The sequence below is a fragment of the Ranitomeya variabilis genome, chromosome 4 (assembly GCF_051348905.1).
Source record: "Ranitomeya variabilis isolate aRanVar5 chromosome 4, aRanVar5.hap1, whole genome shotgun sequence".
Taxonomy (NCBI): domain Eukaryota; kingdom Metazoa; phylum Chordata; class Amphibia; order Anura; family Dendrobatidae; genus Ranitomeya; species Ranitomeya variabilis.
This window is the reverse complement of record NC_135235.1, coordinates 713,015,542-713,159,720: the sequence shown is the minus strand read 5'-3', so window position 1 is coordinate 713,159,720 and position 144,179 is coordinate 713,015,542. Positions and strand designations below refer to the sequence as shown.

At 45.1% G+C, this 144,179-nt stretch overlaps 1 protein-coding gene and 2 long non-coding RNA genes across 5 annotated transcripts; 2 read left to right on the top strand and 1 right to left on the bottom strand.

Moving 5' to 3' along the window:
• Positions 1 to 34,339: 34,339 nt before the first annotated feature.
• Positions 34,340 to 139,153, bottom strand: LOC143766553 (uncharacterized). 3 transcript variants are annotated; one of them, XM_077254331.1, is made up of 7 exons: positions 99,848 to 99,965; positions 65,068 to 65,215; positions 64,759 to 64,938; positions 64,553 to 64,676; positions 64,372 to 64,469; positions 58,975 to 59,068; positions 34,340 to 36,771 (listed from the first exon to the last, which is right to left on the bottom strand). In XM_077254331.1, the coding sequence occupies exons 2-7, from the start codon at positions 65,122 to 65,124 to the stop codon at positions 35,246 to 35,248; spliced, it is 2,079 nt and encodes a 692-aa protein (XP_077110446.1). In that variant the 5' UTR covers positions 65,125 to 65,215; positions 99,848 to 99,965; the 3' UTR covers positions 34,340 to 35,245. The 3 variants fall into 3 exon arrangements, with proteins under 3 accessions (XP_077110446.1, XP_077110445.1, XP_077110444.1); XM_077254330.1 differs by lacking the exon at positions 99,848 to 99,965 and adding an exon at positions 139,095 to 139,153 and having other exon boundaries at positions 34,396 to 36,774; XM_077254329.1 differs by having other exon boundaries at positions 34,396 to 36,774.
• LOC143766557 (uncharacterized) lies at positions 73,628 to 76,022 on the top strand. The gene is made up of 2 exons (XR_013213594.1): positions 73,628 to 73,734; positions 75,013 to 76,022. It is a non-coding gene; the product is annotated as an uncharacterized LOC143766557 (long non-coding RNA).
• Positions 116,610 to 129,971, top strand: LOC143769322 (uncharacterized). The gene is made up of 3 exons (XR_013214347.1): positions 116,610 to 116,644; positions 118,128 to 118,241; positions 129,679 to 129,971. It is a non-coding gene; the product is annotated as an uncharacterized LOC143769322 (long non-coding RNA).
• Positions 139,154 to 144,179: the final 5,026 nt, after the last annotated feature.

The window sequence follows — 144,179 nt, the reverse complement described above, 5'->3', positions numbered from 1 at the left end:
ATACCTGATTTAGTTGTGTATACACAAGATTTCAATCACTTATAGATCCAGCTGCTGCAGGTCCAAGGGGTCTTCAGACCAGGAAAACATAGAAAAGGAGGCTTTGTGGATATTCCATATAATGAATCCAAATCCAGACAGAAAGTTCATGTGGTTATTTTTCATTTAGTACTACAGACTTCATCGGGACAAGAAATGCCAGCTGTATCATGTTCTGAATTTTTCCCTGTGGGAGATGACATTTTTGTTTGTTGGAGTCTAGAATTATTCCCAAGTACTCTTGCACCTGACTTGGTATGATTCGGGATTTGGATAAGTTTAATAGCCATCCCAGACTAATCAGTAATCTCATAACTTTGTCTAGCTGTTCTTTGCAGTGATGAGGGAATTGCCTATTACCAGGAGGTTTTCCAGATATGCAACTATCAGAATATTTTGATCTCTTATGTGGGCCATAACTTTCGCCATTATTTTGGTAAATACCCTTGGGGCAATGGCCAGGCCGAATGGGAGTGCTCTGAACTGGTAATGTTTTAATTCCCCCTGAATTGTGACTGCCACCTTGAGAAACTTGCGATGGTCCTTGTGGATGGGTACATGGTAGTACGCATCCTTCAAGTGATTTTATTGTTTCCAATTTGAAGTGTTGAGTTTCCGGAAATTTGTTCAACATTTTTAAATTTACAATTGTCCTGAACGTCCTCATCTGGTTTCTTCCTCAAGAAAAGAGAGCAATAAAACCATTTGCCTCTTTCTTGGGTGGGGACTTCTTGAAGCAAATCCTTCTCTATTAGCCCTAGAATTTCTTTCTGAAGGGCTAATTGTTCGTCTTTTGATGACCTATGTGGAGTTACTATGAAGGAAGGGGGGTAAGGGGAGAATGAAATTTTAGTTTTAGACCTAGTCAATAATATAACGCTGGGAGCGTCACTCTGTCTGAAGCCTTTATAGACTGCGCAAGCGCCAGCGCAGTCTGACCCCACAGCGTGACGCAGCCCAGGCATACCGCGATCTCCAACGGAGAAGTAAGGACGTGCCAGGAGGGGGAGTATGCAATATTCACCTGTCTCCGTTCCACCGGTGCACGCCCCTCTGTCTTCCGGGTCCTCTGGCTGTGACTTTCAGGTCAGAGTGTGCAATGACGTGGTTAGTGCGCGCCCTCGGACTGAACAGTCACAGCCAGAGGACCCAGAAGACAGAGCAGCACGCAGCGGTGGAATGGGGACAGGTGAATATCGCAAGTGGCAGGGGCCTGAGCCAGCGGCGACTCCGGAACCTGACCTTCATAGCGTGCCGGTGTCCCCGCCTGCTCAGGCCCCAGGCACTCAGCGCCCAGCGACGAGGAGAGTATGTAATTTTTTTTTATTTTTTAATCGCAGCATCATAAGGGGCATATTATGCTATGGAGCATCTTATGGGGGCCATCAACCATTATGGAGCAGCATACGGGGTATATTCTGCTATGGAGGATCTCATGGGGGCTATGAACCTTTATTGAGCGGCATATGGATGGGAGCACCACATGACAGGATGGGGGCGCAGGATGGGAGCACCACATGACAGGATGGGGGCGCAGGATGGGAGCAGCACATGACAGGATGGGGGCAGCACATGACAGAATGGGCTAGCAAGAAAAAGTGAGCGGGCACCACTAAAGGTATCATATAAGAGTGCTACCATAGCGTCTTACAAATGCATGCTGGAGAAGAAAAAGGAAAAAAGGAGACGCTAATAGAAGTGCACACACCATATATATATGTGAAAAAAACAGCTTTATTAAAGCAACAACAGGTGCACATACAGATATAAAACACATTTAAAAACATTTAAAACACATACAAATCATGGCTCAGTAAGGTCATAATGGCTAGGTATAAACAAAGGTCGATGAATAATGCTGTAGGTGTTAATGGCTTGCTAATATCATAGCTGTTAAAACTAGGAGTAGTATGCAAGCTATATCTAGAAAAGTTGCTGTTTCATAGGCATAATAATAAATAATGTAAGACTAAAATGTAGCCCATATATTTGATATAATTAAATATGTGCAAATTCACTGGTACAGACAGCAAAGTTCCGCTTGATAAGCATACATGTTGTTAGGGTTGGCGGAACGCACCGAATATATTTATTAGGTGAGATAGGTGCATTCGCAACCCGGGATCCACCGTGCAGGAAGGAACCTGCTGCTAAGCAAAGTGGTGAAGTAAATTAGAATAAACGAACTCTGTTACTTCACAGAGCCCGTAGAAAAGAGAACACTGTGCCCTGTTTAGCTCACAGGAGACACAGCTACAGAGTTGAGCAGACAGTGGTCATGCAGTCCAAACCAAACACGCAGCTCCTCTCCGATGGAGCCGGAATTCTAATGGCTATTAGCCAACCCTGAATTCACACATAAGAAACTCCTCGCCGGAGGTTCCAGCATTCTAGGGGCTTATTTCAGCCGGGTCCCTGACCACACACATGACCACACTGGCGCTGAGCTCGTATATATTTGATACTAGCGCATGGCCGTGCAGTCATGAGAAGCTTTTAGAGCTGCAGCAACTTCAGGACCTTCCGAGAAGGACCAATGGAAGACTGCCACAGAACTTGGTCAGGTACAGGAACTTCCTGGAGGACCAATGGAAGTTGCTGCAGTACCTGAGCATGTGACCCTTGATCACCATTGAGAGATCTTACCCTGGGCATGCTCAGTGTGCGCAAAGCAGGACTTAAGGTACCTTCACATTAAGCGACGCTGCAGCGATAGCGACAACGATGCCGATCGCTGCAGCGTCGCTGTTTGGTCGCTGGAGAGCTGTCACACAGACCGCTCTCCAGCGACCAAGGATGCCGAGGTCCCCGGGTAACCAGGGTAAACATCGGGTTGCTAAGCGCAGGGCCGCGCTTAGTAACCCGATGTTTACCCTGGTTACCAGCGTAAAAGTAAAAAAAACAAACAGTACATACTCACCTGCGCGTCCCCCGGCGTCCGCTTTCTGCACTGACTGAGCGCCGGCCCTAACAGCAGAGCGGTGACGTCACCGCTGTGCTGTACTTTCACTTTACGGCTGGCGTTCAGTCAGTGTGGGAAGCGGACGCCGGGGGACGCGCAGGTGAGTATGTACTGTTTTTTTTTACTTTTACGCTGGTAACCAGGGTAAACATCGGGTTACTAAGCACGGCCCTGCGCTTAGTAACCCGATATTTACCCTGGTTACCAGCGTAAAACATTGCTGGTATCGTTGCTTTTGGTGTCAAACCTGACGATAAACGCCGGTCTGACGACCAAATAAAGTTCTGAACTTTCTTCAACGACCAGTGATATCACAGCAGGATCCTGATCGCTGCTGCCTGTCACACTAAACGATATCGCTAGCCAGGATGCTGCAACGTCACGGATCGCTAGCGATATCGTTTAGTGTGACGGTACCTTTAGTCCCAGAAAAGCCTGCTCGCCGCAGACCAGTGCAGGGTACAATAGCAGAGCCTGGAGAGGCAGCAGTAACCCTTTGCACAATACCAGACTCAGTGAGACGCTGGGACCGACGTCTCCACTGAGCAGGCTCCACTGCAGCTGATGCAGAATGGGAGACCACAGCAGACATGGTTCGAGATTCCCCCTGTGCATTTTGTGAAAGCCTTGAGCCCCCCCAGCATATCTATTGCTGCGATGTGGTGGCCTCCAGGAAAATGGCCGCCGGGGGCAGCGCATGCTCGGACTGAGATCCTGGCAGCGAGATCTCGTCCTGAGATCTAGGGAGAGGAGATCTCAGCACCCGAGATCTTGGTGTAGAGATCTCCATCTGTGCATGCGCCGCCCCCGGTGGCCATTTTCCCGGAGGCCACCACATCGCAGTAATGGATGTGCGGGGGAGCTCTAGGCTTTCACAAAATGCCAACGGAGCCCCCCCCACACCACAGAGCACTGCAGCCATTTTCACCAGCAGCGGCTTGCAGCAACACTTCAACTCCTTGCCTCTTCCAGCAGCAACCCTGGGACCCTACTCCACCACGGCCGGTAAGGTATGTCCGCATTTTAAGACGCATCCCCAGTTTTCCCCCAAATTTGGGTGGGAAAAAAGTGAGTCTTATAATCCGAAAAATACGGTATATAGATTCACCTATTAAATCTCTGATCAGTGTGTGGTGATTACTAAGGGTCATAATACTAAGAACTGTTGATGTTTTTTATTTTTAAATGCTGAACAAATAACGACTATTGGGCAAGTTAAACCAAAAGCTAAGTATCTAAACTGTCTCAAACAGCTGAGACAAGTGAACAATGTGAGTCCTGGCTTGAAAGTAAAGGGATGAGACAGGCTGAATCAAAGGCACCTGAAAGATCTGAACACCGGAAACGTCGTCTTCAGGAGAATCGGATGAGACAGGCGGAATCAAGGAATGCGGAAACGTCTGAACAAAAGGATGAACGTCATCAAAATGACGTATCTAGACTAACCTGAGTTTGGAAGTGTTTCACTACGACCCAATTAAGGTCTATAGGTCACACCTGAAAATCATAATAGGCAAAATGGACGTAATATGAGAACATTGTCGAGCAAAGAAGTATAACTATAAATCTCCTGGTATGTGGTGGTCAATGGTAAAGTCAGTTTGTCACCTTTAACTCTACCTCCAGAACCACCTTTTTCATACATGTTGGGAACAACTCATGAGTCCAAGCATTTACTGCAAATTATTAGGAGATACAATTCATCTTTCCAGATTACATCTTTTGGTACGACAGCTGGACTTGAAGAAGGATTTATGCCGACTTTTTAATTCCAGGGACAATTATATCACAAAATAGGTTTGATGCTTCCTGTAGCAAATCAAGACCCAACATTTTTACGAATTTACAGTGTGGGAGATGAACAGATACAAGCTGATCCACACTGTGAAGTTATACCTGAGACAAAAGAAAGACATTGTTTTGAATTTGCGAAGAGTTTTCCCATCAACACAATCAGTTAGTAAACCTTTATAAAACAGCCTTAGAAAGAATGCCAAGTGCGTAATATCAGGTTGTAATAAGAGCAGACAAGACACCGGTTGGTGGCACAAAAGGAGATTTACTTCTCCCGATGTTAATGAAGGAGCTATTGTAATGGTTGGACGGGACTTTCTAAGCCGAGATATAATTATTCAACGAGTAAGCGAACATCTTCAGCTTATTACAGAATCACATAGATCATATGATGCTCTGCAATATTCGATAATATTATGGCATGGCCAAGATGGCGATCACTATAATCTAACACAGACTGATCCCAGCACTGCTAGGCCGACCAATAAACCAACCAATAAACATATCAGCTATGGACTTCTGTGCCTACCACATAATGATCAGACAACAATGTAGGCAACTTTTTCATCAATTTATATGATATGTATGCCAAGGTGGGACGCGAGCGTCTGTTGTACATACAGCCGAACCAGGGTCTCTCTAATGGACAGGATTTAAAGGGAACCTGTCAGCAGGATTGTGCACAGTAACCTACAGACAGTGTTGAATCAGTATGAATATCTAAGCAGAGCACCACATAAAGACAGAATAAGTTCTGGATCAGGACTGTATGGCTGGTAAAAGGGCAGGTACTGGATAGAAAACAGACACGATACGGTCAGGAACACAGGACGGTACAGGATCACACAGGTGCAGGTTCAGACTGCACTGGTGAGGGTAGCGGTATAGGTGCGTACAAGATGAATCAGGTTTTGGTAGATGCAGGATGGGCTCAGGAGCAGGTTACAGAAGGATGCACATGATCAGGTTCAAACAGGACAAGCATGATAGACAGGATCAGGTTAAGGGAGCACAGGTACAGGGACCTTACAACCAAGTAGCAGAAAACACACTGATTATTAAAGTCGCTAACGTACCTCTCAATAATGAAAGGTGCCTTAAATATCAAACCTCTTCGTCATGCAACGTGAAGGAAAGGCTAAGTGCAACACGAAGGGATAAGGGAAAGAGAACCAAACACTAGGGAAGGGGAGAGTGGAGACCCCTAGACAGATCTAATGTCATCCCTGCCCGACCCTTGCGATAATCGCTGCAGCGGGAAGGACAGAATGAGCGCTAGTCACTCCCCACTACTGCTAAAGACAGCTAGGATACACAAAACAAGGGGAAACTTAGCTTGAGTTGATTCAGAGAGAAACACCGTCGTCCTTCAAACTCCACAGAGGACGCTAGGTGACTGCTGCAGCTCCAGGCCTCAACAGGGACGTGCAAATAGAAAATATCACCACGCTTGCCAGCAGCAAGTATATCAACACTCAGGTCCAGGTGTGGCCACTAGCAGCAGGGAGGTGGCCACTCGTCTGCAAAGCAAACTACTGAGACCTTCTGCAGTGGATGCAGTGTAACGGTCTGCGGCCTCTGACACATCCGGCTATTGGCTGGGGATGTTTGCAGAAGTGCAGGTGCTGCCCCTGTGATAGGCCGGAGCGCGCCCGGAGCACACTGCCAGGAGACCTGCGTCACACAACCGACTAAAAATCATCTCCGTGTCCATCTTGAAAATGGAGAAGATTGTTTCACTGCGAACAATGCAGAGGAAAGAGCGGCTCCACCACCTAACAACAGAACTATAGATGGAGGCGCACGGCTCAGTCAGCACTAGGACTGCCCTGAATCCAGCGCTCTGGAAACTCCCGTCTGTAATATCACTAAAATCTGGGGGATCCAATCACTTAATGGGGGGAATTGTTCTACTTTTTGCAATGTTCACTGTTCTTAAAGGAGCAAAAACAGCAGACGAGCTGAATGGCTGCACTGTGCACACAGGACCTGTGATGAGGTCACAGGAGGGGAGGAGTCAGGGGTCACATGATCAGGGGCCTCAGTGTATGCAGGACTCTGCTGTGCTGGTTGTCTCATGGTGTAGGATGAGGGGAAGTTTATGTGTGAGGTCAGGAGGGGTTTAGGCTATGTGCACATGTAGGAAAAGAGGTGCAGAATTTTCTGCACAAAATCCGCATCTCCTGACAGAATCCGCAGCCGTGGTTTTTATGTGGATTTTGTGCGGAATTGCTGCAGATTTTGTGCGGATTTTCTGCCGTTTTACTTCTTTGAAATCCACAGCAATTCCCGCACAGCTTTTTTTTTGACCCATTAATTTACATTGTACTGTGCATCACAGTGCGGATCTGCAGCGATTCTGCGTGGAAAAATCTGCTGCGGATTTGCAGCAAATCCGCATCGTGTTCACATAGCATTTTACAGTGTGGATGTAGCAGAGCCGCGTGTGTGAGGTGCGCGGAGCCGTGTGTGTGCGAGGTGTTCGGAGCAGTGTGTGTGTGAGGTGTAAGGAGCGGACCGTATATAACACGTGACCATCGTGACGTTTCGGTGTAATGACCTTTCTCAGACACTCGCTGGATGGGGGCGCTGTGGGCAGGAATATCTTATAGGACGCTGCACAATTTATAAGGTAATTTCTGGAGAATGAGGCGACCCTCAGAATGTGGCAGGAGATCTCGCGGCTCCGGAGGGAAGAATCACTGTTTGGTTTTTGGATTGTACATTTGTCTGGAATAATGTGCAGCGGCCAGAACAGCGACCCCCGGCTTTTGGAGCAGTAATTTGGCAGTCCTCGCTTGTGGGGGCCAATTACAAAGCCCCCGAGGTGTGTGAAGACATACAACCCCCTAAAGTGACCCCATTTCGGACACTGTACCCACCAGGGAAGTCATCTCAGGGTGTAATGGGCATTTTTATCCCACCGGTGTCACTGATTTATCACTTGGTTGTGAAGATAATATTACATTTGTTTTGAGGCGCAGCGAGGGGTGAAACATCTGAGTGGGCTCCTACCCAGGTGTCACGGTGGTACCTCACCTGCCCTCTCAGCGTCTCCCTACTCACTATGGTCACCGCACGGCTTCTCAGCATGTTGCTTCGATTTGGCCTTAGGGGGGATTGGCCGGTCTCTACAGGAATATTATATAACCCTGCTGTGTCCTTCAGAGATTGGGTTCCCCAGCCTATCCTGTGCTATATTAGGCAGCTCCACCCACCACTCTGCTGAATGTTGGTTCCTAGGCAGTTCATGCTGCTGGTGGTTGGGCTGTGTTGCCTGTTGTACCTCACACTTGTGTCTCTGACCCCCAATCAGCTGCTCCAGTTCTGGGAACTATCGGCTGTCCAGCTTGTCCTCTCCACCAGTAGCTCTAGCGAAGACCTGGTGGACACCTAGTAATATAGACGCAAACAGGGACCAAATAACAGCAAAAAAGGGAACTATAAAGGGATGAAAGACGTAGGCAAATACAGGGTGGAAAGGGTTAAGGATGAGAAGGGGGAGGGAAATATGGTTTATTAAGGAAAATGGGGAAAATGAAAGGGATAGAAGGAAAATGAAAAAGATTGGTCTGTACAGGATAGGCAGGGGAAGGGGTTACGGTACATATATAAGACCTTATATATAAAACATTTAAGAGGCCGGAGAGAAAGGCAAGGAAAGAAAAGGGAAGGAAGAACATCTGTAACAGGTGGGGGCAGGGCTGCCACTAGAAATTTCGGGGCCCCATACTGGCAACATTTTCGGGGCCCCCTTGAGACTCCGCCCAGGCTCCACCCCAGCTCCGCCTCCACGCTCCACCCCTCGAACTGTCCACGGTCCCACCGCTCTCTCTTGGAAAAACTCCACTTCTCACCAATCACACATTGAGGGTACGTGTCCACCTTCAGGATGGCCAGCGGTTTCGTCAGAGCAGCAAACCCGCTCGGCGCTAAGCCCCGCCCCCTACTGTGATGCGATGATGCCGGATGTGTTCATTGCACACATCCGGGATCATCGCACCCCACACATAGGGCCCTGTGTTATAGCTTGCGGCGTCGCAGCTGCCGCAAGGAACACGGACATGCTGCGATCTTAAAAGAAGCGCCGCATGTCCGGAGTCGCAGGGCCGCCAGGTGCGTGTTACCACGCATAGTGGAGACAGGATTTCATAAAATCCCCTTCACTATGCTGGAACATCTGGACGCTGCGTGTTTGACGCTGTGGCTCCACGCAGCGTCAAACACGCAGCGTTCACTTAACGTGGACATATACCCTAACAGTTCCCATCACCAGTTCACACATATAGCCGGCAGCTTTTGTTTTGGCCAAAAGATTTTGTAAGCCGCCACCATAACACGGTTGTTGTGTATCCGCTTTTTGGGCTCCCCTGGTGGTTGCTGGCGGCACTGGTGACTTGTGTGTACTTTGTTGTCTCAGTTCACCTGCTCCCATCAGTGTTTGGGAGTTTCCTATTTAGCCTTGCTCTCCAGTCATTTCCTTGCCGGTCATCATTGTAACCAGAGCCTTTCGGTTGCATGTTCCTGCTACTAGTCTGCTGATCAGCTAAGTGGACGCTTAGTCCTGATTGTTTTGTATTTTTGTCCAGTTTGCAGTTTTGTCATTTTCTGTTGCTGGAAGCTCTTGTGGCTGAAATTGCCACTCCTGTGTGATGAGTTGACACAGGAGTCTTAAAGTAATTTCAGGATGGTTTTTTGAAAGGGTTTTCAGTTGACCGTGAAGTCCTCTTTTGTATCCTTCTGCTATTTAGTAAGTGGACCTCTCTTTGCTAAATCTACTTTCATACTGTGTATGTCTTTTCCTCTGAACTCACCGTTAATATATGTGGGGGGCTGCTATCATCTTTGGGGGATTTCACTAGAGGTAAGCCAGGTCTGTTCCTTCCTCTCCCAGGCGTAGTTAGTTCTCCGGCTGGCGCGTGGCATCTAGGAATTAGTAGGTATGCTCCCTGGCTACTATTAGTTGTGTGGTAGATTTAGCTCACGGTCAGCTCGAGTTTCCATCACCCGAGAGCCCGTTTGTTATTTTTATGTTTCTGACGTTCCCTTGCCATTGGGAACCATAACAGTATGACCGGCCATGGTTAAAGTTATTGGCAGAAGAAAGGAGAGAAAAAGAAGTCTGTAGATTTTTTTTTTTTTTTTCCCTCCCTATGCTTGCTCCTTAGTTGGCTCAGTTGTATTTCGGCTCTAATTACAGCCTTTGCCTTTCTCTCCTTCTAATCCTTGAATGGCTCTGATCTCACCTGTTTAAAGATGGACCCTCAGAGTTTGGCTGCAGGTTTAAATAATCTTGCTACGAAGGTTCAAAATTTACAAGATTTTGTTATACATACTCCTATTTCTGAACCTAAAATTCCTATACCAGAGGTGTTTTCCGGAGATAGATCTCGGTTTCTGAATTTCAAATATAATTGTAAATTATTCCTTTCTCTCAGACCTCACTCCTCTGGAGATCCTGTCCAGCAGGTTAAGATTGTAATCTCTTTGCTGCGAGGTGACCCTCAAAATTGGGCATTTTCATTGACACCAGGGGATCCTGCGTTGCTCAATGTGGATGCGTTTTTTCTGGCTTTAGGGTTGCTTTATGAGGAACCTAATTTGGAGATTCAAGCTGAAAAAGCTTTGATAGCCCTATCTCAAGGGCAAGATGAAGCTGAGATATACTGCCAAAAATTTCGTAAATGGTCTGTGCTTACTCAGTGGAATGAGTGTGCCCTAGCGGCAAACTTCAGAGAGGGCCTTTCTGATGCCGTTAAAGATGTCATGGTGGGGTTTCCTACGCCCACAGGTCTGAATGAGTCCATGACAATGGCTATTCAGATTGATCGGCGTTTGCGGGAGCGCAAACCCGTGCACCATTTGGCGGTATCTTCTGAAGAGACGCCAGAGAAAATGCAATGTGACAGAATTCTGTCCAGAAGCGAGCGGCAGAATTATAGGCGTAAGAATGGGTTATGCTTCTATTGTGGTGATTCTGCTCATGTTATATCAGCATGCTCTAAACGTACTAGGAAGGTTGACAAGTCTGTTTCTATTGGCACTTTACAGTCTAAATTTATTCTGTCTGTAACCTTGATTTGTTCATTATCAGTTATTACCGTGGATGCCTATGTGGACTCTGGCGCCGCTCTGAGTCTTATGGATTGGTCCTTTGCCAGGCGCTGTGGTTTTGATTTGGAGCCTCTGGAAGTCCCTATACCTCTGAAGGGTATTGATTCTACACCTTTGGCTTGTAATAAACCACAGTTCTGGACGCAAGTGACTATGCGTATGACTCCAGACCATCAGGAGGTGATTCGCTTCCTTGTGTTGCACAATCTACATGATGTTTTGGTGCTTGGATTACCATGGCTACAATCTCATAACCCAGTCCTTGACTGGAAAACTATGTCTGTGTTAAGCTGGGGATGTCGGGGGGCTCATGGGGACATACCTTTGGTTTCTATCTCGTCATCTATTCCCTCTGAGATTCCGGCATTTTTGTCGGATTATCGTGATATTTTTGAAGAGCCTAAAATTGGTTCACTCCCTCCCCACAGAGATTGTGATTGCGCCATAGATCTGATTCCTGGCAGTAAATTTCCAAAGGGTCGTTTGTTTAACCTATCTGTACCTGAACATGCTGCTATGCGAGAGTATGTTAAGGAGTCCCTGGAAAAGGGACATATTCGTCCTTCTTCATCACCTTTAGGAGCCGGTTTTTTCTTTGTCTCTAAAAAGGATGGCTCTCTGAGGCCTTGTATTGATTATCGACTCCTGAATAAAATTACAGTAAAATATCAGTATCCGTTGCCTTTGCTGACTGATTTGTTTGCTCGCATAAGGGGGGCTAAGTGGTTCTCTAAGATTGATCTTCGTGGGGCGTATAATTTGGTGCGAATTAAGCAGGGGGATGAGTGGAAAACCGCATTTAATACGCCTGAGGGACATTTTGAGTATTTAGTAATGCCTTTCGGCCTTTCTAATGCACCTTCAGTCTTTCAGTCCTTTATGCATGATATTTTCCGTGAATATTTGGATAAATTTATGATTGTGTATTTGGATGATATTTTGATTTTTTCTGATGACTGGGAGTCTCATGTTCAACAGGTCAGGAGGGTTTTTCAGGTTTTGCGGGAGAATTCTCTGTGTGTAAAGGGTTCAAAGTGTGTTTTTGGGGTTCAAAAAATTTCCTTTTTGGGGTACATTTTTTCCCCTTCTTCTATTGAGATGGACCCTGTCAAGGTTCGGGCTACCTATGACTGGACGCAGCCTACTTCTCTAAAGGGTCTTCAGAAATTCCTGGGCTTTGCTAATTTTTACCGTCGATTTATAACTGGTTTTTCTGGTGTTGCTAAACCTCTGACGGATTTGACTAAGAAGGGTGCTGATGTTGCCAATTGGTCCTCTGCTGCTGTGGAGGCCTTTCGGGAGCTTAAGCGCCGCTTTTCGTCTGCCCCTGTGTTGCGCCAGCCTGATGTTTCTCTTCCCTTTCAGGTTGAGGTCGATGCTTCCGAGATCGGAGCGGGGGCGGTTTTGTCGCAGAAAAGTTCCGACTGCTCAGTGGTGAGACCTTGTGCGTTCTTTTCTTGAAAATTTTCTGCCGCCGAGAGAAATTATGATGTTGGTAATCGGGAGCTTTTGGCCATGAAGTGGGCATTTGAGGAGTGGCGTCATTGGTTTGAGGGTGCCAGATATCAGGTGGTAGTTTTGACTGACCACAAGAATTTGGTTTATTTGGAGTCTGCCAGGCGCCTGAATCCTAGACAGGCACGATGGTCGTTGTTTTTTTCTCGGTTTAATTTTGTGGTCTCGTACTTACCGGGTTCTAGGAATGTGAAGGCAGATGCTCTTTCTAGGAGTTTTGAGCCTGACTCTCCTGGGGATTCTGAACCTGCTGGTATCCTTAATGATGGGGTGGTTTTGTCTGCTGTCTCCCCAGATCTGCGACGTGCTTTGCAAGAATTTCAGGCGGATAGACCTGATCGTTGTCCGCCTGGTAGACTGTTTGTTCCTGATGATTGGACCAGTAGAGTCATCTCGGAAGTTCATTCTTCTACGCTGGCAGGTCATCCTGGAATTTTTGGTACCAGGGATTTGGTGGCTAGATCCTTCTGGTGGCCTTCTCTGTCTCGAGATGTGCGTGTTTTTGTGCAGTCTTGTGATGTGTGTGCTCGGGCCAAGCCTTGTTGTTCTAGGGCTAGTGGGTTGTTGTTGCCCTTGCCTATTCCGAAGAGGCCTTGGACGCACATCTCTATGGACTTTATTTCTGATCTCCCTGTCTCTCAGAAGATGTCTGTCATCTGGGTGGTGTGTGACCGTTTTTCTAAAATGGTTCATTTGGTACCATTACCTAAGTTGCCTTCCTCATCTGAGTTGGTCCCTCTATTTTTTCAAAATGTGGTTCGCTTGCATGGTATTCCGGAAAACATCGTTTCTGACAGGGGAACCCAGTTCGTGTCTAGATTTTGGCGGGCATTCTGTGCCAGGTTGGGCATTGATTTGTCTTTTTCGTCTGCATTCCATCCTCAGACTAATGGCCAGACGGAGCGAACTAATCAAACTTTGGAGACTTATTTGAGGTGTTTTGTGTCTGCGGATCAGGATGACTGGGTTGCCTTTTTGCCGTTGGCGGAGTTTGCTCTTAATAATCGGGCTAGTTCTGCCACTTTGGTTTCTCCTTTCTTTTGCAATTCGGGGTTTCATCCTCGTTTCTCATCTGGTCAGGTGGAATCTTCGGATTGTCCTGGAGTGGATGCGGTGGTGGATCGGTTGTATCGGATTTGGGGACGAGTGGTGGACAATTTGAAGTTGTCCCAGGAGAGGACTCAGCAGTTTGCTAACCGCCGTCGTCGTGTTGGTCCTCGCCTTCGTGTTGGGGACTTGGTGTGGTTATCTTCCCGTTTTGTCCCTATGAGGGTTTCTTCTCCTAAATTTAAGCCTCGGTTCATCGGTCCTTATAGGATTTTGGACATTATTAACCCTGTGTCCTTTCGTTTGGACCTCCCGACATCTTTCGCTATCCATAATGTATTCCATCGGTCGTTGTTGCGGAGATATGAGGTACCGGTGGTTCCTTCTACTGAACCTCCTGCTCCTGTGCTGGTAGAGGGTGAATTGGAGTACGTTGTAGAGAAGATCTTGGACTCCCGTATTTCCAGGCGGAGACTTCAATATCTGGTTAAATGGAAGGCCTATGGTCAGGAAGATCCTTATTGTTTTGTATTTTTGTCCAGTTTGCAGTTTTGTCATTTTCTGTTGCTGGAAGCTCTTGTGGCTGAAATTGCCACTCCTGTGTGATGAGTTGACACAGGAGTCTTAAAGTAATTTCAGGATGGTTTTTTGAAAGGGTTTTCAGTTGACCGTGAAGTCCTCTTTTGTATCCTTCTGCTATTTAGTAAGTGGACCTCTCTTTGCTAAATCTACTTTCATACTGTGTATGTCTTTTCCTCTGAACTCACCGTTAATATATGTGGGGGGCTGCTATCATCTTTGGGGGATTTCACTAGAGGTAAGCCAGGTCTGTTCCTTCCTCTCCCAGGCGTAGTTAGTTCTCCGGCTGGCGCGTGGCATCTAGGAATTAGTAGGTATGCTCCCTGGCTACTATTAGTTGTGTGGTAGATTTAGCTCACGGTCAGCTCGAGTTTCCATCACCCGAGAGCCCGTTTGTTATTTTTATGTTTCTGACGTTCCCTTGCCATTGGGAACCATAACACACGGTAGACTCTTTTGGTGAGGCCCTACTCGGCTGTAACCTATTAAATATTTGTTAAAATATGCAAAACAATTTAGGTATATTTTTATTTATTTTTCAATTTTTAAAATGACCAATAATATCACATAAAAAGAACAAATACCGCTACACCATGACCAGATGACATATTACCACCACAGTGATCGAATAATATCACATACAAAGAACAAATACCGCTACACCATGACCAGATGACATATTACCACCACAGTGATCGAATAATATCACATACAAAGAACAAATACCGCTACACCATGACCAGATGACATATTACCACCACAGTGATCGAATAATATCACATACAAGGGACAAATACCGCAACACCATGTCCAGACCACATATTACCACCACATAGTGACTGAATACTACAATTCTGATCAGTAATAAAAAAAAGCACCACACTATCACCATAAGTGCCATTATACACAGGAGATCTCTACTTAGTATGCAGTGTCTGTGTACAGATAATACAGTGATCACTAGTGAAATTATACACAGGAGCTCTGTATATAGTATACAGTGTATAGTGTCAGTGTATAGGTAACACTGACTCACCAGTGACGTCTCTAGGTGAAGTCCTTCATCTTTCATCCAGCACAGACCGCCATCATGTCTTCCAGCCAGGACTCGTCTCTGCAGGAAATAACAGAGTTATCTCGAGCTCCGCTTGTAGAACACATTACTTAATTTTTCCCAACTTCTACATTACACCGCATAAAGAAAAAGAGGCGACAGTGTCACTCTACACAGTAACAGGACCGCCCCCTCATTTAAAACAGTGTCCTCAAAAAATAAATACATCACTGCAGTAATAATATCCCTTAATTAGTCCCTATGGTAATAATATTCCCCATCCTGGCCCCCGTGTGTCTCATTCCTGGCTCCAGCCATATGTTCTCCCATCCTGCCCTCATGAGTATCCTTTCTGCACCATATGATCTCCCCATCCTGCCCCATCTGTCTCCATCATATCCATCCTGCCCCATGATCCTGCACAACCTGTCTCCAATTCTGCCCCCAGTGTCTCCAGTCATGCCCCCATGTCTTTCATCATACCCCATATCTCCATTCTGCCCCTGTGTCCAGCATCATAGCCCCTGTGTCCTGCATCATTCATAGCCCCTGTGTCCAGCATCTCTGCCCCTGTGTCCAGCATCTCTGCCCCTGTGTCCAGCATCTCTGCCCCTGTGTCCAGCATCTCTGCCCCTGTGTCCAGCATCTCTGCCCCTGTGTCCAGCATCTCTGCCCCCTGTGTCCAGCATCTCTGCCCCCTGTGTCCAGCATCTCTGCCCCCTGTGTCCAGCATCTCTGCCCCCTGTGTCCAGCATCTCTGCCCCTGTGTCCAGCATACTGCCCCTTTGTCCAGCATACTGCCCCTTTGTCCAGCATACTGCCCCTTTGTCCAGCATTCTGCCCCCTGTGTCCAGCATTCTGCCCCCGTGTCCAGCATTCTGCCCCCGTGTCCAGCATCTCTGCCCCCGTGTCCAGCATCTCTGCCCCTTTGTCCAGCATACTGCCCCTTTGTCCAGCATACTGCCCCTGTGTCCAGCATTCTGCCCCCTGTGTCCAGCATACTGCCCCTTTGTCCAGCATCTCTGCCCCTTTGTCCAGCATACTGCCCGTGTCCAGCTTTCTGCCCCAGCGTGTCCAGCGTTCTGCCCCGGGCCCCACCCCCCCGGGATCGCCGCTCTCAAAAAAACCCCCCAAAAAACGAGTTCTTACCTGGCCGTGTGCTCCTGCGGCGGGGAACCTCACTTCCTCCACGCAGGTGAAGGACGCACTCGCCGGCGGCTGACAATGACGTCAGACGCCGGCGAAGTGCGACTGCGCACTGCGGCCGCTCAAGTCAGCTGCCAGCCTCCGACTGGCTGGCGGCGGCTGTTAACTATTGACGTGCGGGCACGGGCCCGCACGTCAATAGTGTCCCGCAGGCCCGCAGCGCCTGCAGGGGGGGGGGCCCGCAGCGCCGGCAGGGGAGGGCCCGCAGCGCCTGCAGGGGGGGGGCCCGGTGAGCAGATTAGACGGGGCCCGATGCGGGCCCGCTCTGCTCACCGGGCCCCATACGCCAGTCATGGCTGTCATGCCCTGATGGCGGCCCTGGGTGGGGGGATGACATATAGAGAAATACTGACTGTTACATAATGTGAGATACTGAGTGCTGGATCCTAATAGCGGCGCAGTTCTCATGGAATCTCATCCACTTTGCTTGGACAGTTAAACAGCAGAATTTTTATTAAAAAAATCAGCAGAAAATCTGCAGCATTTACTCTACATGTGAACATGATCTATATTTCACAGCAGAGTGGACGTGATTCCATGAAATCTCCGCTCTCTGTGGCCTGAAGACGCTGCTGAACTCTGGGGTTTGATGCATTTTTTCTCTATAAGCTTCTTCTGAAAAAAACGTATGAAGGGAAAAAAACCCTGTTACATTTTTAAGCGCAGAATCAAAGCTTTTCTGTACTATTAATAAAGTGTTAAATGCGGCTAAATATCTGCCCCAAAAACGCATCTTTTATGGGGGAAAAAAAATCTGTTGCGGACACATGCAGAAAAAAGCAGAAGAAAGAACTCGGCATTTACGCTATGTGTGAACACGGCCTCAGCGTTACAATTTTATTACAGTATTTTATGGGTTTAATAGAGAAAATATCAATTATGCCTTTTTTCCCGATAATTTACCGATTCCTGTAAATAATCTGATCGCTGTGTTGTGCGGGTCGTTACGATTATATTGACACAAATATGTCCGGGTTATTTACTGATTTGTGATGCTTATTATCATAAAAAAGCATTATAAATGACATTATTCTTTCACTATCAAGTGTTTTTCATTATTAGTTTTTAGTAATTTTATAGGATGAAAAAATCTCTTGTTCTCCTCTAGGACACAGAAACATCCATTGTACACAGCAGTGCATTTCTATCAGTATAATCTGCCTGTAGTCAGAGCCTGGAATATGGATCAAGTACACAGAATTCTGCCAGAGCCTTCACCAGAGCTTGTGGCTCCGCAGCTGAAAGTACCTGTCAGTAATGTTGAGGCCGCGGGTTCAGGATCTGGGACCCTAAAGGAAAAAAAAGCATTTTTGTAATTGCTTATTATTTTTAATACTTTTATAGGAACAAAAAATGTATTTTTCTTCACCTCAGTATACAGACACCATAAAAATACATTGTTATACAGTTGTGCTCAAAAGTTTACACACCCTGGCAGAATTTTCTTGGCCTTTTTTCAGAGAATATGAATGATAACAACAAACTTTTTCTCCACTCATGGTTAGTGGTTGGGTGAAGCCATTTATTGTCATACTGTGTTTTCTCTTTATAAATCATAATGACAACCCAATACATCCAAATGACCCTGATCAAAAGTTCACATACCCTGGTGATTTTGGCCTGATAACATGTGCAGAGGTTGACACAAATGGGTTTGAATGGCTACTAAAAGTAACCTCCTCACCTGTAACCTGAGACAAATGACAGGAAAATTGTTCGGATGCAAAGAAAACCCACAAATAACATCAGCTGAAATACAGGACTCTCTGAAAACAAGCGGTGTGGCTGTTTCAAGATGCACAATAAGGAGGCGCTTGAAGAAAAATGGGCTGTATGTCAAGTCACCAGAAGAAAGCCAAATGACCCTGATCAAAAGTTCACATACCCCATTTCTTTATACCGTGTATTGCCCCCTCTAACATCAATGACAGCTTGGCTTGCGGTAGTTGTGGATGAGGTTCTTTATTTCCTCAGATGGTAAAGCTGCCCACTCTTCTTGGCAAAAAGCCTCCAGTTCCTGTAAATTCCTGAGCTGTCTATCATGAACTGTGCGCTTGAGATCTCCCCAGAGTGGATCTATGATATTGAGGTCAGGAGACTGTGATGGCCACTCCAGAACCTTTACTTTGTTCTGCTGTAGCCAATGACAGGTCAGCTTGGCCTGGTGTTTTGGGTTGTTGTCATGTTAGAACGTCCAAGTACGTCCTATGCGCAGCTTCCGGTCTGATGATTGCAAATTTGCCTCCAGTATTTGCCGACGTGTTGCATTCATCTTTCCTTCAACTTTAGCCAAATTTCCTGTGTCTTTGTAGCTCACACATCCCCAAAATATCAGCGATCCACCTCTGTGCTTTACAGTAGGAATGGTGTTCCTTTCATCATAGGTCTTGTTGACCTCTCTCCAAATGTAACGTTTATGGTTGTGGCCAAAAAGTTCAATTTTGGTCTCATCCGAGTTACCTTGTTCCAGAAGTTTTCAGGCTTGTCTCTGGGCTGTTTTGCGTATTGTAGGCGAGATACTTTGAGGCATTTGCGCAGTAATGGCTTTCATCTTGCGACTCAGCCAGACCATACAGCTCATTTTTCTTCAAGTGCCTCCTTATTGTTCATTTTGAAACAGCCACACCGTTAGTTTTCAGAGAGTCCAGTATTTCAGCTGATGATATTTGTGGGTTTTTCTTTGCATCCTGAACAATTTTCCTGGCATTTGTCACAGGTGAGGATGTTACCTTTAGTAGCCATTCAAACCCATTTGTGTCAACTTCTGTGCATGTTACCAGGCCAAAATCACTAGGGTATGTGAACTTTTTATCAGGGACATTTGGATGTTTTGGGTTGTCATGATTTAAAAAGAGAAAACACAGTAGTTTGACAATAAATGGCTTCACCCAACCACTAACCATGAGTGGAGAAAAGGTTTTGGTGTTAGCATTCATATTCTCTGATAAAAGGCCAAGAAAGCAAAAATTCTCCTGGGACATGTAAACTTTTGAGCACAACTGTATACACAATGTATTGCTATGGATGTGTATACTCTGCTTCTGAGTGCATTGCCGGCAATATAGAGGTCAATATGACCAAATTTTCCCATCTCCAACAATGTTAGCTTTGGCTCACTGGTAAAGCAACAGCCTGCAGATACTGAGATGGAAGTTCATAGTTCTGGAGAGACCAATCACTAGAGGGAGAGTGAATATTACATATAATGTATGCGCTCAGCAGAGAGAAGCAGCCCCACCCTCCAAGGAGGAGGACCTGTGGAAGCAATGAAAATGTCAGAGAGGTGAGTATAGAAGTTGGGAGAACAGCTGAGATGTGACAGGATAGTCCAGCTGAATCTGGGACGATTGGGAGCTATGCGATTGAGATGTGTCATGAGCTTAAAAAGGCGGTTCATGCTCGGAAATTCTACAAAGATGGGTGGCCAAAATAACTCCGGAAACTCATTGCCAGTTATCGCAAACGCTTGTGAGTCGCCCGCCAGGGCCATGGGGTACCCAGTACGGTGTTCACAGGGGGATGTCACGGTGGTGACTCGGTCCGTGGCCCTGGGCGCCCATGTAAAAGGGAAATTGATTAAAGTTTGTATTCGTGAAGCCACCTGTGGTATTCGGTCAGTGGGGACCGACGCTGCTTTAAGGGGTCCTCTGGGGTGATGTAATGGCAGCTAGATGGTATAACTTCCCACAGGTGAAGTATTCCCCAGGGCTCCCGGTGTGTAGATGGAAGATGGTGAGTGGTGCAGTAAAGAACGAGGACACAGGTTTGCAGTTTCTTTACCTGGAATATTGAAGACTTAAGGCAGCCACAGACCAGGGCACCAGATCACAGGGCAGGCAGGGTCCGGCTGGCTTGCAAGCGAAGCCAGAGTCCCCTTTACCAGGTGGAGTTAAAAGCCTTCCTCATAGCGTGGTGGTGTTATAGTCCCTTACTACCTATGGCTTCTGATAAGGTCCTCACAGTTGTCTCTGTCCTCCATGAAGGTGGGACATAAACCCGTATGGCAGGTGACTCGAGCCTTTTTACAGGATCTCTATCATGACCCGGGCTCTATGTGTCACTGTGCCTCCTGGGTATTAGGGCGAACAGGTGATATATAATCCAGCTATCCAGATGGTTTCTGCTGTCAGTCTTAGAGTCCCTCACAACCTCGGTGTTCCGGCTACCGGTAATCTGCGACAGGCAGGGAGGTAGCTAATTCACTGCTCTGCTCCACTGGTATCACTCTCCTGTGCTTTGCTCTCCTGCACGATCACTGCAATCTGTTCTGCTTTCGGTATAATCTCTGTCCAGGAGCTGCAGCACTTTCTTGTGGCTGCACGGCCCCTCATATGTTCTTCCTGCCTCAGACTGCTCCAGTCTGCTGTCCGGCACTATCTGACTCACTTTCCCTGCAAACCACAATATATATTCAGGGGAGTCACCTAGAAACCTAGAAATAGGATCAAAAGCTCCCCCTCGTGGCCTGGAGTGTGAACATGTTGTGTGTATTGTGATTACCTGATATAAGATATCCTTCATCGCTTCCAAGCGTGACATGACTCTCCCCGTGAGGAAAGAAATGCCACTGTAACAACCAGGACCCAGTGGTGTTACACCCCCCCGTTAAATCCAGTGTTCCCGGACTGGGAAAAGAAGAACAACAATATAAATTAGCAAAAAGACATACACATTTTTAAATGCTGTAAACAGATGAAACAAGTTAGTTAATGTAAACTTTGGCTTCCCTTTATGGGAGAATTTGATGCTTGAACGTTGCTAAACATATATACATTGTATGCATACTTTCAAATAGAACTTATCCTATAAATGGCAACTACCCTTATGGGTATACTATCTAGATTTCTCTTTACTCAAAGTGCAAAACTGAACATTAGCTTTATTTTCAATTTTTAAACTTTTTTCTATAATATTCAACCCCTTCACCCCGAAGCCTGTTTTCAACTTCCTGACCAGGCCATTTTTTTAAATTCTGACAACTGTCACTTTATGAGCTCATAACTCTGAAATGCTTCAACAGATCCTGGTGATTCTGATTGTACTTCATGATAGTGGTAAAATTTCTTTGATTTCACTTGCGTTTATTTCTGAAAAAAATGGAAATTTGGCGAAAATTTTGCAATTTTTAAACTTTTAGTTTTTATGCCCTTAAATTAGAGAGTCATATTATACAAAATAGTTAATAAATAACATTACCCACATGTCTGCTTTACATTACCACAATTTTGGAAACATATTTTTTTGTTAGGAAGTTATAAGGGTTAAAAATTGACCAGCAATTTCTCATTTTTACAACAAAATTTGCAATACCATTTTTTTTAGGGACCACCTCACACTTGAAGTGACTGTGAGGGGTCTATATGGCAGAAAATGCCCCAAAGTGACACCATTCTAAAAACTGCACCCCTCAAGGTACTCAAAACCACATTCAAAAAGTTTATTAACCCTTCAGGTGCTTCACAGGAATTTTTGGAATGTTTAAAAAAAATTGAACATGTAACTTTTTTTCACAAAATGTTTGCTTCAGATCCCATTTGTTTTATTTTACCAAGGGTAACAGGAGAAATTGGACCACAAACGACGTTGCACAATTTGTCCTGAGTACGCGGATACCCCATATGTTGGGGTAAACCATTGTTTGGGCACATGGCAGAGTTCGAAAAGGAAGGAGCGTCATTTGACTTTTCAATGCAAAATTGGCTGGAATTGAGATCAGACACCATGTTGCGTTTGGAGAGCCCATGATGTGCCCAAACCATAGAAACCCGCATAAGTGACACCATTTTGGAAAGTAGACCCCCTAAGGAACTAATCTAGATGTGTGGTGAGCACTTTGAGCCTCCAAGTGCTCACAGAAGTTTATAATGTAGAGCCGTAAAAAAAAAATCATATTTTTTTCACAAAAATTATCTTTTCGTCCCAAATTTTTTATTTTCCCAAGGGTAACAGGACAAATTGGACCCCAAAAGTTGTTCAATTTGTCCTGAGTATGCTGATACCCCATATATGGGGGTAAACCACTGTTTGAGCACATGGCAGATCTCGGAACGAAAGGAGCACCGTTTGACTTTTCAATGCAAAATTGGCTGGAATTGAGATCAGAACCCATGTTGCGTTTGGAGAGCCCCTGATGTGCCTAAACAGTGGAAACCCCCCACAAGTGACCCCATTTTGGAAAGAAGACCCCCTAAGGAACTTATCTAGATGTGTGGTGAGCACTTTTAACCCCCAATTGTTTCACTAAAGTTTAGAATGTAGAGCCGTGAAAATTAAAAAATCATTTTTTCTTTCCACAAAATGATCTTTTAGCCAGCAATTTTTTCCCCAAGGGTAACAGGAGAAATTGGACCACAAAAGTTGTTGTCCAATTTGTCCTGAGTACGCTGATACCTCATATGTGGGGGGGAACCACTGTTTGGGCGCACGGCAGAGCTCTGAAGGGAAGGAGCGCCGTTTGGTATGCAGACTTAGATGGATTGGTCTGCAGGCATCACATTGCATTTGCAGAGCCCCTGATGTACCTAAACAGTAGAAACCCCCCACAAGTGACCCCATATTGGAAACTTATCTAGATGTGTTGTGAGAACTTTGAACCTCCAAGTGTGTCACTACAGTTTACAACTCAGAGCCGTGAAAATAAAAAATCCTTTTTTTCCACAAAAATTATTTTTTAGCCCCCGGTTTTGTATTTTCCCAAGGGTAACAGGAGAAATTGGACCCCAAAATTTGTTGTCCAAATTGTCCTGAGTATTCTCATACTCCAAATGTGGGGGTAAACCCCTGTTTGGGCGCACGGCAGAGCTCGGAAGGGAAGGAGCACTGTTTTAGTTTTTCAACGCAGAATTGGCTGGAATTGAGATCGGATGCCATGTCGCGTTTGGAGAGCCCCCGATGTGCCTAAACAGTGGAAAACCCCAATTCTAAATGAATCCCTAACCCAAACACACCCCTAATCCTAATCCCAACCATAACCACACCCCTAACCCTAATCCCAACCCTAATCCCAACCGCAAATGTAATCCAAACCCTAACTTTAGCCCCAACCCTAACCCCAACCCTAACTTTAGCCCCAACCCTAATGGGAAAATGAAAATAAATACATTTTTTAAAATTGTATTATTTTTCCCTAACTAAGGGGGTGATGAAGGGGGGTTTGATTTACTTTTATAGCGTTTTTTGGTGGATGTTAATGATTGGCAGCTGTCACACACTAAAAGACGCTTTTTAATGCAAAAAAGTTTTTGCATCACCACATTTTGAGAGCTATAATTTATCCATATTTTGGCCCACAGAGTCATTTGAGGTCTTGTTTTTTGTGGGACGAGTTGACGTTTTTATTGGTACCATTTTCGGGCATATGACATTTTTTGATCGCTTTTTATTCCGATTTTTGGGAGGCAGAATGAACAAAAACCAGCAATTCCTGAATTTCTTTTAGGGGGGTGTTTATACCATTCCACGTGTGGTAAACTGATAAGGCAGCTTTATTCTTCAGGTCAGTACGATTACAGCGATACCTCATTTATATATTTTTTTATGTTTTGGCGCTTTTACACAATAAAAACGAACGAGGACACATGTTTGCAGTTTCTTTACCTAGAATATTGAAGACTTAAGGCAGCCACAGACCAGGGCACCAGATCACAGGGCAGGCAGGGTCCGGCTGGCTTGCAAGCGAAGCCAGAGTCCCCTTTACCATGTGGAGTTAAAAGCCTTCCTCATAGCGCGGTGGTGTTGTGGTCCCTTACTGCCTATGACTTCTGATAAGGTCCTCACTGTACTCTCTGTCCTCCATGAAGGTGGGACATAAACCCATATGGCAGGTGACTCAAGTCTTTTTACAGGATCTCTATCATGACCCGGGCTCTATGTGTCACTGTGCCTCCTGGGTATTGGAGCGAACAGGTGATATATAATCCAGCTGTCCTGACGGTTTCTGCTGTCAGTCTTAAGAGTCCCTCACAACCTCGGTGTTCCGGCTACCGGTAATCTGCACCAGCCAGGGAGGTAGCTAATTCACTGCTCTGCTCCACTGGTATCACTCTCCTGTGCTTCACTCTCCTGCACGCTCACTGCAATCTGTTCTGCTTTCAGTATAATCTCGTTTAATCCCGTAGAATGTAAAGGTACCTTCACACGAAACGACTTTGAAACGATATCGCTAGCGATCCGTGACGTTGCAGCGTCCTCGCTAGCGATATCGTTTCGTTTGACACGCAGCAGCGATCAGGATCCTGCTGTGATGTCGCTGGTCGCTAAATAAAGTTCAGAACTTTATTTGGTCGTCTGTTATGGTTCTCAATGGCAAGAGAACATAGCCCCAGCAAACATAAGAACTAGCTCTTGGAAGGATGGAAACTAAACTGACCATGAACTAAACCTGCCGCACAACTAACAGCAGCCGGGTAGCGTAGCCTGCGTTTTATCCCTAGACGCCCAGTGCCGGCCGGAGGACTAACTAATCCTGGCAGAGGGAAATATAGTCCTGGCTCACCTCTAGAGAAATTTCCCCGAAAGGCAGACAGAGGCCCCCACAAATATTGGCGGTGATTTTAGATGAAATGACAAACGCAGTATGAAAATAGGTTTAGCAAAATTGAGGTCCGCTTACTAGATAGCAGGAAGACAGAAAGGGCACTTTCATGGTCAGCTTAAAACCCTATCAAAACACCATCCTGAAATTACTTTAAGACTCTAGTATTAACTCATAACATCAGAGTGGCAATTTCAGATCACAAGAGCTTTCCAGACACAGAAACAAAACTACAGCTGTGAACTGGAACAAAATGCAAAAACAAACAAGGACTAAAGTCCAACTTAGCTGGGAGTTGTCTAGCAGCAGGAACATGCACAGAAAGGCTTCTGATTACAATGTTGACCGGCATGGAAGTGACAGAGGAGCAAGGCTAAATAGCGACTCCCACATCCTGATGGAAACAGGTGAACAGAGAGGATGATGCACACCAGTTCAATTCCACCAGTGGCCACAGGGGGAGCCCAAAATCCAATTTCACAACAGTCGTCCGATCGCTGTGTATCGTTGTGTTTGAAAGCAAAAGCAACGATACCAGCGATGTTTTACACTGGTAACCAGGGTAAACATCGGGTAACTAAGCGCAGGGCCGCGCTTAGTAACCCGATGTTTACCCTGGTTACCAGCGTAAAAGTAAAAAAAACAAACAGTACATGCTCACCTGCGCGTCCCCCAGCGTCTGCTTCCTGACACTGACTGCTTCCTGAAGCGGCCCTGCGCTTAGTTACCCGATGTTTACCCTGGTTACCCGGGGACATCGGCATCGTTGGTCGCTGGAGAGCGGTCTGTGTGACAGCTCTCCAGCGATCAAACAGCGACGCTGCAGCGATCGGCATCGTTGTCGCTATCGCTGCAGCGTCGCTTCGTGTGAAGGTACCTTAAGTTCGCAAGGACAGGGTCCTCTCCCCTCTGCACCAGTCTGTCATTGTAAATTTGTTTACTGTAAAAATTATCTGGAACCCCTTTTCTCATGTACATAACCATGGAATTAATGGCACTATATAAATAAACAATAATAATAATAATCTCTGTCCAGGAGCTGCAGCACTTTCTCATGGCTGCACGGTCCCTCATATGTTCTTCCTGCCTCAGACTGCTCCAGCCTGCTGTCCGGCACTATCTGACTCACTTTCCTTCCAAACCACAATATACTGTCATATGAAAAAGTTTGGGCACCCCTATTAATCTTAAGCTTAATGTTTTATAAAAATTGTTTTTTTTGCAACAGCTATTTCAGTTTCATATATCTAATAACTGTTGGACACAGTAATGTTTGTGCCTTGAAATCAGGTTTATTGTACTAACAGAAAATGTGCAATCTGCATTCAAACAAAATTTGACAGGTGCATAAGTATGGGCACCCTTATCATTTTCTTGTTTTAAATACTCCTACCAACTTTTTACTGACTTACTAAAGCACTTTTTTTGGTTTTGTAACCTCATTGAGCTTTGAACTTCACAGTGACACCATCTGCAGCAAGTTGATGCTGCAGATCTCTGGAGGTGGCCTGAGGATTGTCCTTGACTGATCTCACCATTCTTCTTCTCTGCCTTTCTGATGTTTTTCTTGGCCTGCCACTTCTGACCTTAACAAGAACTGTACCTGTGTTCTTCTATTTCCTTATTATGTTCCTCACAGTGGAAATTCACAGGTTAAACCTCTGAGACAGCTTTTTGTATCCTTCCCCTGAACAACTATGTTGAATAATCTTTGTTTTCAGATCATTTGACAGTTGTTTTGAGGAGCCCATGATGCCACTCTTCAGAGGAGATTCAAACAGGAGAACAACTTTCAAGTGGCCACTTTAAGTAGCTTTTCTAATGATTGCATACACCTAGCTATGAAGTTCAAAGCTCAATGAGGTTACAAAACCAAAAAAAGTGCTTTAGTAAGTCAGTAAAAAGATATGCATATGCATATGCATATGACTGTATATACACTCACCGGCCACTTTATTAGGTACACCATGCTAGTAACGGGTTGGACCCCCTTTTGCCTTCAGAACTGCCTCAATTCTTCGTGGCATAGATTCAACAAGGTGCTGGAAGCATTCCTCAGAGATTTTGGTCCATATTGACATGATGGCATCACACAGTTGCCGCAGATTTGTCGGCTGCACATCCCAAAGATGCTCCATACAAGGCAGGATGGATCCATGCTTTCATGTTGTTTACGCCAAATTCTGACCCTACCATCCGAATGTCGCAGCAGAAATCGAGACTCATCAGACCAAGCAACGTTTTTCCAATCTTCTACTGTCCAATTTCGATGAGCTTGTACAAATTGTAGCCTCAGTTTCCTGTTCTTAGCTGAAAGGAGTGGTACCCGGTGTGGTCTTCTGCTGCTGTAGCCCATCTGCCTCAAAGTTCGACGCACTGTGCGTTCAGAGATGCTCTTAGGCCTACCTTGGTTGTAACGGGTGGCGATTTGAGTCACTGTTGCCTTTCTATCAGCTCGAACCAGTCTGCCCATTCTCCTCTGACCTCTGGCATCAACAAGGCATTTCCGCCCACAGAACTGCCGCTCACTGGATTTTTTTTCTTTTTCGGACCATTCTCTGTAAACCCTAGAGATGGTTGTGCGTGAAAATCCCAGTAGATCAGCAGTTTCTGAAATACTCAGACCAGCCCTTCTGGCACCAACAACCATGCCACGTTCAAAGGCACTCAAATCACCTTTCTTCCCCATACTGATGCTCGGTTTGAACTGCAGGAGATCGTCTTGACCATGTCTACATGCCTAAATGCACTGAGTTGCCGCCATGTGATTGGCTGATTAGAAATTAAGTGTTAACAAGAAGTTGGACAGGTGTACCTAATAAAGTGGCCAGTGAGTGTGTATATATATATATTATATATATTGTAGCGTGGCTAAAGGTTATATAGTCGACGGGAGGTATGTATCACAGAGAAGGCTTGTCGCTGTGATGTAACCCGGAGTGTTTTCTGTAATGCACATAAAGCAATAAGGAAGTGTTTATCCCCTTCATGACCGTGGGATTTTTCGTTTCTCCGTGTTTGTTTTTCGCTCCCCTCCTTCCCAGAGCCATAACTTTTTTATTTTTCAGTCAATTTGGCCATATGAGGGCTTATTTTTTGCGGGATGAGTTGTTCTTTTGAACAACATCATTGGTTTTACCATGTCGTGTACTAGAAAACGGGAAAAAAATTCCAAGTGCGGTGAAATTGCAAAAAAAGTGCAATCCCACACTTGTTTTTTGCTTGGCTTTTTTGCTAGGTTCACTAAATGCTAAAACTGACCTGCCATTATGATTTGCCAGGTCATTACGAGTTCATAGACACCTAACATGACTAGGTTATTTTTTACCTAAGTGGTGAAGAAAAATTCCAAACTTTGCTAAAAAAAAAAAAAAAAAAAAAAATTGTGCCATTTTCCGATACTCGTAGCGTCTCCATTTTTCATGATCTGGGGTCAGGTGAGGGCTTATTATTTGCTTGCCGAGCTGGCGTTTTTAATGATTCCAATTCGGTGCAGATATGTTCTTTTGATCGCCCGTTATTGAATTTTAATGCAATGTCGCGGCGACCAAAAAAACGTTCTGGCGTTTTGATTTTTTTTCTCGTTACGCCGTTTAGCGATCAGGTTAATGCTTTTTTTTTATTGATAGATCGGGCGATTCTGAACGTGGCGATACCAAATATGTGTAGGTTTGATTTTTTTTTTTAATTTATTTTGATTGGGGCGAAAGGGGGGGGTGATTTAAACTTATATTTTTTTTATTTTTTTCACATTTTTTTTAACTTTTGCCATGCTTCAATAGCCTTCATGGGAGGCTAGAAGCTGGCACAACCCGATCGCCTCTGCTACATAGCAGTGATCTGATGTACGCAGCTATGCAGCAGAATTGCAGGTGTGCTGTGAGCGCCAACCACAGGGTGGCGCTCACAGCTGCCGGGAATCAGTAACCATAGAGGTCTCAAGGACCTCTATGGTTACCATCCTGACACATCGCCGACCCCCGATCATGTGACGGGGTCGGCGATTACGTCATTTCCGGCCCCCCAGCCGGATGCGGTAGTTAAATGCCGCTGTCTGCGTTTGACAGCGGCATTTAACTAGTTAATAGCGGCGGGTGAATCGTGATTTCACCCGCCGCTATTGCGGGCACATGTCAGCTGTTCAAAACAGCTGACATGTCCCGGCTTTGATGCGGGCTCACCGCGGAGCCCTGCATCAAAGTAGAGAAGCCGACATCGGATCCCATCCGATGTCGGTAAGGGGTTAAGTATATTTCGGTCCGGGTTACGGGTAGCTATGAGAGATGGGAGGGTCTGGCTACCCATATACCTCACCCCTGGGTAAGGGGCATAACCATGCCTATGTTTGTTTCAGGACCTGTGGTGATGTCAGAACCACATGTCTAATCATGTGACAGGTACCTGGGTGTGGTTTCAGGCTACATAATGGAGGTGTGTTTGGCACATGGCTGTGAGGCTGGGGTCACACATGGCGTAAGACAATACGCCACGTATTATACGTCCGTACTACGGCCGTAATACGGAGAAATGTTCCCAAAATATTGATCCGTAGTCAGGGTGTGTCAGCGTATTTTGCGCATGGCATCCTCCGTATGTAATCCGTATGGCATCCGTACTGCGAGATTTTCGCGCAGGCTTGCAAAACCGACATCTAATGGATTTATGTGCTCAAATGTTAGGGAAAACATATATACAGTATATATATATATATATATATATATATATATATATATATATATATATATATATATATATATATATATATATATGTCATTGAGACACATATATATATATATATTCTGTATTTAGATTTCATTCAGCGCGATATCTGTGAACAGCCGGTAATTCAATTGCCGGCTTTTCATTTCTCCTGCACAAACCCGACAGGATATGAGACATGGTTTTCATACAGTAAACCATCTCATATCCCCTTTTGTTTTGCATATTCCACACTACTAATGTTAGTAGTGTGTATGTGCAAAATTTCAGCGCTGTAGCTGCTAAAATAAAGGGTTAAATGGCGGAAAAAATTGGCGTGGGCTCCCGCGCAATTTTCTCCGCCAGAATGGTAAAGCCAGTGACTGAGGGCAGATATTAATAGCCAGGAGAGGGTCCATGGTTATTGGCCCCCCCCGTGGCTACAAACATCTGCCCCCAGCCACCCCAGAAAAGGCACATCTGGAAGATGCGCCTATTCTGGCACTTGGCCACTCTCTTCCCACTCCCTGTAGCGGTGGGATATGGGGTAATGAAGGGTTAATGCCACCTTGCTATTGAAAGGTGACATTAAGCCAGATTAATAATGGAGAGGCGTCAATTATGTCACCTATCCATTATTAATCCAATTGTAGGAAAGGGTTAAAAAAAAAACCACACACACACGATTTAAAAGTATTTTAATGAAATAAACACAGCGGTTGTTTTAATAATTTATTGCTCTCTCAATCCATTTTCAGGCCCTCGCTTGGCAAAATAATAAACGCACAAGATACATACCCTCAGCTGAACCGTCACGTCCCACGAAGTAATCCATCTGAAGGGGTTAAATTAATTTACAAGCAGGAGCCCTGCTAATGCAGCGGTGTGCTCGTGCTTGTAATTCCCCGGCGAATGAATGAAATGTAGGTCATTGACCTACATTTCCTTCAGTCGCGGTGATGCGCCCCCTGGTGGATGTCCTCATATGACCTGGAGCGTGGGAAAAAGTTCCCAGGCTGCAGTTCATGAGAACATCCACCAGAGGGCGCTTCACCGCGACTGAAGGAAATGTAGGTCAATGACCTACATTTCATTCATTCGCCGGGGATTACAGGCACGGAGCACCGCTGCATTTAGCAGGGCTCCTGCCTGTAATATTAGTTAACCCCTTCAGATGGATTACCTTGTGGGACGAGACGGTTCACCAGAAGGTATGTATCTTGTGCGTTTATTATTTTTCCAAGCGAGGGTGGTCCTGATGGATTGCGAGAACAATAAATTATTACAACAACCGCTGTGTTTATTTCATTAAAATACTTTTAAATCATGTGTGTGTGTTTTTTAACCCTTTCCAACAATTGGATTAATAATGGATAGGTGTCATAAATGACGCCTCTCCATTATTAATCTGGCTTAATGTCACCTTTCAATAGCAAGGTGGCATTAACCCTTCATTACCCCATATCCCACCGCTACAGGGAGTGGGAAGAGAGTGGCCAAGTGCCAGAATAGGCGCATCTTCCAGATGTGCCTTTTCTGGGGTGGCTGGGGGCAGATGTTTTTAGCCACGGGGGGCCAATAACCATGGACCCTCTCCTGGCTATTAATATCTGCCCTCAGTCACTGGCTTTACCATTCTGGCGGAGAAAATTGCGCGGGAGCCCACGCCAATTTTTTCCGCCATTTAACCCTTTATTTCAGCAGCTACAGCGCTGAAATTTTGCACATACACACTACTAACATTAGTAGTGTGGAATATGCAAAAAAAATGGGGATATGAGATGGTTTACTGTATGTAAACCATGTCTCATATCCTGTCGGGTTTGTGCAGGAGAAATGAAAAGCCGGCAATTGAATTACCGACTTTTCAATAACAGCGCTGCGTATTTCTCGCAAGTCACACTGCAGGTCCGTGTGGAATCCGTATTTTTCTCGCCCCCATAGACTTTCATTGGCGTATTATTTGCGCAGTATGCTGACAAACGCAGCATGCTGCGATTTTGTACGGCCGTAGAAAGCCGTATAATACTGAACCGTAATATACGGCTAATAGGAGCAGCCCCATTGAGAAGCATTGTGCCGTATGTAATGCGAGTTTTACGGACGTAGTTTATGCGCTCTTACGTACGTAAAACACGCATGTGTGACCCCAGCCTGAGTGTTTGGGAATCTGTCAGTGTGGACAGAGATCCCTGTGTCCAGGCGGGACACTACAGACAATACGTTTTCCCAGTTTTTTGTGGCAAAATTAGGGGGGTCGGCTTATACTCGGGTCGGCTTATACGCGAGTATATACGGTATGTACATATATATATATTTTCTTTTTACACACTTTCACTTGTGGCTTTTAATATATTATTTTTTTACTATATTATATGTCACATATGGTCTCTACCTTGATATTGATATCCATTATGCCCACCGGGGTATCCAGTGTATAATATATTTTGACCTGCCTTGTGCAACCATATATTGCACTATATAAACATATATACTCTTTGATATGTGCACGTAAGCAATTTTAATATTTTATTTTACTGTCTTTCTGCTATTGGTATGAAATAAAAGATATATTTGAAAAATTCCCTGTCATCATTCCTTTCACTGGTTTGGTTCATGCTCAGTGCATGCTGCTTCTGTCTTTTTAGCAGTTTCACTATATTGTTCGACACAGGTGGTGACCAATATTACTATAATTGATATTGGATCTATTTATATATTAGTTATTCTTCTATATATAATAACTGGCTTTTTCCTCTGTCTATTTTGATTAGAGTTGCATCTGGCAGACACCAAGTGATGCTCTCTGCATGATAAAGGTATATATCTATAATAGGAGTATGGATGCATTTACTGGCCCATAATAGATTAATCAATAAAAAATGAAACGAATTAGGGTAGTAGATAACGTTTTAAATATTTGGTACAGAAACCGGTGTTTGAAATTACAGAGGTCAGACATTTCCTGTAGTTCTTGACCAAGTTTACACACACTGCATCAGGGATTTTGGCCCATTCCTCCATACAGATCTGCTCCAAATCTTTCAGATTTCAGGGCTGTTGCTGTGTAACATTGATATTCAGCTCTCTCCAAAGATTTTCTATTGGTTTCAGGTCTGGAGACCGGCTAAGCACACCAGGACCTTGAAATGCTTCTTACAGAGCCATTCCTTAGTTGCTCTTGCTGTGTGTTTTGAGTCATTGCCATGCTGAAAGACCCAGCCACGACCCATCTTCAATGCACCTACTGAAAGAAGGAGGTTGTTGGCCAAAATCTTGCGATCCATGACCCATTCATCCTCTCTTCAATATAGTGCAGTTGTCCTGTCTGCTTTGCAGAAAAGCACCCCAAAGTATGATGTTTTCCCCACCATGCTCCATGGTTGGAACAGTGTTCTTGGAGTTGCACTAATTCTTCTTCTTCCTCCAAATATGGCAAAAGGAGTTGATAGCAAAAAGTACTATTTTGTCTCATCTGACAACATGATCTTCTCCCTTGCCTCCTCTGGATCAACCAGATGGCCATTGGCGAACTTCTAACGGGCCTTGACATATGCTGGCGTGAGCATCAGGACCTTGCGTGCTCTGAAAGATTTTAATCCATGACGGCATAGTGTGTTTGTAGTACTACTACTGGCATCCCTGCATGGTGTCCCCTTCCCCCTCCATGCAGGGACGCCGGCTTACTCACTGCCCCAGACCCTCAGCACAATCATCTGCATTTTCCTGCTTCCTGGTTGTGTGAGTGCTGCAGCGGCGCACCTAGTACACACATGTGCACACTCCTTCATTCTTAAAGGGGCAGCACAAGCATATACTAAATACCCTCCAGCTTGTTTTTCAGAGCTATTTAGTATAATTACTACACCTGTAAGATGGCTTCCAGCCAATTGCTGGGAGTTATCCTGTGGAGACCTTAGCAATGATGTACAACGTGTGGGACAGAGGAGAGACTGTTGGGGATAAGGGAATACTCTAATTTTACCCCATTATGGCAAAATCAGCGACTGGTGGACTTTGACAAATTTACTGGCTTCAGAGGTTGGGAATCAAGGGGAATTCAGACTTTAGATCAGTTAGTAGGAAATGGAACACTTAAAAGCTTTAACAAACTACAAAAAGAATACATTGCCTCACGGCCGCCTCTTTCGATACCTACAACTTAGATCTGCATGCCTAACTCAGTTTAGTGCTTTGTCACCGGATATACGAAATAAATATTTACTAGACTCAATAGCAGCGGCAAAATACACGACCGGCTTAATTTCAAACATCTATCAGAAACTCTCTCACAGTCTCGCATGGGAGACCATCCCGACAGCTACATTAAAATAGGAAGCAGATGTGATGCGGATTATGGAAGTTTTGAATCCCCAATGGCTGTAGATCTTGCGCGAACATTGTATCAAGCTTACAAACTTATTGCACAACATTGGCCAGATGCTCAACCACCGACAGCTAATGAGTTAATAAATAAGCAAAACAATATTATTTGGTTGGAAATTTGACAACATCTGGGGAACCGGGTTGAATGTTCCATGTCTACCATCTGGAGTACTCCAGAGAAATAACATATGGCAATTTCTGGCTTCATGAACACTTGTAGTATCATCAATCCAGGTTAAATGAGATAAGTAGGGCGAGTACACATGCAAACTAATTATGATAACTGAATGGCAGATATTCTAATGTACACACACCACCAAAAAATAATATGAATACAGATTTCTCTGGAGTATTATCGGGGAGGGATGGTTGTATTAGTTTGAATGAAAAAATATAAATAAATCGAATCCTTGGAAGATGACAACTTTATTATATTTTATGTAGAATAACAACATATAATGATACCATGTAACATTAAAAATATTTGTCCTACTGATGTCTCTTTGTAAAAACTACTGTGTAATTTTCTTAATAAAAATTATCTAATAAAAAAGTGTGTATTATAGACCATGAAATATAGTAATTTCTAAAGTAATTTCCCTTTCTCATTCAATAATAAGTCTGTCTTTTATATGTTTTTGTACAATTTGTCAATAATGTATATAGTTTGAGTTATTTTTGATGGTCAACAAAATACTATTTTCCAGTAATTCATTTTTCACACTCTAGGTATGATAATGTCATTTCCTCTGTGTGGGATTTTGACTTCGCATTCCTCATGTTTGGTCCTGTTAAAATATAAACACTTCTATAAACCTCCCATGCTGGCGTGGTTCCAGCAGTGTCAGCACTTGCATTTCGGGGGCTCAGGTTTTTATGTCATATGAGCCCTGCTTCCAATTAGCGCTGGCTTCACTGTTCTCACCTTCAAACAAATCGAACAATAAGAGGAAGTCAAAGAGAAGTCACAGCATTGGCTTCTAGCGTTGAGCGACATTTACTTTTTTAGGATCGGGTCGGGTTTCATGAAACCCGACTTTGCTGAAAGTCGGCGATTTTTGAAAATGTCCGATCCGTTTCGCTCAACCCTACTGGCTTCATGTTCAATACATCGAGGGCGGGGACAGTGAAGCTGGGGCTGATTGGGAACAGGGCTTGTGTGATGCAACAACCTCATGAGCCCCAGGAATGTGAGTGACGATACCACTGGAACAGCACCGGTACGGAAGGTGAATATGATTTTTTAAATTTTAACAAGGCAAAACATGATGACAACTCCTTTAAGAAAATACAATTTCCGTTTAAAACATTTCCCACATTAAGAACATGAAAAAGGCTTTTCCCCTGTGTGAATTCTCTGGTGCTTAAGCAAATCTGATTTCCGGATAACACATTTCCCACATTCTGAACAGGAAAAAGGCTTCTCCCCTGTGTGAATTCTCTGGTGATTAAGCAAATTTGATATATGGTTAAAACATTTCCCACATTCTGAACATGAAAAAGGCTTCTCCCCTGTGTGAATTCTCTGGTGCTGAAGCAGAGCTGATTTCTGGTTAAAACATTTCCCACATTCTGAACAGGAAAAAGGCTTCTCCCCTGTGTGAATTCTCTGGTGCCTAAGCAAATCTGATTTCTGGCAAAAACATTTCCCACATTCTGAACAGGAAAAATCCTTCTCCCCTGTGTGAATTCTCTGGTGCTGAAGCAGAGCTGATTCCTGGCAAAAACATTTCCCACATTGTGAACAGGAAAAAGGCTTCTCCCCTGTGTGATTTCTCTGGTGCTTAAGCATATCTGATTTCTGGCTAAAACATTTCCCACATTCTGAACAGGAAAAAGGCTTCTCCCCTGTGTGAATTCTCTGGTGCTTAAGCATACCTGATTTCTGGCTAAAACATTTCCCACATTCTGAACATGAAAAAGGCTTCTCCCCTGTGTGGGTTCTCTGGTGCTTAGGCAAATGTGATTTATGGTTAAAACATTTCCCACATTGTGAACAGGAAAAAGGCTTCTCCCCTGTGTGATTTCTCTGGTGCTGAAGCAGAGCTGATTTCTGGTTAAAACATTTCCCACATTCTGAACAGGAAAAAGGCTTCTCCCCTGTGTGAATTCTCTGGTGCTTAAGCATACCTGATTTCTGGCTAAAACATTTCCCACATTCTGAACAGGAAAAAGGCTTCTCCCCTGTGTGAATTCTCTGGTGCTTAAGCATATCTGATTTCTGGCTAAAACATTTCCCACATTCTGAACATGAAAAAGGCTTCTCCCCTGTGTGATTTCTCTGGTGCTTAAGCAAATGTGATTTCTGGCAAAAACATTTCCCACATTCTGAACAGGAAAAAGGCTTCTCCCCTGTGTGAATTCTCTGGTGCTTAAGCATATCTGATTTCTGGCTAAAACATTTCCCACATTCTGAACAGGAAAAAGGCTTCTCCCCTGTGTGAATTCTCTGGTGCTTAAGCAAATTTGATTTATGGTTAAAACATTTCCCACATTTTGAACAAGAACATCTGTTCTCTGCTGTGTGAATTGTTTGATGTTTAAGAAAATGCTTTTCAAGCGGAAAGCTATTTCCATATTCGGAAGGTGAAAACGGCTTCTTTGATTTAGGAGCAGTTCGTTTTTTAATGCTTATTTTGTGACTTTGATTTTCCTTAGTAGTTGGTAAGGAATCAGAAGACAGGACCCATTTCAAAGGATCAGATGACAGATCTTTGCTGTGAAGGCATGATGGTATATCTGGCGTAATGACATTCACTTCAATTGTATCTCGTGTGATCTCAAGATCCTCTGATTTAAAAATTGAAGATGAAAGCTGCCCCTCTGATCTCCTGGTACAGTAATCTGCTAAGAATAAAACCAATTATTTTTCCACGAAATATCAACAATTTAATATTTTTTGAACATTTCTACTTAAACGGTCATTAAAAATGGCAACTTATGTAATATATTTGAATTATTCACCAACAAAGTGACAGTTCACAGTCTAATAGAAAACATCATATGATGAACCAGTGGAGCGTGGGGTTCAACAGTCAACAGTTTGTTCATGCTGCCTCCCATATATGGAATAAAAAGCCACCAAACAATGTTATGTAGACAAAATAATACCAATGAAAAGTTCTACTCATCTTACAAAAAACAAGTCCCCTCTCAGGTCCATCATCTGTCAATGGAAAAACAGAGGTTTCTACATTATTAGTGGCTTGAAAAGCAACATCACTTCCATAAACCAATCTAGCAAAATCCACTCTTCCAAAGTTATATCTCCCCCTCGCTTACTAGCCTTGCAGTGTGCTCAAACCACATTTAGCATCCATGTATTTGGCATTACTATAGCGAGAAGAACCCACTTAATTTATGGTGCGTGTGTCTTCTGGAGCACAATCTGGGCACTATGTGTTGGAGAGTAAAAATGGAAAATTTACCGTTTTATTACCCAACATCCACTGTGCGCTAATTAACGGAAAGTGGCTGTGGAGTCAAAATTGTCACTACTCCTAAAGATTAATTCACAGAGGGTTATACTGTCCAAAATGGAGTCACTTTATAGGGATTTCTACTGCTCTGGTTTTCTGACATTTTGTCATATTAGGGCTTTTACAAATGCTGTGTCCCAGCTTCTCTGGGATCTGCTCTTATGCCGTCTGCTTATTCATTCTATAGGCGGCGCTGGTAATGGAGGAGACATAAGAACCAGAAGCTCTGGGGGGCGCAGACTGTCGAGCCACCAAGTTTAAGTTGCCTGCAACCTGTGATACCATCCATTCTGGCAGGGGTACCATCCATGGGTTTGGGTGTGCACGCTGTCCAGCTAGAGTAATCTGCTCCTTACTTCAGCCAACTGGAAAGCACCGCACCCCACTAAAGCTTGAAGCATATTGCTGGAAGCTGCGAGATACAGGCTGGTTCTCCTCTGGTTCAGTCCTCTATACTCAGCTCCCAGCTTGGGTATTTGTTTCCTGTTGTGACTCCGGCCTGTTTACTGACTACTCTTGTGTCTTTTGATTTTGTATTTTCTCTTCCCTCACGGTTGTAGCCAGACTACCTGACTATTCTTCTTGTCATCTCATACTACTGAAATGCAAATATCAAGGTGGTCCAAGCCTAGGGGTCTGTGTGTAAATCCAGATGTAAAGGGGTTAAAGAAGTTAAAGGATGATGGGCAAAACTGCAACTATATAACACACCTACTGAAATAATCAAGCTGAACAGTCTTTTTAAGTATAAAAAGAAAAAATGAGTAACTAACGGCAAAACCTCGTCGGGGTAATTAGAGTATGGAACTCAGTGGCTCTTAGAAAATATTGGCCTTTACGATAGCAATATAAACTATCACATTAATTTCAACAAGAAATATACTTTTAAATAAAACTATATATAAGGCTGTGTGCGCACATTGCGTATTTGCTACACGGTTTCTGCATCTCTTGGCAGAAAAACACAGCTGACAATACACGTGGTTTTTTATGTGTTTTTGCATATCCAAAGAGCTAAATAAAGATATATTTAAAAAAAAAAAAATTATAATTGTGATGTAATTTCCTTGTTCAACCTCTTCAGCCAGATATCCTCATTAATATTAAATAAAGACACACACCAGCCTATGTAGGAGCATTAACATAATTAACCTACATATGCTGTAACAAAAAAGCAATTATCAGAAATCTGCATGAAATGAGGGAAAGCCGACAGCTGATGTAAATATTCTGGGAAGGAGCCAAAAGCCAAAGATTTGCAGGCTACGAGTATAAATATCAGCTCACAGCTATTTGCTTAGCCTTTACTGGCTAGTTTACAGGGAAACCCCAGAAAAAAAATTGACATGGGTTCCTCCTATAAGCTCGAACCAGCGAAGGCTTGACAGACAGCTGCGGGGTGTTATTAATAGCCTGGGAAGGGACCATGGATATTGGCATCCCCCAGGTTAGAAACTTCAGCTCTCAGCCACCCCAGAAATGGCGCATCTTATAGATGCGCCAGTTCTGGCACTTAGCCTCGCTCTTCCCACTTGCCCTGTAGCGTTGGCAAGTGAGGTTCATATTTGTGGGGTTGATGTTGCCTTTGTATTATCAGGTGACATCAAGCCCACAGGTTAGTAATGGAGAGACTTCTATAAGCCACCTATCCATTACTAGCCCCAATGATATTGTATAAAACACAGACACCCAGAATAAAGTCCTTTATTTGAAATAATCACAGACTCCTTTATTGAATCAAAATGTACCATATCTACTGAATGCCTAATCTCCAACTCCCTTGTCTCCCGCAAACAATCAAAACAATAATAAACCAACATATACTATCCTGTCCGCCGTAGTCCATTTAATATCAAGTGTCCCACGGCGATCTCACGTGTAGAGCAGTCACATCAGGAGATGTGACTGCTATACCTGGCCTCCAGTGATACATTGACAGGAGGTAATTATTCCCGCAGTGTATCAGTGCGCTGCTGTGAGAGTTCACCGGAGTTCATCAGCTGATCAGCTGCGATTCTCTCACTTAGGGCACTACCGCTGTGTGAGAACTTTCCCATACAGCGATGCCGTAAGTGAGAGCACCGGAGCTGATCAGCTAATCAACTCCAGTGAACTTTCACGGTGGCTCAGTGGTACACTGCGGTAGCGACTACCTCCTGTCAAAAGATGTAGCCAGATGGGAGTAGTAGTCCCATCAGACGACGCCTGGGTATACATGTCCGTCGCTTGAGTACAGACACACATTTTCCGCCCACACACAGAGACACACGCATATTCTCAGCCCACACACTCTTCCTCCTTTTGACAGTATTTCCCTTTGACAATTTGCAGCGTTTTTGACAGCAAATCTGAAGCTAGTCCGCAAACCTTTTTACACCTGTGATTTAGCTGCAGATTTGACTGACTCAGTTGAAGTCAATGAGTCAAAAACGCAGCAGAAATGCAAAAAGAATTGGCATGCTGCAGAAAATAAAACAATACAAATACGGACAGAAATTTACTGATAATGTGCAGTACACTTCAGGATGGTCTTTGATTTCCCTTGCTTTAGTATTCCATTGCATTTTTGGAGCATTTACAGACGTAAAAACAAATGCCACGAAAATGGATTGTGTGCATATAGCCCAATAGTGTAGAGCAGACGTTTGATAAATTTAGATCTCAAGCATTTGGAAAAGGGAATGGAGACCTTTTTAACCCCTTAACGACCAGAGGTCTTTTTGGTTTTGCATTTTCATTTTTTGCTCCCCTTCTTCCCAGAGCCATAACTTTTTTTATATTTTGTTAAATATTGTAACGTGAGGGCTTGTTTTTTGTGGGTTGAGTTGTATTTTTGACCGAGAGCTTAGTTTTACCATATTGTGTACTGGAAAACGGGAAAAAAAATTCCGAGTGCAGTGAAATTGAAAAAAAAAAAAAAAGGGCAATCCCACAGTTGTTTTTTGTCTTGTTTTTTTTTTTTTTACTATATTCACTAAATACTAAAACTGACCTGCCAGTATGATTCTTCAGGTTACCACGAATTCATAGACACCAAACATGTCTACGTTCTTTTTTAATAAATAAAATAAATAAATAGCACCATTTTCCGATACCCGTAGCTTCTCCATTTTTCATGATCTTGGGTTGGGTGAAGGCTGATTTTTTGCGCACTGAGCTGACATTTTTAAAGGAACTCTGCCACCTGAATTTGGAGGGAACAATTTTCAGCCATCGGGGCGGGGTTTTCAGGTGTTTGATTCACCCTTTCCTTACCCGCTGGCTGCAATATTGGATTGAAGTTCATTCTCTGTCCTCCGTAGTACATGCCTGCACAAGGCAATCTTACCTTACGCAGATGTGTACTATGGAGGACAGAGAATGAACTTCAATCAATATTGCAGCCAGCGGGTAAGGAAAGGGTGAATCAAACACCCGAAAACCCTGCCCCTATGGCTGAAAATTGTTCCCTCCAAATTCAGGTGACAGAGTCCCTTTAATTATACCATTTTGGTGCATATACGATGTTTTGATCGTCAGTTATTGCATTTTAATGCAATGTCATGGAGACCAAAAAAAAAGAAAGTAATTCTGGCACTGACTTTTTTTGTCGCTACGCCATTTAGCAATCAGGTTAATTCTTTTTTAATATTGATATATTGGGTGATTCTGAACTCGGCGATATCAAATAGGTTTATGTTTGATTTTTTTATTGTTTTAAATAGGGCAAAAGGGGGTGATTTGAACTTTTATATTTTTTTATATTTTTAAAAACATTTTTTTTTCTACTTTTGGCATGCTTCAATAGTCTCCATGGACACTTCTATTTTGGACTAGAAGCTGCCATAACCCGATCGGCTCAGCTACATACAAGCGATGATCAGATCACCTGGATGTAGCAGGATTACTCACTTGTATGTGCTCCCACCAGGTGCAAGCCAGCAGTGACAACCATAGAGGTCTCCAGGAGACCTCTGGTTGTCATGCCAACCCATCGGGGACCCGATGTCGGAAAGGGGTTAAGGACTACCACAGAGTTACAGACTCAGATAACTGAGGCAGGGTGATCCCACCACAATCAAAATATCATACAGATGAACAGGTAAAAAAATAGACAGTTTTTTTATTCTATGATACATCCCCAACAACAACGTATGTATGAGGGGAGAGCTCAAACACTAAACCAGAGCACCCATTTATGGTGAACCACTGGAGAAATGATGAGAGTACTGTCTAGAAGAGTAGAGAAAGTATTAGTGCCCCCCATTTCAGGAGAGATTGTACATTAATCAGAATTATTGAGGATTGAAAGCCTAATGTACCGCATATACTCGAGTATAAGCCGACCCGATTATAAGCCGACCCCCCTAATTTTGCCACAAAAAAACTGGGAAAACTTAATGACTCGAGTATAAGCCTAGGGTGGGAAATGCAGCAGCTACCGGTAAATGTCAAAAGTAAAAATAGATACCAATAAAAGTAAAATTAATTGAGACATCAGTAGGTTAAGTGTTTTTGAATATCCTTATTGAATCAGGAGCCCCATAAAGTTTATGATGGCCCCATAAGATGCTCCATATTAAAATATGCCCCATACAATCCTGCATAAAGGTTAATAATGGCCCCATAAGATGCTCCATACAGACACTTGCCCCATATAATGCTGCACAAACCTTGATTATGGCCCCATAAGATGCTCCATACAGACACTTGCCACATATAATGCTGCACAAACCTTGATTATGGCCCCATAAGATGCTCCATAAAGATATTTGCCCCATATAATGCTGCACAAGCCTTGATTATGGCCCCATAAGATGCTCCATAAAGATATTTGCCCCATACAATGCTGCACAAACGTTAATTATGGCCTCATAAGATACTCCATATAGAAACCACTTGCCCCATACAGTACTGCACAAACGTTGATTATGGCCCCATACAGACACTTGCCCCATATAGTGCTGAACAAACGTTATGGCCCCATAAGATGCTCCATACAGACACTTGCCCCATTTGCTGTTGCTGCGATTTAAAAAACAAACAAACAAAAAAAAAAAAAACACAACATACCTCTCCATCGCTCAGGCTCCCGGCACTTTCAATATTCACCTGACTTCGATCCAGCGCACTCCATCTTAAGCATCTTCTGCATTGACATTCAGGCAGAGGGCGCGCACTAACCATGTCATCGCGCCCTCTGACCTGAGCGTCACTGCAGAAGACGCTGAAGACGGAGCGGCGCCCGGAACGGGGAGGTGAATATCGCGCAACGCTGCGCTCCCAGTTATACTCACCTGCTCCTGGCGCTGTGAAGTCCCTGTTTCCCCGGCGCCGCAGCTTCTTCCTGTACTGAACGGTCACCGTTACCGCTCATTACAGTAATGAATATGCGGCTCCACCCCTATGGGAGGTAGAGCAGCATATTCATTACTGTAATGAGCGGTACCATGTGACCGCTCAGTACAGGAAGAAGCTGGGGTGCCAGGGAGACAGGGACCTGCAGGGACCGCACCAGGAGCAGGTGAGTATAATTAGACGCCACCGCTCCCCCTCCCCTGCCGACCCCTGGGTATGACTCGAGTATAAGCCGAGAGGGGGACTTTCAGCCCCCAAAAATGGGCTGAAAATCTCGGCTTATATTCAAGTATATACGGTAATTTATGATGTGGAGTGAATCCATGAAACCAGGGCTCGAGCCATGCCAACACATCTCCTGCAGGGGTGAATAAATGTACAGTACAGACCCAAAGTTTTGACACACCTTCTCATTTAAAGATTTTTCTGTATTTTCATGACTATGAAAATTGTACATTCACACTGAAGGCATCAAAACTATAAATAAACACATGTGGAATTATATACTTAACAAAAAAGTGTGAAACTACTGAAAATGTGTCTTATATTCTAGGTTTTTTAAAGTAGCCACCTTTTGCTGTGATGACTGCTTTGCACACTCTTGGCATTCTCTTGATGAGCTTCAAGAGGTAGTCACCGGGAATGGTCTTCCAACAATCTTGAAGGAGTTCCCAGAGATGCTTAGCACTTGTTGGCCCTTTTGCCTTCACTCTGCGATCCAGCTCACCCCGAACCATCAATTGGGTTCAGGTCTGGTGACTGTGGAGGCCAGGTCGTCTGGTGTAGCACCCCATCACTCTCCTGCTTGGTCAATTAGCCCTTACACAGCCTGGAGGTGTGTTTGGGGTCATTGTCCTGTTGAAAAATAAACGATGGTCCAACTAAACGTAAACTGGATGGAATAGCATGCCGCTGCAAGATGCTGTGGTAGCCATGCTGGTTCAGTATGCCTTCAATTTTGAATAAATCCCCAATAGTGTCACCAGCAAAGCACTCCCACACCATCACACCCCCTCCTCCATGCTTCACGGTGGGAACCAGGCATGTAGAGTCCATCCGTTCACCTTTTCTGCGTCGCACAAAGACACGGTGGATGAAACCAAAGATCTCAAATTTGGACTCACCAGACCAAAGCACAGATTTCCACTGGTCTAATGTCCATTCCTTGTGTTCTTTAGCCCAAACAAGTCTCTTCTGCTTGTTGCCTGTCCTTAGCAGTGGTTTCCCAGCAGCTATTTTACCATGAAGCCCTGCTGCACAAAGTCTCCTCTTAACAGTTGTTGTAGAGATGCGTCTGCTGCTGGAACTCTGTGTGGCATTGACCTGGTCTCTAATCTGAGCTGCTGTTAACCTGCGATTTCTGAGGCTGGTGACTTGGATAAACTTATCCTCAGAAGCAGAGGTGACTCTTGGTCTTCCTTTCCTGGGGCAGTCCTTATGTGAGCCAGTTTCTTTGTAGCGCTTGATGGTTTTTCCCACTGCACTTGGGGACACTTTCAAAGTTTTCCCAATTTTTCTGACTAACTGACCTTCATTTCTTAAAGTAATGATGGCCACTCGTTTTTCTTTACTTAGCTGCTTTTTTCTTGCCATAATACAAATTCGAACAGTCTATTCAGTAGGACTATCAGCTGTGTATCCACCAGACTTCTGCACAACACAACTGATGGTCCCAACCAAGGCAAGAAATCCCACTTATTAAACCTGACAGGGCACACCTGTAAAGTGAAAAACATTTCCGGTGACTACCTCTTGAAGCTCATCAAGAGAATGCCAAGAGTGTGCAAAGCAGTCATCAAAGCAAAAGGTGGCTACTTTGAATAACCTAGAATATAAGACATAACAAAAAAGTGTGAAACAACTGAAATTAAGTATATAATGCCACGTGTTAATTCATAGTTTTGATGCCTTTAGTGTGAATGTACAATTTTCATAGTCATGAAAATACAGAAAAATCTTTAAATGAGAAGGTGTGTCCAAACTTTTAGTCTGTACTGTATATTACAGCCATCAGCGCCACACAGCTTAGAGATATATCATAGCACAGGTGTAATGTTTTTTATGTAGTTTATCACAATTCTCCTTGAAGTTATTTGGTTTTAAAAGAAAAGCCGGATTACTTACCGGTAATGCCCTTTTAATGAACCATGAAAGCACCCACTTGAGAGAGGGACCCGCCCATTGGAACAGGAAACCTACAGAGATAAAAAGGGTCCCCCTCTCCTCCTCAATTGTTTTTCAGAGTACGAGAGGAACCGCCGTTGTTAAATTAATATATATGTCCGTAAACTTTTGTACGTTTTATCTTATTTATATTCACCCATGAACAAAATATACCGTATATGTAACCATACATAGCAACTAGGGTGGGAAGTGACAGGGTGCTGTCGTGGCTCATTAAAAGGGCATTACCTGTAAGTAATCCGGCTTTTTACCCTTCGCCACGACAGCACCCACTGGAGAGATTTACAGAGAACCTTCACCTGGGTGGGATCACCGTGCTGAGGACAGCTCTCCCGAATGCCAAGTCAGATGTAGAAGATAGATCAAGTCTATAATGCTTATAAAAGGTCAAGGGTGACGACCAGGTTGCGGCCTTACATATGAGCTCGATGGAGATGTCTTTATTCTCTGCCCACGAGGATGATACAGCCTGGGCCGAATGTGCTTTCACTCCTTTTGGAGGATTTTTGCTTTTTGATAAGTAGGCCAGACAGATGGCATCTCTGATCCAGGGGGACAAGGTAGCCTTCGTAACCCTGTGGCCTTTTCTGTGACCCTGAAAACATACAAACAGAGCCTTACTCTGTCTGCAGGACTGGGTTCTCTCTTTGTAATTTAAGACTGCTCTTTTCACATCCAACATATGTAGCTTCTCTTCCTCTGGATTTGATGGATTGTCATAAAAGGAAGGCAACACGATCTCTTGAGATCTATGGTAATAGGATGCTATTTTGGGAAGATATGATGGATCAGGCTTGAGAACCACCCTGTCCTGGTATATCATTAAGAAAGAAGGGTCTATGGAGAGAGCTTGGATGTCCCCTACTCTTCTGGCCGAGATCAAGGCTATCAATAAGGCTACCTTAGATGTGAGATTTTTTAAAGGAATAGAATGTAAGGGCTCAAAAGGGGGTTCACTTAAAGCATCAAGAACTAGATTCAAGTCCCAGGGAGGTAAACGTGGGATATGTACTAGGGTACATCTTTTGCATGCTCTAATGAATCTTGCTATCCACCTGTCCCCCGCTATGTTAGCACTATAGAGGGCTCCTAAAGCGGACACCTGAACCCTTAACGTATTGACTGACAAACCCAATGCATGGCCTTTTTGTAGGAACTCTAGGATGGCTTTAATAGGAACCTTGCTAGAGAAGGGTTTTGTATAGAAAGTCAGGAACTTTTTCCATACTCTACTGTTAAGCAGGAAGAAATCTACAACTTTAATATACAGTAAGGTGTTAATTAGTTCTTGAGAAAACCCTCTTAATGTCAGTATTTGCCTCTCAAGTTCCACGCCGTTAGGTGAAGACCTTTCACTTGTGGATGGTAAAATGGACCCTGAGACAGTAGGTCTGGGATCACTGGCAGAATCCAGGGATCGCAAACTGACATCGCTCGAAGACAAGAGAACCAAAGCCAGAATGGTGCTATCAGAATGATCCTGGCCTTTTCTTCCCTTATCTTCTTGATGACCAACGGAATCAGCATCATTGGAGGAAAGGCATAGGCTAGGTCGTAGTTCCACGGGTACTGGAGCGAGTCTATTATGTCTGGATGATCTACTACATTTAAGGAGGCGAACATCTGCACTTGTCTGTTTTTTCTGGTGGCGAACAGGTCTATTTGTGGAAGACCCCATATTTTCACTATGCTCCTGAATATTTGAGGATTGAGAGTCCATTCTCCTTGGCGGAGTGCATGGCGACTTAGGAAGTCGGCATTTGAATTTTCTACTCCTCTAATATGGAGAGCCGTGAGTGACAGAAAATTGGGTTCTGCTAGGTTGAAAATGTTTGCCGCTGAAGACATTAGACTTCCTGATCGCGTTCCGCCTTGACGATTTAAATATGCGACGGATGTTGTGTTGTCTGATAGGATTCTCATATAGGATCCTTGGAGCGGAGGAAGGAAAGCATTTAAGGCATAATTAACCGCTTTTAGTTCCTTCCAGTTGGAGGACTGCTGAATCTCTACCGTATTCCAGCAACCTTGAGCTATATTTTTACTGAAATGGGCTCCCCACACCTCTGAGCCTGCGTCAGTGGTGACTATTTTAGAGGGGATTATTGTCCATGAGACACCTCTGGAGAAATGATTTTTATCTAACCACCAATGCAGTGAATTAATCACGTCTTTTGATAGGGTAATTTTTGTATTTAAATGACCCTGACAATGTGATTGTGCATACAGAATCTCATGTTGCAAGGCCCTAGTATGATATTGGGCCCATTGAACCGCAGGGATGCAGGAGGAGAGTAAGCCTAAAAGAGACATGGCATCTCTTAGGGACATTTGAGGATTAGACCTTGCCATAGTAACTTTTGAAATTATGGTTAATTTTTTGGTTTCTGGTAAGAAACATTTTTGACTTACAGAGTCCAAGATTAGTCCTAGGAAGGACTGAAGTGTTTCTGGTTGAAGCCTGGATTTTTTGAAGTTCACAATTCAACCTAAAGCCTGCAAAGATGAAATGGTATTAGCCAAACGTTCTTTACATTGCGAGGCTGAATTTCCAAATATTAAAAAGTCATCTAGGTAAGGTACGATTAACGTATCCTGATGACACAGATAAGCCATCACCACGAGCATGACTTTTGTGAAAACCCGAGGAGCCATGGAAAGGCCGAATGGCATAGCCGTAAATTGGAAGTGACGGATCCGGCCCTGTAGGTTGACCGCCACTTTGAGGTATTGTTGATGTTCTTCATAGATGGGAAGATGGTAGTACGCATCCTTCAAATCTAGACCCGTCATGAAACATCTAGGAAACAAAAATTTAACAGTGGACCTTATTGACTCCATCTTGAAGGTGTGGTCATGCAAAAAGGAATTTAATCTTTTTAGGTTAATTATAGTACGAAAAGAACCATCCGGTTTAGGAACCAGAAACAAAGAGGAATAAAATCCTCTCCCTTCCTGATCCTTTGGTACTTCTATAAGAACATTCTTAGCCAAAAGACTCAGAATTTCTGACTGAAGCGCTTCTTGCTGTTCCGGCGCTCTCAGTGATGTTACAATAAAATTATCCCTTGGTAGTTGGGAAAATTCTAATTTTAGTCCGGATTTTACTAGACGAAGGATCCACTGGTTTTAAGTTATGCATTCCCATTTGTGGTGAAAATATTTCAGTCTTCCAAACACTGGGATTTCATTACTGACGGTATCTACCACGTCTGGATGTTTCGGGATAACTAAATAAGGCACCTTTCTGTTTTGTTTCCTTTGTTTCCCAGCGATCCCTTTGTGGCTCATACGGCCTTCTCCTGTTAAATGGCCGTCTTCTAAGTGCTCTCCTATAAATAAACATCACAAAAACGCAGTTAAATGCTCCCATAAAATGTATAAGTTTATTTAGAAACCAATAAAACATATATCAAAACAGAGGACAGATTAATGGACAACAATGAGGGGAAATGAAGCACTATGTGGCGGTACAAGTTGCCCAAGGACTACAAGGCCCCATCCCTGCACAACCATACCAATGATTATAATTACCTTACATACTCGAGTATAAGCCGACCCGAGTATAAGCCTACCCCCCTAATTTTGCCACAAAAAACTGGGAAAACTTAATGACTCGAGTATAAGCCTAGGGTGGGAAATGCAGCAGCTACCGGTAAATGTCAAAAGTAAAAATAGATACCAATAAAAGTAAAATTAATTGAGACATCAGTAGGTTAAGTGTTTTTGAATATCCATATTGAATCAGGAGCCCCATATAATGCTCCATGCAGTTTATGATGGCCCCATAAGATGTTCCATATTAAAATAGGGATTTTTGTGTGTACTCACCGTAAAATCCTTTTCTCCGAGCCACTCATTGGGGGACACAGGACCATGGGTTATGCTGCTGTCACTAGGAGGCTGACACTAAGCTGAGACAAAAAAAGGTTAGCTCCTCCCCTGCAGTATACACCCTCGTACTGGCTTCCAGACACCCAGTTCAGTGCAAAAGCAGTAGGATAGAAACAATATAACAAGTAACATTAGAATATAACATGTCAAACAAACAGTCAAGATCAAAAAACAAGATCACGAGCCGAAAGGCTACCAGGGTGGGTGCTGTGTCCCCCAATGAGTGGCTCGGAGAAAAGGATTTTACGGTGAGTACACACAAAAATCCCTATTTTTCCTTCGCCTCATTGGGGGACACAGGACCATGGGACGTCCCAAAGCAGTCCCTGGGAGGGAAACAATACAACCAAATAACTCCGTGTACCATCTGACTACAAATGCGCAACTGCCGCCTGCAGGATACGCCTGCCAAGGGCCGCGTCCGCAGAGGAGTGAATGTGAACATTGTAATGCTTTGTGAAAGTATGCAGGCTGGACCACGTTGCGGCCTTGCAAACCTGCTCCGCTGTAGCCTGGTGCCGGATGGCCCAGGAAGCGCCCATCGACCGAGTGGAGTGAGCCCTAATCCCCGCCGGGATAGGACTGCCCCTGACCCGATAGGATTCCTGGATAGCAGATCGGATCCATCTGGCTATCGTGGATTTAGACGCAGCCAAACCCCTTCTGTGACCCTCCGGGAGCACGAAAAGGGCGTCCGATTTTCTGAAGTGAGCCGTTCTGGAAATGTACCTCCTGAGGGCCCTTACCACGTCCAGAGTATGTAGAGCCTTCTCGACTCTATGTTTGGGCTGCGGGCAAAAGGAGGGAAGAATGATGTCCTCATTGAGGTGGAAAGAAGAGACCACCTTCGGAAGAAAAGCCGGAGAAGGACGTAGGACTACCTTGTCCTGATGAAAGGCAAGAAAAGGAGCCCGGCAGGATAAAGCAGCGAGCTCTGAAACCCTTCTGATGGACGTCACCGCTACCAGGAAGGCAACCTTCCAAGAGAGGACAGAGAGCGGAACGTCTTGAAGGGGTTCGAACGGAGGTTCCTGAAGAACCCCCAGGACCAAGTTGAGATCCCAAGTCTCCAGCGGCATCCTGTAGGGAGGAACCACGTGGGAGACTCCCTGGATGAAAGTCTTGACCTGAAGGTTGGTGGCGATCCTACGCTGGAAAAGCACGGATAACGCTGAGATCTGGCCTTTGAGGGAACTCAGGGCCAAACCGGAGTCCAGACCAGCCTGAAGGAAATTCAAGATGCAAGGGATAGAGAAAACGAGCGGAGGGTGACCCCGGAGCCTACACCATGAGAAGAAGGATTTCCAGACGCGGTGGTAGATGGAGGCGGAAGACGCCCTGCGAGCACTTAACATGGTGGGGGATGACCTGCTGAGAGAAACCGGCACGAGTTAGAACCCAGGTTTCAACAGCCACGCCGTTAAACGTAGGGCCCCTGAGCTCTGATGGTAGATCGGTCCTTGGCGAAGCAGGTCTGGGCGGTCTGGCAACCGCAAGGGAACGTCGGCTACGAGCTGAACGAACTCCGCGTACCAAGCGCGACGAGGCCAGTCTGGGGCGACCAGGATGACTGGAACTCCCTCCGTCTTGATCTTTCGGATCACCTTCGGCAGTAAGGGAAGGGGAGGGAACACGTATGGGAGCTGAAATTGATGCCACGGAGAAATCAGCGCGTCCACTCCTACGGCCTGGGGATCCCGAGATCGAGCAATGAAGTTGTGGACTTTGGCGTTCAATCTGGACGCCATCAGATCCACGTCCGGGGTCCCCCAACGAAGACAGATCTGGTGAAAAACCTCTGGGTGGAGTTCCCACTCCCCCGAGGCAAGGCCCTGGCGGCTCAGGAAGTCGCAGAGATGATGGAATGGTTGGTTTCGGCCCAACGAAGGATGAGGGAGACTTCCTGCATCGCCGCCCTGCTGCGGGTACCCCCCTGGTGGTTGATGTAAGCCACCGCCGTGACGTTGTCCGATTGGACTCGTACTGGGTGACCCGCGAGCAGGGCGTGAAAGCGACTCAGAGCAAGTCTGATAGCGCGAATCTCCAGGATGTTGATGGGGAGCTTGGATTCCCGAACTGTCCAGAGGCCCTGGGCAGAATGGTGGAGGAACACCGCCCCCCAGCCAAGAAGACTGGCGTCGGTAGTTACCACTAACCAGCGGATCGGGAGGAAGGACTTCCCCCGGAGAAGAGATGGGCCCAGGGTCCACCATACGAGAGATTGTCTGACCCGCGGGGACAGGGGACAAGGGCGGTCGAGAGATGAGATACTCCTGTCCCAGTTGTCCAGCAAAGCCTGTTGCAGGGGACAGAGATGGAGTTGAGCAAAAGGAACTGCTTCGATTGCTGCAACCATCTTTCCCAGGATCTTCATGGCGAACCGAATGGTTCGCGGGCGAGGATGACAGAGCGTTTGGGCTCCTTGCTGAAGTGCTTGGGCCTTGGACCGAGGAAGCAAGACCAGCCCCCTCGAAGTGTCCAGGATCATTCCCAGAAAGGAGATCCGATGGGCAGGAACGGGAGAGGACTTGTCCCAGTTGATCAACCAACCTAGGTGCGAAAGAGAATCCAGGGTAATGTGGACGCTTGACTCGCAGGCTTGAAAAGACGGGCCCTTTATGAGGAGATCGTCTAAGTAAGGTAACACGACGACTCCTCGAGAATGAAGGATGGCCATGACAGCCGCCATGACCTTGGTAAATACCCTGGGCGCCGTGGCGAGACCGAAGGGGTAAGGCCGTGAACTGGAAGTGATCCTCCAGAATGGCAAAGCGGAAGAACCTCTGATGAGACGGGAAAATCGGGATGTGAAGATAGGCATCCTTGATGCCTATCGAGGCCAGAAATTCCCCTCTTTCCATCGAAGAGATGACCGATCTGAGCGATTCCATCCTGAAGTGCCGGACTCTTACGCACTTGTTCAGGAGCTTCAGATCCAAAATGGGCCGCACTTTTCCGTCCTTCTTTGGCACGACGAAGAGGTTTGAGTAGAAACCTTTGAACCTCTCGTGTTCCGGGACCGGGACAATGACCCCGCTCTGGCGGAGGATGTGAATGGCGCAAAGAAGGGCGCGAGACTGAGCTGCCGAACTGGGAAGACGAGAGGGGAAAAACCGAGTTGGAGGAGGAGAGGAGAACTCTATCTTGTAGCCAGACGATACCAGATCCCTGACCCATTCGTCGTGCACGACGGAGAGCCAGGCTTGCTGAAAAAGGAGTAGGCGTCCGCCTACTCTGATGGTATCGACTGGCACCATTCCCGAGTCATTGAGACGGGAATCTGGGAGGTCTGGAACCTCGGGTTCTGGGCTGCCTCGGTTTCCCGCGCCAGGAAGGATTCGGCCTGAAGGAGGGACGAGCGTCTCTGTCTGTGCGAGCGGAACGGTCTGATCTGGGAAGACCGGAGGGGTTGGACCAGGCTGGGCTGGTACGAAAAGGCCGAAAGCGAAAGTAAGGCTGGCGCTGGAAAGCCGCCTTGGGCCTCTGTTGGGGAAGGAACTTGCTCTTTCCCCCTGTGGCGTCGGAAATAAGCTGGTCAAGTTTTTCCCCGAAAAGACGCCCGCCTTGAAAAGGGAGGGAGATCAGAGATTTCTTAGAGGAGGAATCTGCGCGCCACTCCCTGAGCCAAAGAGCCCTTCTGATAGCGATGGCGTTGGAAGCCGCCGATGCTGCGCAATTCGCTGCGTCGAGGGAAGCGAACATCACATAATCGCTAGCCATGGCTAACTGCTTGGCTAGGTCTGCCATCTCAGATGGGAGGTCCTGTTCATTAATGGATTTCGCTAGAGCATCCGCCCAGGAAACCATAGCCTTGGTCACCCAAGCCGCGGCGAAGGAGGGGGACAGGGAAGAGCCAGAGGCTTCATACACTGAACGAGCTAGAGAGTCTAGCTGACCTGCGGATCTACTAAAGGGGGATCCGTCCAGTCCTTCACGAGATCCGCTGAGAAGGGATACTTTGATACCAGGTCCTTCTTACCCGTGAAACGCTTATCTGGACGCTCCCTGTGACGCCTGACTATATCCAGAAAGGCTGGATGAGAGGCAAAAGATTTGTGGGAACGTTTAGATCTGGTAAAACACCGCGTGTTCCGGAGCGGAATTAGCGTCATCATCCACCTTAAGTGTGTGATTGACTGCTACAATGAGGGAGTCAACCGTAGCTCTGAACTCCGGAGCCTCGGGATCCAATGATACCTCAGACTCATGTTCAGAGTCGTGAACGCTGTGAGCCCCCAAAGAGGGTGAGCGAGAGGTGGAGCTGCCAGAGTCTGAGCGGCGAGGAGAGCGCTCAGGAGAGGTAGTGCGGATCCGTTTTCTGGATGACCGTGCCTCTTTAAGTGGAGAGCGGCCCCTGCTGGCCGACGATTCCCCTGCTATGAAGGGATCTCTTTGTAACGGATTACCCTGTACCCCTGGAGGATTTTGAATGGATTTGATGGCGTTGGCTAAAAAATCCACGGACTGCGAGAGTGAAGCGACCCACGGGGGGGGGGGGGGGGGGGGACTAGGTACGCCAGAGTCGGTGGCGGTGGAGGGCTCCTGGGCACATGGAGCATCGCAGGCAGAGCAGAGGGGAGAACTTTGAGGCCTAGGAAGTGGGGCCTGGCAGGTGGTACACGCAGAAAAAAAGGTCGTATGCACCTTAGAGGATTTTTTAGACTTTGACTGCGACATGATTCTAATGCAAAAAAAGGCCACAGGGACTATAATCTGGCCTGGGAAGCAGAGGGAGACGCTGCAGAGGAGAAGCTGACGATGTCTCCTTACCCCGGTCCTGTGTCCCGCTGTCCTGGGAAGCCGAACTGTGAAGCTTGAGATAGGAAACTGGCTGCACGTGGGCGCTGTGACACCGAGATGCGGCAGAGCTGGAGCTGCGGCATGTAGTGAGAACCAAGATGGCCGCCGAGATCAGGAAAGAGATCTCGTCGGCTGCGAGAAGCGCCAGGGACCGGGGGGCGGCGCCGCCGATGACGCACAGGAGTGGGCGGAGCCTATCGGCAGTGACCAGCGGCTAGGCCGAAACCGGGGGCTAAATTTGCGGCCTCGGCCCGGCGCGCGGCCGCAAAGTGCCGACGCTTCAGCCCACCAATAGGGCGCTACAGCCCACTAATGTGCCCTGCTTAGGAGGAGCCCTCCGGACCGCCGGCGACCCCCCCCATCCCCCACGAGACACTTACCCCGAGGAGGTGAGAGGAGCCATAGGATGGCTGGGACGGTGCAGGGGTTGGGAAGCCTCCATCCACCAGCCCCAGACAGGGGGATGGAGAGGAACCGTCCACCACCTGAGTCACGCAGAGCATTGGTGATGCAGTGTGGTCTGCACGGACGACACGGGAATAGGGCCACTGTACAGCCGAGGGTAGAACCTGGTGGACAGGGCAAATGTCCGGCAATAAAAAGGCCTGGCTGCAGAGGAGGATACTGGAGGTAAAACACCAGTGCTCCTCTGTACAACATGGGGAGATCGGCGCCCTTTTAGGGAAAAAACCGTCGCCCAAAAAAGGTCAGCTCAGGCAGTGGCTCCCACGTCGCAGGAGAGGATACGGTGAGGTGAAACTCCCGTGCTCGCCTGTTGTTGGTTCGGGGGAGATCAGACCTTGAAAGAATCCGTCGCCCCCTTCGTCCGGAATGGATTAAAAAGAAAAAATCCGTGAGATTAAAAATCAGTGTGCCTCCTACGGACACTAAGCTTGAACTGGGTGTCTGGAAGCCAGTACGAGGGTGTATACTGCAGGGGAGGAGCTAACCTTTTTTTGTCTCAGCTTAGTGTCAGCCTCCTAGTGACAGCAGCATAACCCATGGTCCTCTGTCCCCCAATGAGGCGAAGGAGAAATATGCCCCACATAATCCTGCATAAAGGTTAATAAAGGCCCCATAAGATCCTCCATAGACACATTTGCCCAATATAATGCTGCACAAATGCTGATTATGGCCCCATAATATGCTCTATAAAGATATTTGCCCCATATAGTGCTGCAAAAACCTTGATTATGGCCCTATAAGATGCTCCATACAGACACTTGCCCCATATACTGTAGTGCCCTACAAACGTTAATTATGGCCCCATACAGACACTTGCCCCATATAGTGCTGCACAAACGTTATGGCCCCCATATAGTGCTGCACAAACGTTATGGCCCCATATAGTGCTGCACAAACGTTATGGCCCCATATAGTGCTGCACAAACTTTATTGCCCCATATAGTGCTGCACAAACATTATGGCCCCATAGATGCCCCATACAGATATTTGCCCCATTTGCTGCGATAAAAAAAAAAAAATCACATGCTCACCTCTCCGTCGCTCAGGACCCCGGCACTTTCAATAGTCACCCGCACCTCGTTCCGGCGCCACTCCATGTTCAGCACCGACGTTCAGCAGAGGGCGCACACTAACTACATCACCGCGCCCTCTGACCTGAGCGTCACTGCTGAAGACAGAGCGGCGCCCGGAACGAGGAAAGGTGACTATCGCACAGCGCTGTGCTCCCCTCCCCGTATACTCACCTGGTCCTGGCGCTGTGCAGTCCCTGCTTCCCCGGCGCCGCAGCTTCTAACTGTACTGAGCGGTCACCGTTACCGCCCATTACAGTCATGAATATGCGGCTCCACCCCCATGGGAGGTGGAGCCGCATATTCATTTACTGTAATGAGCGGTACCATGTGACCGCTCAGTACAGGAAGAAGCTGAAGCTGCTGCTGCCAGCGCCGGGGAAGCCAGGGACCGCGCCTGGACTAGATGAGTATTTTTAGACAGCCCCCGCTCCCCCTCCCCTGCCGACCTCTGGGTATGACTCGAGTATAAGCCGAGAGGGGGACTTTCAGCCCAAAAAAGTGGGCTGAAAATCTCGGCTTATACTCCAGTATATACGGTAATAAATAAACGACCCATGGCCATATCAAGTAGAAAGGATCAATATCCCTATGTATGGAAGCATAATAGCAATACACAAATCATGGCCACATGCATCTAAATATGCAACAATAATAATACCTGGTATGTGTTACAGCGGGAAGCCTAGAGTCCACCCCGGACCCCGGTGTATTACTATTATGCTTCCATACATAGGGATATTGATCCTTTCTACTTGATATGGCCATGGGTCGTTTATTTATTAATTATAATCATTGGTATGGTTGTGCAGTGATGGAGCCTTGTAGTCCTTGGGCAACTTGTACCGCCACATAGTGCTTCACTTCCCCTCATTGTTATCCATTAATCTGTCCTCTGTTTTGATATATGTTTTATTGGTTTCTAAATAAACGTATACATTTTATGGGAGCATTTAACTGTGTTTTTTGTGATGTTTATATATGGAGTTTTGGCACTTTTCCTGATTATAGTCCTGACATGCATGCAGGTGACATTCACAGTAAATTTTCTTCTGATAGAATATTGATTATATATTCGTACATGTAAAATGTTTGTGACTACTCTATTAACGCTCTCCTTTAAGAAGGAAGAAACTGTTTAGGAAATCCCTTCCTTCTTTCTCCTGCTTTATTGAGTAGGTCGTCAAGAACCTTTCCAAACAGGAACTCACTCTGGCACGGGATTGTACATAGTCTGGATTTTGACTGTGCATCCCCCTTCCATCCTTTCAGCCAGAGGGCTCGACGAACCGCATTGACCAGGCCTGCTGATCTCGCTGCCAGACGGAGAGAATCCGCTGAAGCGTCCGCTAAAAATGCCGCAGCACTTCTGATCAGTGGAACTGTCTGGAGAATTTCTCTTGTGATCTTGCCTTTTACCTGTTGCTCCAGCTGGTCTATCCAACTAATAGTGACCTAGCTGTGCATGTGCCTGATATGGCCGGTTTAAAGGCTCCCGTGTTCGTCTCCCAAGATCTTTTAAGGAGAGCTGCAGTCTTACGATCTAGTGGATCTAGTAAGATTCCTGCATCTTCTACCAGAAGGGAAGATTGCTTTGAGGTGGATGCTACCGCTGCATCTACCTTAGGGACTTTAGACCACACTGCTAATTCCTCATCACTAAAAGGGTAACGCCTTTTGGAAGATGATGGGAGAAACCCTTTGCCCTGTTTGTCCCATTCTTTTTTGACAAGGTCTTTAATAGCGGAAATGACTGGAAAGGCACGCCGTTTTTTCTGGCCTAGTCCTGCAAACATGATGTCCTGAACCGACCTGACCTCCTTAGTATCTGGACACCCCATAGTGTTCCTAACGGATTTTATAAGGTTGTCTATACTGTCGACTGGAAAACTTGCTCCGCCTTCATCCTCAGAAGAGCTGGGAGATGATCCTGAGGTATTGAAGGATCAGATTAAGCCCTCTTCAGACTCTGAACTGGAAACGGGAGAAAGGCGCTTACTTCCATGTTTCTTTAGGGATTTTGATCCCAGAGACTGGATCTCCTGCCTTATTATGGCTCTGATATTTGTGGTTGTAACAGCCGCCTCATCCTGTAAGGTCTGATCTATACAGCTTTGACACAACCTTTTAAGATACGTGTCGGGCAGGGGTTGCATACACAGGGCACACTCCTTATACTTAGATTTATTGGTCTTCTTAGCCTAAGGGGAGAGGCAGAGAAGGAAGGGATCAGCTTATAGGTAGAGGATCATAAACACTCACCCAGTGAAGCTATCATCTTCATCATACCGGTTTTGGAGGTGGAGACACTGTGTGGGGTCTGAGTAGATCTGCATCTCTACTCCTCGTTTTACTTCTCATGTGAGTGTCAGATCCTTCCATGGAATGACCACTCCTTTTTGCCGATGATTTTGAGCCCTTAGCGCTGATTTTGACAGCGCTATCTTGCTCCACCGCTGGTGGATGCTCATCATGTGCCGGGGACAGCATACTGAGCGAATAGCTCTGTGCCCCGGCCTGCCATTTGAATTGCGCGGTCATCTGCAGCGCGCCGCCCGCCGCGAACCAGAAGTGCTCCGACCACTTCCGGTTCAATGAAGCAGCATGGACTTACCCGCACGACGCAGCCTCCGCCGCCTTCTAGCACTGCACTCCACCGCTGGTAACTGGAAGATCGGCCCCACACACACACACACACATGCCTCCTCCATAGGCCGGGCTTTGTTGTCCGGAACCTGCCGAATGGTGAACAGACGAGGGGGGAGGCTGCATGCAGTGGCTCCCCCGCCGCTACTACTGATGCCGCCGCCCCTGCTGTCATCGAGAGGACCACACAGGCGGGTGCACAGGCTCAGGTAATCTGGAGGTGCTCCAACCACCTCCATCTGTAGTAATCCAGGGATTTCCGATAGGAACAGGAAACCAACTGAGGAGGAGAGGGGGACAGCCCTTTTTATCTCTGTAGGTTTCCTGTTCCTATGGGCGGGTCCCTCTCTCAAGTGGGTGCTGTCGTGGCGAGGGGTAAAATTGAAAATTCAGTATAAAAGGGAAACTGTTAGGGTATGTGTCCACGTTCAGGATTGCATCAGGATTTGGTCAGGATTTTACATCAGTATTTGTAAGCCAAAACCAGGAGTGGAACAGATAGAGGAAAAGTATAATAGAAACATATGCACCACTTCTGCATTTATCACCCACTCCTGGTTTTGGCTTACAAATACTGATGTAAAATCCTGACCAAATCCTGATGCAATCCTGAACGTGGACACATACCCTTACAGTACAGAAATTCACACTTGGCCCTCACTGCACATTTAATGTTGTCGATCATAAAAGCAAAGTTTGTCCAGAAAGACTGGACCTGGTCTTGTAGGGACCATATGAGCACATTCAGCAGCACAGAAGGGGAAGAAGGTAGATTCATCCAATAAGATAACAGGTTATAGGAAGCCAACAGCATCATTACTCTCCAATTTCTCTTACAGGCCCATCATAGTATTTTTCTTCAAGTGATTTTCTAACTTGTCAGCACATTCTACGTACACTGTCATTTGAGTTTACAGATCTGGGCAGGTTACGACCATCGTCTCCTAATTTCAGGGTGTAGGTTGGCCCTCCAGGCTATATATTCTATAGAAAAGGGCTTTTAAAGTCCAAAGTCATTTGAACACTTTTGGGTGGAGGAGAATGTTGTGGTCTAGAGGCAAAATGGTGCTCACACGATTGTGATCCAGCCAGACTACACCACCGATAAAGCAGCCACAGACAGTGGCTGAGAAGAATCTGTGACTTCTCTGCATTTAGTAGTTACTACTCACCTGGGTAGTCATATGTAGGAATCTCCTCTTTACACCACTCGTCATCACCCCTCACATACGTCTCTGTAGTATTAATACGGGTCAGATCTTCACACTGAAACAAATATTGTAAAAGTCACAGACAGATGGAGAAGACACATCTATGATCAGCTCTGATCATGCCATCTCCACCGTTCTTATTACAAACTGGATAAACCGGATTACTTACCAGTAATTGTATTTTATGGAGTCCACGATAGCACCCACTGAGAGAGGGGATCCACCCCCAGGAACAAGAAGCCTACAGATAAAAAGGGGTGGTCCCCCTCCCCTCCTCAGTTGGATTACAGAGTACAAGAGGAACCGCCAAGAAAACATTAGAACATCTTCATAAAAACTACTCAATATGTATAAACATATACTTCAACGTATACTACCATCACCCGGAGTGAAATAGATACACATCTCTATTATGTGCTACTAAGGGAGGGAAGCGGGTTCTGTCGTGGACTCCATAAAATACAATTACCGGTAAGTAATCCTTTTTTATTCTCGCCATGACAGCACCCACTGAGAGACTTACAGAGAACCATCATCTGGGAGGGACCACCGTATTGAGGACAGGTCTCCCGAAAACCAAGTCAGAAGATGATGACAAATTGAGTCTATAGTGGCTGTAAAAGATAGATGGTGAAGACCATGTTGCAGCATTACATATCAGATCAATCGAGATGTCCGCCTTCTTAGCCCAGGAGAATGCCATAGCCCGTGCCGAATGTGCCCTTATTCCATCCGGAGGACCTTCACCCTTTGCTGAGTAAGCCAGACAGATTGTATCTGTGATCCAACGTGATAAAGTGCTCCTTGTGACTCCAAACCCTTTCCTGTGGCTCTGAAAAGACACAAACAGAGCCGTACTCTGCCTTCAGGGATATTTAATATGTACTTTAATGATATGTACTTTCATGCGACAAGACAGAAGACGGACCTATCAGGGCGGACCAGATTCACGTCCTAGGGAGGCAAGCGAGCAATGTGTACAGAGTCGCTACGCTCACACGCTGAAATAAACCGTGCAACCCATCTATCTCCTGCAATATTACGACTAGATAGGGCTCCCAAAAGCTGATATCTGATCCTTTAATGTGTTAACTGAAAAACCCAGCTCCCAACCCTCGAAAATTGCAGCAACTGGAACCTCACTAGAGAAAGGCCCAGTATGAAAATTAAGGAACCTCCTCCACACTCTACTGTATATGTTGGTCGTGGATTCTTTCCTACTCTGCAGACTGGTACTAATCAGGTTGTCAGAAAACCCCCTTAATTTCAACAACTGCCTCAAGTTCCACGCCGTCAAGTGGAGACCTATCACCCAAGGATGACAGAATGGACTGCAAGAGAGCAGGCCCGGATCTGATGGGAAGATCCAGGGGTCAGATATGGACATGGCTCTGAGCCATGAAAACCAAGGTCTCTTGGGCCAGAAAGGAGCGAAGAGAATTACCCTTTCTCTCTCGTCCCTGATCTGCCTGATGACTTGTGGAAGCACCATCATTGGAGGAAACACATAGGCCAGACTGAAGCGACAAGGGAACTGGAGGGAGTCGACCAACTCCGGCTGATCTGCTCTGTCCAGGGAGGCAAATCTTTGGACCTTTCTGTTGTCCCTGGTAGCAAACAAGTCTATTTCCGGAAGTCCCCACAAGTCCACTAAATTCCTGAATACTTGGTGACTGAGACCCCATTCTCTCTGATATAACGTATGGCGACTGAGGAAGCCGCTTTAAGATTTTCCACTCCCCTGATGTGAAGGGCTGAGAGGGACAAGAGATGGGCTTCGGCCAGATCGAGAACATCCACCACAGTAGACATCAGCAATTTTGATCAAGTTCTGCCTTGCCAATTTACGTATGCAACTGACATGGTATTGTCCGGCAAAACTCTCACATGCGTCCCCCGCAGCTGTGGGAGAAAGCGATGTAAAGCATGACTGACTGCCTTTAATTCCTTTAGATTTGAGGAGTCAACAGCCTCCTCTATGGACCTCTGCCCCTGGGCCAGGTTATCGTCCATATGAGCTCCCCATCCATCAGGGCTAGCATTCGTAGTAACTATCCTGGACGGTTTCACTACCCATGGAATCCCCTTCCCTCCTGGTCTCCCGGGACCTCCACCAGGACATGCTTAGATAATAGACATAAAACCTCCAACTCAAGAGCCTCCTGTTGTGCCGGGGATCTAAGAGAGGTGATGACATAGGAATCTGAGGGGATTCGACAAAACTCTAGTTTCAACCCCGATGTTACTAAGCCCAGGGTCCAGGGATTAGAAGTGATCTCCCGCCATCTGTGGCAAAACATTTTTAACCTGCCGCCCACAGGAGGTCAGGGTCAATGGAATTTATTACTCTTCCTGGGAGAGGATCCGCTAAAATGGGCACCTTTTTGTTTGGTCTCCTTAGTCTCCCAGCGATCTCGGTTTTCATAAGGCCACCTTCTACCGAATGGTCACTTTCTGAAGGCCCTCCTGTAGGACGGAACAAACTGTTTAGGGAACCCCTTCTTTCTCTTTCCCGCCTTGGTGAGGATCTAATCGAGCACACTGCCAAACAGGAACTCACCTTGGCATGGAATTGTGCACAATTTAGACTTTGTACAATTTTATCCAGAACATGTACAATTTTTGTACATGTTCTGGATATAGCCGGTCTAAAGGCTCTGGTGCAGGACTCCCATGATCTTTTTAGTAATGTCTCTGCTTTGCAGTCTAGAGCAATGTTTCTCAACTCCAGTCCTCAAGACCCACCAACAGGTCATGTTTTCAGGATTTACTTAGTATTGCACAGGTGATAATTTCATTACCTGCTCAAGCATTAATTCCATCAACTGGGCAATACTAAGGAAATCCTGAAAACACGACCTGTTGGTGGGTCTTGAGGATTGGAGTTGAGAAACACTTGTCTAGAGGGCCAGATAGGACCACAGAATCTTCTACAGGCAGGACAAAATGTCTAGAAGTCGAGGCCACTGCGGAGTCCACCTTGGACCAAGCTGTCCGGTCATCTTCCTCAAAGGGATACCTCCTCCTGGAAGATGAAGGGAGGAACCCTCGCACTGTCCCTGCTTGCTCCATTCCATCCTGACCAAATCCTTCACCACACCAATAACCGGGAAAGCTCGTCTCTTTCAGCGAGAGACCTGCAAACATAATTTCCTTTGTAGATCTAACCTCTTTCACCTCTAAAAGCCCCATGGTATTTCTAACTATTTCTAACTGATTTCACCAGGTTATCCATACTCTCTATGGGAAAAAAAAGATAGCCCTTCTTCACCAGATGACAATGAATCAGAAGCACCAGAGAATCCAGCCTGGTCACTACTGGAAGCAGAACTGGAGACAGGGGTAACACTCCTTGTTTTAGACTTATGTTTCTTATGCCTGTTTGAACATCCTAAGGACTGAAGTTCCTCTCTTATCATTAATCATATATCAGCGGATCTAACTGAGGACTCCTCCTCTAAAGTCTGGCTGATACAACTCTGAGGGTATGTGCACACGTCCGGATTTCTTGCAGAAATTTCCTGAAGAAAACCGGAAATTTTCTGCAAGAAATCCGTTTTTTTTTTTTTGCGTTTTTTTCCGCGTTTTTTTAGCATTCTGCAAGCGTAATTAGCTTGCAGAATGCTAAAGTTTTCCAAGCGATCTGTAGCATCGCTTGGAAAACTGACTGACAGGTTGGTCACACTTCTCAAACATAGCGTTTGACAAGTGTGACCATCTTTTTACTATAGATGCTGCCTATGCAGCATCTATAGTAAAAGATAGAATGTTTAAAAATAATAAAAAAATAAAAGAAATGGTTATACTCACCTGCAGGCGTCCGTTCCTATAGATGCCGGTGTGCTTCAGGACCTTCCACGTCGCTGTCACGTGAGCGGTCACATGACCGGTCTCGACCAATCACAAGACAGTGACGTCACCGCAGGTCCTTCACCGCACAGCAGCTATAGGAGCCGAAACGGCAGCATGCAGCGGTGAGGCGAGAACACTGCGGGGGACATCGAAGGTGAGTATAGGACTAATTTTTATTTTAATTCTTTTTTTTTACCAATTATATGGTGCCCAGTCCGTGGAGGAGAGTCTCCTCTCCTCCACCCTGGGTACCAACCGCACATAATCTGCTTACTTCCCGCATGGTGGGCACAGCCCCGTGCGGGAAGTAAGCAGATCAATGCACTCCTAGGTGTGCGGAATCCCCTGCAATTCCGCATTTTAATGAACATGTTGCTTTTTTTTCCCCGCGATGCGATTTTTTTCGCGGAAAAAAAGGCTACATTTGCACAAAAAATGCGGAATCCACTGAAAATAATGGGAGGCTTAGGTTAGCGTTTTTTTCGCGTTTTTATAGCGAAAAAAAACGCGAAAAATACTGAACGTGTGCACATGGCCTGACACGGTCTTTTAAGATAGAGGTCAGGAAGGGGTTGTGAGCACAAGGCACATTCTTTGTGCTTAGCTTTTTTAGTTTTCTTAGCCTGATAGGGAGGTACACAGAAAGAAGGTGAGTCAGCTTAGTAGGCAGAGTCATGTAACACTCACCCAGTGAAGCTGTGATGTGGCACCGGTTCTGGAAGCGGAGGCACAGCACGAGTTCTAGATGGTACAGCTTACTCCGTATACTCTTGTTAGTGGAGTTGCCCTCTTGGGAGCGCCCACTGCTGTTATTGGGATTGCTGTCCGGCTGCACTTCCACCACCTGTGGGTGCACCTCAGATTCTCCTGGAGAGAACATCTTTGGGAAACATTGGCAGCAGGAGGCCGCCGGATCTTATACTTACAGCCCGTCCATCTCCGGAACAAGCCTCCCCGGACCCCTGGAAGTGAACCCAAGCAATTTCAGTTCAGTAATGTTGAATGGGCAGTGCGCATGCATGGGCCTAAACCCGGAAGCACTGCCCGATGGAAGAGAAGGGCAGCCGATGCACGCATCCCGCTCCACAAGAGGAGTGCCGGTCTGGTCCTACTGCACCGCGTGAGCCAGGACAGCCTCTTCCGGATCCTGGCCTCACATCATCCACCATCAGACAAGGGCGAAGACTGACAGGCAGGGATCTCCAGACACTGCTTCTGGTGCCGCAGCCCCTGCCGTTCCCCAGACACCGCACAGGTGGCAGGCACAGGCCAAGGTAATCTTATCTGTGCAGGTTCCCACAGGAACAAGAAACCAAATGAGGAGGTGGGCCCCTTTTCATCTGTAGGTTTCTTGTTACTGGGGACGGATCCCTTCTCTCAGTGGGTGCGGTCAGCGATAAAAAAAAACAAAAAACATAATAATGGTGGATAAAACAAAACTGAGCACAAAACCTTCTCAGTTGTCTACACATCATAGAGAGGTGTCATGAGATCTCCCCTATCTACCTGATGATCCTGAGGAACATTGGAATCTTCTTGTTTACAGTCCTGTGGAAGAAGAGGATGGGGACATCTCTCTGGTGTTGTCCTCCTACTGGATAGATCTGGAAGAAACACATACAGGGACTGAATTTATTCTTTACATACAGATAATTATAGGCCGTGTGTATTTAGTCCAGTCCATTACCTGGTGATTTTAGGGGCTGGGGAACCTCCATCATGATGTCCTTGTACAGATCTTTGTGTCCTTCTAAATACTCCCACTCCTCCATTGAGAAATAGACGGCGACATCCTGACACCTTATAGGAACCTGACACATACAATAATACCGTCATCCCCCGATCCCTTCATAGTGTTACTGTATAATGTCCCAGCATTCCCAGCAGTATCACCTCTCCAGTCAGCAGCTCAATCATCTTGTAGGTGAGTTCTAGGATCTTCTGGTCATTGATGTCCTCATGTATCAGGGGGTGAGGTTGAGGCCCCGTGATTGGGCTTAGGGGTCTTCCCCGTCCCTCAGACACAGGGTCCTGACAGCGCTCAATAGAGGTCTTCTTCACTACTGTGTAATCCTGGTTATGGAGAGACACATTAATAAATCTCACTACAGACATTTCCAGAGTCCTCACCTCTCCAGTTCTGTCCATCTGTTATTTCCATAGATAAGAATGATGTAATGTGACGTCATCAGAATCTCTCACCTCTCCAGTAAGCCGGAAGAGGATCTCTAGGGTGAGGTGTAATATCCTCTCCGCCATCTTGTCTCTGTCCGTATCCAGCCTTGATGGGTAAATCAGGAAAATTCTCTTCTATAGTAGATCTTCACAGAGGATCGGATATTGTAGAGACCTGAATGAGAACAAGATGAGCCGATGTAACATCATAAAAATCCTGGCGATAATAAGGGGAAACACATAAAAAGATAAAACTTGTAGATGTTGTACTCTCTAGTCTTGTATGGACTGGAACGTATCACTGCCTATGTTACTCACTGCTTTGGTGACTGGTTGGCTGTAAGAATCATAACTTCGTTAGGACTGAGCAGAAAATACAGAGACTGGCGGGGACCCAAGCAGCAATGGTATATTTGCTGTTTTACAGTGTTTAGTATTCTTCTTTCCATCTACTAATAAAACCTATATATTTAGGCCACAGACAACAAGCAGTTTCTTCCTCGGAGTCGGCAGCTGAATACGTTCCTCATAGACTCATCTTCCATAACGCTAATTCTCGCCTCATTTACCGACCCTGGAATCGGCATTAGCAATACTGCAGGAGATATTCATTACACGTGACAGGAGAAATAACTACTTCATGATGAGGACGACATCATCTTCTACTACGGCTCTAGAAACATATTTGTCCAGAGTCCGTCGCTGACTCCATCCCCACCGGCCTCTATATGAAGGTTTCCCGACAATACTGTGTGGAGACCCCGTACTATGAGAGTAATACAGGTTTCCTTGGTTCCCGTCTTTCATAGTCGTTTGTATCTATCAGCGAAAAGGAACAAAACCATTGTGATTCTTATAAGGAGACAACACAAAACCCCTAAATATAACATTTTACAACAACCCCACAATCTGTGACTCTTCAGGGTAAATCGCTCTCTCACCATTGGATTAGAGCTGATACTATGAAGCTAAAGAGACTAAACAGACTCTGTCACCTCCATAAAGGGGCACTTTTCTGTGTTTGTCAGAACTGTCCGAGGATTATTAGAGGTGATAGCTTCCCCCAATTAGAAGGGACACCTGTGGATATTGGGGTCTTTACCTGCTACAGTTCTGGTGAGCGGAGCCTCCACCCGCAGAGCCACACTCCACATAGAGAATAATGGAGCCTCTGTTGAGGAGAGCCATAAGATCAAATACTTAATTAACCTCAACACATAAGGTAATTGAGGAAAGCAACCTATAACATGTATTGTTTAACCTTACATAAGTTTTCCTCAGACAAAGTAAGACACTTAAGATGGCTGCCATCTCCTCTACCAGAGCCGTGTGCTCTGGTATATGAACAATGAAGACACTGAAGATGGCTGCCATTTCCTGTCTCAGCAGACCATGCGGTCTGGTATCCAAGATGACGCCCACTCTGATGACCTCATGGATCCACCCACAGCGACGCCCACTCTGATGACCTCACGGACCAACCCACCTTGATGACCTCATGGATCCGCCCATGGACTTGCTCATGCCCAACCCACTAACCAATGGAATACATCCGATCACTCCCATTTTAGAGCTAACCGAGCCCCCTTACAGGAGATATATAACATTGTGTTTGACTAATAAAAGCCCTTCTTGGAGCTGTGCCACACATTGATCAAGGAGAGTTACAGCTGACTGTGTCTGGTGTATTTCTTTAGTGCACATGATCAATATCCATTAGGCCAGGAGTAGGCAACTAGAGAATTGAACATTATATTAATTGTTCAACCCTAATATTTGGCCGCCCAACCTGGGGCCAGCAGAGGAAGAGCCCTGAACCCTGAAAACCGGCGGGTGGAACGGCTGGATGCACTGAGTACCCCGAACAATGGAGACTGATCACCTCCTTAACAGAACACGGTAAGTCTGCTGATTTTTATAATCTGTAGTCTTTACCTGTGTCCTTCGGGGTATCCTGTGCAGATTGCCTGACCGTGTCCGGTTTTCTTGGTATCTGTAAGACGGCAGAAAGGGTATCTCCGCTGCTGGTCATTTAATTGCAAGAACCGTCACATGTTCTAGTTGCCTACTGCCTGTTACATGTTGTGAAGAGGGGAGATGACAAATAGAAAAGAAGAGAAGTATTGTGTAAGGACAGACAAAGCAGGTTTCTAAAAAAGAAAAAAAAACAAAAAACAAGTGTTTACAGAGGGCTAGAGGCAAGTGATAAAACAGGAAAAAAACGGTTTTTACACTGGTAGTTAGGAAAAGCATTGTGTTTGGAACAGGACAGGTTTATAGGAAGGAAGCAAGTGTAGAAAAAAAAAATAAAATAATTTTTGTCTGTGGTATACGGTTGTCGCTTGTGATAAGATTTTCAGTTCTGTACATGAGGACTAGGACCTGGAGTAATTGACTCGGCCTAGGGGGGCCCGGTAAATCTTGGAGCAATTGGCTCAGTTCGGGCATAATAAATTGTGTAGCGGCTCATTGAAACTTGGAGCAATTGGCTCAGTTTGGGCCAATTAAATTTATAGTTTTTCTTTTTTTGCCCCGTGACATCGAGTAATTGACTCTGCACGGGGACCGGTAAGTTAGGGAGCAATTTGACAAAGTAGGGAATAATTGGTTTGTAAAGTACGGAGCACGGAAGTCAGACAGGGACCACGTGACAAGAAGCAATAGGAACTGGGTACTGCAGACTCAGTTCCCTTTAGAATCTCAGGTTTGAGTCATCTCCCCCGTCTTATTGTTTGTTTGGTGTTTGTTATCTTGATAGATAGATATATATACTGTGTATCTATAGAAAGATGGAGAAAGTAATGCAGTTCTGCCGTATGGGCACTAAGCCAAATTCAGATGGCAAGTTAGACTCATGCACATTAGTGGAAATTGTGTGGAATGCCAGAAGGGGGATGGTTACAGCCCCTGGAGTGGAAGCTTGTCTTGAAAGAAAGAAAAGGTATCCTGGAAGATAATGGATTGTTGTCTATTGCTAGGGCAGGAGAAAGAGTCTCTGAAAGTCTGTATAAAAAAAAAAAAAAAAAAAAGGAAAAAAAATGGAAATTGGGTAGAAGAGAAAAGGAATAGAAAGAATAGAGTTTTGAGTTGTGTATTACAAAAATATATCTTGTGAGCGGCCACCACCGTATAATGGTGGCCCAGAGCCATGTGGTAAATGTAATAACGGCAGCCATTTTGTTAGTGGTGGTAAATACAATTCTGACGGCAGCCATTTTGTTGGTGGTAAATACAATTCTGACGGCAGCCATTTTGTTGGTGGTAAATATAATTCTGATGGCAGCCATTTTGTTGGTGGTAAATATAATTCTGATGGCGGCCATCTTGTTGGTGGTAAATATAGTTCTGACGGCAGCCATTTTGTTGGTAGTAAATACAATTCTGACGGCAGCCATTTTGTTGGTGGTAAATACAGTTCTGATGGCAGCCATTTTGTTGGTGGTAAATACAATTCTGACGGCAGCCATTTTGTTGGTGGTAAATACAATTCTGACGGCAGCCATCTTGTTGGTGGTAAATATAATTCTGACGGCAGCCATGTTGGGGATGGCGAATGTGCTGCTCCTGGTGGTGAACATCTCAGATTAAGGCTACACGCCACATCACCAAATCCTTGTTACCCAGTAATGACCACTGATGGCCAATACCATATTCCTTCAGGAAATAAAAGGCTTTACCCATGTTTCCTATCTCTGTTGTTTCCAATGGGGCACCAACCCTTTCCTCTATCACTCCTGTTGTGAATCCAGCAGTCTTCCCACCTGGATCGTCCCCAGCACCTACCCTTTCTACTGTCACTTCCACTGCCAATTTAGCCGCACACCCACATGAGATGCTCCAAGCAGCGGCCTCTCCTCCCAATGCTTCCACAACAGCACTCTCACGCAGCCTACATAACCCTATGCCCAGTACCTCACAGGCTGTCTCGCAGCCAAGCGCACACCTGTATGGGACGGTGGCGACTGTATCAAGGGGGGGCTCAATGTGGGAGGGGGATACCAATAGCACAGGAAGCACAAAGGGGAGGGAATGTTGGCAACCTATTTTTGAAAAAGAACTTCCTGAGGGACCCTTGTTAGTGGTGGGAAAGGGTGACATAACAATGGAGACAGACGCTATTGTTAATGCTGCCAATTCTCAGTTAGAGCACAATGGAGGTGTAGCTAGAGCTATAGTGGAAGCAGGAGGGGCGACTATTCAAGCTGACAGTCATATCATTGTTGAGTCACGTGGTCAGATAGCTGTTGGGGACATAGCGGTGACTAAAGCTGGCAATCTTCCTGTGTAGAATGATCATACATGCTGTGACCCCTACTTATGACCCTATTCATCCAGACGTTAGTGCTCAACAACTTCGTGCAGCAATAACTCGCATTAATGAGGACAGGACTGTTAAAGCTTTTAAGACTGCCTGCGTCACCTGGAGCCCATACCATGATACTGGAGCTGCCCAAATAGAGCCCTTCATTCCAGGACTGTTACCTCCTCCGGCTCCTCATACACAAGGGACTACATCTGCACTCCCGGTGCCATCTCTACTCCCGCTTCAGGTGCCACCGCCAACAGTGCCAATGCTCATGTCTGAGGAGCCCACCATCTGTGTCAAGTTTACACCCCGGCACGCTGCTACTCTGTTGAACCAAGTTCTAGATCCAGAAAAACAGCCAATGCCTTTCTACAGGAGCATGACGAGACATGGGACTCTGGTGTTGAGTTCTGCCAAGAACCTAAGACAAGGGCCTCGGATGAGTTGGCTGACCTATCAATTATTATTGTTGCCAAAGGTTTCCAGATGCCTCAAAGCTGATGCAGCCATTGTACGATGACCTCAAGACGTCAGCGTTTCCACTATGTACTAAATCCGTGGAAGCTTTCTACGCTCTTAAACAGGCCATACAGTCTGCACCAGCTCTTGGAATCCCAAATTATCAACTACCTTTTTACTTGTTTGTCAGTGAAGTAGCAGGACATGCTTCCGGAGTCCTAGCACAAAAACATGGGGGAAGAACAAGACCAATCGGCTACTACTCTGCCCGCCTGGACTCTGTGTCTCAAGCTTCCCCGACTTGCCTCGGAGCTGTTCATGCTGCACATATGCTTCTGGACAAAACTTCTGATATCATCTGAGGACATCCAGTTCTCTTAATGGCTCCACACGACATAATTGCTATTGTTGGAACCTAAACATCTGTTGGTACAGCATCATATGAGACTCCTATGTTGGCTCTTGGTTCCGGATAATGTCACTCTTGTCCGCTGCAGCATCTTCAAACTGTCCACGCTGCTTCCTCTTTCCAGGGGGGATGTGGATGATACTGATGCTCTCGGAGAAGATGCCTCTACACACTCAGAGGATCATGACTGTCTTGAACAAATGCATGAAGAAGTAGCCTCCCAGAAAAGCGTGTCTGAAGACCCACTCCCACATGCTGACCTGACGTTCTTCACTGATGGTTCCAGATTTGCAGATGAAACAGGAAGATTCCATACGGGATATGCCGTGGTTACACATGACCAGATCATCTCAGCTGGATCGCTACCACCGCACATGTCTGCACAAGAAGCGGAACTTAAAGCTTTGACACTGGCTTGTCAGGAAGCGACGGAGAAGGTGGTCAACATCTACACGGATTCAAGATACGCTTTTGGAGAGGCTCATGACTTCGGCAGTATCTGGGCAGCCAGAGGATACCTAACGTCCAGTGGAACTCCTGTAAAACATGCTGCTATCATACAAGAACTTGTGGCCGCTCTAGATCTACCTTCAGAGGTTGCAGTGATCGAGATCAAAGCTCACGGGAGACTGGATTCTCCAGAAGCAAGGGGAAACTACTTATTTGCTGACAAAACAGCAAAAACCTACGCTGTGGATCCATTTGGGAAAGAGAAAGCAGCGGTGTACGTGTCACAAGACACTGAAGAAGGGACTAAAGCCTCTCTTATGAGGATTATCCATCTACATCAAGACAAGACATCAGATGATGAAAAGAAGTCATGGCAAGAAGGAGGAGCTAAAAAAAAGGATGAAGATGGAGTCTGGAGGGTGAACACAAAGGTCTACCCCGTAATCTGTACCCCTCAGTGACAGAATGGGCACACGGTATCACCCACAGAGGCAAGAATCGGATGAATGACCTGATTGGAAGATTTATATGGCACCTGGGATCTCTACTGTCACCCAAAATTATTTCAAGTCCTGCCTTGTGTGTGCAGCATGCAATCCAGCAACGCCTCAGAAAGTTACTCAGAAACATTTGGCTAAACCACTTTATCCCTTTCAGAAAATTCAGATTGACCACATTCAAATGCCAAAAGTAGGGAAGTACAAGTATGTACTGGTAGTGACTGACATGTTCTCAGGATGGCCCGAAGCCTAGCCAGTAACCAACATGACTGCCAGAGTGACTGTTAAGAGACTGGTGACTGAAGTAGTCTGCAGATATGGGGTCCCAGAGGTAATTGACAGTGACCAAGTACCCGCATTCATTGCAGCACTGTCTAAGGAACTATGAACATTGGTTATTTGGGTTTACATACTCCATATCAACCCAAGAGCAGTGGGAAAGTAGGAAGACTGAATGGCACCTTCAAAAATAAAATACTGAAAGCCAGTCAGGAGGTCAGACTTCCTTGGACAGACATTTTGCCCGTTGCCTTATACTCAGTCATAAACACTCCAAGGGGTCCCACTAAACTCACACCATTCGAGATTCTTTTTGGGGGGGCCTCCAAGGTTGGGTCAATATTTTCCACAACAGCTAGCCTTAGGAAGTGATATTCTTGTAAATTATGTAATTGTTGTTACTAAAGAACTGTCAATAACACATGTACAAGTTTTATCATCCATTCCAGGTCCAGATTCCAGTGACGGTACCCATACTTTCTAACCTGGTGACTACATGCTGGTAAAGAAGTTCATCAGAAAGACATCCCTGGAGTCGAGATTTGAGGGCCCCTACCAAGTGCTCCTGACTCCTCATACTTCAGTCAGGGTTGCTGAGCGCCTCCTGGATCCATCTCTCACATTATAAACTTGTTAGACAGTTAGGGACAGAGTAGGATCTGACCTGCTTGTCAAAGTCCAGCTACAAAGGGAGGTTTTCCACAAGGGAAAACTTGTCTCAAACTGGTGAAAACTCCAATTCCCCCTCCCGGGCAAGACGGTCAGATCTAGGATGTGTACAACAGGGTTAGTCGCATGTGTATTTTACTCTAAGTAACCATGGAGATGGGAGATTGGAGAGTAATAGATCCAGCAGGTTGGGAAGTCCCGAGGACACTGGTAACACGCTCCGATATACCTCCTCAGTATACCCATAATCGGTCACACATTCTCTGGTGTCTATAGCATCCATATTGTCATGAAGCCTCTGATGTCATAATAACACTTAACATCGATGGGTTAGGGAACCACGGTGGGATCAAGATAAAAGAAAAGGTTAATAAAGTATTTAGGGGGGACTGTTGAGGAGAGCCATAAGATCAAATACTTAATTAACCTCAACACATAAGGTAATTGAGGAAAGCAACCTATAACATGTATTGTTTAACCTTACATAAGTTTTCCTCAGACAAAGTAAGACACTTAAGATGGCTGCCATCTCCTCTACCAGAGCCGTGTGCTCTGGTATATGAACAATGAAGACACTGAAGATGGCTGCCATTTCCTGTCTCAGCAGACCATGCGGTCTGGTATCCAAGATGACGCCCACTCTGATGACCTCATGGATCCACCCACAGCGACGCCCACTCTGATGACCTCACGGACCAACCCACCTTGATGACCTCATGGATCCGCCCATGGACTTGCTCATGCCCAACCCACTAACCAATGGAATACATCCGATCACTCCCATTTTAGAGCTAACCGAGCCCCCTTACAGGAGATATATAACATTGTGTTTGACTAATAAAAGCCCTTCTTGGAGCTGTGCCACACATTGATCAAGGAGAGTTACAGCTGACTGTGTCTGGTGTATTTCTTTAGTGCACATGATCAATATCCATTAGGCCAGGAGTAGGCAGCTAGAGAATTGAACATTATATTAATTGTTCAACCCTAATACCTCCAGCACCGACCTCCACCCGCAGAGCCGCACTCCACATAGAGAATAATGGAGCCTCCAGCACCGACCTCCACCTGCAGAGCCGCACTCCACGTAGAGAATAATGGAGCCTCCAGCACCGACCTCCACCCGCAGAGCCGCACTCCACATAGAGAATAATGGGGCCTCCAGCACCGACCTCCACCCGCAGAGCCGCACTCCACATAGAGAATAATGGAGCCTCCAGCACCGACCTCCACCCGCAGAGCCGCACTCCACATAGAGAATAATGGTAAATGCTAGAGTGTATGGGCTCCTTCCAGGTGTGACGTCATTTCGGGGGCGTGTCCTATCGTGAGGGGGCGTGTTCTGAGTTCACATCATAGGCCGGAGACACACTGGTGCGAGATACGGCCGAGTCTCACTGGTTAAAAGCAAGCTGTGGCACCTGCACTCCGGAGTGGAGCGTGCAGCTGCATAGCAATACATGGAGCTGCACGCTCAGCTCCGGAGTGCCGGTGCCACAGCTTGCTTTTAACCAGTGAGACTCAGCCGTATCTCGCACCAGTGTGTCTCCGGCCATGGGCGTAGTCTCTTTTTACCAAGGCGGCCAATGAAAGCAGCATGATAGCTTGTGGACGCCATGGAGGTTAGTGGTTTCAGGGTGAAAAAAAATGCTACTTGCTGATCGCTATTGGGGGGAGGCCCTGTGGTGGTCGACCTACTTGTCTGTGTGGGGAGTGACCTGCAGTGGGATTTTGAGGGGCTCCGCGGCTGCTGGCTATTGTGGGGGACCCCTGCGGTGGGATTTTGGGGGGCTCCGCTGCTGCAGGCTATTGGGGGAACCCCTGTGGTGAGATTTGAGGGCGACCTGCTTGTGGGGTGCGACCTGCTTGTCGCGGAATGTGGGGAGGCGACCTGCTTGTCGCGGAATGTGGGGAGGCGACCTGCTTGTCGCGGAATGTGGGGAGGCGACCTGCTTCTGGCTATTGGGGGGGATCCCGTGGTGGGATTTGGGGACGACCTGCTGCTTACGGATGGAACCCTTTTATTAGGGGGTGACCTGGTGCCTACTGGGGGATCCCTTTTATTGGGGGGGGCGACCTGCTTATGGGTTGGGTTTGGGGGGGCTGAAGAGGGTTTAAGCTGGGTGGGGGTGGACATTCGATGGGGGATGGACGTCTGATGGGGTTTGTGGGGGTTGGACATCCGAAGGGGGTGTGTGCTGGGTAGGGGGGTCCACGTCTGATGGGGGTTTGTGCTGGGTGGGAGGTCTGCATCTGGGGTTTGTGCTGGGTGGGGGGGGGGTCCGCGTCCGATGTGGGTTTGTGGGGGTTGGACATCCGATGGGGGTTGGACGTCAGATGGTGATTTGTGGGGGTTGGACATCCGATGAAAGTTTAAGCTGGGGTGGCGTTCGATTGGGTGGGTGTCTGATGGGATTTATGGTTGGGGCAGAGGGAGTCATATTTGGATTTACGCTTGAGGGGAGGGAATGTCTGGTGGGCTTTGGATTTATCCTGTGGGGTCCGCTGGTTAAGGTGAGATGGAGGTTTCTGACTGGGGGAGCGAGGTTAAGCTCTGCGGCCCGCTAGTTAATGTGAGGTGGAAGTTTCTGACTGGGGGAGTGAGGTTATGCTGTGTGACCATCTGGTTGATGTGTGGGGGGGGGGGGCTAATGCTTCATTGGGGTACACAAAAAAAAACATGAGTGTATGCTGCTTATGCTATGCAAAAAAAAAAAAAAATTAGGTATTTCCCTGTAGAGTAGGCTACACCACCAACTGGCACGAAGCTAATCCTTTTTAGCTTAATGTCAGTAGGAGGCAGACATGGGTCTGGACCGCCCAGCCCAGTTTCTGACTTAGGTTTTGGGGGTTTTTTTATTAATGATTTTACTTTTTCTTTTTAATTTTTTTTTTTTCAGATACGGCTTTTGAGGGCGACAGTGGAATTGTCACTCTAATCTCCCACCTAGAATTGTCACTACCTTATCATCTGTGGTCTACGAGGCAAGGCCCTAACACATCAAGAGTGTTTGTGGTTCCCCAGAGGACGGTCAATCCCCCTACCCTCTCGCCCCCCCAGAGCCAGAAAGAGTAGGGAGGGAAGACGAATCCGTTATGTGCCAGCTGCCGAAAGGTCTGCGTCCAGGTTATTCCATGCCCATCTTCATCATCGGTCTGCGAAGAATGATGTGTGATCTTCAGGACACATATATCCTACCAGGCAGTGAGGGGGCCACTTTAAAAAAAAGAAAAAATGGAAAGGACAGGACAAATATGTCCTAGTTTGCCCCTGAGCAATATGGACGTCTCCTGAGGAAACCTTCCTATTCATGCAGCCTCCATGTTTTCCAGAGGCTCCTGTGACCCTGCTCTTAAAATATCCAGGCTTCGGTCTAGGCCTTCTCTGGTGGCCGGTCCACACCGCCAGTGCCCTGAACAATCATGCACGCCAACTTTCTAGTGCATCCTACTCTGCGCCTATCAGTTTAAGAGTACTTTGCTTCAGAACAGAAGACTAAAGTCTGCCTCCCAAGAGATCTGCTGTTCAATTTTGGTTGTTTTGGAAATGGTTTTGGTATTATGATCTCTGGTCCGGGACACAGAAACCTCAGACACCGGAGGCAGGCCTGGGGGGGGGGGGGGGCAGAGCCACATACCAACCCGACAGTCCAGCCCGCAGGCACAAACAGCATATTACAGTTTTACAATACTTTAGAAATGCATAAAATGAAACAAGCAAAGGCATAAAGTTATTTAATGCAAAAAAATGCATTTTTTGTAAAATTAGAAATGTTTCTATATCTAATGTTAAAATGATATTTATCCAGTATTTCTATAAGTAAAAGTCTGAGATTTCTGTGGGAAATGGTAATTTGTTCCTCTTAAACCAGTTCTGAATGTAAATAAAACATTGCTCTGATGAAGTCTCCACATTGTATTTTAGCCTTTCATTTCAGGCGTAGGGCAGGACAAGCCCCTGATGTATCTGTGTAACAAATGTAAGGTGCTATAATAACAGCCGTAGGCTGGTTTCACACCAGCCTTCCTCCTCCGTTAAAGCTACTTTCACATTAGCGTCGTGTGAGGCATGTCTCAATGCGTCGTTTTGGAGAAAAAACGCATCCTGCAAAGTTGCCTGCATGATGCGTTTTTTCTCCATAGACTTTCATTAGCGACGCATTGGGACGGATTGCCACACGTCGCATCCGTCGTGTTTTGGCGGACCGTCGGCACAAAAAAAAAGTTCCATGTAACTTTTTTTGTGCGTCGAGTCCGCCATTTTCGACCGCGCATGCGCGGCCGAAACTCCGCCCCCTCCTCCCCGGAACTCACAATGGGCCAAGGATGCGTTGTAAAACTGCCTCCGCTGCCCACGTTGTGCATAAAACACACTGTCCGTCAGGCCGACGGACTAGTGGGAAAGTAGCCTAAGCCCCGCTCACTGCAACTCTTCCCTTCAGTTCCGCCTACATCTGCATGCGTCCTGCATACCCTGTATTTAACATTGAATACGCAGGTCAAGCGGATGCCTCCGCATGCGTTGTTTAACGCTGCGCCGACCGCAATAAAATGCAACATGTTGCGTTCTACGCAGTTCTCCGCATTGTCAAAATGAGGCATGCCTGCGTACCCAATGTTAAAGATAGGGGACGCATGCAGACTTAGGCGGAGCTGAAGGAAGAGGTGCAGCAGGGGTCAGGGCTTAACGGAGGAAGAAGGCTGCCGAACACTGGTGTGAAACCTGCCTGAGACAGGTAAACCACTTTTGAAACAATGTTCACATGTACAAGCTCTTAGCCCCTTTGTGGCGGGGCCAATTTTTTTAAAATCTGACCAGTGTCGCTTTATATAGTAATAACTCTGGAATGCTTCAACATCCCATTGCTTTTGAGATTCATTTTTTTTTTTTCGTGACATATTAGACTTTATGATAATGGTAAACTTGGGTTGATATGTTTTGCTTTATTTTGTAAGAAATCAGAAAATTTTACAAATTGTAAAAAATAGAAATTTTTAATCATTTTCCCTTGAAGGCCGAAGTCACACTAGAGAGGAATACGGACGAGTGCTATGTGAGAAGAAAAAACAAACAAACAAAAAAAAAAAAAAAAAAAAATCGCATAGCACTCAGACCAATGTTAATCTCCCATCACTTTTTTTTTTATTCACGGCCCTATTATATGTGCAAGTGAAATTGCAGTATGCTGTGATTTGCACCGTATATCAGCCGAGACTCGCCAATGAAAGTCTATTTGTGCAAGAAAAACTCGCACCACACGGGCCATCAGTGTGACTTGCGAGAAATACGCAACGGTGTCCTTTGAAAGGCCGACAATTCAGGTGCAGTGTACAGTAAAATCACACTGACAGGTTACAATAGAATAGATATATATATATGGACCCGTAGAAGCGCAGGATAGCGAGAAACGGCCGTCGTCGTCCTCCTCTGCTCACACGGGCTGAGGCCCTCTCTCTCCCCCGGCCATAACGGTTCTCTGGATGTTTTGTCGTTAATAAAGGAATCATTTTATTGAAGACGGGTGAGTGCCCTCATTATTTGTTCTTACAAGACGTTTTAGATACTTAACAAAAAAGAGTGAAACAACTGAAAATGTCTTATATTCTAGGTTCTTCAAAGTACCCACCTTTTGCTTTGATGACTGCTTTCGACACTCTTGGCATTCTCTTGATGAGCTGCAAGAGGTTGTCACCGTAAATGGTTTTCACTTCACAGGTGTGCCCTGTCAGGTTTAATAAGTGGGATTTCTTGCCTTATAAATGGGGTTGGGACCATCAGTTGTGTTGTGCAGAAGTCTGGTGGATACACAGCTGATAGTCCTACTGAATAGACTGTTCGAATTTGTATTATGGCAAGAAAAATAGCAGCTAAGTAAAGAAAAACGAGTGGCCATCATTACTTTAAGAAATGAAGGTCAGTCGGTCCGAAAAATTGGGAAAACTTTGAAAGTGTCCCCAAGTGCAGTGGCAAAAACCACCCAGCGCTACAAAGAAACTGGCTCACATGAGGACCGCCCCAGGAAAGGAAGACCAAGAGTCACCTCTGCTTCTGAGGATAAGTTTATCCGAGTCACCAGCCTCAGAAATCGCAGGTTAACAGCAGCTCAGATTAGAGACCAGGTCAATGCCACACAGAGTTCTAGCAGCAGATGCATCTCTACAACAACTGTTAGGGCTTGTTTCCATTTGCGAGAAAAACATCCGTATCTCGCATGTGGAAACCAAGCTGTGGCGCAGGCACTTTGGAGCGGAGCGTGCAGCTCCATGTGTTCGTATGCAGCCGCACGCTCCGCTTTGGAGTGCCGGCGCCACAGCTTGGTTTCCACATGCGAGATACGGACGTGTTTCTCGCAAATGGAAACAAGCCCTTAAGAGGAGACTTTGTGCAGCAGGCCTTCATGGTAATATAGCTGCTAGGAAACCACTGCTAAGGACAGGGAACAAGCAGAAGAGACTTGTTTGGGCTAAATAACACAAGGAATGGACATTAGATCAGTGGAAATCTGTGCTTTGGTCAGATGAGTCCAAATTTGAGATCTTTGGTTCCAACCACCGTGTCTTTGTGCAACACAGAAAAGTTGAACGGATGGACTCTACATGCCTGGTTCCCACCGTGAAGCATGGAGGAGGAGATGTAATGGTTTGGGGGTGCTTTGCTGGTGACACTGTTGGGGATTTATTCAAAATTGAAGGCATACTGACCCTGCATGGCTACCACAGCTTCTTGCAGCGGCATGCTATTCCATCCTATTTGCGTTTAGTTGGACCATCATTTATTTTTCAACAGGATAATGACCCCAAACACACCTCCAGGCTGTGTAAGGGCTATTTGACCAAGAAGATGAGTGATGGGGTGCTACGACAGATGACCTGGTCTCCACAGTCACCAAACCTGAACCCAATCGAGATGGTTTGGGGTGAGCTGGACTGCAGAGTGAAGGCAAAAAGGGCCAACAAGTGCTAAGCATCTCTGGGAACTCCTTCAAGATTGTTGGAAGACCATTCCCGGTGACTACCTCTTGAAGCTCATCAAGAAAATGCCAAGAGTGTTCAAAGCAGCCATCAAAGCAAAAAGGTGGCTACTTTGAAAAACCTAGAATATAAGACATATTTTCAGTTGTCTTACACTTTTATTAAGTATATAATTCCACATAGTTTTGATGCCTTCAGTGTGAATGTACAATTTTACCGAAAATACAGAAAAATCTTTAAATGAGGTGTGTCTAAACATGTGTGTGTGTGTGTGTGTGTGTGTGTGTGTGTGTGTGTGTGTGTGTGTGTGTGTGTGTGTGTGTGTGTGTGTGTGTATACACTCACTGGCCACTCTATTAGGTACACCTGTCCAACTTCTTGTTAACACTTAATTTCTAATCAGCCAATCACATGGCGGCAACTCAGTGCATTTAGGCATGTAGACATGGTCAAGACAATCTCCTGCAGTTCAAACCGAGCATCAGTATGGGGAAGAAAGGTGATTTGAGTGCCTTTGAACGTGGCATGGTTGTTGGTGCCAGAAGGGCTGGTCTGAGTATTTCAGAAACTGCTGATCTACTGGGATTTTCACGCACAACCATCTCTAGGGTTTACAGAGAATGGTCCGAAAAAGAAAAAAAATCCAGTGAGCAGCAGTTCTGTGGGCGGAAATGCCTTGTTGATGCCAGAGGTCAGAGGAGAATGGGCAGACTGGTTCGAGCTGATAGAAAGGCAACAGTGACTCAAATCGCCACCCGTTACAACCAAGGTAGGCCTAAGAGCATCTCTGAACGCACAGTGCGTCGAACTTTGAGGCAGATGGGCTACAGCAGCAGAAGACCACACCGGGTACCACTCCTTTCAGCTAAGAACAGGAAACTGAGGCTACAATTTGCACAAGCTCATCGAAATTGGACAGTAGAAGATTGGAAAAACGTTGCTTGGTCTGATGAGTCTCGATTTCTGCTGCGACATTCGGATGGTAGGGTCAGAATTTGGCGTAAACAACATGAAAGCATGGATCCATCCTGCCTTGTATCAACGGTTCAGGCTGGTGGTGGTGGTGTCATGGTGTGGGGAATATTTTCTTGGCACTCTTTGGGCCCCTTGGTACCAATTGAGCATCGTTGCAACGCCACAGCCTACCTGAGTATTGTTGCTGACCATGTCCATCCCTTTATGACCACAATGTACCCAACATCTGATGGCTACTTTCAGCAGGATAATGCGCCATGTCATAAAGCTAAAATCATCTCAGATTGGTTTCTTGAACATGACAATGAGTTCACTGTACTCAAATGGCCTCCTCAGTCACCAGATCTCAATCCAGTGGAGCATCTTTGGGATGTGGTGGAACGGGAGATTCGCATCAGGGATGTGCAGCCGACAAATCTGCGGCAACTGTGTGATGCCATCATGTCAATATGGACCAAAATCTCTGAGGAATGCTTCCAGCACCTTGTTGAATCTATGCCACGAAGAATTGAGGCAGTTCTGAAGGCAAAAGGGGGTCCAACCCGTTACTAGCATGGTGTACCTAATAAAGTGGCCAGTGAGTGTATATATATAATCTATCACACGGACAGCAGAATAGCCGATAGTTAATTTGTTGGCTTCTGTCAAATCATTGCAGATGCTGACAGGATAGGAGACATGGTTTACATACAGTAAACCATTGCAGAACAGTTAGACTTATATAGGTCAGTGACTAATACGGTTAGTAGTGTGTGTGTGTGTGTGTGTGTGTGTGTGTGTGTGTGTGTGTGTGTGTGTGTGTGTGTGTAAAATTTGGGGCCTGTATTTAATAAAAATGCCTCACTGAAAAAACTGGCGTGGGCTCCCGCACAATTTTCTGTGCCACAGAGGGAAAGCCAGTGACTGAGGACAGATATTATAGCCTAGAGAGGTACCATGGTTATTACCACCCCAGAAAAGGTGCATCTGTATGATGCGCCAATTCTGGCACTCAGCCTCTGTCTTCTCACTGCCCTGTAGCGGTGGCATATGGGGTAATAAGGGGTTAATGTCACCTTTGTATTGTAAGGTGACATTAGGCCAGCGTAGTAATGGAGAGATGTCTGATAGATGCCTCTCCATTACTAACCTGTGGGCTTGATGTTACTTGACAATAAAAAGGTGACATCAACCGCACAAATATGAACCCCACTGCTACAGGGCAAGTAGGAGGAGCGAGGCTAAATGCCAAAATTGGCACATCTATAATATGCGCCATTTTTGGGACGGCTGAGAGCTGATGGTTTTTAGCCTGTGGGGCTGCCAATATCCATGGCCTCTTCACAGGCTATTAATATCAGCCTACAGCTGTCTGCCTAACCTTTGCTGGTTGGATTTGATAGAGGGACCCCATGTCAATATTTTGTGTCTCCCTGTAAAATAGCCAGTAAAGGCTAAGCAAACAGCTGTGAGCTGATATTAATAGCCTGGGAACCTTTATGGTTATTGGCTCCTTTCCAGAATAGTAACATCAGCTGTCAGCTTTCCCTCTGCTGGTTATGAAAATTATGCGGGAGCCCATGCAGGTTTTATTTTTATTTTTTGAAAAATAAACATTGCATTTCACGCAGGTTTCTTAGTTGTTTTTTTTACAGCATATGTAGGTTAATTATGTTAATGCTCCTACAAGTGTGTGTCTTTATTTAATATTAATGAGGGTATCTCGTGAAGAGTTTGAATAAATAAAGGAATGGTGATGCATTTTCCTTATTTTTATAATTTTTTAATATATATTTAGCGCTCACGATTTATAGAAACGCATCAAATCCGCATAAAAAAGTACAGAATTTCCACTGTGTTTTCTGCTAAGAGACGCAGTAACCACGCAGAAATTTCCTCAAGCAAATCTGCAACGTGCGCACATAGCCTTAACCATTTAGGTGCTTATGTCACTTGACAGCAGCATTTAAGGGGTTTAAACAGCCAAGGTCAGTGCCAACACTGATTGTGGCTGATGCTTTGTCAGCTATATTGTACTGCATTCCTCGAGGGCCGCAAACAGGTCATGTTTTCAGGATTTCCTTGTATTGCACAGGTGATAATTTAACCACCTGCACAGATAATGATTCCAGCACTTTGTGCAATGCTAAGGAAATCTTGAAAACATGCATGGTTTGAGGCCCTCGAGGAATGCAGTTTGACACCCCTGTCGTACAGCCAACAGCTGCAGGGTTGCCACCTGTCTGGGGATGGTATTCTCTTAGATCTTACATCTTAGATCAGTAAAAAGGTGTATTGGTTATTAAGGAGTTAACCCCTTCATGACCCAGCCTATTTTGGCCTTAATGACCTTGCAGTTTTTTGAAATTCTGACCAGTGTCCCTTTATGAGGTAATAACTCAGGAACGCTTCAACGGATCCTAGCGATTCTGAGATTGTTTTTTCGTGACATATTGGGCTTCATGTTAGTGGTAAATTTAGGTCGATAATTTTTTAGTTTATTTGTGAAAAAAATGGAAATTTGGCGAAAATTTTGAAAATTTCGCAATTTTCACATTTTGAATTTTTATTCTGTTAAACCAGAGAGTTATGTGACACAAAATAGTTAATAAATAACATTTCCCACATGTCTACTTTACATCAGCACAATTTTGGAAACAAATTTTTTTTTTTGCTAGGAAGTTATAAGGGTTAAAATTTGACCAGTGATTTCTCATTTTTACAACAAAATTTACAAAACCATTTTCTATAGGGACCACCTCACATTTGAAGTCATTTTGAGGGTTCTATATGGCTGAAAATACCCAAAAGTGACACCATTCTAAAAACTGCACCCCTCAAGGTGCTCAAAACCACATTCAAGAAGTTTATTAACCCTTCAGGTGTTTCACAGCAGCAGAAGCAACATGGAAGGAAAAAATGAACATTTAACTTTTTAGTCACAAAAATTATCTTTTAGCGAATTTTTTTTTATTTTCCCAAGGGTAAAAGGAGAAACTGGACCACGAACATTGTTGTCCAATTTGTCCTGAGTACGCTGATACCTCATATGTGGGGGTAAACCACTGTTTGGGCGCACGGCAGGGCTCGGAAGGGAAGGAGCGCCATTTGACTTTTTCAATGAAAAATTGGCTCCAATCTTTAGCGGACACCATGTCGCGTTTGGAGAGCCCCCGTGTGCCTAAACATTGGAGCTCCCCCACAAGTGACCCCATTTTGGAAACTAGACCCCCCAAGGAACTTATCTATAAGCATAGTGAGCACTTTAAACCCTCGGGTGCTTCACAAATTGATCCGTAAAAATGAAAAAGTACTTTTTTTCACACAAAATTTCTTTTAGCCTCAATTTTTTCATTTTCACATGGGCAACAGAATAAAATGGATCCTAACATTTGTTGGGCAATTTCTCCTGAGTACGCCGATACCTCATATGTGGGGGTAAACCACTGTTTGGGTGCACGGCAAGGCTCAGAATGGGAGGCGTGCCATTTGACTTTTTGAATGGAAAGTTAGCTCCAATCGTTAGCGGACACCATGTCGCGTTTGGAGAGCCCCTGTGTGCCTAAACATTGGAGCTCCCCTACAAGTGAGCCCATTTTGGAAACTAGACCCCCCAAGGAACTTATCTAGATGTGTGGTGAGCACTTTCAACCCCAAGTGCTTCACAGAAGTTTAAAACGCAGAGCCGTGAAAATAAAAAATAATTGTTCTTTCCTCAAAAATTATGTTTTAGCAAGTAATTTTTTATTTTTGCAAGGGTAACAGGAGAAATTGGACCCCAACAGTTGTTGCCCAGTTTGTCCTGAGTAAGCTGGTACCCCATATGTGGGGGTAAACCACTGTTTGGGCACACGTCGGGGCTTGGAAGGGAGGGAGCACCATTTGACTTTTTGAACGCAAGATTGGCTGGAATCAATGGTGGCGCCATGTTGCGTTTGGAGACCCCTGATGTGCCTAAACAGTGGAAACCCCTCAATTCTAACTTCAACACTAACCCCAACACACCCCTAATCCTAATCCCAACTGTAGCCATAACCCTAATCAAAACCCTAACCCCAACACACCCCTAACCACAACCCTAACCCCAACACACCCGTAACCCTAATTCCAACCCTAACCCTAACCCTAATCCCAACCCTAACCCTAATCCCAACCCTAACCCTAATCCCAACCCTAACCACAACTGTAACGCCAACACACCCCTAACCCTATCCGTAACCCTAACCACAAGCCTAATCTTAACCCTATTTCCAACCCTAGCCCTAATTCCAACCCTAACTCTTATTCCAACCCTAAGGCTATGTGCCCACGTTGCGGATTCGTGTGAGATTTTTCCACACGATTTTTGAAAAATCTGCAGGTAAAAGGCACTGCGTTTTACCTGCGGATTTACAGCGGATTTCCAGTGTTTTTTTGTGCGGATTTCACCTGCGGATTCCTATTGAGGAACAGGTGTAAAACGCTGCGGAATCCGCACACAGAATTGACATGCTGCGGAAAATACAACGCAGCGTTTCTGCACGGAATTTTCCGCACCATGGGCACAGCGGATTTGGTTTTCCATAGGTGTACATGGTACTGTAAACCTGATGGAAAACTGCTACGAATTCACAGCGGCCAATCCGCTGCGGATCCGCGGCCAATCCGCTGCGGATCCGCGGCCAATCCGCTGCGGATCCGCGGCCAATCCGCTGCGGATCCGCGGCCAAATCCGCAATGAGTGCACATGCCATAACCCTAACCCTACCCGTAACCCTAACCCTACCCCTAACCCTAGTTCTAACCCTAACCCTAGTGGAAAAAGAAAAAAAAAATATTTTCTTTATTTTATTATTGTCCCTACCTATGGGGGTGATAAAGGGGGGGGTTAATTTATTATTTTTTTATTTTGATCGCTGTGATAGAACCTATCACAGCAATCAAAATGTACTTTTAACGAATCTGCCGACTGGCAGATTCGGCGGGCGCACTGAGCACCTCCAGCAGGCCACAAATGTGCATGTGTCTGCACAAATGGTTAGAAACCCACTTCATGAGGATGGTCTGAGTGCCCGACGACCACAGATGGGAGTTGTGCTCACAGCCCAACACCGTGCAGGACGCTTCGCATTTGCCACAGAGCACCAGGATTGGCAAATTCACTACAGGCGCCCTGTGCTCTTCACAGATGAAAGCAGGTTCACACCGAGCACATGTGACAGACGTAACAGAGTCTGAAGACACCATGGAGAGAGATCTGCCTGCAACATCCTTCAGCATGACCGGTTTGGCAGTGGGTCAGTAATGGTGTGGGGTGGCATTTCTTTGGAGGGCCACACAGCCCTCCATGTGCTCGCCATAGGTAGCCTGACTGCCATTAAGTACCGAGATGAGATCCTCAGACCCCTTCTGAGACCATATGCTGGTGCATTGGGCCCTGGGTTCCTTCTGATGCATGACAATGCCAGACCTCATGTGGCTGGAGTGTGTCAGTAGTTCCTGCAAGATGAAGGCATTGATGCTAAGGACTGGCCTGCCCGTCCACTAGCCCTTAATCCTATCGCGCACATCTTTGACATCTTGCTTGCTCCATCCACCAATGTCACGTTGCACCACAGACTAGCCAGGAGTTGGCGGATGCTTTATTCCAGGTCTGAGAGGACATCCCTCAGGATAACATCCACCGCCTCATTAGGAGAATGCCCAGGCATTGTAGGGAGATCATGCACGCACGTGGAGGCATCACACATTACTGAGCATCATTTCCTTGTCTTGAGACATTTCCGCTGAAGTTGGATCAGCCATAACTTCATTTTCCACTTTGATTTTGAGCACCATTCCAACTCCAGACCTCCGTGCTATATTAGTTGTGATTTACGTTGTTCTTTTTTAGCTTTTATTGTTCTCAACACATTCCACTATGTAATGAATAAAGATTTACAACTGGAATATTTCATTCAGTAATATCTAGGATGTGGGATTTTAGTGTTCCGTTTTTATATTTTTGAGCAGTGTATATTAAGGTTTTTAATATTAGTTAGGACTGTCCCAATTAGGTTCACCAAGAAGTGGTGGGATTGCTTTTGCAATTTTTTTTTAATCAAACAAACGTGTTAACTAAGTACCCTATATTGTCTTGCACCATAGCCGTTTACTTAGTACAAGTTATTCAATCATTGTTTCTGTCCCCCCCCCCCCATATAAAGTACAGCCACCATCTATATGCACGTATATACAGCATTCTAAAATGCTGTGTATATATAGTAGGCCAACTGCCTGTATACCCTTATATACAGCATTTTATAAGGCACAACCACTATCTGTATGCCCTTAAGATAGTGGCATATTAGACTTGCCTAGCCCCATCCAATGGGCTTCGCTAGTCTTAATCCGGTGCCTTCTCTTCTATCACCATCCTTCTTTCTTTGAGTCGATGATGCGTCCTATGTCATCCACATGGTGTCTTCCATCGCGCTCCTTTGCAAGTGCACTTCTTTCTGCCTTTTGCAGTACTTTGCTTTGTGCTCGGCAGAGAAATGTTCCTGCACAGAAGCGTGATGAGGGAGGGAGTGTGGATGATGTAGAACACATCATCCACGGGAAGGACTGCGCCGGATGAAGACCAGCGCCAAACATAACACCGAACCGCCCCGTAGGTGAGTATATGAAGTTATTTACATTATGCACATTGGCTTACAGACATACCGTGTATACTCGAGTATAAGCCGATCCGAGTATAAGCCGACCCCCCTAATTTTGCCACAAAAAAACTGGGAAAACTTATTGACTCGAGTATAAGCCTAGGGTGGAAAATGCAGCAGAAACCAGTAAATTTCAAAAATAAAAATAGATACCAATAAAAGTAAAATTAATTGAGACATCAGTAGGTTAAGTGTTTTTGAATATCCATATTGAATCAGGAGCCCCATATAATGCTCAGTACAGTTCATGATGGCCCCATAAGATGCTCCATATTAAAATATGCCCCATATAATGCTGCACAAATGTTAATGGCACCATCAGATGCTCCATAGAAACTTTTGCCCCATACAATGCTGCATAAAGGTTGATGGCCCCATAAGATGCTCCATAGATTATGCCCCATGAGATGCTCCACACATTATGCCCCATACGATGCTCCACACATTATGCTGCTGCTGCGATTAAAATAAAAAAATCTCATACTCACCTCTCTTCGCTCAGGCCCCCGGCACTTGCGATAGTCACCTTCCACATTCCACCTCTGCGCGCTGCTCTGTCTTCTATCCTCTGCACTGACTGTTCAGGCAGAGCGCGTCGCGCACACTAACTACGTCATTGTGCCGTCTGACCTGAACAGCCATAGCCAGAGGACGGAAGACAGAGCGGCGCCCTGCGTTAGAACGGGGGAGAGGTGAATATCGCGCAATGCTCACCTCCCCCCGTCATACTCACCTGCTCCCGGCGCGGTCCCTGGCAGCTTCTCACTGTCAGATGGTCTCCGGGAGCCAGCAGCGTCTTCCTATGTTCAGCAGTCATGTTCCGCCCAAAAAAGTGGGCTGAAAATTTTGGCTTCTACTCGAGTATATACGGTACAGCATTCTAGAAGGGTGTGTATAAGGGCATATAGGTGCTGGTGGTACTATATATGGGGAAAACCTGGTGACAGGTTCCCTTTAAGAAACCTATTGAACTAGGTTTTGGAAGGTGAAAAACTTGTAATTTAAATATTGATGGTGGCTGAACTGCAGGTGGTCTGTGTCGCTTCATAAGTTTAAGGCCGGGGTCACACTAGCGTAGAATACGGACGAGCGCTATGTGAGAAAACATCGCATGGCACTCGGACCAGTGTTAATCTATGGGGCAGATCACATCTGTGATTATTTTTACATGCCGAATCAGCATACGAGAACAATCGCAGCATATATACCTGACAGGGGCCCATACATTCTGATATCATCACTACTGTAATATATACCTGACAGGGGCCCATACAGTCTATATCTACAATAATATATACCTGACAGGGGCCCATACATTCTGATATCATCACTAATATACACCTGACAGGGGCCCATACATTCTGATATCATAACTAATATATACCTGACAGGGGCCCATACATTCTGATATCATCACTAATATACACCTGACAGGAGCCCATACATTCTGATATCATCACTAATATACACCTGACAGGGGCCCATACATTCTGATATCATCTCTAATATATACCTGACAGGGGCCCATACATTCTGATATCATCACTAATATACACCTGACAGGGGCCCACACATTCTGATATCATCACTAATATACACCTGACAGGGGCCCATACATTCTGATATCATCACTAATATACACCTGACAGGGGCCCATACATTCTGATATCATCACTAATATACACCTGACAGGGGCCCATACATTCTGATATCACTAATATACACCTGACAGGGGCCCATACATTCTGACACCATGACTGATATACACTCACCGGCCACTTTATTAGGTACACCTGTCCAACTTCTTGTTAACACTTAATTTCTAATCAGCCAATCACATGGCGGCAACTCAGTGCATTTAGGCATGTAGACATGGTCAAGACAATCTCCTGCAGTTCAAACCGAGCATCAGTATGGGGAAGAAAGGTGATTTGAGTGCCTTTGAACGTGGCATGGTTGTTGGTGCCAGAAGGGCTGGTCTGAGTATTTCAGAAACTGCTGATCTACTGGGATTTTCACGCACAACCATCTCTAGGGTTTACAGAGAATGGTCCGAAAAAGAAAAAAAATCCAGTGAGCGGCAGTTCTGTGGGCGGAAATGCCTTGTTGATGCCAGAGGAGAATGGGCAGACTGGTTCGAGCTGATAGAAAGGCAACAGTGACTCAAATCGCCACCCGTTACAACCAAGGTAGGCCTAAGAGCATCTCTGAACGCACAGTGCGTCGAACTTTGAGGCAGATGGGCTACAGCAGCAGAAGACCACACCGGGTACCACTCCTTTCAGCTAAGAACAGGAAACTGAGGCTACAATTTGTACAAGCTCATCGAAATTGGACAGTAGAAGATTGGAAAAACGTTGCTTGGTCTGAGGAGTCTCGATTTCTGCTGCGACATTCGGATGGTAGGGTCAGAATTTGGCGTAAACAACATGAAAGCATGGATCCATCCTGCCTTGTATCAACGGTTCAGGCTGGTGGTGATGTGCAGCCGACAAATCTGCGGCAACTGTGTGATGCCATCATGTCAATATGGACCAAAATCTCTGAGGAATGCTTCCAGCACCTTGTTGAATCTATGCCACGAAGAATTGAGGCAGTTCTGAAGGCAAAAGGGGATCCAACCTGTTACTAGCATGGTGTACCTAATAAAGTGGCCAGTGAGTGTATACCTCACAGAGGCCCATACATTCTGATATCATCACTACTATATATACCTGACAGGGGCCCATACATTCTGATACCATCACTAATATATACCTGAGAGGGGCCCATACATTCTGATATCATCACTAATATACACCTGACAGGGGCCCATACATTCTGATATCATCACTAATATATACCTGACAGGGGCCCATACATTCTGATACCATCACTAATATATACCTGAGAGGGGCCCGTACATTCTGATATCATCACTAATATACACCTGACAGGGGCCCGTACATTCTGATATCATCACTAATATACACCTGACAGGGGCCCATACATTCTGATATCATCACTAATATATACCTGACAGGGGCCCGTACATTCTGATATCATCAGTAATATATACCTGACAGGGGCCCATACATTCTGATATCATCACTACTGTAATATATACCTCACAGAGGCCTATACATTCTGATATCATCACTAATATATACCTGACAGGAGCCCGTACAGTCTGTATCTACAATAATATATACCTGACAGGAGCCCATACAGTCTGTATCTACAATAATATATACCTGACAGGAGCCCGTACAGTCTGTATCTACAATAATATATACCTGACAGGAGCCCGTACAGTCTGTATCTACAATAATATATACCTGACAGGGGCCCGTACAGTCTATATCTACAATAATATATACCTGACAGGAGCCCGTACAGTCTATATCTACAATAATATATACCTGACAGGAGCCTGTACAGTCTATATCTACAATAATATATACCTGACAGGAGCCCATACAGTCTATATCTACAATAATATATACCTGACAGGAGCCCGTACAGTCTATATCTACAATAATATATACCTGACAGGAGCCCGTACAGTCTATATCTACAATAATATATACCTGACAGGAGTCCGTACAGTCTATATCTACAATAATATATACCTGACAGGAGCCCGTACAGTCTGTATCTACAATAATATATACCTGACAGGGGCCTGTACCGTCTGTATCTACTATATACCTGACAGGAGCCCGTACAGTCTATATCTACAATAATATATACCTGACAGGAGCCCGTACAGTCTATATCTACAATAATATATACCTGACAGGAGCCCGTACAGTCTATATCTACAATAATATATACCTGACAGGAGCCCGTACAGTCTGTATCTACAATAATATATACCTGACAGGAGCCCGTACAGTCTGTATCTACAATAATATATACCTGACAGGAGCCCGTACAGTCTATATCTACAATAATATATACCTGACAGGAGCCCGTACAGTCTATATCTACAATAATATATACCTGACAGGAGCCCGTACAGTCTGTATCTACAGTAATATATACCTGACAGGAGCCCGTACAGTCTGTATCTACAGTAATATATACCTGACAGGAGCCCGTACAGTCTATATCTACAATAATATATACCTGACAGGAGCCCAGTCTATATCTACAATAATATATACCTGACAGGAGCCCGTACAGTCTGTATCTACAATAATATATACCTGACAGGAGCCCGTACAGTCTATATCTACAATAATATATACCTGACAGGAGCCCGTACAGTCTGTATCTACAATAATATATACCTGACAGGAGCCCATACAGTCTGTATCTACAGTAATATATACCTGACAGGAGCCCGTACAGTCTATATCTACAATAATATATACCTGACAGGAGCCCAGTCTATATCTACAATAATATATACCTGACAGGAGCCCGTACAGTCTATATCTACAATAATATATACCTGACAGGAGCCCGTACAGTCTATATCTACAATAACATACACCTGACAGGAGCCCGTACAGTCTGTATCTACAATAATATATACCTGACAGGAGCCTGTACAGTCTGTATCTACAATAATATATACCTGACAGGAGCCTGTACAGTCTGTATCTACAATAATATATATCTGACAGGAGCCGTACAGTCTGTATCTACAATAATATATACCTGACAGGAGCCCGTACAGTCTATATCTACAATAATATATACCTGACAGGAGCCCGTACAGTCTATATCTACAATAATATATACCTGACAGGAGCCCGTACAGTCTGTATCTACAATAATATATACCTGACAGGAGTCCGTACAGTCTATATCTACAATAATATATACCTGACAGGAGCCTGTACAGTCTGTATCTACAATAATATATACCTGACAGGAGCCGTACAGTCTGTATCTACAATAATATATACCTGACAGGAGCCCGTACAGTCTGTATCTACAATAATATATACCTGACAGGAGCCCGTACAGTCTGTATCTACAATAATATATACCTGACAGGAGCCCGTACAGTCTGTATCTACAATAATATATACCTGACAGGAGTCCGTACAGTCTGTATATACAATAATATATACCTGACAGGAGTCCGTACAGTCTATATCTACAATAATATATACCTGACAGGAGCCCGTACAGTCTATATCTACAATAATATATACCTGACAGGAGCCTGTACAGTCTGTATCTACAATAATATATACCTGACAGGAGCCCGTACAGTCTGTATCTACAATAATATATACCTGACAGGAGCCCGTACAGTCTATAGCTACAATAATATATACCTGACAGGAGCCCGTACAGTCTATATCTACAATAATATATACCTGACAGGAGCCCGTACAGTCTGTATCTACAATAATATATACCTGACAGGAGCCCGTACAGTCTGTATCTACAATAATATATACCTGACAGGAGCCTGTACAGTCTGTATCTACAATAATATATGCCTGACAGGAGCCCGTACAGTCTGTATCTACAATAATATATACCTGACAGGAGCCCGTACAGTCTGTATCTACAATAATATATACCTGACAGGAGCCCGTACAGTCTATATCTACAATAATATATACCTGACAGGAGCCCGTACAGTCTGTATCTACAATAATATATACCTGACAGGAGCCCGTACAGTCTGTATCTACAATAATATAAACCTGACAGGAGTCCGTATAGTCTGTATATACAATAATATATACCTGACAGGAGCCCGTACAGTCTATATCTACAATAATGTATACCTGACAGGAGCCTGTACAGTCTGTATCTACAATAATATATACCTGACAGGAGCCCGTACAGTCTGTATCTACAATAATATATACCTGACAGGAGCCCGTACAGTCTATATCTAAAATAATATATACCTGACAGGAGCTCGTACAGTCTGTATATACAATAATATATACCTGACAGGAGCCCGTACAGTCTATATCTACAATAATGTATACCTGACAGGAGCTCGTACAGTCTGTATATACAATAATATATACCTGACAGGAGCCCGTACAGTCTGTATCTACAATAATATATATGTATGAGGGGAAGCGGAGGGCACCACTAAGTATAAAAGTTAGGGGCTCACCATGGACTGAAAAACACTGAGAATTTGACTAAAAGAAAAGATCATGTCCATAAAGATGGGAGCAAAACCCAAAAATAATTAGATAATCACAAAAGGGTAAAGCTTTTATTCAATATAGCACAGCAAAAACACTGACACATAAACACAATTTAAAATCAATTAAAATGTGAAATACAACACACAAAAAACACAGCAGTCATCTCCTAGAGTGAGGAAGATGACAAACCACATCCCCGCCCTTTCCAACAGATGGTAATAAATATAAAGTGCAATAGACTGGACTGAGATATACCAGCCCAGACCCTTAATAATTAAGAAAGCAGACAGTCAAATAAATATAGCCAGCAAATAAAGATAAATATATATCCATGTATAATTTGCGCCTTGCGCCAAAGACTGAAAGCACATCGCTGAGAGCAAAGACCGCCTGTTAGAAATAGTATAACAAGACCAATATAAGTCACACTACCAACTTACTTACAGAAAGATCAAAAGAAGTAAGTGGGTTATGCAGGCACCAAAAAAGGAAAAAGCAATCAATAATAAATGATAGGAGAAGGAAAGGGGATGTGGGGTGCAAACCCACGCGTATCGCCGCAACTGTGGCGGCTTCCTCAGGGAAAAAATAGCATGCTGTAATAGTAGCTGTGCGGATCTTATATACAGATTAGTAATAGAGTAAGTGGTGTTCACCTGTGTGTAGCAATCGCAGAAGAACACGAGGAGTCAGTTGGCGGCCGCCATGTTGTTGTAAGTGGTGTAAGACCAATAAAGTTTTCTTTGTTGTGCCAGTAGCCGGGCCTGCGCAGGCGCAGTGCAGGCACCGGCCACCGCACAGACAAAGTGTATAACGGACCAAGGAAGCAGAGAAATGAATAAATAAAGCACTGGGACGCTAAATGAAAGTCAAAGTGTGCAAGTATAGGCAATAGACATCAATATATAAGCGGGCAGGATGAAATTAGAACGCCGGAAACGGTGCATGCGCAGTAGCATCAGTGTACTGAGAAGTACTTCACTCTAGTCCACATGAATGAGGAGTCTGAGCATGCGCAATGGGGGCAACACAGAATAGAGATAAAAAGGATGCCCCACTATGTTGCGCTAGTGTCCAGTAAGAAATGTAAAAAATAGTGGTGAGGAACCAAAAAAGGCTTACTGGACACACATAATATAAAGCCAAGTTTGTGGGTATATTAATTCAAAAAGTAAAGTGCACAAATAGTGCTATATAGAGGCTGGTGTGGTCAAAAAACCGCACAAATACACTAGTAATAAATTACAGTGCAGAGCACTCATATACCCATTATCTCTGATTACTGACAGAATACAAGCATGCACACTGGCTAACCCATTGGCTAAATGTTTTATTTTATTTTCTGACCTAAATATTGGAGACCACAAAAATATATGGTAACATCCCCTCAAAATGCAATGAAAAAAACCAACTGCCAAGGTGTGTATGCGCCAAAAGGATAGATGACCACACACAAACCTGAGCAGATGTGGCAAAGTGTGGCAACGTAAGCCACACAGAGATGATAAAATATCATAATATTTGCAAAAATGCCAGTTGTATAATCAAAAACAGGCGATTGGACCCCAAAGGGGATACCCTATGGTACTATGATACATGCCCAACTCACAGTGTATGACTGCTGCACCAACTTATCTAGAGAAAGAAAAGACAAAGTCCAAAAAGAGTCCCTTGGTAACCGAGAGGCAACAGATCAGGCATAAAAGCCATTAAACAGGAGCTCTTCATTGAGTCCATTCGGTGACAGACTGTTAAGATCAAAGATCCAGCGTGATTCCCGACGCAGGAGTTCCTTGGTGGGATCTCCTCCCCGAATACTGCTCAAAACCTGGTCAACCACCATGATCCGCATTTTCTGATATTTGCTGTTATGGTGTGATAGAAAGTGGGATGCAACCGATGAAATGTTCTTTCCTTTGTCCATATCTGCCCTTGCATTCACAATGTTTGACATGTGTTGTTGGGTCCTCCGTCTAACTTCTTGGGATGTTTGTCCAACATAAAGTTTTGGACATGGACAGATCAAAACATAAATGACATTTTTTGACCTGCAATTGGAGTAATTCCTTGTCTTCAGTTCACCTGGAAAGATTGACAAAGTCAGGGAGTCAGTGGCAGTCATATAAGGGCACACATTGCAATTTCCACACGGGAAAGAACCCTTCAATCTCTGTCCTGACCCCAGGCTGACAGTGGGCCTTTTAAAATGACTAGTGGTTAGGACATCCTTGAGGTTTTTGGCCCTCCTGGCAGTGAGCTCAAATTCCTTACCACAGCGTCCCCGATCGTGCCTACCCTGTATCTTCTTCCGAAGGTTCACAAATCTATCCAAGAACCACCTGGTAGGCCGATTGTGGCTGGGATTGGAGGTTTGTATGAAAGACCTTGCATCTATTTGGATCATTTTTTGCAACCATTTGTTGTTCATTTAGATTCATATATCCAGGACACTTCTCATCTGATACGGCAGTTACAAGATCTGACCATCCCGGTGAACACCATTTTAGTAACGATGGACGTCACTTCATTGTACACTTGCATCAAACATGCATTGGGCGTAGAGGCGGTCGCATTTTTCCTGAATCAACAGATTACAGGTGATCGCAGACACCATTCTTTCATCTTGGACCTCCTATCCCTTGTATTATCCAACAGTTACTTTGTTTTTGATAGAGTTTTCTACAAGCAAGTCTCTGGGACAGCAATGGGCGCCCGCTGTGCACCCTCCTACGCCAACCTCTTCATGGGGTGGTGGGAGGAGACACAGGTGCGCCCATTGCAGGAGTTCCAAGCCCACGTATTCCGTTGCCACACTTTGCCACATCTGCTCAGGTTTGTGTGTGGTCATCTATCCTTTTGGCGCATACACACCTTGGCAGTTGGTTTTTTTCATTGCATTTTGAGGGGATGTTACCATATATTTTTGTGGTCTCCAATATTTAGGTCAGAAAATAAAATAAAACATTTAGCCAATGGGTTAGCCAGTGTGCATGCTTGTATTCTGTCAGTAATCAGAGATAATGGGTATATGAGTGCTCTGCACTGTAATTTATTACTAGTGTATTTGTGCGGTTTTTTGACCACACCAGCCTCTATATAGCACTATTTGTGCACTTTACTTTTTGAATTAATATACCCACAAACTTGGCTTTATATTATGTGTGTCCAGTAAGCCTTTTTTGGTTCCTCACCACTATTTTTTACATTTCTTACTGGACACTAGCGCAACATAGTGGGGCATCCTTTTTATCTCTATTCTGTGTTGCCCCCATTGCGCATGCTCAGACTCCTCATTCATGTGGACTAGAGTGAAGTACTTCTCAGTACACTGATGCTACTGCGCATGCACCGTTTCCGGCGTTCTAATTTCATCCTGCCCGCTTATATATTGATGTCTATTGCCTATACTTGCACACTTTGACTTTCATTTAGCGTCCCAGTGCTTTATTTATTCATTTCTCTGCTTCCTTGGTCCGTTATACACTTTGTCTGTGCGGTGGCCGGTGCCTGCACTGCGCCTGCGCAGGCCCGGCTACTGGCACAACAAAGAAAACTTTATTGGTCTTACACCACTTACAACAACATGGCGGCCGCCAACTGACTCCTCGTGTTCTTCTGCGATTGCTACACACAGGTGAACACCACTTACTCTATTACTAATCTGTATATAAGATCCGCACAGCTACTATTACAGCATGCTATTTTTTCCCTGAGGAAGCCGCCACAGTTGCGGCGATACGCGTGGGTTTGCACCCCACATCCCCTTTCCTTCTCCCATCATTTATTATTGATTGCTTTTTCCTTTTTTGGTGCCTGCATAACCCACTTACTTCTTTTGATCTTTCTGTAAGTAAGTTGGTAGTGTGACTTATATTGGTCTTGTTATACTATTTCTAACAGGCGGTCTTTGCTCTCAGCGATGTGCTTTCAGTCTTTGGCGCAAGGCGCAAATTATACATGGATATATATTTATCTTTATTTGCTGGCTATATTTATTTGACTGTCTGCTTTCTTAATTATTAAGGGTCTGGGCTGGTATATCTCAGTCCAGTCTATTGCACTTTATATTTATTACCATCTGTTGGAAAGGGCGGGGATGTGGTTTGTCATCTTCCTCACTCTAGGAGATGACTGCTGTGTTTTTTGTGTGTTGTATTTCACATTTTAATTGATTTTAAATTGTGTTGTTTATGTGTCAGTGTTTTTGCTGTGCTATATTGAATAAAAGCTTTACCCTTTTGTGATTATCTAATTATTTTTGGGTTTTGCTCCCATCTTTATGGACATGATCTTTTCTTTTAGTCAAATTCTACAATAATATATATCTGACAGGAGCCCGTACAGTCTATATCTACAATAATATATACCTGACAGGAGCCCATACAGTCTGTATCTACAATAATATATACCTGACAGGAGCCCGTACAGTCTATATCTACAATAATATATACCTGACAGGAGCCCATACAGTCTATATCTACAATAATATATACCTGACAGGAGCCCGTACAGTCTATATCTACAATAATATATACCTGACAGGAGCCCATACAGTCTATATCTACAATAATATATACCTGACAGGAGCCCATACAGTCTATATCTACAATAATATATACCTGACAGGAGTCCATACAGTCTGTATCTACAATAATATATACCTGACAGGAGCCCGTACAGTCTGTATCTACAATAATATATACCTGACAGGAGCCCGTACAGTCTGTATCTACAATAATATACACCTGACAGGAGTCCGTACAGTCTGTATCTACAATAATATATACCTGACAGGAGCCCGTACAGTCTATATCTACAATAATATATACCTGACAGGAGCCCATACAGTCTATATCTACAATAATATATACCTGACAGGAGCCCATACAGTCTATATCTACAATAATATATACCTGACAGGAGCCCATACAGTCTATATCTACAATAATATATACCTGACAGGAGTCCATACAGTCTGTATCTACAATAATATATACCTGACAGGAGCCCGTACAGTCTGTATCTACAATAATATATACCTGACAGGAGCCCGTACAGTCTGTATCTACAATAATATACACCTGACAGGAGTCCGTACAGTCTGTATCTACAATAATATATACCTGACAGGAGCCCGTACAGTCTATATCTACAATAATATATATCTGACAGGAGCCCGTACAGTCTATATCTACAATAATATATACCTGACAGGAGCCCGTACAGTCTGTATATACAATAATATATACCTGACAGGAGCCCGTACAGTCTGTATCTACAATAATATATACCTGACAGGAGCCCATACAGTCTGTATCTACAATAATATATACCTGACAGGAGCCCGTACAGTCTATATCTACAATAATATATACCTGACAGGAGCCCGTACAGTCTGTATCTACAATAATATATACCTGACAGGAGCCCGTACAGTCTATATCTACAATAATATATACCTGACAGGAGCCTGTACAGTCTGTATCTATAATAATATATACCTGACAGGAGCCCGTACAGTCTATATCTACAATAATATATACCTGACAGGAGCCCGTACAGTCTGTATCTACAATAATATATACCTGACAGGAGCCCGTACAGTCTATATCTACAATAATATATACCTGACAGGAGCCTGTACAGCCTGTATCTACAATAATATATACCTGACAGGAGCCCGTACAGTCTATATCTACAATAATATATACCTGACAGGAGCCTGTACAGCCTGTATCTACAATAATATATACCTGACAGGAGCCCGTACAGTCTGTATCTACAATAATATATACCTGACAGGAGCCCGTACAGTCTGTATCTACAATACTATATACCTGACAGGAGCCCGCACAGTCTGTATCTACAATAATATATACCTGACAGGAGCCCGCACAGTCTGTATCTACAATAATATATACCTGACAGGAGCCCGCACAGTCTGTATCTACAATAATATATACCTGACAGGAGCCCGTACAGTCTGTATCTACAATAATATATACCTGACAGGAGCCCGTACAGTCTGTATATACAATAATATATACCTGACAGGAGCCCGTACAGTCTATATCTACAATAATATATACCTGACAGGAGCCCGCACAGTCTGTATCTACAATAATATATACCTGACAGGAGCCCATACAGTCTGTATCTACAGTAATATATACCTGACAGGAGCCCGTACAGTCTGTATCTACAATAATATATACCTGACAGGGGCCTGTACAGTCTATATCTACAATAATATATACCTGACAGGAGCCCATACAGTCTGTATCTACAATAATATATACCTGACAGGGGCCCGTACAGTCTGTATCTACAATAATATATACCTGACAGGAGCCTGTACAGTCTGTATCTACAATAATATATACCTGACAGGAGCCCATACAGTCTGTATCTACAATAATATATACCTGACAGGGGCCCGTACAGTCTATATCTACAATATTATATACCTGACAGGAGCCCGTACAGTCTATATCTACAATAATATATACCTGACAGGAGCCCGTACAGTCTGTATCTACAATAATATATACCTGACAGGAGCCTGTACAGTCTATATCTACAATAATATATACCTGACAGGAGCCCGTACAGTCTGTATCTACAATAATATATACCTGACAGGAGCCTGTACAGTCTATATCTACAATAATATATACCTGACAGGAGCCTGTACAGTCTGTATCTACAATAATATATACCTGACAGGAGCCTGTACAGTCTGTATCTACAATAATATATACCTGACAGGAGCCCGTACAGTCTATATCTACAATAATATATACCTGACAGGAGCCCGTACAGTCTAGTGTATTCACCAGTGAGCCGGCTAGACTGTATGGGCTGCAGTCAGGACCTGGCAGGAGCCCATATATTCTGCTGGCATTAATAATTTATACCTTGAAGGAGCACATACATTCTAGTGTCATGTATAGGCAGCAGTCAGGGCCAGGCAGCAACCTATAAAGTCTGCTATGTTCAGGAATATATACCTGGAAGGAGCCCATACAGTCTAGGCTCAACCAGAGAATAATGGAGCCTCCAGCACCGACCTCCACCCGCAGAGCCGCACTCCACCTATATGGCTGCTCTGTGCACAGGACCTGTGATGAGGTCACAGGAAGGGGAGGAGTCAGTGGTCACATGATCGGGGGGGCCTCAGTGTATGGTAGAGGCTAAATCCAAGTCGGCTAAAGGACCTCTGCCCATGTGACCGGAAGGGGCGGTGCCTCTTCCTCCATAGAACAGACACGAGGAAGCTGTGGATGTCATGGCGGGATTTCGAGGATTTTTGTGCAAGATTTGGACGATGCTGAAGTTGGTTTCTTATTCAGCAGTTTCTTATTCGGCTATTTTTTATTTTCTGTTTTTTTCAGGTTTTTCAATAAAAATAAATCATTCTAAGTATATGATATTATGCGGTCATGTGCCCTCTTGTGAATACACTTAAAAACAGATAAAAATATTAGAAGGCTGGCACAAAAATGGGCATCAAAGTGGGCACTGAGGTATGGTATTAAAGGTGTTAAATGGCTTTGTGCCACTGATCTGACACCTGACTTGCATACCTTGTGATGCCACACATCAAGTTCCTGTCACTCCAGCCTGGCACAAATGGGTTCTGGGCATCAGAACTGGCATCAAAGTGGGCAGAGAACCAATTTTCACACATGCGAATAAGTAACAGCTATTTTTAAGGGGTTAAATGCCTTTGTGCCACTTATTAACCCCTTAAGCCCCGAGGGTGGTTTGCACGTTAATGACCGGGCCAATTTTTACAATTCTGACCACTGTCCCTTTATGAGGTTATAACTCTGGAACGCTTCAACGGATCTTGGCGATTCTGACATTGTTTTCTCGTGACATATTGTACTTCATGTTAGTGGTAAAATTTCTTCGATATAACTTGCGTTTATTTGTGAAAAAAACGAATATTTGGCGAAAATTTTGAAAATTTCGCAATTTTCCAACTTTGAATTTTTATGCCCTTAAATCACAGACATATGTCACACAAAATACTTAATAAATAACATTTCCCACATGTCTACTTTACATCAGCACAATTTTGGAACCAAAATTTTTTTTTGTGACGGAGTTATAAGGGTTAAAAGTTGACCAGCAATTTCTCATTTTTACAACACCATTTTTTTTTAGGGACCACATCTCATTTGAAGTCATTTTGAGGGGTCTATATGATAGAAAATACCCAAGTGTGACACCATTCTAAAAACTGCACCCCTCAAGGTACTCAAAACCACTTTCAAGAAGTTTATTAACCCTTCAGGTGTTTCACAGGAATTTTTGGAATGTTTAAATAAAAATGAACATTTAACTTTTTTTCACACAAAATTTATTTCAGCTCCAATTTGTTTTATTTTACCAAGGGTAACAGGAGAAAATAGACCCCAAAAGTTGTTGTACAATTTGTCCTGAGTACGCTGATACCCCATATGTGGGGGTAAACCACAGTTTGGGCGCATGGCAGAGCTTGGAAGCAAAGGAGCGCCATTTGACTTTTCAATGCAAAATTGACTGGAATTGAGATGGGACGCCATGTTGCATTTGGAGAGCCCCTGATGTGCCTAAACATTGAAACCCCTAACAAGTGACACCATTTTGGAAAGTAGACCCCCTAAGGAACTTATCTAGATGTGTGGTGAGCACTTTGACCCAACAAGTGCTTTACAGAAGTTTATAATGCAGAGCCGTAAAAATAAAAAATCATATTTTTTCACAAAAATGATCTTTTCACCCCCAATTTTTTATTTTCCCAAGGGTGAGAGAAGAAATTGGACCCCAAAAATTGTTGTGCAATTTGTCCTGAGTACGCTGATACCCCATATGTGGGTGTAAACCATTGTTTGGGCGCAGGGCAGAGCTCGGAAGGGAAGGAGCGCCATTTGACTTTTCAATGCAAAATTGACTGGAATTGAGATGGGACGCCATGTTGCATTTAGAGAGCCCTTGATGTGCCTAAACATTGAAACCCCTAACAAGTGACACCATTTTGGAAAGTAGACCCCCTAAGGAACTTATCTAGATGTGTGGTGAGCACTTTGACCCAACAAGTGCTTTACAGAAGTTTATAATGCAGAGCCGTAAAAATAAAAAATCATATTTTTTCACAAAAATGATCTTTTCACCCCCAATTTTTTATTTTCCCAAGGGTGAGAGAAGAAATTGGACCCCAAAAATTGTTGTGCAATTTGTCCTGAGTACGCTGATACCCCATATGTGGGTGTAAACCATTGTTTGGGCGCAGGGCAGAGCTCGGAAGGGAAGGAGCGCCATTTGACTTTTCAATGCAAAATTGACTGGAATTGAGATGGGACGCCATGTTGCATTTAGAGAGCCCTTGATGTGCCTAAACATTGAAACCCCTAACAAGTGACACCATTTTGGAAAGTAGACCCCCTGAGGAACTTATCTAGATGTGTGGTGAGCACTTTGACCCAACAAGTGCTTCACAGAAGTTTATAATGCAGAGCCGTAAAAATAAAGAATCATATTTTTTCACAAAAATGATCTTTTCACCCCCATTTTTTTATTTCCCCAAGGGTAAGAGAAGAAATTAGACCACAAAAGTTGTTGTGCAATTTGTCCTGAGTACGACGATACCCCATATGTGGGTGTAAACCATTGTTTGGGCGCATAGCAGAGCTCAGAAGGGAAGAAGCGCTATTTTACTTTTCAATGCAAAATTGACTGGAATTAAGATGGGATGCCATGTTGCGTTTGGAGAGCCCCTGATGTGCCTAAACATTAAACCCCCCCACAAGTGACACCATTTTGGAAAGTAGACCCCCTAAGGAACTTATCTAGATGTGTTTTGAGAGCTTTGAACCCCCAAGTGTTTCACTACAGTTTATAACGCAGAGCCGTGAAAATAATTTTTTTTTTTTTTTCACAAAAATGAAATTTAGCCCCCAGTTTTGTATTTTCACAAGGGTATCAGGATAAATTGGACCCTAAAAGTTGTTGTCCAATTTGTCCTGAGTACGCTGATACCCCCTATGTGGGGGGGAACCACTGTTTGGGCGCATGACAGAGCTCAGAAGGGAAGGAGCGCCATTTGGAATGCAGACTTAAATGGATTGGTCTGCAGGCGTCACGTTGCATTTGCAGAGCCCCTGATGTACCCAAACAGTACAAACCCCCCACAAGTGACCCCATATTGGAAACTAGACCCCCCAAGGAACTTATCTAGATGTGTTGTGAGAACTTTGAACCCCCAAGTGTTTCATTACAGTTTATAACGCAGAGCCGTGAAAATAAAAATTATTTTTTTTTTCACAAAAATGATTTTTTAGCCCCCAGTTTTGTATTTTCACAAGGGTATCAGGATAAATTGGACCCTAAAAGTTGTTGTCCAATTTGTCCTGAGTACGCTGATACCCCCTATGTGGGGGGGAACCACTGTTTGGGCGCATGACAGAGCTCGGAAGGGAAGGAGCGCCATTTGGAATGCAGACTTAAATGGATTGGTCTGCAGGCGTCACGTTGCATTTGCAGAGCCCCTGATGTACCCAAACAGTACAAACCCCACACAAGTGACCCCATATTGGAAACTAGACCTCCCAAGGAACTTATCTAGATGTGTTGTGAGAACTTTGAACCCCCAAGTGTTTCACTACAGTTTACAACGCAGAGCCGTGAAAATAAAACATATTTTTTTTCCCACAAAAATGATTTTTAGCCCCCCAAATTTTTATTTTCCCAAGGATAACAAGAGAACTTGGACCCCAGAAGTTGTTGTTCAATTTGTCCCTAGTACGCTGATACCCCATATGTTGGGGTAAACCCCTTTTTGGACGCACGGGAGAGCTCGGAAGGGAAGGAGCACTGTTTTACTTTTTCAACGCAGAATTGGCTGGAATTGAGATTGGACGCCATGTCGCGTTTGGAGAGCCCCTGATGTGCCTGAACAGTGGAAACTCCCCAATTCTACCTGAAACCCTACCCCTAACCTCACCCCTAACCGTTTACTGAACATTTTCTGACAGTCATAAGTGCCACGTATATAAGTGCCACGTATATAAGTGCCACGTATGTAAGTGCCACGTATATAAGTGCCACGTATGTAAGTGCCACGTATGTAAGTGCCACGTATGTAAGTGCCACGTATGTAAGTGCCACGTATGTAAGTGCCACGTATATAAGTGCCACGTATTTAAGTGCCACGTATTTAAGTGCCACGTATTTAAGTGCCACGTATTTAAGTGCCACGTATTTAAGTGCCACGTATTTAAGTGCCACGATATTTCAGTGCCACGTATTTCAGTGCCACGTATTTCAGTGCCACGTATTTCAGGCACTGAAAAATACGTGGCACGTAAATACGTGGCACGTAAATACGTGGCACGTAAATACGTGGCACTTAAATACGTGGCACTTAAATACGTGGCACGTAAATACGTGGCACGTAAATACGTGGCACTTAAATACGTGGCACTTAAATACGTGGCACTTAAATACGTGGCACTTAAATACGTGGCACTTAAATACGTGGCACTTAAATACGTGGCACTTAAATACGTGGCACTTATATACGTGGCACTTATATACGTATATACGTATATAAACGTATATTTCAGTGCCACGTATTTCAGTGCCACGTATTTCAGGTTAGGGGTAGGGTTAGGGTTTTTGTTTTTTTCTTGTTTTCTTGTGTTTTTCTATAAAAACGCATGCGTTTTACCGCGTTTACATGCATTTTTTCACACATGCGGTTTTTTAAAAAAACGCATGCAGATAAAAACGCAAGTGTGAAACCAGACTAAAAGACGCTTTTTATAGCAAAAAAGTTTTTGCGTCTCCACATTTTGAGACCTATAATTTTTCCACATTTTGGTCCACAGAGTCATGTGAGGTCTTGTTTTTTGTGGGACGAGTTGACGTTTTTATTGGTAACATTTTCGGACACGTGACCATTTTTTATCACTTTTTATTCCGATTTTTGTGAGGCAGAATAACCAAAAACCAGCTATTCATGAATTTCTTTTGGGAGAGGCGTTTATACCGTTCTGCGCTTGGTAAAATTGATAAAGCAGTTTTATTCGTCGGGTCAGTACGATTACAGCGATACCTCATTTATATCATTTTTTTTATGTTTTGACGCTTTTATACGATAAAAACTATTTTATAGAAAAAATAATTATTTTGGTATCGCTTTATTCTCAGGACTATAACTTTTTTATTTTTTTGCTGATGATGCTGTATGGCGGCTCGTTTTTTGCGGGACAAGATGACGTTTTCAGCGGTAACATGGTTATTTATATCCGTCTTTTTGATCGCGTGTTATTCCACTTTTTGTTCGGCGGTATGGTAATAAAGCGTTGTTTTTTGCCTCGTTTTTTTTTTTTTTTTCTTACGGTGTTTACTGAAGGGGTTAACTAGTGGGCCAGTTTTATAGGTTGGGTCGTTACGGACGCGGCGATACTAAATATGTGTACTTTTATTGTTTTTGTTTGGTTTTTTTAGATAAAGAAATGTATTTATGGGAATAATATTTTTTTTTTTTATTATTATTTATTTAGGAATTTTTTTTATTTTTTTTTACACATGTGGAAATTTTTTTTTTTACTTTTTTACTTTGTCCCAGGGGGGGACATTACAGATCGCTGATCTCACAGTGTGCACAGCACTCTGTGAGATCTCCGATCTCACTTACAGCCGTGCAGGCTGCAGCTTTCATCTGCAGCCTGCTCCGACCCGGAAGTGCTCCCTGCAGGACCCGGATACAGCCCCTCGGCCATTTTGGATCCGGGGCCTGCAGGGAGAAGACGTTCGGTACGAGGTGAGTACATCACCTTGTACCGATCGTCTCAGGGAAGCCCGCAGGGAGCCCCCTCCCTGCGCGATGCTTCCCTGTACCGCCGGTACACCGCGATCATGTTTGATCGCGGTGTGCCGGGGGTTAATGTGCCGGGGGCGGTCCGTGACCGCTCCTGGCACATAGTGCCGGATGTCAGCTGCGATATGCAGCCGACACCCGGCCGCGATCGGCCGCGCTCCCCCCGTGAGCGCGGCCGATCGCGTATGACGTACTATCCCGTCACCGGGAATTAAGGCCCACCCCACCTCGACGGGATAGTACGTCATACGGGCTTAAGGGGTTAAACACCTGATTTACATACGTATTGATGCCCCACATGAAATCCATGTCACTCCAGCCTGGCACAAATGTGTTCTGGGCATCAAAACTGGCATCAAATGGGGCAAATCGCCCATTTTCACTGATTTGAATAAGTAACAGCTATTTTTAAGGGGTTAAATGCCTTTGTGCCACTAATCTAACACCTGATTTACATACCTACTGATGCCCCACATGAAATCCAAGTCAATCCAGCCTGGCACAAATGGGTTCTGGGCATCAGAACTGGCATCAAAGGGGGCAAATAGCACATTTTCACAGATTTGAATAAGTAACAGCAATTTTTAAGGGGTTAAATGCCTTTGTGCCACTAATCTAACACTTGATTTACATACCTAGTGATGCCCCACATCAAAGTCAAATCACTTCAGCCTGGCACAAATGGGTTCTGGGCATCAAAACTGGCATCAAAGGGGGCAAATCGCCCATTTTCACAGATTTGAATAAGTAACAGCTATTTTTAAGGGGTTAAATGCCTTTGTGCCACTGATTTAACACCTGATTTACATACCTACTGATGCCCCACATGAAATACATGTCACTCCAGCCTGGCACAAATGGGTTCTGGGCATCAGAACTGGCATCAAAATGGTCAAATCGCCCATTTTCACAGATTTGAATAAGTAACAGCTATTTTTGAGGGGTTAAATGCCTTTGTGCCACTGATCTAACACCTGATTTACATACCTACTGATGCCCCACATGAAATCCATGTCACTGCAACCTGGCACAAATGGGTTCTGGGCATCAGAACTGGCATCAAAGTGGGCAAATCGTACATTTTCACAGATTTGAATAAGTAACAGCAATTTTTAAGAGGTTAAATGCCTTTGTGACACTAATCTAACACCTGATTTACATACCTAGTGATGCCCCACATCAAAGTCAAATCACTTCAGCCTGGCACAAATGGGTTCTGGGCATCAAAACTGGCATCAAAGGGGGCAAATCGCCCATTTTCACAGATTTGAATAAGTAACAGCTATTTTTAAGGGGTTAAATAGCTTTGTGCCACTGATCTAACACCTGATTTACATAACTACTGATGCCCCACATGAAATCCAAGTCACTGCAGCCTGGCACAAATCGGTTCGGGGCATCAAAACTGGCATCAAAGTGGGCAAATCACCCATTTTCACAGATTTGAATAAGTAACAGCTATTTTTAAGGGGTTAAATAGCTTTGTGCCACTGAACTAACACCTGATTTACATACCTACTGATGCCCCACATGAAATCCATGTCACTGCAGCCTGGCACAAATGGGTTCTGGGCATCAGAACTGGCATCAAAGTGGGCAAATCGTACATTTTCACATATTTGAATAAGTAACAGCTATTTTTAAGGGGTTAAATGCCTTTGTGCCACTGATTTAACACCTGATTTACATACCTACTGATGCCCCACATGAAATCCATGTCACTCCAGCCTGGCACAAATGGGTTCTGGGCATCAGAACTGGCATCAAAGTGGGCAAATTGCACATTTTCACAGATTTGAATAAGTAACAGCTATTTTTAAGGGGTTAAATGCCTTTGTGCCACTGATTTAACACCTGATTTACATATTTAATGATGCCCCACATGAAATCCATGTCACTCCAGCCTGGCACAAATGGGTTCTGGGCATCAAAACTGGCATCAAAGTGGTCAAATCGCCCATTTTCACAGATTTGAATAAGTAACAGCTATTTTTAAGGGGTTAAATGCCTTTGTGCCACTAATCTAACACCTGATTTACATACCTACTGGTACCCCACATGAAATACATGTCACTGCAGCCTGGCACAAATGGGTTCTGGGCATCAGAACTGGCATCAAAGTGGGCAAACAGCCCATTTTCACAGATTTGAATAAGTAACTGATGTTTTTAAGGGGTTAAATGCCTTTGGGCCACTAATACGACACTTAAAATACACAGACAGTGATGCCCTGCATCAAACCCAGGTCTCTCCAGCCTGGCCCAAATGGCTTCTGGGCACCAGAACCGGCATCAAAGTGGGCAAACAGCCCATTTTCACAGATTTGAATAAGTAACTGATGTTTTTAAGGGGTTAAATGCCTTTGGGCCACTAATACGACACTTAAAATACACAGACAGTGATGCCCTGCATCAAACCCAGGTCTCTCCAGCCTGGCCCAAATGGGTTCTGGGCACCAGAACTGGCATCAAAGTGGGCAAACAGCCCATTTTCACAGATTTGAATAAGTAAGTGGTGTTTTTAAGGGGTTAAATTCCTTTGTGCCACTGATACCAGAGTGCATACATATAGAACAGGGAGCCCCACAATAAAACCAGGTCTCTTCAGCCTGGCCCTAATTAGTTCTGGGCATCAGAACTGTCATCAAACTGGGCAAACAGCCAATTTTAACAGATTTTAATAGGGACCTGCTGTTTTTAAGGGGTTAAATGGCTTTGGGCCACTGATCTGACAATTAAAATACACAAATAGCGATGCCCTGCATCAAACCCAGGTCCCTCCAGCCTAGCCCAAATGGGTTCTGGGCACCAGAATTAGCATCAAAGTGGGCAAATATAGTGGGTTGGTGTCGGGAATGCCTTGGTTACAGCATCAAAACCCTGTTATTAACTGGGTTACTGAGGAAATTGTTCAATGGTCCTTATCTAAGTCCTTGAAGTGTGTATCTGTGTTGTCTGTCGGTCTGGAAGCTATTCCGGAGTATCTGAAGGTCTTTGAAGACGTGTTCTCTGAAAGCGAGGCTGAGGTTCTACCGCCACATCCATCTTTTAATTGTGCCATCAATTTAATCTGTCTTGTCCTGAGCGGCTGGCCATGAAGGAGTATATTGCCGAGAGTCTTCGTAAGGGGCATATCCGCCCTTATGTTTCTCCTATGGCAGCTGGCTTTTTCTTTGTAAAGAAAAAAGATGGTGGTTTGAGTCCTTGCCTCGACTTTCGGGAACTCAACAAAATCACTGTGAGAAACACTTACCCACTTCCTCTCATTCCTGACTTGTGTAACCAATTGTCTGGGGCCAAATGATTTTCAAAGTTGGATTTGTGGGGAGCCTATAATTGGATAAGTGTTTGAGAGGGAGACGAGTGGAAGATGGCGTTTCTCACGTGAGAAGTTCTTTTTGAGAATCTTTTTACGTCCTTCGGGCTAACAAACACCCCTGGCCATTTTTCAAAATTTTATTAATATTGTGTTTGCTGATCTGATCGGTCACTTTGCGATTATTTACCTTGACGACATCTTGGTTTACTCCCCTGACAGTGAAACCCATTTTCACTATTCGCGTACTGTCCTTCATAGACTCAGGGAAAAACTACTTTTTTCAAAATTTGAAATGTTAATTTTTTGTACAGGAGTTATCATTTTTGGGTTTGATTGTTTCCAATGAGGGGTTTCACATGGATCCCAAGAAGGTGCAGGCTATTAGTGATTGGGTTCAGCCCCGTGACTTGAAGGGTTTGCAACTAGTGATGAGTGAGTATACTCGTTACTTGGGTTTTCCCGAGCACACTCGGGTGGTCTCCAAGTATTTATGTCTGATCAGAGATTTAGTTTTCCTTGCCGCAGCTGCATGATTTACAGATACTAGACAGCTTGATTACATGTGGGGATTCCCTGGCAAACAGGCAACCCCCACATGTACTCAGGCTGGCTAGCAGCCATACATTATGCAGCTGCATCAAGAAAAACTAAATCTCTGAGCAGTCACAAATACTCGGGAGACCACCCGAGCGTGCTCGGGAAAGCCCGAGCAACGAGTATACTCGCTCATCACTATTTGCAACGCTTCTTGGGGGTTTGCAAACTACTATCGAAAGTTCATCAAGTGTTTTTTGCAGGTAGTTAATAGTGATGAGCGAATATACTTGTTGCTCGGGAAATCTCCGAGTATTTGTGACTGCTCAGAGATTTAGTTTTTGTTGACGCAGCTGCATGATTTATGGCAATTATGGCACTTAGCCTCTCTCTTCCCACTGCCCTGTAGCAGTGGCAATGGGGTAATAGTTGGGTGGTTGATGTGACCTTTGAATTGTAAGGTCACATCAAGCCCGGCTTAGTAATGGAGAGGTGTCAATAAGACAGCTGTCCATTACTAATCCTATAGATCTCCTGTAATGAATAAAAAAAAAACAACAACAATATACCTGTCCGTTGTTCTGTCCCACGCAGTAATCCATATCTGGTGAAAATACAGTTTGCAACCAGGACTGTGCTAAGATGCTACCAGCCCAGCTGCAAACTACTGGGGAATGAGGAGATGCTGCCAGCGCAGCCTCAGTGACTAGCGGTGAAGTCACTGAGTCTACCCTCCCTGCTTGCCTGACCCGCGCTGAACTCTGGAGCGTGGGAAAATGCCAGTTCATTTTCCCACGCTGCAGAGTTCATTGCAGTTCAAGCCGGAAGGGAGGGCAGACTATGTGACATCAGCACTAGTCTCTGTAGCTGCACTGGCAGCATCTCCTCATTCCCCAGTAGTTTGCAGCCATGGCGGTTGCATTTCAGCACCGCTCCTAGTTGCAAACTGTATTTTCCCCAGATATTGATTACTGCGTGGGACAGAACGACTGACAGGTATGGTATATTGTTGGGTTTTTGGTTTTGGTTTTTTTTAATTACAGGAGAACAAGGGCGTTGTATGTATTAGCTGCATAATAAGGATGAAAAACTGTGTTTAGTGTTTTATTTCATTAAAATACTTTATCCTGGCTGCGTCTTTATTGAACCTGTAACAACTATAGGATTAGCAATGGATAGGTGTCTTCTTGACACTTCTCCATTACTAAGCCGGGCTTGATGTGACATTACAATATAAAGGTCACATCAACCCCCAAACTATTACCCCATATACCACCGATACAGGGCAGCGGGAAGAGAGAGGCTAAGTGCTGAAATTGGTGAATCTTAAAAATGCGACATTTCTGGGGAGGCTGAGAGCTAGTGTTTGTAGCCATGAGGGGTCAATATCCATGGCCCCTTCCTAGGCTATGAATATCAGCCCGCAGCTGTCTGCATAGCTTTTTCTGGAATTTAATTATAAGGGTACCCCATGTCATTTTTGGGGGGCCACCCTATTTTAATAGCCAGTAAACACTAAAAATACAGCTGTGGGCTCATATTCATAGCCTGGGGAGATCCATGGGTATTAACCCCTTCTTAGGCTATAAACATTGGCCTCCAGTCGCTGGCTTTCCCTCTCTGGATTGGAAAATTATGCGGGAGCCCGCAACATTTTTTCCCCCCAAAATAATCTTTTATTAATTACATACATGTCCTCTAATTTGCACACACACTATACTAATTGTATTGATCACTGACATATACAGTACATATCTAACTATTCTGCATCTACTTAGTGTATGTAAACCATGTCTTCTATCCTGTCGGCTCCAGCAGTGATTTTAGAGAGGCTGACAAATGAATTACCGGCTATTCTTCTATGTATCTCTCTCTGCAATATAAAGACTATATATATATACAGTGTATATATATATATATATATATATATATATATATATATATATATATATATATATATATATATATATATATATATATATATATAAAACCATATGCAAGAAAAAAGAGAAGGCACTCACCGATCTAAATTTCCCAACTTTATTTCATCTTAATGTTAAAAAAATTCCATGGCCGGGGGAGTGAGGAGCGGAGTTCTTGTGAGCAGGGATAGACGATGGCCGTTTGTGCTTGCGCTTCCACGGGTCAGTATTTTTTTAACATGAAGATGAAATAAAGTTGGGAATTTTAGATCGGTGAGTGCCTTCTCTTTCTTCTTGCATATGGTCATGGATTTTCGTGTATTTTCAGAAGAGCACCTATGATCTTGATGCATGGCTGATGCTAGGACTATTATTCATTAATACCTGAACCCAAAATTTTTGGATAACCTCGTTTCACAGACAGTGCCGTTCGTTTTTGGTCTTCTTGGCGTTAGATAGATATATATATATATACACACACCCACTAGCTATTGAACCTGTTCTACGCCCGGGTGGCGAGCATTTATATTGGTATATGGTCTCCATCCTGGTATGCGCCTCTTCCATCCTGCCCCCTAATCTTGTCATGTGCTGCTACCATCTTGCACCCCCATCCTGTCATACGCTGCTCCCATCCTGCGCCCCCTTCCTGTCATGTGCAGCCCCATCCTGCGCCCTCATCCTGTTTTGTGCGCCTCCATCTTGTCATGTGCTACTCTTTTCCTGTGCCCTCATCCTGTCATGTGCTGCTCCCATCCTGCGCCCCCATCCTGTCATGTGCTGCTTTCATCCTGCGCCGCATCCTGTCATGTGCTGCTCCCATTCTGCGCCCCCATTCTGTAATGTGCTGCTCCCATCCTGCGCCCCCATTCTGTCATGTGCTGCAACCATTCTGCGCCCCCATTCTGTCATGTGCTGTTCCCATCCTGTGCCCCCATTCTGTCATGTGCTGCTCCCAACCTGCGCCCCATTCTGTAATGTGCTGCACCCATTCTGCGCCCCCATTCTGTCATGTGCTGCTCCCATCGTTGATGGCCCCCATAAGATGCTCCATAGCATAATATGCCCCGTATGCTGATGCTGCGATTTAAAAAAAAAAAATGACAGACTCACCTCTCGTCGCTGGGCGCCGAGTGCCTAAGCAGGCGGGAACACCAGCGCACTATGGGGGTCAGGTGCTGGAGTCGCCGCTGGCTAAGGCCCCCGGTGTAACAGCGTGTCCCTCCCCCGGCCTGTGTCCCTGGACTGCTATGTAATCAGGCTTGAGTCAACAACCAGAAGGTTGAGCTTTCCCTCATGGAGGGATGGATCCCAGGACACAGAACAATAGACTCATGTGTTGGCTGATTCAATTGTGTGGTGACTTGCGAAGGGCTGGGATCGTATGCTGAGGCAAGATCCTGGTGCCCGTGTGTGGAGGATTAAAAGCTGCCACGTGGAATGGTGTTGTGTCCCTCATCTGCTGGATCCAGTAAACCCATCCCAGGATTATTTTTCTTTTCCCTGGCTTCAGATTGCCAGGTGGCGCCCCCGGATCTGCTCCCTTTGTGTGGACTCATTGTAGACTAATTACGGACGCTGCAGAATTACTTTGATTTGTGTTGTCCCAGTTCCCTGTTCCGATAAATTTTATTGGATTGATTACTGGCGTGGTGTCTCTTCCTGCTCTGTCGCATGCCCCGTCACACCCGGCACTTGCGATATTCACCTGTCCCTGTTCCACCGCCGCGCGCCACTCTGTCATCCGTGTCCTCTGGCTGTGACTGTTGAGGCAGGGGGCGCGCACTGACCACGTCATCGCGCCCTATGACCTGAACGTCACAGCCAGAGGATGCGGAAGACCCGGCGGTGGAACGGGGACAGGTGAATATAGCATGGTTCACCCTCCCCCTTCATACTCACCCTCCTGGTGCGTCTCTGCTTCTCCGTTGGAGATAGCGGTATGCGTTCAGTGCTTACTCATACCGCGATCTCCTGGGCCACAATCCTCCTCCCCGGATGTGTCACACTGTGGGATCCAGACTGTGCAGACGCGTCGCGCTTGCGCAGTCTATAAAGGCTTTGGACAGAGTGACGCTATCAGCGTTATAATATATATATATATATATATATATATATATATATATATATATATATATATATATATATATATACATACACAGTATATATATACTGTATATATGTATACACACACACACACCACACATTTATTCTATGTGTATATCTCTATTCTATCGTAATCTAACCTGTCACTCTGATTAAAATGTAAGTGGCTGATCATTTGCCGGCTTTTAATCTATCTATCTATCTAGAATATATATATACATTTTGAAGAATATTACGTTTTAAAACTATGTGTAAATGATTAATAACATTTCTGTATGTAAAATCTCATGTTAAAATCGCACTGCAGTCGGATGTAGATCGGGTGTTAGGTGTGAAAAGTCAGATTGTACTCGCACAAAAAACGCCTGACACTCACATGACACTTGCATTGCACTCGTCAGACTTTCCTAGTGTGTAAATCGCTAGTGTGTCTCCAGCCTGTGTATGTAATAGTGGTGTGAGATCAGTGGCCAAGGTCATTTAACCCCTTAAAATTCAGTTACTTATTCAAATCATTAAAATCAATGCCAACTTTGATGCCAATTCTCACGGCCAGAACCCATTTGGGAAAAGCTAAGGTGACATGAATTTCATGCAGGGCATCAAAATGCATGTAATAATGGTGTCAGATCAGTGGCCCAAAGGCATTTAACCTCTTAAAAAATCACTTACTTATTCAAATCTGTGAAAATGGGCGATTTGCCCCCTTTGATGCCAGTTTTGATGCCCAGAACCCATTTGTGCCAGGCTGAAGTGATTTGACTTTGATGTGGGGCATCACTAGGTATGTAAATCAGGTGTTAGATTAGTGGCACAAAGGCATTTAACCCCTTAAAAATAGCTGTTACTTATTCAAATCTGTGAAAATGTGCAATTTGCCCACTTTGATGCCAGTTCTGTTGCCCAGAACCCATTTGTGCCAGGCTGGAGTGACATGGATTTCATGTGGGGCATCAATACGTATGTAAATCAGGTGTTAGATTAGTGGCACAAAGGCATTTAACCCCTTAAAAATAGCTGTTACTTATTCAAATACGTGAAAATGGGCGATTTGACCATTTTGATGCCAGTTCTGATGCCCAGAACCCATTTGTGCCAGGCTGGAGTGACATGGATTTCATGTGGGGCATCAGTAGGTATGTAAATCAGGTGTTAGATTAGTGGCACAAAGGCATTTAACCCCTTAAAAATAGCTGTTACTTATTCAAATCTGTGAAAATGTGCAATTTGCCCACTTTGATGCCAGTTCTGTTGCCCAGAACCCATTTGTGCCAGGCTGGAGTGACATGCATTTCATGTAGGGCATCAGTAGGTATGTAAATCAGGTGTTAAATCAGTGGCACAAAGGCATTTAACCCCTTAAAAATAGCTGTAACTTATTCAAATCTGTGAAAATGGGCGATTTGCCCACTTTGATGCCAGTTTTGATGCCCAGAACCCATTTGTGCCAGGCTGGAGTGACATGGATTTCATGTGGGGCATCAGTAAATATGTAAATCAGGTGTTAAATCAGTGGCACAAAGGCATTTAACCCCTTAAAAATAGCTGTTACTTATTCAAATCTGTGAAAATGTGCAATTTGCCCCCTTTGATGCCAGTTTTGATGCCCAGAACCCATTTGTGCCAGGCTGAAGTGATTTGACTTTGATGTGGGGCATCACTAGGTATGTAAATCAGGTGTTAGATTAGTGGCACAAAGGCATTTAACCCCTTAAAAATAGCTGTTACTTATTCAAATCTGTGAAAATGTGCAATTTGCCCACTTTGATGCCAGTTTTGATGCCCAGAACCCATTTGTGCCAGGCTGGAGTGACATGGATTTCATGTGGGGCCTCAGTAGGTATGTAAATCAGGTGTTAGATTAGTGGCACAAAGGCATTTAACCCCTTAAAAATAGCTGTTACTTATTCAAATCTGTGAAAATGTGCAATTTGCCCCCTTTGATGCCAGTTCTGATGCCCAGAACCCATTTGTGCCAGGCTGTATTGACATGCATTTCATGTAGGGCATCATTAGGTATGTTAATCAGGTGTTAGATCAGTGGCACAAAGGCATTTAACCCCTTAAAAATAGCTGTTACTTATTCAAATACGTGAAAATGGGTGATTTGTCCACTTTGATGCCAGTTTTGATGCCCAGAACCCATTTGTGCCAGGCTGGAGTGACATGGATTTCATGTGGGGCATCAGTAGGTATGTAAATCAGGTGTTAGATTAGTGTCACAAAGGCATTTAACCCCTTAAAAATAGTTGTTACTTATTCAAATCTGTGAAAATGTGCAATTTGCCCACTTTGATGCCAGTTCTGATGCCCAGAACCCATTTGTGCCAGGCTGGTGTGACATGGATTTCATGTGGGGCATCAGTAGGTATGTAAATCAGGTGTTAGATCAGTGGCACAAAGCTATTTAACCCCTTAAAAATAGCTGTTACTTATTCAAATCTGTGAAAATGGGCGATTTGCCCCATTTGATGCCAGTTTTGATGCCCAGAACACATTTGTGCCAGGCTGGAGTGACATGGATTTCATGTGGGGCATCAGTAGGTATGTAAATCAGGTGTTTAATAAGTGGCACAAAGGCATTTAACCCCTTTAAAATAGCTGTTACTTATTCGCATGTGTGAAAATTGGTTCTCTGCCCACTTTGATGCCAGTTCTGATGCCCAGAACCCATTTGTGCCAGGCTGGAGTGACAGGAACTTGATGTGTGGCATCACAAGGTATGCAAGTCAGGTGTCAGATCAGTGGCACAAAGCCATTTAACACCTTTAATACCATACCTCAGTGCCCACTTTGATGCCCATTTTTGTGCCAGCCTTCTAAATTTTGTATCTGTTTTTAAGTGTATTCACAAAAGGACACATGACCGCATATTATTATATACTCAGAATGGTTTATTTTTATACAAAAACCTGAAAAAAACAGAAAATAAAAAATAGCCGAATAAGAAACTGCTGAATAAGAAACCAACTTCAGCCCGAATAAGAAACTGAACGAATAAGAAACCAACTTCAGCATCGTAAGATTTGGGGTCATTCTCCAAAGTCATAGATCAGGTAAGTGGGAGTCTGCCTGGGGAGAATGGGGTGATGTTGCTTGCATGGGGCTGCCTGGGGAGAATGGGGTGATGTTGCTTGCATGGGGCTGCCTGGGGAGAATGGGATGATGTTGCTTGCATGGGGCTGCCTGGGGAGAATGGGGTGGTGTTGCTTGCATGGGGCTGCCTGGGGAGAATGGGGTGGTGTTGCTTGCATGGGGCTGCCTGGGGAGAATGGGGTGGTGTTGCTTGCATGGGGCTGCCTGGGGAGAATGGGGTGGTGTTGCTTGCATGGGGCTGCCTGGGGAGAATGGGGTGGTGTTGCTTGCATGGGGCTGCCTGGGGAGAATGGGGTGGTGTTGCTTGCATGGGGCTGCCTGGGGAGAATGGGGTGCTGATGCTTGCATGGGGCTGCCTGGGGAGAATGGGGTGCTGATGCTTGCATGGGGCTGCATGTGTATGCTGGTGGGGGGGTCTGCCTGGGGAGAATGGGGTGGTGTTGCTTGCATGGGGCTGCCTGGGGAGAATGGGGTGGTGTTGCTTGCATGGGGCTGCCTGGGGAGAATGGGGTGGTGTTGCTTGCATGGGGCTGCCTGGGGAGAATGGGGTGGTGTTGCTTGCATGGGGCTGCCTGGGGAGAATGGGGTGCTGATGCTTGCATGGGGCTGCCTGGGGAGAATGGGGTGCTGATGCCTGCATGGGGCTGCCTGGGGAGAATGGGGTGCTGATGCCTGCATGGGGCTGCATGTGTATGCTGGTGGGGGGGTCTGCCTGGGGAGAATGGGGTGGTGTTGCTTGCATGGGGCTGCCTGGGGAGAATGGGGTGGTGATGCTTGCATGGGGCTGCCTGGGGAGAATGGGGTGCTGATGCTTGCATGGGGCTGCATGTGCATGCTGGGGGGGGGGATCTGCCTGGGGAGAAGGGGGAGATGTTGTTTGCATGGGACTGCGTTCTGGAGGGGCCTGCCTGGGGAAGGGTGACTGCATGCTAGGGGTCTCAGTGGGAAGGGGGTCATGTTCCTTGCTAGCGGAGCTGGGTGTCTGTTGGGAAGGGGGGCATGTTGCATGCGTGGGGGATCTACCTGCAGAATGGGGCTGATGTTACTCGCATGGGTCTGTGTGTTGTGCAGGTCAGTGTGTGTGATGTCACTTGCGGTGGGGGGTGCAGGGAAGTATAGAGCTACGTGTGTGGGGGCGAACAGGGGAGGGGATGAATGATGATGGAGATCTGAGGGATTGATATTACTTAGCATGAGAATCTCTGCCTGATGGTGAGGAGTCGGTCCTGTTATTATTATTATTATTGGGGGCACATGCTGTCAGGTTGATGACTGACCTATGACCTCTGGGAGCGAAACAGCTTTACAACAACGTCTCCAGATCCCTGGCTTTATTCTCCCCTCGCACGCTGTGCTGCTCAGTATTAGCCCGGTGGCCACTGGTGTCAGCCACTACTTGTATCCAGTTTTCTGCATGATTTTTTTTTTTCTGTTTTATTCTAGGTATTGTGACTTTTCCCCATCCTGTGCCCCCCAGAGCAGTGACCTCCCTGCAGATGTCATTTCATCACTGGACTTCTCTTCACCAAGTGGAATGGCGGTGCCCCCACAATCCATGTGAGGACCCAAAGGGATGACACTGTGGGCGTCTGATAATGTCAGATAGATGAGTATAATTACTAAATTGTCTCCCTCTGTCTCCCCCTGCCCCAAAATCGATGGTAAGCTAAGCCCACCAGCGTCAGGGGCTTATCTACAGCATTCTGTAATGCTGTAGTTAAGCCTCCAATGTATCCTAAAAGATGAGAAAAAGAGGTTATATTATACTCACGTGGGCGGTCCGATCCAAGTCACGGTCCGGTCCTGGGCCTCCCATCTTGATAGGATGACTTCCTCTTCTTGTCTTCACGCTGCGGTGCGCAGGCGCCGGGAAAGGTCAGAGAGGCCTGGGGCCTGCACACTGCAGTACTTTGTGCTGGAGCCGCAGCGTGAAGACACGAAGAGGACGTCATCTGATGAAGATAGGAGGCGCCGGACCGCGATGCCCATCAAACAGGACCGGGACTGTCCCTGGGTGAGTATAATATAACCTCTTTTTCTCATTTTTTAGGATACATCGGGGGCTTATCTACAGCATTACAGAATGCATTACAGAATGCTGTAGATAAGCCCCTCATGCTGGTGGGCTTAGCTCACCCTCGATTTTGGGGGTGACAGGTTGCCTTTAAGCACCACAATACAATTTTTGCAGCTAAAGCACAGGGACTTTAGTAAAAAATGTGTTTTTTCTCTTCGCCACGACAGCACCCACTGAGAGAGGGGATCCGCCCCTAGGAACAGGAAACCCTATGGAGAGATAAAAGGGGCGGTCCCCCTCGCTCCCACAGTTTGGTTTCCTGTTCCTACGGGAATCCATGGAGAGAAGAGGATACCCAGCCTGGATGCCGCTTGCGCGGTTTACCTTAGAGGACGGCAAGGGCTCCAGGGCTGGAAGCAGCATCGGGGGTCCTGGCTCAGTTTCCCCCCTCTGCTGGCAGACGCCGTGAGGCCAGGACGGGTGGTTGCTGGCTCACGGGATACCAGCCGGATTCGTCTGCGGGAGCAGCGCTGTAGTGCGGCCAGCGTCGCGCCGTCCTCGGCGGACGCATACACAACATGGAGCCCCAGTGTATTCCCCCGGAAGTACAGGTAAACTTCCGGGGTGATGGAGGAGGAGGACAGCGCCTGCGCTGACACCGGCGGCAGCGCAGGCGCATACAATATGGCCGCGACCCGGAAGTGACTAGCGCTTCCGGGTACAACCGGAAGAAGATGGCGGCCCCCATATGAAAGGACGCCGGCGATGTCGCTCCAGCGTCCACTATGGATTCAGCGCAGGACGCTGTGATGTCTTCCTTAGAAGCCACCGCATCCACTCCACGCAGCCATGCCAGCACCAGCCGCTCTAAGCAGAGCGGATCTTCTAGGAAGAGCAAGTCGGATCGTGCTATTCCTCAACCTGTGCCTCAGTCTCCTCCTCATCAGCCGGTACCTTCACAGACAGCTTCACTGGGTGAGTGTATATCTACCCTATTTAGGCTGATTACTGTTCCCTCTCCCTCACACCCTAGGCCAAAAGGACTGAAAAAACGAAACACAGACAGTGTGCGTTATGTCTCCAGCCCCTTCCGGATAGTCATAAAAAGAGGCTTTGTAAACCGTGTATTGACTCTACCTTACGGGAAGAAGCCTCGGTTAGATCAGAGGACATTAGGGGCATGATTAGAGAAGAATTACGAGCCTTACATAGTTCTGACAAAGAGCCGCGTACTAAAGGGAAAAAGGGGTACGTTTCCCCTATATCTGACCAGTCGTCTGATAGAGAAAATGCAGACTCTGATATTTCCCGTGAATACGTTTCCTCAGATGAGGATCAAGATACGTGCTTTCCCACCGATAGCATTGATAACCTGGTAAAGTCAGTCTGCAACACCATGGGCATTGAAGAGTCTAAGGTTGTTAAAACGCAGCAGGATATAATGTTTGCTGGTCTGTCAGAAAAGAAAAGGCCCTCCTTTCCTGTAATAGCAGCGGTAAAAGATCTAATCAAGAAAGAGTGGGAAAGCCAGGGGCAAAGGGGTTTACCACCAACCTCAAAAAGACGTTATCCCTTCAATGATGAAGAGTTCTCATTATGGTCAAAAGCCCCGAAGGTGGATGCAGCAGTGGCATCCACATCCAAAAAATCCTCACTGCCCGTGGAGGATTCGGGCTCATTGCAGGACCCACTGGACTGTAAAACCGACTCTCTTTTAAAAAGAGCCTGGGAGTCATGTACGGGAGCCTTTAGGCCGGCAATATCGGCTACATGCACCGCTAGGTCCATGCTAGTCTGGCTAAATGATTTGGAGGAGGGACTAAAAAGCGGTCTCTCTAGAGACAAATTAATGTCCTCTATACCCCTGATCAGAGGGGCTACAGCCTTCCTGGCGGACTCATCTGCTGACTCTATACGCTTGGCGGCTAAGTCAGCAGGACTCACGAATGCAGCACGCAGAGCCCTGTGGCTTAAAGGATGGAAGGGTGATCCCCAAACAAAATCTAAATTGTGTGGCCTCCCATGTCAGGGTGAGTACCTGTTTGGTACTAAACTAGACGAGATCTTAACTAAAGCGGGAGAGAGGAAGAAGGGCTTCCCTAATGTTAATTACCTTCCGTCCTATAGGAGAGCGTTCCGGAAGCCCGTGTTTAATAGAAGGAAAGATTTTAAAAACCAAGACCGCTGGGCCTCTAGAGACACCAAACAAAGGGGTGCATTCTTTGGGAAGCGCCCTTTCAAACCTGAGGACAAACCCCGTTAGAGCGGATCTACCTGTGGGAGGTAGATTATCCTCCTTCTCAGATAAATGGCGGCTGATAACATCAAATAGTTGGGCAAATGATCTTGTCACCTCCGGCTTAAAATTAAGATTTTCCCGAGTCCCTCCGGACTCATTTCTATTGACTTCATTAAAATCTCAATCAGAACAGGAGGCATTGGAGCAGGAAGTAATGAGTCTTCTGTCCAAGGGGGTTTTGGTGGAAGTTCCACTTCTTCAGGAGGGCAAAGGGTTTTACTCCCCTTTATTTCTAATACCAAAACCGGATGGATCATTCAGAACCATTATAAACCTTAAGAAATTAAACACCTTCTTAGAAAATCAAACCTTTAAAATGGAGTCTATCCGATCCACCATAAAACTCCTGTTTCCCCATTGCTTTATGACGGTTCTGGACTTGAAAGATGCGTATTACCATCTCCCAATCTTTAAAAAACATCAACAATATCTCCGCGTGGCGGTTGTGATAAAAGGATATATACGGCACTTTCAGTACACGGCAATGCCCTTTGGACTATCAATTGCTCCAAGGGTATTCACTAAACTAATGTCAGAGGTCATGTCATATCTAAGATTAAAAGACACCCTCATAATCCCATACCTAGACAACCTTTTAGTGGTAGGAAAATCCCCCTCACAATGTCAGCAAAGGTTAAGTCACATGATTTCATCCTTGCAGAACTTAGGATGGATAATAAATTGGGAAAAATCTAGGCTGATCCCAACGACTCGGCAAGTATTTTTGGGGATTATATTAGATTCTATAAGTCAAAAATGTTGTCTCCCAGAATCTAAACAGATAACGGTGAGGAATAAAGTTCAGTCTATACTAGATAAACCTATAATTTCCCTTCGGGAAGGTATGTCCTTACTTGGCTCCTTCACGTCATGTATCCCAGCGGTTCCATGGGCCCAGTTCCACTCGAGGTGCTTACAGTATGCAATTTTACATGAGGAGATAAAATTACAAGGGCGATTAGACGGTAAAATTTCCCTTTCTAGTGACGTAATCCAATCTCTAACCTGGTGGCTACAACCAGACCATCTAGTTATCGGGGTTCCCTGGGAGGTTAAACCCTCAAACATAATATTTACGGATGCCAGCCCTCATGGTTGGGGGGCACATTTGAGGGACCAGGTTGTCCAGGGGCGGTGGTCGGTTACGGAGTTAGACGACTCGTCTAATAAAAAAGAACTAAAAGCCATCTATCATGCCCTATGTAAATTCCTCCCACAGCTACACGGAACACATACCAGGGTACTCTCAGACAATATGACATCAGTGGCTTACGTCAATCATCAAGGAGGAACGAGATCAGGCACTCTCATGTCTTTAACCGAAGACATCTTGACTATAGCCGAAAATCATCTTCTGTCCTTATCAGCACTACATGTCCGAGGGATAGACAACTCAAAAGCAGACTTTCTCAGTCGTCATACCCTCCATCAGGGGGAGTGGGTGTTAAATCATCGGATATTCAAAATAATAACTATAAAATGGGGTGTACCCGACATAGATCTCTTCGCTACAAGAGACAACAGGCAAGTAAAGTAACATTCGCCTCAATGTTCCGAACCGACAACCCCGATGTTCTCGACGCCCTCCAGATTCCGTGGACATTTCAGAAAGCATATGCCTTTCCCCCGATGATTCGTCTTCCAACAGTAATCAGGAAGATAAGAGAGGACAGAGCGAATGTGATCTTAATTGCCCCGTTCTGGCCAAAGAGACCATGGTTTTCTCTGCTCAGAGCCATGTCCATCTCGGATCCATGGATTCTCCCAGAGAATCAAGATCTGCTTTTCCAGGGGCCCTTCAACCACCCTCATGTGAAGGGTCTGCGGTTGACAGCCTGGGATTTGAGCGGCAGCTATTAAAACTAAGGGGCTTCTCTGATAGAGTAATTGATACCCTACTGCTGAGTAGGAAAAGATCCACTACATCAATCTATGTAAAAGTATGGAAACAATTTTTAAGCCTCTATCCCTCAGCCCTGTCAAAGGAAATTCCAGTCTCTATCATTCTCGAATTTCTCCAGAAAGGACGGGACTTAGGCCTTTCGGTTAATACCTTAAAAGTACAAGTTTCTGCGCTAGGGGCCTTGTATAGTCACAACGTTGCAGGAGATAGGTGGATATCCAGATTCATTTCAGCCTGCCAGAGAGCAGAACCGGTCCAAATTCCCCACTCACCTCCTTGGGATGTTAATCTGGTCCTTGAAGCCTTGACAGACCACCCGTTTGAGCCTCTACATTCTGCTCACATTAAACATGTCTCCCTCAAGACTGCTCTTCTTGTCGCCTTAGTATCGGCAAGAAGGGTAAGTGACATACAGGCGCTATCAGTAGATCCTCCATTCATGTCAATATTGCCAGATAGGATTGTCCTAAAAACAGACCCTTCCTACTTGCCTAAAATGTGTACTAAATTCCATAGATCTCAATAAATTCTTCTTCCTACCTTCTATAATAACCCTACAAATCAAGAAGAAGAAAAGTACCATACTTTAGATGTGAGAAGGGCTGTGATAACCTATCTAGACAGGACTAGTCCCTGGAGGAAGAGCAGGGCTCTCTTTGTTTCCTTCCAGGGTCAAAGGAAAGGAGCTGGTGTTACTAAAGGCACATTATCCCGATGGATTCGGGAGGCGATATACCTTGCCTATTCGTCTAAAGGGGAAGATCCACCTGAGACTGTAAAGGCACATTCCACCCGGGCGATAGCATCATCCTGGGCAGAGCGAGCAGAGGTTCCGATAGAACTCATATGTAAGGCTGCAACCTGGTCGTCTCCTACTACCTTCTATAGTCACTATAGACTAGATTTATCTGCCTCCACTGACCTGTGTTTCGGTAGATCAGTTCTTAACACAATAATCCCCCCCAAATGACTATCTCTGAAAGTCTCTCAGTGGGTGCTGTCGTGGCGAAGAGAAAACACCGGATTACGTACCGGTAATGCTCTTTTATAGAGCCACGACAGCACCCCTTCACTTCCCTCCCTTATATATTAGTTTGCATATGAGCACGGATAAGGGTGATTGGTTCTTGTAAATATTAGTAGTTAAGATAAAATGATAATAATTGCCTACTAATACTGGTGGGCGGTTCCTCGCAATCTCTGTAACCCAAACTGTGGGAGCGAGGGGGACCGCCCCTTTTATATCTCCGTAGGGTTTCCTGTTCCTAGGGGCGGATCCCCTCTCTCAGTGGGTGCTGTCGTGGCTCTATAAAAGAGCATTACCGGTACGTAATCCGGTGTTTCTTTTTTGTTATTAATCTGTCTTTAATGTTTAATTCATTGTTTTGATTTCTAAAACTCTTATTGATTTGTATGTATGCATACTTATATATTTCTCTTTTTTATTTCTAACTATTCATCTTGTAATAAACTTGTTTGACAACTATGAGTTGAAATTTCATTTCCTTGCGGATTTACGTTCTATGAGATAATGGGGAAGAGACAAAAGGTCGGGGGTGCAGTAGCTCTGGTGGTGGTGAGGCGGCAGAATGGTTATTGTAGGCTTTCCTGAAGAGATGAGTTTTCAGGTTCCGTCTGAAGGATCCAAGGGTGGCGGATAATCGGACGTGTTGAGGCGTGGAATTCGAGAGGATGAAGGATATTAGGGAGAAATCTTGGAGGCGGTTGTGTGAGGAATAAGTGTGGAGGAGAGAAGGAGGTCTTGGGAGGATCGGAGATTACGTGAGGGAAGATATTGGGAGATTAGTTCAGAGATATAGGGAGGGGACAGGTTGTGGATGGCTTTGTAGATCAGTGTTAGTAGTTTGAACTGGATTCGTTGTGGGATTGGGAGCCAGTGGAGGGATTTGCAGAGGGGAGAAACAGGGGAGTAGCTAGGAGAGAGGTGGATTAGTCAGGTAGTAGAGTTGAGGACAGACTGGAGTGGTGCAAGAGAGTTAGCGGGGAGGCCACAGAGGAGGATGTTGCAGTAGTCGAGGCGAGAGATGATGAGGGCATGCACAAGCATTTTAGTAGATTAAGGGCAGAGGAAGGGACGGATTATGGCAATATGTTTGAGTTGGAAAGAGTTTGGACGTGCGGTTTGATGGACAGGGCAGAGTCGAGAGTTACCGCGAGGCAGCGTATTTCAGGTGTGGGAGAGAGCGTGATGCCGCTTACCATAATAGATAGATCAGGTAGGGGGGATACGTGAGATGGAGGAAAGATGATGAGTTCGGTATTGTCTACATTGAGTTTTAGGAAGCGAGAGGTGAAGGAGGATATGGCTGCTAGACACTTCGGGATTCTGGACAGCAGAGAGGTGACATCTGGGCCAGAGAGGTAGATCTGAGTGTCATCAGCATACAGGTGATACTGGAAGCCATGGGACTTTGAGTTATCCTAGGCCAAGGGTATAGATGGAAAAAAGTAGGGGCCCCAGGACAGAGCCTTGAGGGACTCCAACAGAGAGAGAACGGAATGAGCCAATACAGTCTACTGTGCCTGCGCAACGACCGCAGAGTTGCCCAGATCTTCCCTACTGATTACCGGGTGGCCACCCTGCTGGATCCCTGCTGCAAAGACAAAGTACCATTATTTGTTCCGTCACTGGAGCGGGATGGCAAAATGTGTGAATACAAGCACATGCTGGTAGAGGCACTACTGACGGCGTTCCCACCTGACAGAAGAAACACAACGCAGAGGAGGAGGAAGTCGCCAACGCAGCTGTGGCACCACCTCAGAAGGGAGGGTTAACATGGCTAAAATGTGAAAAAAATTCATCAGCATGACACAGCATCCAGCACCACCATCTGATACGGTCTATACAACCAGGTGCCAGCGTTATAGCAACATGGTGGAAGAGTACATGTCAATGTCCACACGTCTGCATGTACTAACACTAAGTGATGGGTCTGCCCATTTAACTTCTTGGTTTCCAAACTGGACACATGGCCTAGGCTTGTACTTTTTGACTTGGAAGTGCCGACATGCCCCGTGGCAAGTGTAATGTTGGAACATGTGTTTATCAGAGCAGGGGATATCACACATAGGCGCATCCACCTGTCCAAAGCCAACGTGGCCACTCTCGCATTCATTAAAAGAAACCAGGAGTGGAGTCCACAGGACTTGTCTTTGCCTTTGGCAAACCAGACAAAGGTACCATCTGCACCCAGACATTGTTATATTTTATTTGCCATTTGTTTTATTTTGGGGCCTTACCAAAAAGGAAGAGAAATAAAATCCACAAAAATAATGTTGGATACCATCAGGCCTGCCTCTTCCACCTACACTGCAATGTCCACCTACACCACCTCCTCCACTAGGACATCCGACTACTGTAGCTACATTGTTCTATTTTATTTTATACTATGTTCTTTTAAATGCTGTCCCTAAAAAAAAAAAAAAAAAAATTTAATAAGAAATCCTCCAAAAAACTGTTGCATACCTCATCCCCTGCCTCTTCCACCTTCATCGCCACATTTGCCTCAAGCTCATCCACCTACTACACCTCCTCCTCCATTTGACCTATGCCTCTTTTTTCAAGATTATTATTATTACTTTTTATTCTCTGTTATTTTAAGTGATCTTACTATCCACATTTGTTTTCAGGGCTATTGTCCTGCTTACCCCCTTTTTGTTCTATTTTTCACCTTTACCGCTTACTACCCCCATTTTACCACGCGAAAGTACGAGACCACATTGGCTGTGAGCTGGTCTCATTATGCTGGGAAGGGCCCAATAAAGATTTAACTTTTCAGCTTATTAATCAGTGAACAGCTGTCTGCTTTTTCTTTGCTGGTTATTAAAAAATGGGTGGACTCATCCAAAAAATTAATTGGGGCCCCCTCCATTTTTAATAACCAGCTACGGCAAAACAGACAGCTAAGGGCTGATATTAAAAAGCTGTGAAGGTCCATGGATATTGGCCCCTACCAACACTAATAAGACTAGTCCTCAGCCGCACGAGAAATGGAGCATCTATTAGAAACGCTAACTCTTGAGCATCGACTCAGCTCTTCCTGATTGCATGTGTGCAGTGGCAAATGGGGTAATATATACAGCTCTGGCCAAAATTAAGAAACCACCACATCAAAACCCTGCCATGGGCAGCCCATTCTCCAGACCTGAACCCCACTGGAAACCTCTGGAATGTAATCAAGAGGATGATGGATAGTCACAAGCCATCAAAACAAAGAACTGCTTACATTTTTGCGCCAGAAGCAGTGTGAAACACTGCTGGAAAGCATGCCAAGATGCATGAAAGCTGTGATTAAAAATTATGGTTAGTACACAAAATATTAATTTCTGAATAGTGATGGGGTCGAGCAAATTGGAATACTCGGGTACTCGGCCAGAACAGCGAACCCAATATAAGTCTATGGGAGACCCAAGTACTTTTACTACGATCTCCCCCGGGGGTCCTTTTAAGGTCTAAAAATGATGGAAACCCTGCTCAAAAGACACAGGAACATCATGGGGATCGCCCCTGAAAGAATTCCTGACTCCTAGTTCACAGCCTTAATAATTTTTTTCTGAGATTCATGCCATTTTTCCTGGTGCCACAAAAAACACATTAAAACAAAACCAAAACGGGTTTTGCTGGCCTGTAAGGCCAAATATTTAACCCCAGGCTGAAAATTTCCTCTCCCTCTTAGGCTTAGCTCAGACGCAGCGTTTTTGAAGCGTTTTTCAACTTTAACATTGCTTTCAACCACTACAAATGCATTCACTGGGAAATGTCATTGTAACATTTAACTGGCCATGTGGTGTGTGACACATAAGCAGACCCATTTTGTTTCATTTACAAAGGAGGGACTCTTAAAGTCACAGAGCCTATTTTTACTGGTGCATCAGGCGGCATTAATCTTCTTAAAGGGCCAATATGAAACAGTGGGTCTCCTAAGCTGTTGTAGCCTATGCTGTGAGTGGATGGGCTGCCAAGAATTACGACGCACCACAGTACCCCTGTCATAAGATGTCCAGGGGGGACTCCTGAAAAAGTGTTGCACTGAATTCAAGGCCTGCCCTGCTACCAATTCATATGCACCCCAATAAGCCTTTGAACCCACATAGTGGATGGGCCCATGAAAATCCACTTCACAATATGCATTTTGTACTCTGTACTCCTTTGTTTTACACATTGGCGGCAAGGCCAGCCCTGCTGCATAGTCATATGCACCCCATTAGGCCTTGGAACACACATACTGGATGTGCCCATGAAAATCCACTCGTATTTTTTATGGTATGATGGTTCCCTCTTTGCAGAATTATTTACAGGAGAATTTGGCAATTGTGTTTGCCATGTTTTTAACACTAAGGTTCAGATACGGCTTTAAAAAAGTCTAATCCTAGCAATACAAAGCAATTTCATTGCAAACTACAAAATTCAAGGAATATTAAGATTGAATAGTGTGTGTGCGTACATTTTTGTATATGTTACCAATAACATACAAAAGTTAATGATTACATATAAGGATTACATAGATATACTGATTACGTGTATATATGAAGATTAACTTCATACAGTCTACTTAGATCATCACCAAGAGGCTTTTAAATATAATCCGTCTGGAATATCCGAGAAGCAACACCAAGACAGAGAACCCCTTTGAGATTACCTACACTGCATGGGCGTCCCCAATTATGCAGGTATCAGCACACTGTACATGTACAGGTACCCCAGTTTTGGTATCTGTCTTAGTCATGTTTCTCTGGTCTTATATAGTGATTTACACTATGTAGTAACTCTAGTTTCACACAGACCTTCAAGTGGCCAGCTTTCACGGGTGTATTAAACTGAGATATCATGGAGTCATCAGACGAGTGGCCATAAACCACTAGAAAATAAAAACCACAAGGATTTAGATCAAACCACCACAGGCAGAGTTTCAGTAAACCTTAATGTTTTACAACGACAAACAGCAAACATATAGAGGCTTCAAACTGTTTCTGAAGTGAGAAAACAAACATTTATCAACATGGTGTCACTATGAGCATTGTCTGTCACATCTGTAAATGTTTTACAAGACATGCAGCTATGTGATTGTCTGAATGCATTCGGTGTACAGTATTTCAATCTTGTTTACAAATCGCCATTTGTATATTCGCCATTTGTACATTTGAGGCAGCCAAAGTTATCGCTCTCAAGGAGAGAAACTAATATAGTGGACAAAGAAATATTTGTAATAAACTACTGAGCCAAACTAACATCATTGCATTATCAAATTTATATGAAGTGTATTGTGTCCAATTTGCGCAACCAGGCAACACAAAAAGGAGCTTTTCCACTGAGCTCTTTAAGGTACACAAATGTGAAGTGTTTGCTATCAAGGATGTGGTTTCACCAATGGGGGGTACCTTTTTTAAAAATATACTATTGCCATCACAGCCACCCATGCCCAAACTTCACGGGCCTATAACAATACAAAGCATGTTCACCCAGGTCATGTTGTTGGAGATAAGGAAGAGACATTGCAGGAGACAGTTAAGAATTAGGGCCAATGTAGTGGTGTGGGTCTCTGAGACTTGTAATGCAGTGCATGATCTGCCAAACAATTCCCCAATGAGGGTACTGTCAAGGTGAAAAGATATATCTTCATACACTTTTTGTACTGTTGTATTCTTATACTGTGAAACAATAAGTTTTTCCCATCTGCTAGCTAATGTAGATGTAATTGTATTTAAAATGGCTGCCAGTATTCACCTTTGCCCTACTTTTTGTCTCTGAGGAAAGAAGTATCATTTCTTCTTAAATTGAAACTTGAGGAATGTGAAGAAAGGAGGATTCGCCAGGAGACATCAGGACAAATCAGAAAGACTGAATACTAGACATATACTGCTTAAACCCCGCCCAATGCATTCCTTCTCCTAACACACAATATAGTACTGTGTATCCGGAAATAAACGCAGTTGCTGTGATCGTGGCCGATACTGGTAGACGCACGAGCATCAACTGAGATTGAACCAGCTATTTGTCTGACTCATTCTTACCCGGTACCAAATGCTCTGCTCATACTTTAATTTGGGATGACTGGTGAATGAGGGTTATTGTCGTGACGACCCCGACAGTACCTTTTTTAAAAGTACACTAGTGCCATCGCATGCCCCTAGCCCAAATATTATCGGCCTATAACAGTACTGAGCACGTTTACCCTGGTGATCTAGTGGCAGGAACATTTTAGATTGCAGGAGACCAAGTTAAGAAGTCAGCCCAATGGAATGTCATGCCCAATTCCACAATGTGGGATCTTTTTAAAAAAAATAAGAGTGCCATCACAGCCCCCTTGGCAGGGCCGGACTGGCCATCGGGCAGTTCTGGCAAATGCCAGAAGGACCGGTGGCAGTAGTGGGCCGCTCGAGTGTGCCGCTGTCGGCACACTCCCCCCGTTGTCGGCACACTCCCGGCCCCGCATTCAACTATACCGGCGTCATAGACACCGGTACAGTTGAATGCAATGATGGAGGAGAGAGCGTCTGCTGATGCTCCCTCTCCCATCATTCCCCGCTCTGCCTGCCGCTGACACTGTGGGTGCGCAATGACGTCATATCATCGCGCACCTGCTGTGTGACCAGGCAGGCAGACTGCAGCTGCTGAGACCGGAGCCAGGAGCAGCAGCGCGGGGCAAGAGGAAAGGTGAGTAGACTTTGTTTTTTTATTATTACATATCAATGAGTGATAACTGGATTGTAGGGGGGGGGGGGCTGGCTGCATTACATTCTATGGGGCAGTGCTGCATTACATGATTCTATGGGGCTGGGCTGCATTACATGATTCTATGGGGCAGTGCTGCATTACATGATTCTATGGGGCTGGGCTGCATTACATGATTCTATGGGGCAGTGCTGCATTACATGATTCTATGGGGCTGTGCTGCATTACATTCTATGGGGGCTGTGCTGCATTACATTCTATGGGGACTGAGCTGTAATGCTGGATACAGCTGTAATTATATGTTATATAGTCGTGTTACACTCCCCTCACTTCTTGTAACCTACAATTGTACAAAGATATTATACAGTCACCAGGCGACTAGTGGGCCTGTGTGACTTCAAATGCCAGGGCTGAATTTTAGTCCCAGTCCGGCCCTGCCCCTTGGCCAAAATGCACCGTACAGAGCACGTTCACCCTGGTGATCTACTGGCAGGTACAGGACAGTTTGCAGGAGACCGAGTTAAGAAGTAGGCCCAATGTAATGTCATGCCCAGTTCCCCAATGTGTTGTCCTTTTTAAAAAAAATAAAAGAGTGCCATCAGAGCATCCTTGGCGTTCACGCTGGTGATATATTGGTTCTGGAGGAGGAGGATGAGGATAAGGAGGAGGATAAGAACAAACAGACCAAATCTGTAAGCGTATACCCATGTTGGGTTGTGAAGAGGTGCATAAGAATACGCCTTCCCAAAAGAGAGAATGTATTTGAGGTTATGTTTCGCTGTTTTCACTTGGTGGTGTACAGAAGTCTTTCCCAATCCAGGCCTTGTTCATTTTTATAAGAGTCAGCCTGTCAGCATTTTCAGTTGACAGGCGGATACGCTTTTCTGTTATAATTCCACCAGCGGCACTAAAAACCCTCTCTGACAGAACGCTAGCCAGAACGCTAGCAGCAGGGCAGGCCAGGACCTCCAAGGTGTAGACAGCCAGTTCATGTCAGGTGTCCAGCTTGGATACCCAATAATTCAAAGGCACACAGGAATCCCGGAGGATGTTTGCACGATCTGCAAGGTACTCCCTCACCATCTTCCCAAACATTGCACTTCTTGTGACAGCACCCCTTGCCTCAGTGCCACCACGATGGGAGTGTCTGAGAAAACTGTCCCAGAACTTGGCCATTGTTCCCCTGCCTGAGCTGGATTGTACTTCTGTCTCTCTCTTGCCTGGAGTCCTTGGTTGTACAACAAACTCTTGACGTCTGCTGCCAGCGTTCTCACATGGGAATTTTCTAAGTAATTCCGCTACAAGGGCCCTGTGGTACTGCAAAATTTTAGTACACCACGCTGCCTCAGGCAGAAGAGATTGAAAGTTCTCCTTGTAGCGTGGGTCTAGAAGTGTCACCAACCAGTAATGAGTGTCACCCAAAATTTTGATAATCCGAGGGTCACGTGAAATGCAGTGCAACATAAAGTCAGCCATGCGTGCCAGACTGCTAACAGGCAAGACTTCCGTGTCCTCATCAACAGGACGACTGACGATGCTGTCCTCCTCCTCCCTGTCCTCAGGTCATCCCCACTGAACAGAAGCTAATACAGATGTGTTTGTAGTACCATCTATAGCGCATGAAAGTAGCTCCTGTTCTTCCTCCTCCTCCTGATTGCCTACCAATCCACGTTGAGAAGACATGAGGCTGGGCTGAGTGTAGTCCCCCTGTATGTTTCCTTGCTCCATGTCCTCGTGCTCCGCCTGCAATGCATCCTCTTTGATTGTGAGCAGAGTTTTTCAGAATGCTGAGAAGCGGGATAGTGATGCTAATTATGGCATCATCGCCACTCACCATCTTAGTGCAGTCCTCAAAGTTTTGGAGGATGTTATATATGTCTGACATCCATGTCCACTCCTGAGGTCTTATGTGTGGAGTCTGACCTGAAATTCGACGGCCTTGTTAATGTTGGTAGTCAACAACGGCCCTCTTCTGCTCCTTTCCAAGATATGCAGCGTAGAGTTCCAGCGCGTGGGGATGGGGGACATCACACAATAGTCAGTGAGCTGGAATCTGAAAACGCTGCTGAAGCACGGCAAGGGCGGCTGAAGCTGTAGCTGACTTTCTAAAATGGTCAGACAGATGGCGTACTTTCACTAGCAGATCCGGCAGCTCCGGGTAGCTTTTCAGAAAACGTTGAACCAAGAGATTAAGCACATGGGCCAAGCAAGGTACGTGTGTGAGCTCACCTTGCCTCAGAGCCGCCACCAGGTTACGGCCATTGTTACACATGACCATGCCTGGCTGTAGGTTCAGCGGTGTCATCCAAACATCTGACTGCTCTTTCAGCGCTGTTCACAACTCTTCTGCATTGTGCGGTTTGTCACCTATGCAGATTATCTTCAGCACAGCCTGTTGCCGCTTGGCTGAGGCAGTGCTGCCGTGCTTCCAGCTTCTGACTGATGTGTTGATTTCAGAGATGGAGGATGAATAGGAGGAGGAGGAGGTGCAGGAGCTGTAGACTGTGGGGGCAACCCTGATTGACATAGGGCCAGCAATCCTCAGCATGGGGAGGATGTGTTCCATCTCAAGGTCCAACTGGGTCCCGGCTTCCACTATGTGTGCCGTCATTGAGATGTACCATCCCTGCCCACAAGCACTTGTCCACGTGTCCGTGGTTAGGTGGACTTTCCCGGTAACAGCATTGTTGAGGGCACGGGTAATGTTGTGGGACACATGCTGGTGTAATGCCAGTACGGCACACCGGGAGAAATAGTGGCGACTGGGGACCGAGTACCTTGGGATGACCGCCCCCATCAGCTTGCGGAATGCTTCCGTCTCAACAAGCCTAAAAGGCAGCATTTCTAGCACAAGCAGAAGAGAAATATTAGAATTGAGGACTGTGGCCTGTGGGGTGTTGGCTGGGTATTTCTGCTTGTGTTCCAAAGACTGGGTTATAGACAACTGAATGCTGTGCTGGGTCAAGGACGTGGACGGGCTTGCTGATGGTGCTGCTTGACTGTGGGCCACAACAGGTGCAGGGCTAGAGGCATCTTCACATGCACGGTGTACTAGGGATTGGCTTCTATGCAAAACGGTGGAAGAAGCAGTGGTGTGACCAGCATGCAGTGGTCCTCGAGCCTGGGGTTCGGCCCACAAGGTCAGGTGCTTTGCTTGCATGTACCTGATCATGCTGGTGGTCAGGCTGGTTGTTTTGCTACCCCTGCTGAAGCAGGCATGGCAGGTGCTGCAAATGGCCTGTTTAGGGTTATCGGCAGAGTCTTTAAAAAATAGCCAGACTCGGGAAGATCTCACAGGTGGAATGGCAACTTCACTCATGTTGGTGTTACAGGGAACGGATGCACGCCTTCTGTCTGTGGCCACCACACTGCTTCTTCCTGCCTGTTGGGGGATATGCCTCCTTCCCCATTTGTGCTGCTGTCCTCGCTACGCATGTCCTCCTGCCAGCTTGGGTCATTTACTATGACATCCACCACCTTGTCTTCCACATGTGCACCTTGCTCCTCCTCCTGACTTTCTATAAATTAGGTCTCATCATGGTCCGCCTCTTGTGACACTTTCCCACCATTGCCTTCATGTGACTGGGGCTGGTCAAAGCTTTGGGCACCTCTACATGCGATCTCATCTTTCCCCACTTCAAGTTGACCTGCAGAGATTTCTGAATCTTGAAATGGAAAACTGAACAGCTCTTCAGAGTGTCCAAGTGTGGGATCAGTTGTCTCAGGGCACTCGGCATGGTGGGAGGAAGGAGGATCAGGGTGAGGAATATCCTGGCCTCACTCACGGCTACTCAGACTTGACCGTGTGGAAGACAAGGTGGTGGTGGTGGTGGTGGCTAAGTGACTGGAAGCATTATCCGCTATCCAACCAACAACCGTTACACACTGCTCTGGCTTCAATAGTTGTGTGCTGCGGTACCCTAGAAACTGGGACAGGAATGTCGAGCGAGAAGATGTGGGTGTTTGTTGTTGCCCACTTTCACCTTGCCCACGGCCTCATCCTCTGGATGCACCATCACGTCCACTTCCCCGTCCTTTGCCCCTTGCCTTAACCATTTTAAATGGACTACTGCACTATTTCAAATGCTCAACACAAATGTCTTTATTAGTAGCGAAATAATATGTGATCAGTATGCCTGCAAATCTATGATTTTTCAAACCCAAACACCAGGCAGGCCTCAGCCTGACCTAACAGACTGTATTCATTTTTTTTTTAAGTTAATTTATGCAAAATAGTGCTGTATTGAATATGAGTATCACACAGCCAAAAAATAAGTACACCAGCCTCCAATGCCCAAACTTGGAGCACAGAGATATATGACGGCTGTAACGGAAACACCACACTGGCAAATCTGTGGCCTTTGAATTTTTTTGATACGAAATAGTGCTGTATAGAATTTGACTATCACACAGTCAAAAAATAAGTACACCGGCTTCCAATGACCAAACATGGAGCACGCAGATATATGAGGCCTCTTTCAGTGAATTTAAAACACCAAAAAAAAGGGAGCACAAGGGTCGCACAGACAACTATGCTATGTATGCCTGACAAACTATAACTTTTCAACAGGCCTCAGTATGACAGAACAGACTGTATTTTTTTTTTTGGGGGGGGGGGGGAATTTTTGAAAAAAAAAGAAGGAAAAATAAATATATAGACAGTAAATAAGCTGCAGCTGCAGGCAGTCAGTCAGTTATGGAGCTTTGGGAGGGATGCAATGGATGCACATACAGTGCCTGCAGGCCTTGCACTGATGTGGATATGCTGTGCCCTGCCTACCTAGTGCTGCAATATCGGGACCCACAAATTAGCCCTAAAAAGGACTTTTGGTTTCTGAGGAGTTGTGGATATGAGTTGCAGACCTACACTCTAAAACCACGATTCTGACCCTATCTCGGCAGCAGCTCTCCCTATTCTCGCTGAAACAGGAACAGAATGCGGCGAGCAGGACGGCGCTAGGTCTCTTATACTCGGGATGATGCTGTACGGCCCAGCCAATCACTGCATGACACAACAAAGATGGCTGCCGCATTTCATGGCCTGGCAGACAATCTCTGCACCATGATTGGGTCTCTAAAGTCCGCTAAAACTTCTGGGTGGAGACTGCAGTTACCGCCGAATAATACCGGAAATGCTCGCTGCTCGCCGAGTACCCCGATACTCGGGCGAGTAACGAGTAGTGGCGAGCACGATCACTCATCCCTATTTCTGAACTCTTCCTGAGTTAAAAAATTAGTACTGTTGTTTCTAAATGATTATGAACTTGTTTTCTTTGCATTATTTGAGGTCTGAAAGTGCTGTTTTTTTTTAAATTTTGACCATTTTTCTTTGTTAGAAAAAAATACTAAATTTATTTCTTGAAAATTCTGAGACTTGTCAGACGTTTATAGAATAAAAGAACAATTTACATTTTACTCAAAAATATACCTATAAAGAGAAAAATCAGACAAACTGGACATTTTGCAGTGGTCTCTTCATTTTTGCCAGGGCTGTAAGTATAATTACAACTGTGATTTGTCAAAAATCACAGCTGACATCAAGCCCAGGGTTAGTAATAGAGAGGTGTCTATGAAACACCCCGTTTACTAACACTGTTAGGCTACTTTCACACTAGCGTTAACTGCAATACGTCGCAAATGCGTCGTTTTTGCGAAACGCCGCATCCAGCAAAAGTTTTTGCTGGATACGTTTTTTCGCCATAGAGTAACATTAGCGACGCATTTGCGACGCATTTGCGACGCATTGCCAAACGGTGATTCCGTTTTGCGACGCTTGGGCGTATGGTAGCGGACCGTCGGGAGAAAAAAACGTTACATGTAACGTTTTTTGCTCCCGACGGTCCGCTTTTTCCGACCGCGCATGCGCAGTCGGAACTCCGCCCCCACCTCCCCGCACTTCCCCGCACATCACAATGGGGCAGCGGATGCGTGGGAAATATGCATCCGCTGCCCCCGTTGTGCGGCGGAGAACACACTAGCGTCGGGAACGTCGGCCCGACGCGCAGCGACGGGTTGTTCCCGACGCTAGTGTGAAAGTAGCCTCAGTAAAAATAAAGAAACACAGATTAAAAACATGTAATTAAAATATAAAAACAGACACCCTCTTTCACCCATTTACCAAAAAAAAAACACCTGCAGGTTCAAAGAGATCCACAAGGTCCAGCGTAATCCACATCGAGGTCCCAAGACGATCCCCTGCTCCAATACATACAGAAGCCATAGTGACATCATAAAACGTGACCCCTCCCTGTGTCCGCCGTACACACTAAGGCTGGCATGGAAGCCGCCACCTCTGAGGTCACTGGAGATTACAGTTTGCGGTTATCACAGTACCCTCCGAGCTGTCAACTGTCACTTGAGGTGAACTCAAGGAGCACAGTGACCGGCAATACGCATAACCTGGCGGAAACATTGTAGTAGGTTGGATTGCCGGACTGCCCCCAGCGTGACACAGGGGCACTACAGTACGGAAGTCCGACAGTGAACCAGTGGGATCATTACAGTGCATCAGATTGGTGAATCACTGGTGGACTGCGTTGCCCACTAGACTTTGTTATATACAGCAAGCTAAAGCTAAGTGGGCAAAAGGACCTGGTGTTTTAGCTTACTAAGTCTGGTATTAAACCACTCCAAGGGACCTGGTCCTTTATCCCACTTGGATTTAGCTTTCTCACAGAGAGCAGGCTAAATCCAAGTTGGCAGAAGGACCTGGTCCATTTGGGCAATAATTATAGTATTAACCCCTTCACAATGCATGATGCAGTTACATCATATATCATAAAAATATCAGAAAAAAAAAATATCGCTTTTGCTCCATTAAAAAAAATAAATAAATTGGGACTTGACATGTTCAGAAAGGTCTGACCAATCAAAATGTAAAATAATCTGATCAGTAAACGGCATAACAAGAAAAAACTAGAAACGCCATAATTACGTTTTTTTTGGTCGCCGCAACATTGCAATAAAATGAAATAAGAGGTGATCAAAACATGGTATCCGCGCCAAAATGGTATCAATAAGAACGTCCCGCCAAAATAAAAAAAATTCCCAACGGCGATGTGGATGGCAAAATAAATAAGTTATGGGAAGGAAAAAATAAAAAAAAAAAACGGAAAATCGCCCGAGGGATAAAACACTCCTAGGTGCATGCATGGAAAAAAATCTGTGGTTGTGTGATCTACAAAAATGATCAGCAGTAAATAAAACGGGAAGCGGATGAGATTGGCGCAGAATATTGTACACACTGGGATTAAGGGGAAAATTCATGTGTATAATTGTCACATATAAATAAATGTGTAATCAGATGTCATATCTAGTCTGCGGCTCAATATTACTGCAAAAAATCACATGACAGGATTCATATATATCTATATACAATAAGGGTCCTTCTATCTACTGGGATTTAGCATTCTTATATAGAGCAGGCTAAATCCAAGTCGGCTAAAGGACCTGGTCCCTCTGCCGACTGGGAAATAGCCGACTCTGTGTGAGAAAGCTAAATCCCAGTGCACGGAGGGACCTGGGCCTTTAGCCGACTGGGATTTAGCTTTCTCACAGAGAGCAGGCTAAATCCAAGTCGGCAGAGGGACCAGGTCCATTTGGCCAATAGTTATTGTATTGACCCCTTCACAACGCATGATGCAGTTATGTCATATATCATAAAAATATCAGAAAAAAAATAAATTTGGAATTGACGTGTTCAGAAAGGTCTGACCAATCAAAATGTAAAATAATCTGATCGGTAAACGGCATAACGAGAAAAAAACTAGAAACGCCATAATTACGTTTTTTTTGGTCGCCGCAACATTGCAATAAAATGAAATAAGAGGCGATCAAAACATGGTATCCACGCCAAAATGGTATCAATAAGTACGTCCCGCCAAAATAAAAAAAAAAAACCAATGGTGATGTGGATGGAAAAATAAGTTATGGGAAGGAAAAAAAATTTTAAAAAACAGAAAATCGCCCGAGGGATAAAACACTCCTGGGTGCATGCATGGAAAAAATCTGTGGTTGTGTGATCTACAAAAATGATCACCAGTAAGTAAAACGGGGCGAGGATGAGATTGGCGCAGAATATTGTACACACTGGGATTAAGGGGAAAATTCATGTGTATAATTGTCACATATAAATAAATGTGTAATCAGATGTCATATCTAGTCTGCGGCTCAATATTACTGCAAAAAATCACATGACAGGATTCATATATATCTATATACAATAAGGGTCCTTCTATCTACTGGGATTTAGCATTCTTATATAGAGCAGGCGAAATCCAAGTCGGCTAAAGGACCTGGTCCCTCTGCCGACTGGGAAATAGCCGACTCTGTGTGAGAAAGCTAAATCCCAGTGCACAGAAGGACCTGGGCCTACAGCCGACTTGGATTTAGCCACAACCCTGATTTATCACTTGGTTGTGAAGATAATATTACATTGGTTCAGCTCAGGGGGAAACATCTGAGTGGGCTCCTAACCAGGTGTCACGGTGGTACCTCACCTGCCCTCTCAGCGCCTCCCTACTCACTATGGTCACCACACGGCTTCTCAGCATGTTGCTTCCATTTGGGGGGATTGGCCGGTCTCTACAGGAATGTAACCCTGCTGTGTCCTTCAGAGATTAGGTCCCCAGCCTATCCCGTGCCGGCAGGTCCTATATTAGGCAGCTCCACCCACCACTCTGCTGAATGTTGGTTCCTAGGCAGTTCATGCTGCTAGTGGTTGGGCTGTGTTGCCTGTTGTACCTCACACTTGTGTCTCTGACCCCCGATCAGCTGCTCCAGTCCTGGGGACTACCTGCTGTCCAGCCTGTCCTCTCCACCAGTAGCTCTAGCGAAGACCTGGTGGACACCTAGTAATATAGACGCAAACAGGGACCAAATAACAGCAAAAAAGGGAACTATAAAGGGATGAAAGACGTAGGCAAAATACCGGGTGGAAAGGGTTAAGGATGAGAAGGGGGAGGGAAATATGGTTTATTAAGGAAAATTGGGAAAATGAAAAAGATTGGCCTGTACAGGATAGGCAGGGGAAGGGGTTACTGTACATATATAAGATCTTCTATATAAAACATTTAAGAGGCCGGAGGGGAAGAAAAGGAAAGAAAAGGGGAAGGAAGAACATCTGTAACAGGCGGAGGGACGACATATAGAGAAATACTGACTGTTACATAATGTGAGACACTGAGTGCTGGATCCTAATAGCGGCGCAGTTCTCATGGAATCTCATCCACTTTGCTTGGACAGTTAAATAGCAGAATTTTAATTAAAAAAATCAGCAGAATATCTGCAGCATTTACTCTACATGTGAACATGATCTAAATTTCACAGCAGAGTGGTCTTGATTCCATGAAATCTCCGCTCTCTGTGGCCTGAAGACGCTGCTGAACTCTGGGGTTTGATGCATTTTTTCTCTATAAGCTTCTTCTGAAAAAAACGTATGAAGGGAAAAAATGTATGAAGAGAAAAAAACGCCGTTACATTTTTAAGCGCAGAATCAAAGCTTTTCTGTACTATTAATAAAGTGTTAAATGCGGCTTCATATCTGCCCCAAAAACACATCAAATATGGGGGGAAAAAATCTGGTGCGGACACATGCCGAAAAAAACAGAAGAAAGAACTCGGCATTTACGCTATGTGTGAACACGGCCTCAGCGTTACAGTTTTATTACAGTATTTTATGGGTTTAATAGAGAAAAATTTCAATTATGCCTTTTTCCCCCATAATTTACCGATTCCTGTAAATAATCTGATCGCTGTGTTGTGCGGGTCGTTACGGTTATATTGACACAAATATGTCCGGGTTATTTACTGATTTGTGATGCTTATTATCATAAAAAAAGCATTATAAATGACATTATTCTTTCACTATCAAGTGTTTTTCATTATTATTTTTTACTAATTTTATAGGATGAAAAAATCTCTTGTTCTCCTCTAGGACACAGAAACATCCATTGTACACAGCAGTGTATTTCTATCAGTATAATCTGCCTGTAGTCAGAGCCTGGAATATAGATCAAGTACACAGAATTCTGCCAGAGCCTTCACCAGAGCTTGTGGCTCAGCAGCTGAAAGTACCTGTCAGTAATGTTGAGGCCGCGGGTTCAAGATCTGGGACCCTAAGGCCGGTTTCACACGTCAGTGGCTCCGGTACGTGAGGTGACAGTTTCCTCACGTACCGGAGACACTGACACACGTAGACCCATTAAAATCAATGCATCTGTTCAGATGTCATTGATTTTTTGCGGACCGTGTCTCCGTGTGCCAAACACGGAGACATGTCATTGTTCGTGGGAGCGCACGTATTACACGGACCCATTAAAGTCAATGGGTCCGTGTAAAACACGGACCTCACACGGACGTTCTCCGTCTGGGGTCCGTGTGCGTGCAGGAGACAGCGCTACAGTAAGCGCTGTCCCCCCCACTGGTGCTGAATCCGCGATTCATATGTTCCCTGCAGCAGCGTTTGCTGCAGAGAAAATATGAATAAGTGTTTAAAATAAAGATCTATGTGTCCGCCGCCCCCCCACCCCCTGTGCGCCCCCCCGCTGTCCTGAAAATACTCATCCGCTCCCTCGTTGGCTGTAGCTTTTTCCTGGTCTGGCCGCGGCTTCTCTACTGTATGCGGTCACGTGGGGCCGCCGATTACACTCATGAATATGTGGCTCCACCTCCAATAGGGGTGGAGCCGCCTATTCATGAGTGTAAATGAGCGGCCCCACGTGACCGCATACACTAGAAGCTGCGGCCAGACCAGGAAGCAGCGAGGGAGGCGGGTAAGTATTTTCTGACCAGCGGGGGGGCGCACAGGGGGTGGGAGGGCGGCGGACAGATAGATCTGTCTTTTAAACACTATTATTCATATCTTCTCTGCAGCAAACGCTGCTGGAGAGAAGATATGAATCACAGCTTCAGCACCAGACGCTGGTACATGTGGTACCCAGCACGGTGCGTGTGGTACCCAGTGGGCACACGGGTGGCACACGTGTGCCGCAAGTGTGCCACACTGATGTACACAAGAAACGTAGGGGCACACGGACACGGATAATTCCGGTACCGATTGTTTCCGGTACCGGAATTATCTGGACGTGTGGGACAGCCCAAAAGGAAAAAAAAGCATTTTTGTAATTGCTTATTATTTTTAATACTTTTATAGGAACAAAAAATGTATTTTTCTTCACCTCAGTATACAGACACCATAAAAATACATTGTTATACAGTTGTGCTCAAAAGTTTACACACCCTGGCAGAATTTTCTTGGCCTTTTTTCAGAGAATATGAATGATAACAACAAAACTTTTTCTCCACTCATGGTTAGTGGTTGGGTGAAGCCATTTATTGTCAAACTACTGTGTTTTCTCTTTTTAACCCCTTCACCCCCAAGGGTGGTTTGCACGTTAATGACCAGGCCAATTTTTACAATTCTGACCACTGTCCCTTTATGAGGTTATAACTCTGGAACGCTTCAACGGATCTTGGCGATTCTGACATTGTTTTCTCGTGAAATATTGTACTTCATGATAGTGATAAAATTTATTCGATATAATTTGTGTTTATTTGTGAAAAAAATGAATATTTGGAGAAAATTTTAAAAATTTCGCAATTTTCCAACTTTGAATTTTTATGCCCTTAAATCACAGACATATGTCACGCAAAATACTTAATAAGTAACATTTCCCACATGTCTACTTTACATCAGCACAATTTTGGAACCAAAATTTTTTTTTGTGACGGAGTTATAAGGGTTAAAAGTTGACCAGCAATTTCTCATTTTTACAACACCATTTTTTTTTAGGGACCACATCTCATTTGAAGTCATTTTGAGGGGTCTATATGATAGAAAATACCCAAGTGTGACACCATTCTAAAAACTGCACCCCTCAAGGTACTAAAAACCACTTTCAAGAAGTTTATTAACCCTTCAGGTGTTTCACAGAAATTTTTGGAATGTTTAAATAAAAATGAACATTTAACTTTTTTTCACAAAAAAATTATTTCAGCTCCAATTTGTTTTATTTTACCAAGGGTAACAGGAGAAAATAGACCCCAAAATTTGTTGTACAATTTGTCCTGAGTACGCTGATACCCCATATGTCGGGGTAAACCACTGTTTGGGCGCATGGCAGAGCTCGGAAGGGAAGGAACGCCATTTGACTTTTCAATGCAAAATTGACTGGAATTGAGATGGGACGCCATGTTGCATTTGGAGAGCCCCTGATGTGCCTAAACATTGAAACCCCCCACAAGTGACACCATTTTGGAAAGTAGACCCCCTAAGGATCTTATCTAGATGTGTGGTGAGCACTTTGACCCCACAAGTGCTTCACAGAAGTTTATAATGCAAAGCCGTAAAAATAAAAAATCATATTTTTTCACAAAAATGATCTTTTCGCCCCCTATTTTTTATTTTCCCAAGGGTAAGAGAAGAAATTGGACACCAAAAATTGTTGTGCAATTTGTCCTGAGTACGCTGATACCCCATATGTGGGTGTAAACCATTGTTTGGGCGCAGGGCAGAGCTCGGAAGGGAAGGAGCGCCATTTGACTTTTCAATGCAAAATTGACTGGAATTGAGATGGGACGCCATGTTGCGTTTGGGGAGCCCCTGATGTGCCTAAACATTGAAACCCCCCACAAGTGACACCATTTTGGAAAGTAGACCCCTTAAGGAACTTATCTAGATGTGTGGTGGTGAGCACTTTGACCCAACAAGTGCTTCACAGAAGTTTATAATGCAGAGCCGTAAAAATAAAAAATCATATTTTTTCACAAAAATGATCGTTTCGCCCCCATTTTTTTATTTCCCCAAGGGTAAGAGAAGAAATTAGACCACAAAAGTTGTTGTGATATTTGTCCTGAGTACGACGATACCCCATATGTGGGGGTAAACCACTGTTTGGGCGCATAGCAGAGCTCGGAAGGGAAGGAGAGCTATTTTACTTTTCAATGCAAAATTGACTGGAATTAAGATGGGATGCCATGTTGCGTTTGGAGAGCCCCTGATGTGCCTAAACATTAAAAACCCCCACAAGTGACACCATTTTGGAAAGTAGACCCCCTAAGGAACTTATCTAGATGTGTTTTGAGAGCTTTGAACCCCCAAGTGTCTCACTACAGTTTATAACGCAGAGCCGTGAAAATAAAAATTCTTTTTTTTTTCACAAAAATGATTTTTTAGACCCCATTTTTGTATTTTCACAAGGGTATCAGGATAAATTGGACCCCTAAAGTTGTTGTCCAATTTGTCCTGAGTACGCTGATACCCCATATGTGGGGGGGAACCACTGTTTGGGTGTATGACAGAGCTCGGAAGGGAAGGAGCGCCATTTGGAATGCAGACTTAAATGGATTGGTCTGCAGGCTTCACGTTGCATTTGCAGAGCCCCTGATGTACCCAAACAGTACAAACCCCCACAAGTGACCCCATATTGGAAACTAGACCCCCCCCAAGGAACTTATCTAGATGTGTTGTGAGAACTTTGAACCCCCAAGTGTTTCACTACAGTTTACAACGCAGAGCCGTGAAAATAAAAAATCTTTTTTTTCCCACAAAACTTATTTTTTGGCCCCCAGTTTTGTATTTTCCC

What these genes read in the sequence shown, in the direction of transcription:
- LOC143766553 (XM_077254330.1), bottom strand. Translation starts at nt 65,124, where the DNA reads ATGGCGGAGAGGATATTACACCTCACCCTAGAGATCCTCTTCCGGCTT. An exon ending in TCTTCCGGCTTACTGGAGAG is followed by an intron (nt 64,939 to 65,067) that starts GTGAGAGATTCT and finishes CTCCATAACCAG; the next exon opens with GATTACACAGTAGTGAAGAA. An exon ending in CCAGCCCCTAAAATCACCAG is followed by an intron (nt 64,470 to 64,552) that starts GTAATGGACTGG and finishes TGTTTCTTCCAG; the next exon opens with ATCTATCCAGTAGGAGGACA.